General features: G+C 45.1%; 3 protein-coding genes, 1 long non-coding RNA gene and 1 pseudogene across 10 annotated transcripts; 2 read left to right on the top strand and 3 right to left on the bottom strand.

The window, feature by feature from the left end:
• Nucleotides 1-30,134: 30,134 nt before the first annotated feature.
• Nucleotides 30,135-33,427, bottom strand: LOC118973464 (uncharacterized). 2 transcript variants are annotated; one of them, XR_012129072.1, is made up of 3 exons: nt 32,578-33,427; nt 31,718-32,293; nt 30,135-31,385 (listed from the first exon to the last, which is right to left on the bottom strand). It is a non-coding gene; the product is annotated as an uncharacterized lncRNA (long non-coding RNA). The 2 variants fall into 2 exon arrangements; XR_005062821.2 differs by having other exon boundaries at nt 33,193-33,427.
• Nucleotides 33,428-33,661: 234 nt separating this feature from the next.
• On the top strand, nt 33,662-35,112 carry H1-10 (H1.10 linker histone). Its single transcript, XM_017677199.3, has one exon. It carries the CDS (start codon nt 33,988-33,990, stop codon nt 34,624-34,626), a length of 639 nt encoding a protein of 212 aa, XP_017532688.1. The 5' UTR covers nt 33,662-33,987; the 3' UTR covers nt 34,627-35,112.
• A 9,585-nt stretch (nt 35,113-44,697) lies between these two features.
• Nucleotides 44,698-70,683, bottom strand: HMCES (5-hydroxymethylcytosine binding, ES cell specific). Of its 6 annotated transcripts, none has more exons than XM_037023890.2 (7): nt 70,571-70,683; nt 69,511-69,715; nt 60,236-60,379; nt 59,366-59,512; nt 49,188-49,369; nt 46,388-46,580; nt 44,698-44,988 (listed from the first exon to the last, which is right to left on the bottom strand). In XM_037023890.2, the coding sequence occupies exons 2-7, from the start codon at nt 69,691-69,693 to the stop codon at nt 44,755-44,757; spliced, it is 1,083 nt and encodes a 360-aa protein (XP_036879785.1). In that variant the 5' UTR covers nt 69,694-69,715; nt 70,571-70,683; the 3' UTR covers nt 44,698-44,754. The 6 variants fall into 6 exon arrangements, with proteins under 6 accessions (XP_036879785.1, XP_036879781.1, XP_036879780.1 ...); XM_037023886.2 differs by lacking the exon at nt 70,571-70,683 and adding an exon at nt 70,383-70,486; XM_037023885.2 differs by lacking the exon at nt 70,571-70,683 and adding an exon at nt 70,332-70,456.
• Nucleotides 70,684-71,532: 849 nt separating this feature from the next.
• COPG1 (COPI coat complex subunit gamma 1) lies at nt 71,533-101,638 on the bottom strand. The gene is made up of 24 exons (XM_017658076.3): nt 101,485-101,638; nt 100,493-100,545; nt 99,980-100,060; nt 99,642-99,713; nt 99,331-99,410; nt 98,115-98,190; nt 97,767-97,859; nt 97,260-97,346; nt 95,238-95,395; nt 95,016-95,149; nt 93,065-93,132; nt 92,611-92,799; nt 91,686-91,781; nt 88,983-89,226; nt 88,134-88,209; nt 87,012-87,115; nt 86,415-86,540; nt 86,049-86,117; nt 79,708-79,850; nt 79,260-79,431; nt 78,417-78,514; nt 76,874-77,012; nt 76,582-76,680; nt 71,533-71,980 (listed from the first exon to the last, which is right to left on the bottom strand). Exons 1-24 carry the CDS (start codon nt 101,519-101,521, stop codon nt 71,850-71,852), a joined length of 2,625 nt encoding a protein of 874 aa, XP_017513565.2. The 5' UTR covers nt 101,522-101,638; the 3' UTR covers nt 71,533-71,849.
• On the top strand, nt 79,857-81,362 carry LOC108395636 (N-myc-interactor pseudogene; annotated as a pseudogene).
• Nucleotides 101,639-144,179: the final 42,541 nt, after the last annotated feature.

The raw sequence follows: 144,179 nt of genomic DNA, 5'->3' as shown, positions 1-144,179 counted from the left end.
ATCTTCGCTGGGAGCACAAACCTACATTTCATGGTGCTCTCATGAATTGGGGGTTGGAAAGCTAAGACAGGCAGAAAACCTGGAGAGACTGAGACTCCAGCCGCTTGTGGAAAGTAAGGATCCATATCTGGCTGCTCTGGTACAAAACAAAGGTGGGCAGTCTAAGAGACTTTCTAACAGCAAGAGGGCTGCTAAAGGGGCAAAGATTGCACAGACCTTACTGCTCAGGAGAAAGGACAGGTAGACAAAACTGTCCGGGTACACTCTGCTCAGCAGGTTGGGAACTTTTACAATCTTCAGGCACTCCAACCCCTGGCTGCCTACACAACTTCAAGGCCCCCCTCCATGATACGCAGCCTGCTGGGCCTTCCGGCCAGCCCCAACTGGCTCACAAAATAGCAAACCCTACCCTGGGTTTAGGCCAGCCAGAGGGAAGCCCCACCTACAGCAGCTACAAACGCAAAGCTTAGAGGCTTATACCAGTGTGCTTGCCACTGGTTCTGGCAGTGGAGGCAGGCATAGCAGCTGGGAAGCAGGAAACAGCTCTTTCCTCCTCCCAGGCACCAACACCATTCCCCTGTGACCCCCAACATCGCTCCAGGGACTGAGCAGCTCCAGAGACTAGAGCTTCTGGACACTAGAGGGTGCCACATACAAATATGAAACACCAAAGGAACCTGGTTCAAAGCAAAATTATGAATACACCACAGGAAGATTTAAATGAAATTGACATCATGAATCTTCCTGAAAGATATTTCAAAATAAAAATCATTAACATGCTCATGGTGGTACAGAAGAAGATTCAAGAACTCAGGAATGAATTCCAGTCAGAGATCCCATCATTATGGAACACAGTATCAGAAATGAAACATACAATGGAAGGTTTTAAAAGCAGATTAGCACCAACCCAGGCTCAACAAATGATGACCATAAAAAAAAATTTTTTAAGCAGATTAGATACGGTGGAGGAGACAATAAATGAAATAGAAATTAGAGAAGAGGAAAACAAACAACTGAGGAACAGAGAAAAAGGATCTCTAAGAATGAAAGAATACTGAGAGAACTGTGTGACCAATCCAAACAAAACAATATTCGCATTATAGGAGTACCAGAAGAAGAAGAGAGGAAAAAAGGGTAGAAAGTCTCTCTGAAGAAATAATTGCTGAAAATTTTCCCAGTCTTGGGAATGAGATAATCTCTCAGGCCATGGAGGTGCACAGATCTCCCAACGCAAGGGACCCAAGGAAGATAACACTAAGACATATAATAATTAAAATGGCAAAGGTCAAAGACAAGGACAGAGTATTAAAGGCAGCCAGAGAGAAAAATAAGATCACATCCAAAGGAAAGCCCATCAGGCTATCATCAGACTTCTCAGCAGAAACCTTACAGGCCAGAAGGGAGTGGCATGATGTATTTAATGCAATGAAGCAGAAGGGCCTCGAACCAAGAATACTTTATCTGGCACAATTATCATTTAAATTTGAAGGAGGGATTAAACAATTTCCAGATAAGCAAAAGCTGAGAGAATTTACCTCCCACAAACTGTCTCTACAGGGTATTTTGGAGGGACTGCTATAGATGAAAGTGTTCCCAAGGTTAAATAGCTGTCACCAAAGGTAATAAAACATAATTACATTAATTTCTTTACACAGTAATGAAAGTAGAACAGTTAATTACTAAGCAAACATAAAATTAAATCAGCGACCCCCAAAGTCAATCAAGGGACAAAGAGTACAGAATATGATACCTAATATATAAAGAATGGAGGAGGAAGAAAAGGGAGAAAAAAAGAACCTTTAGATTGTGTTTGTAATAGCATACTGCATTAAGTTAGACTCTTAGAGAGTAAGGAAATTACCCTTGAACCATTGGTAACCACAAATCTAAAGCCTGCAATGGCAATAAGTACATACCTATCAATAATCACCCTAAATGTAAACCATCTATATGCACCAATCAAAAGACATAGAGTCACTGAATGGATAAAAACCTAAGACCCATCTATATGCTACCTACAAGAGACTCACTTTAAACCCAAAGATATACACAGACTAAAAGTGAAGGGATGGAAAAAGATATTTCATGCAACTAATAGGGAGAAAAAGACAGGAGTTGCAGTACTTGTATCAGCCAAAATAGACTTCAAAACAAAGAAAGAAACAAAGAAGGACATTACATAATGATAAAGGAGTTAATCCAACAAGAAAATATAATCATTATAAATATCTATGCACCCAACACAGGAGCACCTACATATATGAAACAAATACTAGAAGAATTAAAAGGGGAAATAGAATGCAATGCATTCATTCAAGGAGACTTCAACACTCCACTCACTACAAAGGACAGATCAACCAGACAGACAGAAAATAAGTAAGGAGGCAGAGGCACTGAACAACACATTAGAACACATGGACCTAAAAGAAATCTACAGAACTCTACACCCAAAAGCAGCAGAATACGCATTCTTCTCAAATGCACATGGGACACTTTTTTTTTTTTTGAGAGGGCATCTCTCATATTTATTGATCAAATGGTTGTTAACAACAATAAAATTCAGTATAGGGAGGTCAATGCTCAATGTACAATCATTAATCCATCTCAAGTCTAATTCTCGTCAGTCTCCAATCTTCTGAAGCATAACCAACAAGTTCTTACATGGTGAACGGATTCTTACATAGTGAATAAATTCTTACATGGTGAACAGTACAAGGGCATTCATCACAGAAACTTTCGGTTTTGATCACGCATTATGACCTATAAACAATCAGGTCAAATATGAATATTTGTTTGATTTTTGTACTTGATTTATATGTTGATCCCACATTTCTCCCTTTATTATTATTATTATTTTTATTTTTAATAAAATGCTGAAGTGGTAGGTAGATGCAAGATAAAGGTAGAAAACATAGTTTAGTGCTGTAAGAGGGCAAATGTAGATGATCAGATGATCAGGTGTGTGCCTATGGACTAAGTATTAATCCAGGCTAGACAAGGGCAGCAAAACATCCACAGATGCAGAAGATTTCTCTCAAAGCAGGGGGGGTGAGGTTCTGAGCCTCACCTCTGTTGATCCCCAAATTCTCACCTGATGGCCCCCCTGCGACTGTGCCTGTCTTAGGTTGTTCCTCCCTTGAGGAATCTTACCCGTCTCTGGCTAACCAGTCATCTTCCGGGGCCATACAGGGAAATGTAAAGTTGGTAAGTGAGAGAGAAGCCATATTGTTTGAAATGTTTAGCTTTTTACTTCTTTGCAGATTAATGCCCTGTGGTTTCTATGCCCAGCACTTGTCTCGAGGTATCTTTACCACCTGGAGGAATTATGATACTCGGTAAATTCGATATGAGGCACGAATTCTATTTAAGGGTTGTAATTACGAAGAAAGAAGAAAAGCTACAGATGTAGCATATGGAAGGAAACATGGGAGGATTATTTCTTTGACATATCTTGTAGAGTACCTTAAGTATGTATAGGTTTTAAACTACTAACTAATTTGCACACACATATTAACAATAGGAATACGGTGACATAAACAAAGCAAATCTATAATTACCATCCATTTCCAGTGAAGCCAAGAAAACCATTTAGGCACCCTAGGCATTTGTGAAAATTTGTCTATGATATGATGGATATTGTCCAACTGTACTTGAACAGTCTGAGAGAAATCAGACAAATTAAAGCAGCCCATTTCTGGGATCTGTTCACATCCCATATGTTCTTTTAACCGTAGATAGTCTATAGTCATAAGATTTTGGAGTGCTACACCTTGCACCCCTCCCAACTCCTGGTTGAGTTCCAACAGTACAGATCCGGTCAAATTCTTTGTCTCACTGTATGCACATGCCAGCCTAGACATCTCCCTCCTCATTCCTATGGCAAGTCCAGGAGACGGTGGGGTGGACGCAGCCACGACCGCAGCATCGCCCGGATCCCTGTGGAGGCTTTTTGATGATCATCCCCCGGCACAAGTCCTCCAGAGAGTGCTGATGCCGGAAGCTCCTCCTCATATCGTATCTTAGTTCATTTTCTGGGTATCCAAGCTAGGCCTTGATCTTCTGCATAGAAATAAACAGCCCCTTTGCCCACACTTTGACATGCCCTCTATACCACTGTGCAGAACTCATTGGAGGTCAGCACACAGTAACTGCTTTTTTTTTTTTTTATTAAGAGAAAGGAATATTATCAGAAAAGAGTACCTCCATAGCTGATCATCTGACACCCTTTAAGTGATCAACATTAAGGATATTTAAAGCATGCGTTAATCTTTGATTTACCAATACTTTTATCCTATCAAGGAGTAATCCCCCTTTTCTTTCTTACTTTCTTTTTTTTTTTTTTTTTAATTTTTAATCTACACTTACATGAAGAATACTATGTATACTATGCTCTCCCCTATATCAGGTCCCCACTAACAACCACATTACGGTTACTGTCCATCAGCTTAGCAAAATGTTGTAGAGTCACTACTTGTTCTCTCTGTGTTGTGCAGCCCACCCTCCCCTTTCTCCCTCCCCCCCATGCATGCTAATCTTAATACCCCCCTTCTTCTTACCCCCCCCCTTATCCCTCCCTGCCCACCCATCCTCCCCAGTTCCTTTCCCTTTGGTACCTGTTAGTCCATTTTTGGGTTCTGTAATTCGCTGCTGTTTTGTTCCTTCAGTTTTTCCTTTGTTCCTATACTCCTCAGATGAGTGAAATCATTTGGTATTTCTCTTTCTCTGCTTGGCTTATTTCACTGAGCATAATACTCTCCAGCTCCATCCATGTTGCTGCAAATGGTTGGATTTTTCCACTTCTTATGGCTGAGTAGTATTCCATTGTGTATTTGTACCACATCTTCTTTATCCATTCATATACTGATGGACATTTAGGTTGCTTCCAATTCTTGGCTATTGTAAATAGTGCTGCGATAAACATAGGGGTGCATGTGTCTTTCTCAAACTTGAGAAATTCCTAGGAGTGGTAAATTCCTAGGAGTGGAATTCCTGGGTCAAATGGTAGGTCTGTTTTGAGCATTTTGATGAATCTCCATACTGCTTTCCACAATGGTTGAACTAATTTACATTCCCACCAGCAGTGTAGGAGGGTTCCCCTTTCTCCACAGCCTCACCAACATTTGTTGTTGTTTGTCTTTTGGATGGCAGCTATCCTTACTGGTGTGAGGTGATACCTCATTGTAGTTTTAATTTGCATTTCTCTGATAATTAGCGATGTGGAGCATCTTTTCATGTGTCTCTTGGCCATCTGTATTTCTTTTTTAGAGAACTGTCTGTTCAGTTCCTCTGCCCATTTTTTAATTGGGTTATTTGTTTTTTCTTTTGTTGAGGCGTGTGAGCTCTTTATATATTCTGGACGTCAAGCCTTTATCGGATGTGTCATTTTCAAATATATTCTCCCATACTGTAGGGTTCCTTTTTGTTCTATTGATGGTGTCTTTCGCTGTACAGAAGCTTTTCAGCTTAATGTAGTCCCACTTGCTCATTTTTGCTGTTGTTTTCCTTGCCCGGGGAAATATGTTCAAGAAGAGGTCACTCATGTTTATGTCTAAGAGGTTTTTGCCTACGTTTTTTTCCAAGAGTTTAATGGTTTCATGACTTACATTTAGGTCTTTGATCCATTTTGAGTTTACCTTTGTATATGGGGTTAGACAATGGTCCAGTTTCATTCTCCTACATGTAGCTGTCCAGTTTTGCCAGCACCATCTGTTGAAGAGACTGTCATTTTGCCATTGTATGTCCATGGCTCCTTTACCAAATATTAATTGACCATATATGTTTCGGTTAATGTCTGGAGTCTCTAATCTGTTCCACTGGTCTGTGGCTCTGTTCTTGTGCCAGTACCAAATTGTCTTGATTACTATGGCTTTGTAGTAGAGCTTGAAGTTGGGGAGTGAGGTCCCCCCTACTTTATTCTTCTTTTTCAGGATTGCTTTGGCTATTCGGGGTCTTTGATGTTTCCATATGAATTTTTGAATTATTTGTTCCAATTCATTGAAGGATGTTGCTGGTAATTTGAGAGGGATTGCATGAAATCTGTATATTGCTTTGGGCAGGATGGCCATTTTGACGATATTAATTCTTCCTAGCCATGAGCATGGGATGAGTTTCCATTTATTAGTGTTCCCTTTAATTTCTCTTAAGAGAGACTTGTAGTTTTCAGAGTATAAGTCTTTCACTTCTTTGGTTAGGTTTATTCCTAGGTATTTTATTCTTTTTGATGCAATGGTGAATGGAATTGTTTTCCTGATTTCTCTTTCTATTGATTCATTGTTAGTGTATAGGAAAGCTACAGATTTCTGTGTGTTAATTTTGTATCCTGCAACTTTGCTGTATTTCGATATCAGTTCTAGTAGTTTTGGAGTGGAGTCTTTAGGGTTTTTTATGTACAGTATCATATCATCTGCAAATAGTGACAGTTTAACTTCTTCTTTACCAATCTGGATTCCTTGTATTTCTTTGTTTTGTCTGATTGCCGTGGCTAGGACCTCCATTACTATGTTAAATAACAGTGGGGAGAGTGGGCATCCCTGTCTGGTTCCCGATCTCAGAGGAAAAGCTTTCAGCTTCTCGCTGTTCAGTATAATGCTGGCTGTGGGTTTATCATATATGGCCTTTATTATGTTGAGGTACTTGCCCTCTATTCCCATTTTGCTGAGTGTTTTTATCATGAATGGATGTTGAATTTTGTCAAATGCTTTTTCAGCATCTATGGAGATGATCATGTGGTTTTTGTCTTTCTTTTTGTTGATGTGGTGGATGATGTCGATGGATTTTCAAATGTTGTACCATCCTTGCATCCCTGGGATGAATCCCACTTGGTCATGGTGTATGATCCTTTTGATATACTGTTGAATTCTGTTTGCTAATATTTTATTGAGTATTTTTGCATCTACATTCATCAGGGATATTGGTCTGTAATTTTCTTTTTTGGTGGGGTCTTTGCCTGGTTTTGGTATTAGGGTGATGTTGGCTTCATAGAATGAGTTTGGGAGTATTCCCTCTTCTTCTATTTTTTGGAACACTTTAAGGAGAATGGGTATTATGTCTTCTCTGTGTGTCTGATAAAATTCCGAGGTAAATCCGTCCGGCCCCGGGATTTTGTTCTTGGGTAGTTTTTTGATTACCGTTTCAATTTCTTTGCTTGTAATTGGTTTGTTTAACTTTTGCATTTCTTCCTTGGTCAGTCTTGGGAGGTTGTATTTTTCTAGGAAGTTGTCCATTTCTTCTAGGTTTTCCAGCTTGTTGGCATATAGATTTTCATAGTAGTCTTTAATAATTCTTTGTATTTCTGTGGAGTCTGTCGTGATTTTTCCATTCTCATTTCTGATTCTGTTGATTTGTGTTGATTCTCTTTTTCTCTTAATAAGTTGGGCTAGAGGCTTATCTATTTTGTTTATTTTCTCAAAGAACCAGCTGTTGGTTTCGTTGATTTTTGCTATTGTTTTTTTCTTCTCAATTTTGTTTATTTCTTCTCTGATCTTTATTATGTCCCTCCTTCTGCTGACTTTAGGCCTCATTTGTTCTTCTTTTTCCAGTTTTGATAATTGTGATGTTAGACTATTCATTTGGGATTGTTCTTCCTTCTTCAAGTGTGCCTGGATTGCTATATACTTTCCTCTTAAGACTGCTTTTGCTGCGTCCCACAGAAGTTGGGGCTTAGTGTTGTTGTTGTCATTTGTTTCTATATATTCCTTGATCTCTATTTTGATTTGTTCATTGATCCATTGATTATTTAGTAGCATGTTGTTAAGCCTCCATGTGTTTGTGAGCCTTTTTGTTTTCTTTGTAGAATTTATTTCTACTTTTATACCTTTGTGGTCTGAAAAATTGGTTGGTAGAATTTCAATATTTTGGAGTTTACTGAGGCTCTTTTTGTGAGCTGGTATGTGGTCTATTCTGGAGAGTGTTCCATGTGCACTTGAGAAGAATGTATATCCTGTTCCTTTTGGATGTAGAGTTCTATAGATGTCTATTAGGTCCATCTGTTCTAGGGTGTTGTTCAGTGCCTCTGTGTACTTACTTATTTTCTGCCTGGTGGATCTGTCCTTCGGTGTGAGTGGTGTGTTGAAGTCTCCTAAAATGAATGCATTGCAGTCTATTTCCCTCTTTAGTTCTGTTAGTATTTGCTTCACATATGCTGGTGCTCCTGTATTGGGTGCAGATATATTTAGAATGGTTATATCCTCTTGTTGGACTGAGCCCTTTATCGTTATGTAGTGTCCTTCTTTATCTCTTGTTACTTTCTTTGTTTTGAAGTCTATTTTGTCTGATATTAGTACTGCAACCCCTGCTTTCTTCTCACTGTTGTTTGCCTGAAATATGTTTTTCCATCCCTTGACTTTTAGTCTATGCTTATCTTTGGGTTTAAGGTGAGTTTCTTGTAAGCAGCATATAGATGGGTCTTGCTTTTTTATCCATTCTATTACTCTGTGTCTTTTGATTGGTGCATTAAGTCCATTTACATTTAGGGTGACTATTGAGAGATATGTACTTATTGCCATTGCAGGCTTTATATTCGTGGTTACCAAAGGTTCAAGGTTAGCTTCTTTAGTATCTTACTGCCTAACTTAGCTCGCTTATTAAGCTGTTATATACACTGTCTGGAGATTCTTTTCTTCTCTCCCTTCTTATTCCTCCTCCTCCATTCTTCATATGTTGTGTGTTTTGTTCTGTGCTCTTTTTAGGAGTGCTCCCATCTAGAGCAGTCCCTGTAGGATGCCCTGTAGAGGTGGTTTGTGGGAAGCAAATTCCCTCAGCTTTTGCTTGTCTGGGAATTGTTTAATCCTGCCATCATATTTAAATGATAGTCGTGCTGGATACAGTATCCTTGGTTCAAGGCCCTTCTGTTTCATTGCATTAAGTATATCATGCCATTCTCTTCTGGCCTGTAGGATTTCTGTCGAGAAGTCTGATGTTAGCCTGATGGGTTTTCCTTTTTCTCTCTAGGTGCCTTTAAAACTCTTTCCTTGTCCTTGATCCTTGCCGTTTTAATTACTATGTGTCTTGGTGTTGTTCTCCTTGGATCCTTTCTGTTGGGGGTTCTGTGTAATTCCATGGTCTGTTCGATTATTTCCTCCCCCAGTTTGGGGAAGTTTTCAGCAATTATTTCTTCAAAGAGACTTTCTATCCCTTTTCCTCTTTCTTCTTCTTCTGGTATCCCTATAATACGAATATTATTCCTTTTGGCTTGGTCACATAGTTCTCTTAGTGTTGTTTCATTCCTGGAGATCCTTTTATCTCTCTCTATGTCAGCTTCTATATGTTCCTGTTCTCTGGCTTCTATTCCTTCAATGGCCTCTTGCATCTTATCCATTCTGCTTATAAATCCTTCCAGGGATTGTTTCACTTCTGTGATCTCCTTCCTGACATCTGTGATCTCCCTCCGGACTTCATCCCACTGCTCTTGCATTTTTCTCTGCATCTCATCCCATTGCTCTTGCATTTTTCTCTGCATCTCTGTCAGCATGTTCATGATTTTTATTTTGAATTCTTTTTCAGGAGGACTGGTTAGGTCTGTCTCCTTCTCAGGTGTTGTCTCTGTGATCTTTGTCTGCCTGTAGTTTTGTCTTTTCATGGTGATAGAGATAGTGTGCAGAGCTGGTACAAGTGACCGCTGGAAGAGCTTCCCTTCTTGTTGGTTTGTGGCCTTCCTCACCTGGGAGAATAGCGACCTCTAGTGGCTTGTGCTGGGAAGCTGTGTGCAGACAGGGCTTCTGCTTCCTGCCCGGTTGCTATGGGGTTTATCTCTGCTGTTGCTGTGGGCGTGGCCTGGCTGGGGCCGCTCCTCCAAAATGGTGGAGCCCCGGTTGGAGAGGGAGCAGCTGGGAGGCTATTTATCTCCGTAAGGGGCCTCTGTGCTCCCTGCTGCCCAGGGGGTTAGAGTTCCCAGGGATCCCCAGATTCCCTGCCTCTGGTTTATGTGACCTGTCCTGCCCCTTTAAGACTTCCAAAAAGCACTCTCCAAACCAAAACAACAACAGCAACAATGAGAGAGGGAACAGAAAAAAAAAAAAAAAAGGAAAAAAACACATGATTTTTTTTTTTTTTTGTCCTCAGGTGCCAGTCCCAGGCACCCGCTCACTGGTCCTGCTGCCCTGCCTCCCTAGCACCAGGGTCCCTGTCCCTTCAAGGCTTCCAAAAAGCACCTGCCCACCGGTCCCGCATGGAAAAACGTGCGATATTCTTTGTCCTCAGGTGCCAGTCCCAGGCACCCGCTCACCAGTCCTGCCGCCCTGCCTCCCTAGCACCAGGTTCCCTGTCCCTTTAAGGCTTCCAAAAAGCACTCGCCAAAAAGAGAAAAAAAATGGGAAAAACGCGCGATTTCCTCCGTCCTCAGGTGCCGGTTTCAGGGACCTGCCCACCGGTCCCGCAGGGAAAAACGCGGGATATTCTTTGTCCTCAGGCGCCGGTCCCAGGCACCCGCTCACCAGTCCCGCCGCCCTGCCTCCCTAGCACCGGGTCCCTGTCCCTTTAAGGCTTCCAAAAAGCACTCGCCAAAAAGAGAAAAAAAAAGGCGAAAAACACGCGATTTCCTCCGTCCTCAAGTGCCGGTCCCGCCACCCTGCCTCCCTAGCAACGGTGTCCCTGTCCCTTTAAGGCTTCCAAAAAGCACTCGCCAAAAAAAAAAAAAAACCGCCCGGTTTCTTTCCACCCGCCGGGAGCCGGGGGGAGGGGTGCTCGGGTCCCGCTGGGCCGGGGCTTGTATCTTACCCCCTTCTCAAGGCGCTGGGTTCTTGCAGGTGTGGATGTGGTCTGGATGTTGTCCTGTGTCCTGTGGTCTCTATTTTAGGAAGATTTTTCTTTGTTATATTTTCATAATTCTATGTGTTTTTGGGAGGAGATTTCCACTGCTCTACTCATGCCGCCATCTTGGCTCCGCCCCGGGACACTTTTAAGAATATATCATATACTAGGCCACAAAAAGAACCTCAGTAAATTCAAAAAGATTGAAATTGTACCAACCAATTTCTCAGATCACAAAGGTGTGAAAATAAAATTAAATACTCAAAGAAAATGAAAAAGAACACACACACACACAGGCTTAATAACATGCTCCTAGATAACCAATGGATCAATGGCCGAATAAAAACTAGAGATCAAGCAATATATGGAGGCAAATGACAACAATAATTCAAAACTGCAAAATCTGTGGGATGCAGCGAAGGCCGTGCTAAGAGGGAAAGATGTTGTAATACAGGCCTACCTCAGGAAAGAAGAACAGTCCCAAATGAACAGTCTAATTCACAATTAATGAAACTAGAAAAGGAAGAACAAATGAGGCCCAAAGTCAGTAGAAGGAGGGACATAATAAAGATTAAAGCAGAAATAACTAAAATTGAGAAGAATTAAACAATAGAAAGAATCAATGAAAGCAGGAGCTAGTTCTTCAAGAAAATAAATAAAAGAGATAAACCTCTAGCCAGACTTATCAAGAAAAAAAGAGTCTACCCACATAAACAGAATCAGAAATGAGAAAGGAAAAATCACTACAGACACCATAGAAATACAAAGAATTATGAGAGAATACTAAGAAAAAATAAATGCTAACAAACTGGATAACCTAGAAGAAATGGACAACTTCCTAGAAAAATACAACTTTCCAAGGCTTACCCAGGAATAAACAGAAAACCGGAATAGACCAATTACCAGCAAAGAAATTGAATTGGTAATAAAAAAAACCACCTAAGAACAAAATCCCTGGACCAGATGGTTTCACTGCTGAATTTTGTCAAACATTTAGTGAAGACCTAATACCCATCCTCCTTAAAGTTTTCCAAAAAGTAGAAAAGGAGTGAATACTCCCAAACTCATTCTACAAGGCCAACATCACTCTAATACAAAAACCAGGCAAACACACCACAAAGAAAATTAGACCAATATTCCTGATGAACATAGATGCAAAAATACTCAACAAAATATTAGCAAACCAAATTCAAAAATACATCAAAAAGATCATCCATCATGATCAAGTAGGATTCATCCCAGGAATGCAAGGATGGTAGAACATTCGAAAATCCATCAACATCATCCACCACATCAACAAAAAGGAGAAAAACCACATGATCATCTCTATAGATGCTGGAAAAGCATTCGACAAAATTCAACATCCATTCCTGATGAAAACTCGCAACAAAATGGGTATAGAGGGGAAGTACCTAATTATAATAAAGGCCATATATGACAAACCTACAGCCAACATTATACTTAACAGCAAGAAGCTGAAAGCTTTTCCGGTAAGATCAGGAAGAAGAGAAGGATGCCCACTCTCCCCACTTTCATTCAACATAGTTGTGGAGGTCCTCGCCACAGCAATCAGACAACACAAAGAAATAAAAGGCATCCAGATTGGCAAGGGAGAAGTTCAACTGCCCCTGTTTGCAGATGACATGATATTGTTCATAAGAAACCCTAAAGAATCCACTCCAAAACTACCAGATCTAATATCTGAATTCAGTAAAGTTGCAGAATACAAAATTAATACACAGAAATCTGGTGCATTCCTATACACTAACAATAAACTAGCACACAGAGAAATCAGGAAAACAATTCCATTCACAATTACAGCAACAGAATAAAATACCTAGGAGTGAACATAACCAAGGAAGTGAAAGACTTATACTCTGAAAACTATAAGACACTCACGAGAGAAATTAAAGAAGATACCAATAAATGAAAACACATCCCATGCTCACAGATAGGAAGAATTAATATTGTCAAAATGGCCATCCTGCATAAAGCAATCTACAGATTCAGTGCAATTCCTATCAAAATACCAACAGCATTCTTCAACGAACTAGAGCAAATAGTTCTAAAATTCCTATGGAACCACAAAAGACCCCAAATAGCCAAAGCAAACCTGAGAAGGAAGAATAAAGCTGGGGGTATTACGCTCCCTGACTTCAAGCTCTACTACAAAGCCACAGTAATCAAGAGAATTTGGTACTGGCACAAGAACAGACCCATAGACAAATGGAACAAACTAGAGATCCCAGGTATAAACCCAACCATATATGGTCAATTAATATACAGTAAAGGAGCCATGGACATACAATGGGGAAATGATAGCCTCTTCAACAACTGGTGTTGGCAAAACTGGACAGCTACATGCAAGAGAATGAAACTGGATTATTGTTTAACCCATACACAAAAGTAAACTCAAAATGGATCGAAGACCTGAATGTAAGTCATGAAACCATAAAACTCTTAGAAGACAACATAGGCACACATCTCTTGAATATAAGCATGAGCAACTTCTACCTGAACTCATCTCCTTGAACAACAAAAACAAAGGCAAAAATGAACACATGGGACTACATCAATCTAAAAAGTTTCTGTACAGCAAAGGGACACCATCAACAGAACAAAAAGGCATCCTACAGTATGGGAGAATGTATTTGTAAATGACATATCTGACAAGGGGTTAACACCCAAAATATATAAAGAACTCACACCCAAAAAACAAATAACATGATTAAAACTTGGACAGAGGATATGAACAGACACTTCTTCAAAGAAGAAGTAATTCAGATGACCAACAGGCATATGAAAAGATGCTCCACATCACTAATCATCAGGGAAAAGCAAATTAAAGCCACAACGAGATATCACCTCACACCAGTAAGGATGGCCAGCATCAAAAAGACTAAAAACAACAAATGCTGGCGAGGATACGGAGAAAGGGGAACCCTCCTACACTGCTGGTGGGAATGTAAGCTAGTTTAATGATTGTGGAAAGCAATATGGAGGTTCCTCAAAAAACTAAAAAATAAAATCACCATTTGACCCGGGAATTCCACTCCTAGGAATTTACCCAAAGAATATAATTTCTCAGATTCAAGAAGACATATGCACCCCTATGTTTATCGCTGCACTATTTACAATAGCCAAGAAATGGAAGCAACCTAAGTGTCCATCAGTAGATGAATGGATAAAGAAGATGTGGGGCATGTACACAATGGAATACTATTCAGCCATAGGAAGGAGACAGATCCTACCATTTGCAGCAACATGGATGGAGCTGGAGGACATTATGCTCAGTGGAGTAAGCCAGGTGGAGAAGGACAAGTGTCAGATGATTTACTTCATTTGTGGAGTATAACAATGAGGCAAGACTGAAGGAACAAAGTCACAGCAGACTCGGAGACTCCAGGGATGAACTAGTGGTTGCCAGCGGGGAGGAGTAGAGGAGGGGTGGGGGATGGCGGGTGGGGAGAGAGGGAGAAGGGGACTGAGGGATATTATGTTTAGTACACATGCTGTGGGGGATCACGGGGAGAAGAGTGTAGCACAGAGAAGGCACATAGTGGATCTGTGGCATCTTGCTGCGCTGATGGACAGTGACTGCATTGAAGTATGGGGGGGGGACTTGATAATATGGGTAAATGTAGTAACCACACTGTTTTTTCATGTGAAACTTTCATAAGAGTGTATATCAATAATACCCTAATAAAAAATTTTTTTAAATATGGGCAGAGTGTATGTACAGACACTTCTCCAAAGAAGAAATTCAGATAGCCAACCGGCACATGAAAAGATGTTCTGCATCACTAATCATCAGGAAAATGCAAATTAAAACCACAGTGAGATATCACCTCACACCAGTAAGGATGGCCAGCATACAAAAGACAAGCAACAACAAATGCTGGCGAGGATGTGGAGAAAGGGGCAGCCTCCTACCCTGCTGGTGGGAATGTAAATTGATGCAGCCACTGTGGAAAGCAGTATGGAAGTTCCTCATAAAATTAAAAATAGAATCACCATATGATCCTGCAATTCAAATTCAATTTCTGGGAATTTATCCAAAGGAAACAAAAATACTAAGTTGAAAAATATCTGCACCCCCATGTTCAAATCAGCATTATTTACAGTAGCCAAGATACAAAAGAAACCTAAGTGTCTTTTAATGGATAAATGGATAAAGAAAATGTAATGATACACACACACACAATGCGATATTCGGCCATAAATAATAAGAAAATCTTGCCATCTGTGACAGCATAGATAGACCTTGTGGGTATTATACTTAATGAAATAAGTCAGAGAGAGAAAGACAAATACTGTATGATCTCACATGTGCAGAATCTAAAAACCAAAAAAAAACAAGTAACTGAACTCATATAGAGAATAGATTGGTAGTTGCCAGAGGTGAGAGGTTGGCAAAATGGGTATAGTGGGTCAAAAAATACAAAATTCCACAAGTAAGTCCATGATGTATTTAATGTACAGCACAGTGACTATAGTTAATACTGTATTACATATTTAAAAGTTGCTAAGAGAGTAAATCTTGAGTTTCCATTATAAGAAAAAAAATTTTGTAACTGTTGATGGATATACTTTCTGTGGTGATCATTTCACACTATATATAAACATTGAATCATTATGTAGCACACCTGAAACTAATATGTATATGTCAGTTATATTATACCTCAAAAATATTTAACATTTTCAGTGATAAAAACACTGAATAAACAAGCAATAAAAGCAAACTTCCTCAACATAATAAAGGCCATATAAAAAAAAACCCCACAGCAAACACCATACTAAATGATGAAATACCAAAAGCCCTTTCCCTCAGATCAGGAACAAGACAAAGATTCCCACTCTCACCACTTCTCTTCAACATAGTACTGGAAGTTCTATCCAGAACAATTAGGCAAGGAAAAGAAATAAAAGGCCTCCAAATTTGTAGGTACAAAACGCTACAGAATCTACATATACAAAAAACTTATTCAGCGTTTCAAAACACAAAATCAATACATAAAAATCAGTTGCATTTCTATACATCAATGAACAATCCAAAAAGTAAATTAAGTTAACTCCATTTACCATAGCATCAAAAATAATACCATATTAACAACCTAAATGTTCATCAATAGAGGAATGAATAAAAAAAAGAGGTGGTACATATACAATGGAATATTATTCAGCCATAAAAAATGAAATCTTGCCATTTATGACATAGGGTATCATGCTATGAAATGAGAAAGACAAATACCATATAATTACACTTATATGTAGAATCTAAAAAACAAAACTGAAATAGACTCAAACACAGAAAATAGACTAGTGGTTGTCATGGGTTGGGGGAGGGATGGGTAAAATAGGTAAAGGGGAAAAAAATTAGAATGTCTGGTATCTTGCTCTGGGCGATGGTTACATGAGTGTATACACGTCAAAATTCATTAAGTTGTACACTAAGATTTGTGCATTTTGTTGTATGTAAATTATAAAAAAGAATAAAATACTAGGAATAAATTTATCCAGGTAGGTGAAACAGTTGTATGTTGAAAACTACAAAACATTGCTGAAAGAAATTAAAGACCTAAATAAATGGAAGGATGTCCCATCTTCATGTATTGGAAGTCTTAATATTAGTAAGGTGACAATACTACCCAAAATAATATACAGATACAATGCAATCCTTATCAAAATTTCATGATGTTTTTTACAGAAATGGAAGAACCTTTCCTAAAATTGAACCCGAAAACACAAATAACCTGATTAAAAAATGAGTGGAGAAACTGAACAGACACTTCTCCAAAGAAGAAATTCAGGTGGCCAACAGGCACATAAAAAGACACTCCACATTACTAATCATCAAGGAAATGCAAATAAAACCACAGTGAAATATCACCTCACACCAGTTAGGATGGCCACCATCCAAAAGACAAAGACTACAAATGCTGGTGAGGATGTGGAGAAAGGGAAACTCTCCTACGCTGCTGGTGGGAATGTAAATTGATGCAACCACTGTGGAAAGCAGTATGGAGGTTCCTCAAAAAACTAAAAATATAAATACCATTTGACCCATTAATTCCACTTCTAGGAATTTACCTGAAGAAAACAAAATCCCTGATTCAAAAAGATACGTGCACCCTTATGTTTATCGCAGCACTATTTCCATTAGCCCAGATATGGAAGCAACCTAAGTGTCCATCAGTAGATGAATGGATAAAGAAGATGTGGTACATATACACAATGGAATATTATTCAGCCTTAAGAAGAAGAGAAATCCTCCCATTTGCAACAACATGGATGGAGCTAGAGGGTATTATGCTCAGTGAAATAAACCAGGTGGAGAATGACAAATACTGTATGATTTCACTTATTTGTGAAATACAAAAACAAAGCAAAACAGAGGGAACAAAACAGCAGTCTGCTCATAGACACTGAGAAGTGACTAGTGGTTACCAAGGGGGAGGGGCTGGGGCAGGTGTGAAGGGGAAGGGTATAAAGGGGCACAATCATTTGCAATCACAGTATCAGTTGATTGCAGGGATTGTTGAACCACTGTGATGTACATTTGAAACCAAGGTAAGATTGTATATTAATGATACTTTAGTTAAAAAAGCAAATCATGGGACCTTGTAAAGTCAAAGCAATCTTAAAAAAAAGAAGGCTAAAGTTGGAGGTCTCACACTTAACTTCCTGATTCAAAACTTAATACAACACTAGTATAATTGTAACAGTATTGTACTGGCATAAGGACATATGAACCAATGGAATAGAAAGACCAGAAATGAACCCTCACATATATGGTCAATTAATTTTTAACAAAGGTACCAAGACCATTCAGTGGGAAATGGACAGTCTTTTCAACAAACCAGGCAGGGAGAAATGGATAGCCACACCCAAAACAATGAAGTTGTCCCCTTACCTAGCACCATATACAAAACAACTCAAAATGGATCAAAGATCTAAAGGTCATTGCCAAAACTATAAAATCCTGAGAGGAAAACAGAGGGGGAAAAGCGTCCTGATGTTGGCTTTGACAATGATTTCTTAGATTTGACACTAAAAACAGACAAATAAATAAAACAAAATAGGGAAGTTGGACTTAATGAAAATTAAAAACTTTTGTAAATCATGTATCTGATAAGGAATGATTAGAATATCTAAAGAACGCCTACAACTCAGTAACAAAAAAAAAATCAGTGCAACTCAAAAATGGTCAAAGGATTTGAACAGATACTGTTCCATAGAATATATACAAGTGGCAAATACACATGTGAAAAAGACACTCGATGTCATTAGTCACTTGGGAAATGCAAATCAAAACCACTCCATACCCCTTAGTATGGCTATTATTCAAAACAAAACAAAATAAGCTTCACAAGGATGTGAAGAGAAATTGGAGAAATTAGAACTCTTGTGCATTGCTGGAGGGAATGTGAAATGGGGCAGCTGCTGTGGAAACTAGCCCGGTCATTCCTCGAACGGTCAAACGTTGAATTACCATATGACCCAGCCATTCCACAACTAGGTCTATACAGAAAAGACCTGAAAGTTGGGACTCAAGTTACTTGCACACCATGTTCATAGCAGCACTATTCACAATAGTCAAAGAGGAGAAACAATGCAAGTGTCCACCACCAGACGAATGAATATAAGAAATGTGGTCTCTCTATATAATGGAATACTATTATGCCATAAAAAGAATGCAATTCTCAATCATGCTATAACTGGATGAACCTTGGAGACATTATGCTAAGTAAAATAAGCCAGATATGGGAGGATAAATGTTGTATGATTCCAATTATATGAATAGTAAAAATCATAGCAGCTGAAAGTCAAATAGAAATTGGAAGTGTGTGGGCTGGGGGGGTAGTTGAAATGGAAGGTTACTATTGGTACAGTTTCTCTTCGGGACACTGGAAAATTTCTGGAAATAAATAGTGCTGATGGTTGCACAGCAGTGTGAATATGCTTAATGCCACTGAATTGTACACCTAAAAATGTTAAAATGGTAAATCTTGTTATGTACATTGTATAACTTTTCTTTTAAAGGAAACTGATCTAAAAAGGTCAAGGCCATTTGGGCCTAAAGCCCATGAACCTAAAATAGGTCGGAGCCTTGCAGAAACCCCAGCTGCATTTTCATCTGCTGGCAAACTTCCTCTGTGCTCTGTCCTGCCCCCCGAAATGGCCAGCATTTGAGATCAGTCCTCTGGCTGCAAGGCTGGCTGGCTGGGGCGTTCAAAACCCCCCCCAGCATGCACCACGCGGGCTGTAAACCCAGCTCTCAGCCAGGTTGAGAGCCGCTGAGTTCTGAGCGTTAGCCGTCTGCTGCAGCTCCTTTGTACCAAGACAGTGTGAGATTTTCTCCAGTGTTGGGGAGGAGCGAGGAAGGCCTAGTTTTTTTTACCCATCATGCTCTAAGAGAGCCTGTGAGCAACACCTGGCAGCCTTACTCCTGCAAGGATGGTGAGCAGAGGGGTAGAGAGAATGCCACTCATGCACCCTTCCCTTCCTGGTGTCCCCAGCTTACCTTTCCTCCCAGCTCCAGATTGCTCTCTCCCTTTGGAGTGACTCAGACTGCAGCCATTCTAGAAACTGGGGTGTCGGGAAGCTGGCCCCTTTGACCTCCAAGAGCTCCTGAGCTGCCCAGGCAATGTCTCCAATGTTCCAAGATGGTCTTTCTTTTCTCTGGTGATGCCTTAGACCCCCTGGGAGAGCTAGAGCTTTAAAACATCCTCATTCATGCCCTGGCCCTACCTTCAGCGTCCAGATTCAATCGGCCTAAGAAGGCACTGGTGCTTCCCAAAGCTCACCAGGTGATTTGAGTGTGTGGCCCAGAGTGAGAACCACGTGCACGTGCACACGATGATGAATCAGTGAGGCCTTTGGCTTAAGGCACCTTCCAGAATGAGGAAAGGAGCCAGGGATCCTTGTGTTCCAGCATCCAGGGCCCTGGAAGATGACAGGTTGGCAAGAGACAAGCATTAGTGGGCACAGAGGTTTATTTCTATTCCTGCCTGCTCTGCGTATTTCTGTGTAGGAAAAGAGAAACGCTTCTACTTTCTTAACCAAGGCCTGAAGCCTGTGGAACCTCTCTGCGCATGCCCTTTATTACATGCACGTGAATATGGTGACTGGGAGAAACTGTGGCTGTCAAATCCTTTCGAGAAGCCACACCTGGATCTAGAGGAGGCTGGGGCTCCCTGAAACAATGTGGCCCCTAAGCTGACCACTGGAAGGCCACAGGTAAAGGGCAAAGGGTGCCAGGTTATGGACAAATGCAGGTTACTAGTTAGCACATAAGCCAGCCAAAAGCCAGCTGAGGAATTAGCTATGGCTTTGGGGCACTGATTTTGGGGGTCTCAGGGCCAAGGCGAGCCAGGCCTGCGGGGACTGCCAGGAGCAGCCTGGGGTCCAGACTGCTGGGCTGCCGCTCTCCCCACTGACTTCTAGGTTCAGCAGTGCTGGGAAGACTGTCAGGAGCGTCTGCTTCCCCATCTGAGGCGGAAAGTTAGTAGGAGGACAGTGCCCCTGGCAGTCAGCCTGGCAGTCTGAGTGGCACAGGGCAGTGCGGGCCCAGACACCAAGTGGGCCTGGGCCAGCTCCCTGTTCTCATGGGGCATCTCCTTCCAGGCTGGGTTCCAGGAGCAGTTTGGTGACGTCTTACTGGCTAGCTGCCTCTTGGAGAGCAGCAGGTTTCTACCAGTCATGAGGGAAAACCAGGGAGCCGAGTGAGGGGGGTGCTCACAGACTCACAGGGCAGGTGGACCTGAACGTGGAGGGATCTTTGTGGCACTGGCCACGTGCAAAGAAGGATGACCAGGGGTCTGCACACTGCGTGTTTAAATTTTGATAAGGTTCTGGGCAGACAGGGTCGAATCTGCACTGAGGTCTGGGGCTGCTATGGGCCAACCTGGAACTGCAGAGGTGCCCCATGTTACTTGCAGTGTTTCCTATAATCTGCATTTTGACTACTGCAATGTTTAGAAAACAAAAAAAGAGATTATATACTTTAAAACACTGGTTTCTCACTTCTCAGTATATCTTGCAGCCCTGGGCCTACCTTCTGCTTGGCACGGCTGCGAAGGCTGGCCTCGGTTGCCCCCTCATGGGTCCACCGTGTCCTCCAGGTCACCAGTCCCTCACACATCACCTCATTCATTTGTATTACCTACCTGGCCAGGTGGCCTGAGAGTTTGTGGACCCTGGGACACATAAAATAATGCTTTTACGTGGGGGCTTTTTGTTTGTTTTCTGTTTCCTGGGACAAAATTTGAATAGAAAAGCATCCCAGACGGAGGGACAGGGTCCATGGGCAAGATAGGCCCTGAGCTGTGGAGCCTGGTGGCTCTACACGTAAATGTGTCCCCAGTGGTTTTATAATCAGAAGTCTGGGAAGCATGGTCCCGTGTCCAGTGTAGCCAGGGAGCCATGAGGATTCCAGAGGCATTGAAGGTTACATCAACAATGTTGCTACATGCAGTGGTCAGTGGAGTGGTGGTTCAAAGGTCACTGTGGAAACCAGCTCTACTAGTTGGCACTGCAGGAGGTCAGCTCTGGGCCAGCTTTCACTCAGATGACCCTGGAAGTCAGCTTTCAGGCCTGCCTAGCCAGTAAGTATATTTTATCCTCGTGGTTCCTCCACTGGGCCTCTGGGCCGCTGGGCCTCTGGGGCTCCTCTAAGTAGACCAGCAGTTGGTCTCTGGCAGGATTGGATGTGGCCTAGCCTGAAGGTGGCAGGGACCGTAGGTGGGTGCTAGAATGTTTTTTCAGCCTCCCAGGCAGAGATCAAAGACAGTGGTCGGCTTTTCAGAGCTTCTGTGATGGCTTGGCCAGGATTTGTGGGAGGAGGAGCAGTCTTCAAAGCAGAAATGCCTTCCCTGGGGCTTCTATCCCGGGCGAGGTCCACTTCCGCACCCCTCAGCCCCGCAGCGGCTCATTACGTAACATCCTCTCCGAGCTTCCCTCACCGCAACCCCCGTGCAGCGGAGGCGGCAGCTGACAGGGATCTGCGCACGGAAAACAAATCCCTGGGGCCTGGCTTCGGCCCCACCCCCGATAAACGTTAGCAAAGACCTTTGCTGCAGGATAGCTTTTATGCATGTCCTGGACTACTACCAGTAAGAATTCATCGTAAGAATCCCTTTGTTAAAATAGAGATTCTCAAGCCCCTGCCTGGACGTACTGAGAGCCCCTTCAGGGACGAGAGTCTGGGAGTCTGCACGTTAATAAGCATCTCCGGTGATTTTACGATCTGACAAGTCTGGGAAACACTGGACCCCCGAGCCCAGAAAAAGCGCGCGTCCTCGGAGCCACGCGGGGCTGCAGGGCGCTCAGCTTCCGCGAGCGCAGTCGCCGGTGGGCTATTAGGAAGCGGGGCGGAAAAGCGAGTGGGTCTCCATGGAGACGAGGGGCGGGGTCGGCGATGGCGTTAGGGGCGGGGCGCGCGCCCAACGCCTAACGGCCGCGCCCAGTCGGGTCCCGGGCAGTCTCGCCTCGGCATCACCCGGCACTCGCCGTGCTATGCAACGGGGCGGGTGGGGAGGGAGGTGCAGGGAAGCCGGAGAGCTGACAGGCCGCCCTGCGCCCCCGACTCGGGAAGGGCCAGGCCCCCCGAGGGCCCGGGGCAGGAAGGGAGGGATGCGCGGGCACCCCTCCACTGCGAGCTCCCTGGGCGAGTAGCCCACTCCCACTCGAGAGGCGTTGGCCATGGGCGCCTAAAGGTGCCGCAGGCTGCGGCCCTACTCTGCTCCCCACTAAGACCGAGCAGGGCACCATCCCTCTAGGGGCACACATCCTCCGGGAGGCAGCATTACCCCGCTCCCCGACACTCACAGCGATCTTTCCGCAATTGACCCCGGCCTTGCTCGTTACTTTCCTGAACTGATACAACGTCCGCACCGGGCGTTTTTAACCCTAGGGTTGAAGATTTTGCCCTTCCCGAGAACCTTAATGCTCCCAAGACCACACCTGGCGTGCATGTTCTGCCAATATCCACCCCAGGCCACCCTTCGGTGGGCACCGGACTGTGCCGAGCAGGGGAGGTGATGGGCTGAGGAAACAGGCCGACCGACACCCAAGACTCCACCGCTGCCCATGAGCTCCTTCCCGGCTCTGCCCCGGCCTGCAGGCCGTGCACACTCGGTTCGTTTGGGGCAGAAAATACCAGGCCAAATCTCTGTACTCTGTGAGGGCCCTTCACATTTCATTTATTCAAATTGTGGGATTCATATAGAAATCAAATATAGAGATCAAATATATAATCATATATGACTTGATTATTTTTACTGTAATACCTGATACGTAATCAAGAACAGAACAGAACAAACAAGACACTCTGTGACCTGAGTGTCCTTGCTATTGTTTCAATACCATGTCAGACGTCGTGCCCCAGGAGACTGGAGACTGCTGAGGGTTGAGTTTAGAGTTAGTTAATAATTTTGTATTAAGCCCTCCCCCCAAAGAATTCTATTAACATTTATTTGCTCACTAAATACGAAGGGTGCCCTCTCATCACGCCTCTTGGGCTGTCAAGCCTCGAGTCCCCCAGCCGTTCCTTTCAGATCTTCAACATCTCATCCTGTGTCCTCATTTGCGGGTCAGAAGCAGGGAGGGACCGACACAAATGTTTATTGTGAATCTACTATGTGCCAGCCACAGAGAATTTGGTGATAGACATGTGACCTTCGGGCAAGGTAGAGAGATGCAGATATAAATGCCAAAACTCCAAGTAGTGATTAGGTGCTATGAAAGAAAACATGGAATAGCAATGGTGAAAGGTTGGAGCAGGTAACCCTACTTTAGATGGGGTGTTTAGGGAGGGCTTCCCTGAGGAGGTGATACCGACTTAATTGGCAAAAGGTGGTGGGGGGAGTGGCCTGTGAAAGTCTGTGAAGAGAGGAACAGCCGGGCAAAGGCATTGCCCTGGGGCCAGGCTTGGCAAGCAGTGAAGGGGAACGAGGCTGGCAGGGTCAAGACCCCATCAGGCCTCTGGGCCATGGGGAGACCTTTAAATTTTATTCTAAGTGTGATGGGAAGCTGTCCAAATGTTTCAGCAGGGGTGGGCAGGATCTGACTGGGGCCTTTGGGAAAACCTAGGCCTCTGTGAAGATCTGGCCACAGGCAGATTCACGGTGCTGTTTTCTCAATCTTCCGGGGCAGATGGTGCCAAAAGGGCAGGTCCAAATGCAGTTTAAAGTCAGACAAGTGCTCAGCTACTTCACCGCTCCCCTTGAGTTAAACAGCTCTCTTGGCTGTTCCCACCCAGGCCCTGCCTTCTGATGCTTGCCCCATGCACCCAGAAGGGTGGCACACGGCTGAATCCCTGTCCCCATCCTGCAGCTTCTTGTTTGCACTAGCTCCCCACACCCAGCTAACTGGACAGATGAGTGGGTCAATTGGGGCAAGAATACTGGACTGGGGTTCAGACTTGGAGTATAATCCGGATGCATCAAGTCAGCCTTACTTCTCTGAATCTCAGCTTCTTTGTGTAAAATGGGGCCAGGCAGACAGGCCAAGACAGGACCCTTCCCATTCTACCCCTTGATGGCCCCAAAGCATTCCTCTAAGGCTGTCTCTTTCAAGAATTATTACCCGATTAGCATGAATAAAGGTACACATTTCTGAGAGCCATTTATGTCAGGCTTCAGATTAGGTGTTGGTTTGATGGGTATTTTTTTTTCCCCTTTCATAAATATAGTTCTGAATCCTTATGGGTGCCAGCAGTTGACTCATTTCCAGATTCTTGTTATTCAATGCTACACAAGACAGACAAGGTCTTGGGGACAGAGCGGGTACAGATATTCAGCAAGTAACTGAGAGGTAATTTACCTCGGACCTACCCTGTAGGTTTTCTACAGGATATCAGGATGAGGACTGAAGGAGCTCGGGGCATGGGGGCTGCTGTGTTCATGCAGACACAAAGCTCTGCTTCACCTTTTAAAAGGCTACTCTGGCTGCCTCTAAATGAAGAGAGGATTAGGTTGACCTTGGGGGGCCAGCAGGGCAGGGGACACAATGGAACTGTATGGAAATGGTGATGGCATGTGGCCATCTGAAAGCCACCCCATTTTACTGCTGCCCACCTAATGCAGCATAATGTCCTCACTCTCCAGGCGCCCCTCAGATGAAGGCTGTTAGGGAGCCGAACTGGGCTTGAGGGTGGGCACCTCACGTTAGGAGGAAGCTGAGGGCAGCCGCTGACTTGTTCCTTAGTAGAGAACTTTGTATCCCCAAGGTTGGGCAAGCAAATAACTATGAAAATACTGTGAGCCTTGCAAAGGTTTACCATAGGTTTTCCACTTGGTTTTTCTAAGGTGTCACAAGCCCTGTGGAGCCCCTGCCTGCCATGCCAGGAGGTCTAGAGGGCCCAGGGCACAAACACTTCGAGTTGGGACCCAAGGAGGATCAGGGCTTGGGCCAGGAAGCTCAAGCACACAGAACCGCACCTGGGTTTGAATCCCATCTCATTCATTTAACAAATATTTATTGAGGGTCTACTGTGTACCAGTCCCTATGGAGCAGTAAGGCAGACAGGGTCCCTGCCGTAGCGGGACTGAAAGGCCTGAGACAGGATTATTTCAGAAAGTGACAGGCTGGCAAGGAGATGGCTGAAATGAGGAAAACAGCAAATGCTTTGCCTTTTCCTAGCCAGGTGGCATTGGGGATATGACCCAATTTCGTATGCCAGTTTCATCTCCCAGACAGTGAAGGTGGACCTGGGAATGCTCACCCCTGGCAAGTGGGCTACTGTGGCTTACAAGTGCAGGCGGCTTGTAAGCAAGGGAGATAAGGCTATGGTCCCCTTGCCCGGCCTCGGCCCCAAAGGGTCCTGCCACAGCCACCTGCACAGGATGCCCCGGCTGACCTCTCCGGAAGACTCTGAAAGATTGTTTCTCTGTTTGTTAGGTACTGTCCTGGTCACCGAAGCCCCCTCTCAGAATGGTCTCTAGATACTATCCCAACTCCTGGGCCTCAAACCCTGGGGCTTCTGAAGAGATGCCCAGCTCTACAACGGGTCTGAGGCAGAAGCCAACTCTGCCCTTGCCCGGCTGTGGACTCTGAGACCTGGAGGGGGAGGCTCCTACCACAGAGCTGACACTTCCTGGAGGGGACAGACCCCAGGGCCCTTGGGAGTGCATGTGGGCCACCACCACCCTCTCTGAGCCTGTAAACTGGCATTCAAGTGGGAAAAGGTTCAGGGATGTGCCAGGAAACCCTCAGCCCCAAAGTAAAGGAAGGCCCTGTGCTGAAGGCAGCCGCAGCAGGGGCTGGGAGCCTCTTGAAGCTCCTCTGGGCTTCTCGCCACTGTTCTCACCCAAGGGTGAGCCTGGCCAGAGCTCCCAACTCCATGCCAAGCACTTATCTGAGGTTGGGGACTGGAGAAATCATTTCCTAGTTTCTGCTGCTCACTCCCTCCATCCGCTCGCCCTCATCCCAGCTGGCAGTGTGCACACAGGCTGGAGAGCCAGGCCGAGACCTCAGGAGCCCCAGGACCCCAGGGCAAGTGGTCAGGTCTCTAGAGAGCACAGAGCTTAGAGATGGAGGCTTCTGATGGGAAGAATGGGAGATGAAGTTAGAAAAGCAGGCAGGCACCTGACATGAAGTGGGCTTGGAGTCAGGTCCCTTTCAAGCCCCTGAGAAAAGCTGCTGGGCAAGACTGTGCCCTGGCCCAGAGAGGGCAGTTAGGTGGGGACTGATGGCAGCATCTGAAATGGGGTGGGCGGCTTGCAGACCAAGCTGGGTGGAGTCACAGAACAGGAAAGAGATGAAAAAGGAATCCTGAGGTACAAGTGCTCCCACCTGAGTGATGCTGGTGCCCCAAACAGGACCCAGCTGGAGACAGAGGCACAGGGAGGGAAAAGGGGGATTGGGTGCTCTAAGGGCAACCTGGCCACAGGTCATCACAAGTTAACTCTCGGTGGCAGAAAAGCCCCATTGCTAAGGGTGAATCCTGTAGATAGCCCCAGGCTGCAAAAGGACAGTCTCAGCATTGGGCTGGCACTGTGTGCCTGGCAACAGGACAGAGGTATCCACGGCCAACCAGGCTAAGGGACACCCTGCAACCGCAGCAGTCACACGCACACAATGTGATTTAGACCAGAGGTGACGAGAGCAGGATGTGGACCAAGTGTGTGTGACATCCTTGTGGAGGAAATGCAGGGGTGTGGGTACAGGCGCCTTGTGCTGGTGGGGCCCACGAGAGCCCCAATGTGAACTGTGGCCCTGCCCTGGCAGGGGGGTTCACGGGGCTGCGGACCATGTTTAGCTTCACACCCTTCTGTTCGGGTGTTATACCCTGAATCTACTAAGAAAAAAAAAAGCCAACAGGCTTTTAAATAGAAGGAGAAACAAAAGGCCTAAGGGAAGGCCAGCATGTCTTCCAACAGGCCTGGCCTACCCCTGCTGCCTCCTGCGCCACGGCTCAGACCAGCCGTCATCACGGCCCTTGGAGCACTGACGGTGTGGTGGCCAAGTCCTTCTGGAGATGTGTGACTGATCTTGTTCAAGGCAACAGGTCCAACCACCCACAGCATGGTCAGCGTTTCAGGACCTATCTCTAGGTCGGGCATTCTTAGTGGGCACCCACAGTCCCCGGGGCACCTAGGTGACATCCTCGCTGGAGGCCCGATGCAGACGTGTGAATGTGAACCTGTGCAGCTTGATACTGAGGGCTCATCCCTTAACATGATTCTGGGTAAAAACAGCACTAATGCTGTGTCCCTCACAGGTCTGGTTTCTTCCATGAAGAACACTACTTAAAGTCCATTCTTTTAAAAATTATTTTCTATCAGAATCCTTTGGGGACTCCTGCTTTGAGGGCACCCAGGGCATGGGAGCCTGCAGTTGGGACCCAGCCCTACATGCTGGCAGGAGAAGTGGAGGTGGGAAGGCAGCCATCCCTTTCGCCTTCTCAGCAGCTGAGCCTCCAAGCACTCTGATTTCTCTGTGTCTTTTTTGCATCTTCTGGGCGTCAACTCCACTGCTTCTTTGATCTCCAGCAGTCTGCCCAGGTTTTCATCACAGCCACAGGCCCCTTGGGCTGCAGTGGGTGAAGGAGCCAGATCATCCCCATTCAGGACTTCACAATACATGTTTGCATGTTGAAGGCAACCTTCCCCAAATTCTCCTCTGGTAAATTTCCCAGTAAATGCTGAAAAGCCCTAAAAGCCTCTTTGCACATTTAAAATCCCAAACTGGGCCCTGTTGTCCCCTCTTCCAGTCCAGGCCTAGGCTGGAGCCAACCTCTGGGTTTAAAACACATTTTCGGGAGGCAGACTGGCCCTCATCAGCCTGGCCCAAGCCAATGGGCCTTCCTTGGTCAAGGGCCCTCAGGCAAAGGGCCTCTGGACCCCATCCCTGAGGCTGGTGGCTCCTGTAGTACCTTTCAGCCTCCCACACTGGGGACTCCCACCCAGGCCTCCAGCAACCTTTAAGGCAGAGGAGCCCTGTTGAGCTTTTGCGCACATAATGCCTTTTACAGATGGTAACATTGAGGCCCACAGAATCACAGGAGCCAGCCCAGAGCCAAAGGCTTTGCAATACCAGCCCAGAGACTTCTTACCAGACCAGCCTACTCCTCCCCAGACACATGGGCCTCTGTTGTGTGTCTCATGGACCAGCCAGGCTATATTACTGTGGGTCCATTTCCTCTGTTCAGAAGTCCAGAATCAGAATGGTAAAGCTAAAGAGTCATTCAAATGACACACGTCCAACCCCTTTTCACAAACTGTGGAGCCCACGCTGGGCAGTTTAGGGGGCATGGGGTGGTCACACATGGGGGTTGCAGGAGTGCCACGATCTGAGCCAAAGCAGCAGCTCCTCACTCCCAGTCCACCTTCTTGTTTTTGTGCTGCAGGCAAACCTGAGTGGTGCCCAGGCCCAGGCAGCAGTGAGCAGGACTGTCTCTGTAGTGCAGGGTGTGCCCCGGGTTGGAGCCAGCAGGCAGCAAGGCAGACCCAGCTCTGCTCTTAAGAGAGCAGCCAGTACATGAGTATATCAGCAAAATACGGTCAGATGATGGTAGGTTTCCAGGATAGGAATTCTAGGAAGGTGTTTTAGTAAGGGGCTGGGAGATATTTACAGATTGAGATCTGAATGAAAGTAGACAGCCACATAGTACATGAAAAGGTCCTGAGCTGGGAACTCCTGGGTGCACGAAAGGAATAAAAAGGCAGTGTGGCCGAGTGCAGATTTATCCTAAGTCTGATGACAAACCACTGGACGCCTGCTGGAGAGGCAGGCTGCTGGGGGTCAGCCTCGTGTTAGTCGCGTCCTCTGCTGCCATGTGGAGAGGCCAGAGTGAAAGGGTGGGGGGCACCGCAGCCTGGGGAGGAGAGGCTTGGGGGAGGTGGGACCTGCTTGGGGGTGGACCTGACAGAAACCAAAGGTTTGGCTGCAATGGTAGAGGGAAAAAGTAATCCAGGGGCGGTGGTGGGGGGGATCACACGTGCTTGCTAACCAGAACTGTCTATGAAACTCTGGGAAGGGACAGGTTAGGAGTTCTGGTTTAACCATGACACAGAAGAAATGGGTTTCACATATCCCAGTGCAGACGACAGCGAGTAGCTGGATGCCAGAGCCTGTTGGTCAGGAGAGGGGCAGACGTCAGGGTGTGGGTGGTGTCTGCAGCCCTGGGACTGGACCAGCTCGCCTAGGGACAGAGGGTCGCCCCAGGTTAGCACCCTCAGGAATCAGGGGCCCCGAGCTTCCTCCAGACTGGCTGGGCCGGGGCCACTTTCAGATGCTCCTTTTTCTTGATTTCATCATTTTTCATTGGCTACTTGAGGCCTTCCCCACCTCTCGTTTCCTTTGAGGGGTGGCAGGGTCTATCTGGGGGTGCGGGGTTTGAGAAGTAGCCCTGAAGACTGGCAGGAGGCCAGCCATACAGTCCTAATCAGATGGAGGCACCAATGCCCCTTCCCCTGGCCTCAGTTTGCTTCTCTGTACGAGGACAGTGGGATGAACCCACTCGGTCTTGTTAGCTCCCAAAGCCTAGAATTAATCTTCCTGAGCCCAGGTCCACAGGAAGCCCCCATCTTGGCAAAAGCACCCCTCCCCAGGCAGCCACGGAGCTCCCAGGCTGTCAAGGACTCTGAACTGTCTCCAGCATTATCCCCCATGGCTTGGGCCACACCAGCCTGCCTGCAGGGGTCTCCCTATCACGGCTCCTCAACTGTCAACTCCAGTTGCCGCAGGCCTCCCTCACGGCTGGAGAGCCCTTCCTCGGACACATGCTGGCCACACCCACTCCCTCACTGACCAGGTGCCAAGAGCCCTGCCAGGCACCCAGGGGCGGTGACTGTGGCTCAGGCCCCACACCTGCAGCCCCCCCCCCAGTGATGCCGGGGTTCTTGTTTGCGGAGCTGAAGAATGAGCTTCACAAACAGTCAAGGTAGGAGAGCAAGGTACAGGCTTTTATTTAGGGATAAAGTGAAAGAACAGAGCTCCCGGCTCACGCCAGGAGGGGACAAGAGAGTCCATCGTTGGTGCGTTGTCTAGGTGGTTTTATAGGCAGTTGAGTTGAGGATTTTTCAAGAACATGAAAAAACTTAGGGATGGGGCCTTGTTAAGTGGTTTCTGAATATTAAAAATTAACAACATAAGGAATTTCCTGCCTTGATTTCCCTCTGGGACACCGGTGCCATGGTCTGGGAGCACATCAAAAGGCTGCCTGCCCAGCCCCCAGGGTGGGCTGAGGTATTATCTACTTGCTAAAGAATTTTGCCTCTTGAACTTCCTGGGTGTTAAAATGCAATTTTACCTTTAAGATGGAATTCTTCCTGCCTTTTACCATGTTGTCTGCAGCTGGGTCTGCATGCTAAGTTAATTGCTCAGTTTGCAGAATCACCCGTCAGATTTGAAGGAGGAAAGACAGCACATAGGCCTGGGCCTTTTAGCATGCTAAAGTGAATCTTACACATGGTTACAAATGATTCGCATAATAAAACATGTGCTACTCTTCTTTATCTGGGGAACATTAACTGATTTCACTTTAGAATGATTCTAGAGCTCAATGTTTAACATAGAGTTTTAGCTTGGGAGTTTCTTTGCATGTACATTGCTCTGACTACAAATATTCTGCCCTGCCCCCTCCGGAGGCCCTCACCTTACTTTGACTACATCTAGGGTCCCTGTCTCACCAGCACATGGAATCTTCCCATTTCTTAAAGGGAAGTCTGAAAGCAGGGCTGCATTTTTATCTGAAATCGCCCAGAACTAATTTGTTGTTTTTTTTGAAAAAAAAAAAACCAATGGTGGAAACAAGCAACGTCCAGCCAAGGGCCATCTGGTGGGGAGCCAGGCCCCTGGGGCTGTACACTGTGCCAGGACTGACCAGGCCTCCTTCCCGAAGCTCTCTCCTCTGGGGCCGGCGCCTGCTCTCCCCTACTCCTCTCGGGCCATTCCCCTTCTGTCTCCCAAGCTGCCGTCCTCCTTTTCCTGCCGCTTCCATCACCTCCACAATGGCTCCGGAAGGTATCCCTGCCCCGGATGCCACTGCAACCAGCTCCAGACTCACATTTCCAGCGACCACTCCCGTGACGGCTGTCGGCGCTCAGCCCTTTCCCTTTCACGGCGCTGGCACGGACCCCATTTGCCCTAGGACAAGCTAATGAGGAAACTCCAGGAATGGAGGAAATTGAGGCCTGGAAAAGAAGACAAGGCGGTGTTTTGCGACGGAGGTCAGGGATATACGAAGCCGGGAAAGGGCTTGGGCCCTCGGGGCAGTGAGTAGACTTCTCCCCGTAGGAGAGAAGGAATTTCATCCTGGGTGCACCCAAGCTGCCCATGCCATGCCTCCCCATGGCTATCAGCTCTGCTCTCCTTTTGACCTTTCAGACACCCAAGCTCAAGCCCCTTGGGGCCTGTCACCTGGCTGCCTCCCCTCCACCTGGTGCCCCAAATCCAGCTTTCTATGGGTGTCCCCTTTCCACCATCTCCACACCACGGCCCGCCCGCAGAGGGCCACCCTACCCACCTTCCCAGTGTGCGACTGCTCATTCTTCGATGGCTTCTGCTCCGCGGCAGGTACTCCTCTGTGGGCCACACGTCTAGGCAGCGTTGCTTCTCTTCCTGCACTGCCTGCTCTACGCACCCCAGCCCAGCATGCACACACCTTGCATTTTTGCAACTGAGGTCTTTGCTGCACCCATGCAGCCCCTGAGGAGCCATGCAGCCCTTAGCTGGCCCTTCCTCCTCCCCAGCGCCACTCCCAGGGCTCAGCACCCTGGCCATTTCAGAATCCACCGTTAGGAAATTTGGATGGCCTTATCCTCACCTTGGCTGACGTCTCACACCTTGGAGGATTTCCTGGTCATGGACAGACGGCGCACGCGCCCAGGGTCGTCCTCTTTGGGAGAGGGGCTTGGCCTTTGCAAGAGCCCCGGCTGCAATCTACGTTCCTTCTCCTACGGGGAGAAGTCTACTCACTGCCCCGAGGGCCCAAGCCCTTTCCCGGCTCCGTATACCCCTGACTTCCGTCGCAAAACACCGCCTTGTCTCCTTTTCCAGGCCTCGATTTCCTCCATTCCTGGAGTTTCCTCACTAGCTTGTCCTAGGGCAAATGGGGTCCGTGCCAGCGCCGTGAAAGGGAAAGGGCTGAGCGCCGACAGCAGGGGAGGGAACACCATGCCGGCTGGGAGGGGCCTGATGGGGCAGAAGGCACCGAAACACGCCTCCCCTTTTCAGGGCCTCACGGCCTCCAGCTCTCCCTACCCCTGAAACCCCAGTACTCTAGCCTCCCCTCCAACCCAAGCCTCCATGCTCGGGCCACAGGGGACTGTTTATTGTCTGTGCCCCTGACGCGGCCCCCACGTCCAGGCCTCAAAAATCATTTACCCCAGAGGGGTCCGCTCTCTCCTTGGAGTGCCCCCTCTGTGGTCTCCGCTTCCCCAAGCGGAGGTTTCTCTGGCTCCGAGAAAAGTCTGACATCTCTGCATCCCACTAGAGGGGGACCCAGCGGAGCTCATGGACGCCAGGTTTCCGCAAGCCTCCGCGGAGGTACCAGTAGTGGGGCTGCCGCGAGAGCTCCCTGCAGGACCTCCTCTCAATTGCCCTCCGAGGAGTCGAGGGGAGGGGTGTGGCCGGGAGCGAAGAGCAATTCCCCTCCTTCCTCCCTCCCTCCTCCCGCATCCCCGCGGGACCTCCTCCGGGGGTCGCAACCTGACACTCGCCCACCCTGCCACACCCTGAAGCCGCCATTTGGTTTTGGGGGAACGGTGGCAGCTGCCTGAGCACCACAAAATGGGGCACTTGGAAGCATCTGCGGCAAGCGGGGTGGTCGGCTAGGAAATGTCCCCAGAGAGGCACTGCGGTCGTCCCCGATTCTCCCGAGCGGTGCCCGGGCGCCTGAGGCTAACAAGACCCCAGGCGCGGGGCTGGAGAGCACCTCCCATTCGTTACCCTCCTGGACTGGGGCGGAGACCCCCCTCGAAGAAGCCCCAGCTCACTTACCATTGCCCCGGCCGGCCGCGGGAGGGCGCGCCCTGTGTTAGTTCGGACGAATTAAAGCTTGTTCTGCGGGCAGGCCCGGGGCCTCCCGGACGCGGCCAGGGCTTGGGTGCCCGTGGCGCACTCTTGGCTGCCAGGCGCAGACCTCCGGGCCTTGGGGCCCACCCCCGGGCCCGTGCTACTCGCGCCGAAACAGGGTGCCCCCCTCCTCTCGCGCTCCCGCAGCCTAGGGTGCACTCCTCCGTTTCCCTTTGCCGTGCCCTTCCCGGGCGCAGACCGCCTCTCCGCGGTGCCGCGGGCTCGGGCCCCGCCCGGGGCGCTACGCTGCGGGCGCAGGGGCGCAGGGCAGGCGCAGTCCGGGAAGCCAGCGGCCGGGGAAGGGGCTCCAAGAAGCACAAGTTGGCGCTGGCTCCGGACCAGGCTGTTGTTGTTCTCAACGTGGTCCGCCACGGAGCCATAAAAGTAGAGCGGGGCGTTCTCCTCGTCAGAGCGCAGCGCGCACGCCCGGCAAGCTGCGGTGCCCCCGGCTGGCTTCCCTACTCCGGCCCGATCCCTACTTCGGTTTCCTCCTCTCCGGTCCCCTCCGCTCCGGCTCCGGCCCCGGCCTGGGACCTCCGCTCCGGCCGGTCCGCCCCCGCCCCAGCCCTGCCGCCCGGCCCCAGGTCCGGCCGCGGCCGCTCCCGCCTGGAGCCGCCGCGCGCCCCTAGCCCCCCGGCGCCCCCTCGGCCCCTCGCCTTCCTCTTCCCGGCGCGGCCCCCGGGCTTCCGCGCCCCGCCCGCCACCAACCCGCTCGCCACCATGTCTGTGGAGCTCGAGGAGGCCCTGCCGCTGACTACCGCCGAGGGGGCGGGCAAAAAGGCCAAGGCCGGCGGCTCGGCGGTGCTGTCTCCGTCCAAGAAGAGGAAGAATCACAAGAAGAAGAATCAGCCTGGCAAGTATAGCCAGCTGGTAGTGGAGACCATCCGCAGGTTGGGCGAGCGCAACGGCTCGTCGCTGGCCAAGATCTACGCGGAAGCCAAAAAGGTGGCGTGGTTCGACCAGCAGAATGGGCGCACCTACCTCAAATACTCCATCAAGGCGCTGGTGCAGAACGACACGCTCCTGCAGGTGAAGGGCACCGGCGCCAACGGCTCCTTTAAGCTCAACCGCAAGAAGCTGGAGGGCGGCGGCGAGCGGCGCGGAGCCACGGCGCCCGCCACCGCCCCGGCTCCCGCCGCGCACAAGGCCAAGAAGGCGGCCCCGGGCGTGGCCAGCCTCCGGCGCGCGGACAAGAAACCCGCCAAGGGCCAGAAGCCCGAGAAGCGCTCGCACAAGAAGGGCGCCTCCTCCAAGAAGGACAAAGGCAACAAGGCTAAGAAGGCGGCGGCTTCTGGGGGCAAGAAGGTGAAGAAGGCGGGCAAGCCTAGCGTCCCCAAAGTGCCCAAAGGCCGCAAATGAGCGCGCTCTCCTGCGGGGTCTTTACGGGGTTTGGTTTTTTCTACCCCAAGTGTCTGTAGATTTTGTACGGTTACCCCGGCCCGGGCCGCCGAGCCCGCTCTGAGCCGCAGGGAGGGGCCCCGGGACCGCGCCATCCTTTCTATGTTCCTCCCATCCCCCGCTGTCGTAGCGTTTTTTTTTTTTCCCCTTTAGATTTTTGAAACGGCCCTGGCGACGCCTCTATTGGCTCTCGCCGTTAGCAACGGCTGTCGCCATGGTTACCGCCCTAAGGCGCCAAAGGCCGTGGCTCGCCTGCTATCCCCGGCTGGGGCCGCGGGTTGGTCAGGCCTGGGCGTGCGTGGATACGGCCGCTGCGCCGCCCTTCCCAGTCACCCACCTTCCCCGCCTTTGGGTGCGCGACAGTGACTCGGGGCGCGGGGCTGTGCGGCGCTACCCTTTATCCCGTCGGCCGTTTGGGGGGCACAATAAATTTTTGAAACCTTTGAACCGCTCTCGATTTTTTCTAAGTGGAATAGGGTTGGGCGTGGTCGGCGCCGCAGCTCGGGTTGGACGGTGGGCCCCAGAGTCACTCAGCTGCGCGGCTTTGCAAAGTAAGCTGGGGCCTTCGGCCCTAGGGGGAGACCGGGGGGGGCGGGGAGAAGGGGAAGAGGGGAGCGGGCTGGGTGATCCCTGAAAGAGCCTCCAGCCGGATCTGTGGGCAGCAAAGATGCTGGAGACAGGCTGGTCGCAACAAGAACCCATCTGCCATGGGTGGGGGCTGAGGTGACCACAAGGTTTACTGGTCAGGGCCTCTCAGCTCTTGGGCCACACCAGCTCTTGGCCTTTGAAGAAGTTAATTGTTCTGCGACAGGTATAACGGAGATGTATATAGGCCCTAGGCTCTGGCTCACCAACCACAACCTAAGTGTTCTGAGCGAAGCCCTGATTCTCCGTTGAACTAACCAGGATTGCACAGGGGCCAGGAAGGTAACTGGGCAGCTTTGGGATACCCTTGTGTGCAGCATATAGAAGGGGTGTAGGTTCATCCAGTTGGGCACTAGGCTGAGGCCTATCAATGTTCCAATAAAGAACCCTGCAAAACACTGGGGCAGTTGGAAGCTGGGGAATGTTCTGCAACAGTGGGTATATCCTTGTACCAAACTGGGCAAGCCTGGGCTGGGGTTAAATGCAGGTGGTCTTTTTGATTCCTGTGTTGAGACTGCAGGAAGCGGGCAAGGGCAATAGCAGGTTCGTGGAGCTCGGAGCATCACTGGAGAAGAGCCCCTGGCCTGCGGATACTCCTGATGGCCTGGCAGTCCCTACCCTCTGGCATATAGGGTATGGTCATGGTGCAGACCCCTCAACCACCCACAGCTCAGGAGGAGGTCCACTCCCTCTGCTCAGGGGCTTCTCCCTGGGGGAACTGCAGGGTTAACTGTCAGAGCGAAACCCTTTGTCCTGAGCTGGGCCTGAGCTTGCAGCCAGAGGCAGAACCAGCATGGATGCCTGCCCTGCTGATCTTCCCAGTGAACAGGGAGCCAAGCCAGATGCAGCCCTCTGCACATCCCCGCTCTCCAGGCACAAGTCCCGAGAGTGAGATGGGGCCTTGACTGTGAGTTACTGATGGCAGCAGCGGGCACTGTCGTTCGGGGGAAGCAGGTGACACCATGCTAGACTTGGCTATTTTGCTGGTGCACATCCAGGAAGCAGGCAGGGGCGTAGGTTGGAGATGGCAGGACTCTGGTGAGCCACGTCTGACAGCTCTGCCCACCCTACCAGCCCATGTTGTGAGCACTTGCTCATCAGTAACAGCTCCATCTACTTTTGGGGGCAGTGGACCTGGTGTCCTGCTGTGCCTGATGTCATTGCACCAGCCCAGGTCCTGTCCCACACTGCCTATAGGGCCAGCCAATATGCCACCAGCAGGAGAGGCCTCTGCCTACCTGGGATTCTGGGAGGTACTGTGCCTGACCAGCTTCTACTCTTCTTCCCTAAGACAGAAACCCAAGTGCAGATGCCACCTGGGCTCACCCCAGTTGTCCAAGTTGGAATCTTGGTGATGGGACCTGATACTTGGCTTTCTGACCAGCTCCTAGGTGGCGCTGAGGTTCAGAGAGGGTTGGGAAGGGCTGCTACGGAGGATCCGGGCACGTGGACGCTGCTCCTTCCTGCCCACATAGTTCACACTGAGCTTCGTCCCCTTCTCTGAGTCTTTCCTAACAAAGCCTGCCACCCCAATGACTGTCCTCTGAGGGCATTCCATGAGTTCCAGGACCCCAAAGCACCCTCCAGGTCACCCTTCTTGTGCACTGCCTTTCCATGTTTCCCACCAAGATCTGCCCTTGGCTGCTCCCACCCCTGGGCTCTCCCAGCGGCTGCCTGTTCTGACACTGCTGCCTCCCACCTGTCCCCACCTCTCCCGTCACTCCTGTCCATTCCTGGAAGACTTGGGCCCCTGGCTCGCTGTCTTCACCCCAAGAGCACCGGAGCACCCAGTGGGCCAGCCCTCAGTGGGGCAGGCCAGTCACACTTCTGAGCTTTGCTCTGTATTTTCCTCTGGCGACCCAATCCACCCTATTCTGAGACCACATGTGTCTCAGGGGATCTGACCCCTCAAGTTCCAGGGATGGTGGTGTGACCGAAGATCTGGCCAATGAGTGTTGAGTCAGTTGTTCACTTTGCCATAATGATTGGGTCAGAAATGGGCTCTTACCCCAATGGGTTCAGTGGGAGTCAATCCTGGGACTTACGGAATTAAGAAAAAGGAGCTCTACCTGCCCTCCCTCCACCATAGCTGAAGAGGAGCGACCTGGGGCAGGTTGCCAACGTCCACCTTTGTCAGTACATAGGGAAAGCCCACCTGAACAAGGAGCCAGGACAGAGTTGGAACCAAGAAATAGAGAGACAGATACCTGACATCATTAACAGACCCTCTGGATCCAACCATGCCTGAAGCCATTAGAGTTGTCACATAAACTGATATATGATATATTGACTTTTTAAAAAAAATTGAAGTATAGTTGATATACAATCTTATATTAGTTTCAAGCATACAACACATTGCTTTTTACGTAAGCTAGTTTGAATTCACTTGTCACTTAGAAGCTAGTCTCTCCCTCCATTTGATGCATTATACTCTCCCACGCTTACACCCTGGACCTTATCCCATCAAATTGCTCTTCCTCCAAAACCACTCCCCCAGAGGCCCACTCTCCACACATGGTCCCCTCCCCTCCTCTCTTCACAGCTTGCTCACTTGGACCCTTCAGCCAAGCTGCACCTCTGTGGGTGGGTCTCACATATATTCACATGTACCCCAACTTGAACAGTTGGCAGTACCCAGACCAACATGAGCACTTGGTGTGTGCTGAGCACTCTGAGGAAGGCTGCACAGGCTTCATCTCAGCCTCAAGACAGCCCCAGTGAGCAAAGTGTCCAGAAGCTCAACTTACTGGTGCAGGTACTAAGATGGGGACAAGTATTTTCTGCTCCGACACCACAGTCTGCTCCGTCATGGGGTTGAGGGATGCAGGATTCACCATTTACTTACTGTGTCTCTTGGACCTGGCTTCAGGGAGCCTCAATTCCAGGTGAACATTGGAGGCATGTGACACTGCAAGGCCCAGGAGGAAGGCTTCCTGGAGTAGGTGACCCTGGTGCAGCAAGGAGGCAAAGGAACAAGAGCTTTTGCTTGTCTGTAAAATAGGAGCATGTCTGTAAAAGGTGTGGTAGCCCAGGTCTGGGCTCCTGTATGCATCCACTGATCAGGAGTAGCTTTGAGTGGGACCAGGGCCCCTAAGGCTGAATTCAGGGTTTGGGCTTGGTTCTACTGTGGTCTTCGGTTGGTGGTAAGATTGTTCTCTCTAAGCCTCAGATTCCTCATCTGTGTATGGAGCCAGGGAAGAGTTTGTTTACTTACCTGCTAACCAGGGAGGGTCTGCAGACAGTGCCTCTGGCCAGGGCCTCTGGATTTTCCTGCCTCTATCCCTTGACCTTGGGTGCAGTGTTCTCTTCTGCAGCACTGCCTCCCTCCTCCCACAGGGCTGGGATTTGTCTCCCCATGAACCTCCTCCTCAGAATCTCGGCTCTACCTTCCGGGTCCCCAGATCCAGTGTCTCCCTGGCCCTAGCTAGGACAGACCTGCAGACACAGGGACGGCCCCTTTCTAGGCTCTGCAGCCTTAGCAGCCCATAGAAGGGGGCTCCAGGCAACTCTGAGGATCAGCCTAGCTGGACTTGTCCCTCTGCGCAGGGCAGGGCTTAGCACTGAGTAGGGACTTGTTTCAGGGGAAAGCCTAAGCACTCAGTGTGAGGTTACTGACATCTATGTGTCCCAGGCAACTAGGATGTTGGGTGATGGGGCCAGAGGGCACGTAAGCTGTTCTACCAGCTCCACTGGTCATGAGGCAGCCAAGCGGCCCCCACTTTTCCACAGCAACTGCTTCTGGGCTCCCTGCACTTGCAAAGTGGGGTTGATGAAAGCTGCATGGTCCTGGGGGACAGAATGTGGCCTCAGGTCATGGGCCTAGTCCACGATCATTCATTCACATACAGCTGAGCAGAGGCAGGGATGGGAGCCCATCAGATTTGATCCCTGTTTTTGAGTTGCTCGGCCACGTGCAGGAGGGCAAATAAACCAGCAGCTTCTGGGTAGGGACAGTCCACGCTGGAGCAGCACTAACACAGGTCCCCAGGTGTGGACGAAGCTCCTGAGCCTGGGGAGTGGCGAAATCAGCAGGTAGACTCACAGGGCATTGAGCAGGGATGGAGAGCATGTTTTCAGGTACCCTGTCAGCCAGAGTTCAGCAGAGAGACAGAACCGTAGGGCTACAGGCACATATACACCTACACACTGGATTTGTTCCAGGAAACTGGCTTGCACATTTGCAGGGCTGAGTAAGCAGCTTCTGTAAGGCTGCGTCCCTGTGCCTGATGCTGGAGCTTGGGGTGCTCCATCAGGAGCAGGGTGAAGCCCTGCTTAGCACAAGCTGGGGCCCAGGACGGACCGAAACTTGTGTTGGTTCTTGTTGCCTCTGACCTTGGTCATGAACCTATTCTGAGGAAGCCCAGATGGATAGTGCCTGGTGGAGTGCACCACGCACACACCTGTCCCAGGACTGAAGGAGAATCCACAGCAAGTAGGGTAATTGCAGGCCCAGGTCCTGCTTCACACTGGGGAGGTGAATGGGCAACAGGTGACCAAAATGGTTGCTTCCTTCCAAATCTGGCAAGAATCTTCCCTGTGGCCCACCCTACCGGGAGACAAAAAGTAAGACAGTCCTGGGAAACACAGCTCCGCTTAGCCAAGTTGATACATTACAAAGCCATCGCAGATCCACTGTACAGTGGGTGTGTGTGGGATAAGGCTGAGGAGGGACCGGCACAGAAGAGCACAGGCACCAGGCCAGGCAGGGCAATCTGGCCAGCAGGGGACGCAGACTCCACCTGAAGACAGGCAGTGATTACCCAGTTCTGCTGATAGTTGCCAGGCAGCAGGGTGGGCTCAGTGTGGTCAGAGCTTCTCATTTTTTCAGACCGTGTCAGAAACACCTGAAAATGTTTCTAAGTCTCCCTCCAGAGGTGGGAAGTGGCTTGAGCTACCCAGATAGGATTAGTGGCATATGTGTGTGTGTGCGTGTGTGTGTGTGCGCGCGCGCGCACCTCAGCCGGACCATGGCCCCACATGGGGCTCAGTCATCCTAGGGACCATCTGAGAGTTTATGTGGAAACTATAAACCTTTTTGGTGAAACCTCCCACTTTTAAAATGTGAGTTTAAAAAAAGGTTTACCAACCATCCCAATCTACCAATCTCTCTCACACCCATTAAGAGGGCTACTGTGAAAAACCAAACAGAATACAAGTGTTGGTGAGGATGTGGAGAGGTTGTAACCCTTGTACACTGCTGCTGGGAGTGAAAGATGGTGTGTCTGTTCTGGAAAAGAGTATGGACGTTCTTTAAGAAATTAAATACAGAGCCATCCTATGATCCAGCACTTTTGCTTCTGGGCATACACTCAAAAGCATTGGAAACAATGACTTGAAGAGATATTTGTACACCCATGTTCATAGCGGCATTACTCACAGTAGCCAAGAAGTGGAAACAACTCAAGTGTCCACTAACAGGTGAATGGATAAACAAAATGTGGTCTATCCATACAATGTAATATGATTCACCCTAAAAAGGAAGTTCTGATACAGGCTACATGGATGAATCTTGAGGACATTATGCTCAACCAGTCACAAAAGGATATATACTGTGATTCCACTTCTATGAGGTCCTTAGAGTAGTCAGATTCATAGAGACAGAAAGTAGAATGGAGGCTGCCAGGGGCTGGGGGAGGGGGAAGGGGGGTTAGTGTTTAAGTGGCCAGAGTTTTAGTTTTGCAAGATGAAAATGTTCTGGAAAATGGTTGCATAACAATGTGAATATACTTAATTACTGAACTGTATGATTCAAAATGGTTTAGATGGCAACTACTTTGTGTATTTTACCATAATTAAAAATACGTGCATATATACCATATGGGCCAAAATCATGTGTGAGGTTCAACGTGGCCCGCAGTCTTCCACCTTTGAGATCGCTTGACTTGATTTTCTGTGATGGCCCTTCCAACTGCTTCACAAGACAAGAAGCCCTTTGTGGTGGTGTCTTGAAGGATACTGAGGGAGGGAAGGTTAAAGCGGCAAAAGCCAGAGACACAGCCTCCTGGTGCTAAGGGTCTGCATCAGGGTAGCTCAATGTGGGCTTGTTATGAGGATCCTGGAGCCTTGTGCCGTGCATCCTGCAGATACTTGTTTCCAGAGGCCCACCCCCACTTCTTGCCCACCTTCTCTTGTCTCTCTCCCAGCTCCTGTTTTACTTCTGGCTGCTCCTATTATGGGCTAGGAGTGGAGCCCTGGGGCCTTATCCCAGCCAGGCTGCCCTTTCAAACTTACTGTGCTGTCGAGCTTGATTGTCTAAGCCTTTTCACTGATGCCCCCAGCTCCTCCAAACAGTTTTCTAGCTTCTGCTGCCCGCTGGGAGTGTTGCCTGGCAAGCCTGCAGCATGCCTCTCCTCCCTGGAGTTCCAGGATGCAAGGGAGATCCTCACCCATCTCCACATGAGGGACACCAGCCCAGAAGGCTCTGGGTCTCCTAGAGCATCTCTTGCTCTAGGCCCCTGGGAGTTCAATTATAAGCATCCACTCTCCTGAATCTGAGATGGGTAAACCAAGTCTCACAGAAGAAGACGTGGTCAGTTTTTCACGTTCTAGGGACTCTCGCATACAGCCTGCGCCGTAGCTCCTTTACCCAAGGAATGAGGCTCCACCCTTCCCATTAGTTGCTCCTCACTCTGGTTAAAAAAGCGAAGGGAGGCTGTGCAGGCCCAGGTGGGGCTCTTTGAGTCTGAGGCCATCCCTTACGCTCTGGTTCCCACTGCCAAGCCACCCTCCAGGCTCTCCCACAGCAAGCAGTATCTTTCCAAGCTCTCCAAGCTTAGACACCCCCTCCCACGCCAAGAGGCCCTTGGATCTGTCCTCAGTTTACCTATGATAGGCTGTGTGTCCTTGGCCAAGCACCTCCCTTACCTGGGCCTATTCCATCTCTTTACAAGCAGGGTTGGGCTTTAGGCACACGAGCTTTGCAGCAGGAGATGGATCAGGAGTGGAGGGTGGTCACCTGTCTAGTAGGACCTGGAGTGCTGGGGACCCTCTACTTTCTCTAAGGCTGCCAAGCAGGAAAGAATCTCCTTATAGTCTGGAGCCAAGTCTGCTCGCTGCATCTGTGGGGTGTGGGTGAGGAGGGAGCTGCTGCGCATGGGTGGGCTGTCCCACCTGCCCTGGAGAACAGCTGTGGCCCTGGTCTGACTTGGTCACATACAGGCCGTCAGATGAAGGCTGCATGTCTATCTCAGACACTTGTTCTTTAAAAACATATGACAAGATGCCCCACTGCTCTCGTAAGTATTGGCAAAAGGTGGGAAAATGGTGATTCATATGCCACTGAAATAAGCGAAAATTTGGAGGGCAATTTGGCAATACCTAGTAAAGCTGATGACCCAGACAGAAAAGTGCAGAATAAAATGCCTAAGGCATGGTTTATGTAAACCTGAAGATTACAAATAGTATGTTCTCAGATACAAGAACGTGCTTTTAATGTCACATTTATGTGAAAATGAAAGAATTCGTGGCCCTGAGGACATTCCATTCCCTTACGTTAAAATTCAAAGACCCCACCCAACTGATCTGGAACCCCGACAATGGGCAGTCAGCAACGAAAAACAAATGGAATTTCATTTTTATCGTTTATTAAACTGGAAACAAATATGACAAAATAGCCATTAACAGTCAACCTTACGGTAAGTACCTGTGTTTTGAAACTCAGTAAAACCACCCAAACTCACGCAAATCAGCCCAAACAAAACCGGAGTCCACAGCGAAGGCGCCGCCGCCTTCCAGCGCCAGGGGGCTAAGTACTGAACATCGCGGCTAACCCCGCCTCCTCCGCCGGAGGCCGTGCGCTCTGAAGAGGAATTAGGCACTCGGCGGGCCACCGCGAGGGTCGGTCGGGGAGACCTCGGGCACGTCTCCCCGCGGCCCAGCAGCGGGACGTGCCGCGCCGGCGCGCTCCCTCCCGTCAGCAGGCGCGCCGCTTGAGCTCCTCTGATTGGTTGAAATTGCGATCCCTGATTTGCATAGGGCCTCCGGCCAGAGCCCCGCCGCCAGTGGGTAGGGTCTACGCAGCGGCTCGAGCGCAGTGGGCCGCTTGGTGAGAGCTCTCGGGCCGGTACCGTCCTGTCCTCCCCGTCGCCTCGGGACCCGCTTCCGTCCAGCCGCCTGGGGCAGCGTCTTGTGGATCCCCGTCTTCCGGGCACCCCCAAGAGAAAGGAACGGAGCGGCCCTGGAGCTCCAGGAAATTGTTCCGTCCCCTCTCCGGGTCCCTGGGAGGCCCCCCTCCTATCCTGATAGCGCAGCCCCTGCTCCGTGTCTTCCCTGGAGGGACCCTAGTCGCCAGCGGCCCTCCCGCCTCATCGCATCCCTGCGGGGCACACTAGAGCAAGGTGTGATAGCTGCCATCGCCTGTCGCTTCCTGCCTAGCGCAGGGCGGGGCATGTAAATGCTCACATTCCTTTAACAAATGTTTGCACCCCTAGCATTAACTTTGAGAAAATAAAGGTGAAGAGCAGTCCCTGCTTCCGTGAAACTAATCTGGGTGAGGAGACAGTTCACGGATTTATTTGGGACCATCCGCAATAACTGTCTAATTATAAAGTGACTCAAAGGCAAGGAGGAGCCTGCAGAGAATGGGAGGGGCTCTGACCAGAACAGGACAGATGCCGGCTTCCCAGACCGCCTACTCCAGGCCCCAAGCCCACGTCAACCTTAGCTCTCCCCGGAAGCTGGGAATCGGGTAGGGCTTGGTGGGCTGTGACTGGGGCTTCTCACCCTGATCCTGTACTCCCTGGGTAAGGCTAGGACCCGTTCTAGCCCCAGCCCCTTGGGTTTGACAGGCACTCAAGTCAGGGTGGTTTTAAGCTAAAGGATTCAGACAACTTCTGGGTATTAAAGGTGAAAAGAGATTCAACAAATAACACCCCACCAAGCCTTTTACTCTTTCCGAAAAAGCGCTTTTTCCACAGAAAGCCCTAGCACCCCATGTTTGTGACAAAAGCCCATTCCTTAGGGCTGCTGCCAGGAGAAATGGTAAGAGCCAGAACTCCCCCACCAGCAGCACTTTCTGCAATACAGTTTATCAAATATAATTTATTCAGAATAAAAATACACTGTTTTAAGAACTTAATTCCAAAAGGCTGAGAGCACCCAAAGGCTGAGCAGGAAACGGCCTGTAGCAGCACCAGGTCAGGTCAGGTCAGGGCTAAGAACTGCAGCACAGTCAGTCTTTCAGGGGAGGCTCTACCAGTCCCAGCAGACAAGGGCTGCAGGCATAACCACCCTGCTACGCCAGCCCTCCTCATCCCAGGCTGCCCATCTACCCACTGTGGGCTCCTGCTCAGAGCCAGGACAGCCATTCCCTGATGCACCCACAATTATCAACTAACCTCGTGTACCTCACCCCAAATCACCTCCACACATTCACAATGCAAGAACCTGTTATCAGCATGGTGTTTAATGCAGCAAATCATGGCCTTGGTTTCTGAAAGTCCTGCATTACTGGCTGTGAGGCCGCTTGGCCACAGGGGGCTGCTCCTTCTCCTGCTTCAGCCACCTCTCCAGAAGTCCTGCGCTGCCTCTCTTGGTGGGCAACGGGCTCCTCTGCAGGAACTGGCTGGACCACTGGGGCACATCTGACTCTGCCTTTAGAGGTGTTTTAGGATCTTCTTTTTTGGGTGACTTTGTGGCCAGCCACCTCAACATCTGGCTTCTGCCACTTGCCTTGGGCTCCTGGGAGAAAGTAGAAAAAGCTCAAACCACTTTTGGGAGGAAGGCCAACTCCAAGAGAAGAAAACAGAAGAGGTATTAGGTACTGACCCAGGCTTGAAAAAGGTTACCAAGGGCCAAATGGGGCCCTCTGATCAGCAGTGGGAAGAGAGGAGCAAGTGAGTGTGTCCCAGGAGTGCAAGGGGAAGGAGCTCTCAGGGAAAGCTTCCCAGTGGAGGTGTGTGGGATCAGTCCAGGGAGAGAGCTGGTGGGCATTCCAAACTCCTGCACAGAATGAAGCAGTCTCGGGAGAAAAATGTAGTTCAGTGTGTCCAGGCACAGTGCTAGAAAATGATGCTGGAGACACAGGGCTTCAAACAGATTAGGGGTTCAGACGAGGGCTAAACTGGCTCAGCTGTTTCTCAAGTGTGCAGCACCTCAGCGAGCACTGCTCCCTTTTGCTTGCCTTACATCCTGAAACTGAAGGGTCTGAACTGGCTTAAGGCCACCTCTCTAGAATGCAAAGTATTTTGGAGTGAAGACCAGGACAGAAATGTGGCAGTGTCTAGTACAGGATGAATATATAATTATATTTTTAGACACATCCAATGAAATAAGTGTCAAGGTTGCAGGAGTCTGCCAAGAACTGAGACAAAAAAGTTGATACTGTGGGTATGGAAAACTTTATAAATGTTAAGAAAAATGAGGGGTAGCTGTTGCAATCACAGTCCTGAACACTTCTCAGTCATTGTAAGATGTCTGTTCCTGGAACCTCAGAGCTATGCCTGCCTCAGATACCCTTCTGCCACCTAAATCTTTATCCCCACATGTCATTAGGGGCCAGCTTTTTGCTCTGGAACTTCCCACTGCAGGCCTTTTGCCTGTTCCCCTTCCCTTCAAAAACATCTTCAGGATTCTTGACAATTCTAAGTCAAAGTTCATAGCAGGTGTGTCCTCAAACCCTCCTGAAGAAGAACAAGGATTGGAACTCCTTGTTTAGAGCTGGTAAAGCAGAGGTACAGAAAAGAGACTTAAAAAAAATCACACAGTTGGTTGCAGACAGAGATACAACTACGGTCAAGGGCTCCTCTGTCTTTCTCACCATGGCCGTCTCGATCAGGAGTCCTCAAACTTGGCTTTTTATCAGGCTCCCTGACAAAGCTTCCTAATATACAGAAGCGCCAGCCCAGCCCTGAATATAGACTCAGTAGGTCTAGATAGGGTCCAGCATTTAAGAGCTCTCCTGAGGACACAGTCACAGCCAGCTTTGAGTCACTGCACTGCTCGACCTTGCCATGCACAAGGAATATGACTTTGAGGTGGCTGAAATTAAAGCTCTGATTATTATATAAAGGTCATATCCTAAAAGAAAAGGCTACATGACAGAAGACAGAAAGAGCTGTCAAGAGTCACAGGCACCTACCTTTTTGACCAGTAAGTTGACAGGAGCCAGACACTCAGGAGTGTTGTTTCGGGAGTTGTTCACTACGGGAGAGACTGGATGGAAGGTGATGTTCTCTGTGGGGTGAATTAACTTCAGAGCTTCTTGAGTTGAGACCTCACCAAAGTCAAGCCATTTAGAGACTGCCTCCTCTCCATCTAATATGGCAGGCATCCTGACCAGTGCAGTCAAGACATTGGTTGGGAGAGGAGGGCGAGGGTAGGGACAGAAGGGAAAGAGACTTGAGTCAGTTGATAGAGCAAATCAGAACAAGGAGAGGCCTGCCCTCCCTCTGCACCTCACACACTTGTTGCTGGCATGTGCTCTCTGAGCACAACTTGACAGGGCATGAAATCGAACACTAGGACAGCAGCTTATAAGGCTTTACAGCAAAGATGGGCCTAGTGCTAGGACTGGATCCAGTGCAATCCATGTACACGCCAGCAAACGGGTGACCTTTCTAAGATGCCCCAGCCTAGGATGATAAAGGGAAAATAGATGCTGGAAAACTTGTCTGTCAGTAAGAATCTCCAGCCTTACCAGCTATGACATTTACAGTAAGGAAGAGCTATTCACATAATTGTGAATGACAGAAAACTGCCTTGGAAAGAAAAGTGGCTAAGGTGACTCCTGGTATCCAGGAAGATGTTAGGAAAAGATCCTATGTTTATCTTCTAGTTTTATGTCCTAGGCCAATGCAAAGCACTTCATTGGTGGGTGTAAAGTTGATCTGGGGAGATAAATGCATCTAGTAATTATTATAACTTCCACAAATCAAACATACTCAAGAAATACTTGAAGTCTCTGAAATTCAGATGCATTTTTATGGTGAATGGCATTTCTGTACTGTATTATAGTTTAGTTGGCAGTAACTGGCAGCACTTTACTTTTCTTAATAGCATATAAAATAACGGCACATTAAAAAAAGTGTCTTGGATGAAATGGGAATTTATTTTAAGGTGATTGGCAAGAAATAGAACTATATCACATGAAAGCATGATTCTGCACAGAACACTTAGCACAAAGCTACAACAGGTAATCCTGTGTGTGCAGCATTGTGTTCTCTTGAGCAAATCAGAAATCACTTTGGAGGCACTCAGATCTGTTCCAGTGTAACTGATATATCAATCAATTTAAGGATAAAGAAGACTCTGCATTCGCTTACACAGTTTTGTCTAAGAAATGCCAGGGGAACAGAAGCCTACCCAGCTGAACTGAGCCTTGCAGGACACACAAAATGTGCTACACACCTCAAACACTGACAGCTGCCTTGACTTGTAGCCTATTATCCTCCAAAGTTGTTTTGCTCTCATTTTGCATTTCTGAACTTCTATGTTAAAAAACACTTCAATATCCCAAACATATCTAAGCTCCCTACTCAAAATATGCTAACCAGTGCATGTAAATGGGACACTTTTAAGTCCTGAGGAGAAACCTGAGATAATAAAGCCTCTTGCAAGTAAAGAGGACATGTGGCATCTCCTGTGGCAGACATAATGGGTCCCCATCAGCAACAGCGCTGTGCCAATAAAAGGGATATCTGGGGCCAGGACAACTTCAACAAGTGTTATGAACTCAATACCATCAGGCCTAAGGGAAGAGAAGCAACGGAAAGATCCTTTAGCATGTGGATTAAAACAGTAAACAAGTGAAAAAGTTGGGAGCTGTCTCACAGAGAGAACCACTGTCTGTATGTAAAGACCTGAAATACCCCAGAGCAAGGCTCCTTTCAGTGTTAGTACTGGCTGGTTTGGTCATCTCAGTGATGCACTTTCCAAAGTTTCTGGTGTAGGAAGAAGACACAAGCATGGATGAAAATTTGGCTAAAGAATCTAATTGAAGGAGGGAGCTATACATTGGATCAAATGTTCAACTGTGATTACATATGAATCTATCATCAACACATGCCTTTGAGGAACTACATTTCAAAGGCAGAAAAGCATACCCCATGATTTAAGACCACAAAAAGATAATACATTTTGCATAATCTTTCTCTCACCATTTCCTAACAACTCAAGTTGCAACTCTTCCCAACACTTCCACAAGAAAATTTTGGGTCTCTTTAAGGTAAAGGGCTATATTTATTGTAGTACCTATGTATTTCTTAACTACTTAGTGTATAAAACTGTGGTACTATTTTTAATGGACTTCTATTATTTTTTAATGTGTTACTTTCCCCATAAATCTTGGGTTTTTGTTGTACAATTCTGTGTAGTGTGGTGATTTTTAGGAATGCATGTTTATTATAGCCAAATTGACTGTAATGGTATCTTGAAAGCAACTTCTGCTCTTTACATTTGTGCATACAGACATTGTGAATTCCAAAAGTTACCTATCTAAAATCAAAGAATATGATTTCACTTATATGTGGAATCTTAAAAAACCAAACAAAACAGAAATGACTCATAAACATAGACAGAGGAATGCTGGTTACCATAGGGGAAGCGGGTGGGGGAATGAGTCAAATAGGAGAAGAGGATAAAGAGGGACAAACTTCTAATTATACAATAAATTAGTCACAGGGATGAGAGTACAGCATAGGAAATATAGCCAATAATATTGTGATATCTTTATATGGTGACAGATGGTAACTACCCGTATTGCAGTGAGCCTTTAGCAATGTACAGAACTGTGGAGTCACTATATTGGACATCTCAAACCAATATAATATTGTGTATCAACTATATTTTAATAAAAAAAATAAAATCTAAGAAAGTAACACTACAAGCAAAGAGAACAAACTCCGAATCGTTCTGGACCCAGGATAAGAAGTGGGACTTGCCTGGGGTGGATATCATTCAAGCTTTTGCAGGAATCCACTGTGATGACGGTGTAGGAGTACAAAAGGTCTCCTCCCTCTGGGGGCTCCCAGCAGTCAAAGATCCCGGCCATTGTCAACAGCCTCCAGTTGTTCCAGACTTCCTCCCAGTCCTCAGGACTGCTTATGGCTCCAATGCTTCCTGACTGGAAGCAAAATACAGGGGCAGATTAGATCCTAACAGTCCCTTCCTACATGGGGACTGGGTACACTACAGACTTAAGAGATTGGCAATCACTTCAGACATAATTCAGCTCATGCCTATTAACCTCTCTTGATCCACTCTCACCAAGGCAAGAGGCTCAGCAGCAAGTATCTACTGAAGTTATAGGTTTATGTTCTCTTAATGCTTTCAGAATACAACATAATACCCTCAGTGGGGCTTCAGGCCCTCCATAATCTGGCGCATCATTTCAGCTTCCACTACAAGGTTAATTTGAACCAAACCCAGCTTCTTGTAAATGAAGCCCTCATACAATTTCATGCTGTTTCCTGCCATAGCAACCTTCTGACCACAATGTCCTTGCCACCCTCTGTTCTCATCATGCCAACTCCTAACGCCACCTAAAATTCAGTTCAAGACCTTCAGAACACTGGAAAGAGTGTCACCTCCACCCTAACAGAAAGAACAGAGCTAGATAATCTACAAAATCATGATTTTCTTAAACTCATCACAGAACCGAGATAGCAGGGCAACCAATCAGCCTGAACTTTGTGGAAAGGCAGGGCCCTCCAAGGGGAGTTGAGACACAGGTACTGGCTTTCTGGGGGCAACAGAAAGAAGACAAGGTGTTCACACAGCAGGTGGGAATTCAGATAAAAGTATGATCAAATTGCTAAACACAGAGCGTGGGCTAGCCTGAAAATACAGAACCCCTGGGAACCACAGACGTTAGGGGAGTTTGCATCAGCTTGCAGACTCCTCCCCGCAGACCTCCTGGGGGCAGAGTGGGAGACAGGAGAGCCCACCTTGCTGGCGCACTCTTACAGGAGGGAGATCTTATGCATCAGCAAAGGCAGGAAGCTTTGCCTGTTAACTTCCCTCTGAAGAGCAAAAGCTATTAGAGGGGCCAGGGGAAGGGTCATAAACCCTATCACGCCAAGATACAGGTAAAGACCCGCTGAGATTGCGGAAGGACCACTGAGAAAGCCTGAGCCTGAGGCAGAGACACAGCTCTGCCTACGAGTGAGACTGGACCAAGGCAACAGAGAACTCTCTCCTTCAGAGGGGCAGGCATGGGACAGGCAACAGCAGTCTAGCTCTGGGGAAGGGCCAAGAGCATGGAGAGATCCTCTCTAAGGCACAGGCTCAAAGGGAAGCCCTGCTGCTGAAGCGAGCAGGACTCCTGAGAAAACCCCTCCGGAAAATCAACCCTTATGCGAGACACAGGGTGACAACAGAAATTTAAAGCCTGTAGTGAACAAAGGTAATCATAACAAAACCCAAACCCAAGACTGACTCAACCTCACAAATTAATGGCCTGATAGAAGAATAAGCGTATTCACTTCCAGACATTAATATTATTTATCTCAGTCTCTGTCCTACATACTATGTCTGGCAATCAATCAAAGATTACAAGACACACAAAAAAGCCAAGAAACACGAACTACCAAGAGATGTAGAACTCTCTAACAGAACCAGACCAGAGATTACATTTCTCAAGTGATGAAACTATCAGACAGAGAAATTAAAGGAAGTTTAATTAGTATGTTAAAGGTTCTTATAGAAAAGGTGGACTTGTATGAACAGGTAAGGAATTTTGGGAAAATAGAATCAGGCAGGTCAACATAAATTACCCAATCAGAAACTCTGAGAAAAAAAGAATGAAATATACAGAAGAGAACATCCAAGAACTATGGGACAATATTAAATTGTTGAATGTGTAATTAGAATCCCAGAAAGAGAAAATGGGGCAGAAGAAATATTTGCATAGATACTGGCTGAGAATTTTCCAAAAATTATGGAAGACATCAAACCACAGATCTAAGAAACTCAGAGAACATGCCACATACAGACATACACCCACCCCCTACACACATATTCAACTTACTGAAAATCAAAGAGAAAATCTTGAAGGCATTGGGGAAAGAAAACTGGTGGACATATTATACACAAAAGGAGGAAAATACAAGAATTACAATAGACTTTTCAAAAAGTCTGAGAGCCAGAAACAACATAGTACTTTTTAAAAAATGCTCAAAAAACAAAAACAAAAACAAAACACTGCCAACCCAGAACTCTATACACAGTGAAAATACCTTTCAAAGGTGCCAGATGCTGGGGGCAGTGAGTGACTAATAATGGGTATGGAGTTTCTTTTTGGGGTGATGATAATGTTCTGAAATGAGATAGTGATGGCTGCCCAACATTTCAAATATACTAAAACCCATTATACTTTAAAAAGGGTAAAGTTTATATGTGAATTATCTCTCAATTTAAAAAATGAAGAACCAGATACTTTCTCAGACAAACAAAAATAAAATTCATTACCAGAAGACTTGCACTACAAGAACTATTAAAGGAAGTTCTTAAGGCAACAGGAGTATGATACCAGATAGAAACTCGGATGTACCCCAAAAGTGGAAACAGTGAAAATGAAGATGAAATGAATAAAATTTATTTATCACATATATAATTGACTGTCTAGAGAAAAATGGTAGTTATGTATTGTGAGTTGATAGCATATAAAAAAGTAAAATGTTGCTTGGGGAGGAGCCAAGATGGCAGCATGAGTAGGGCAGCAGAAATCTCCCAAAACTATATATTTTTGAAAATACAATAAATACAACTAATCCTAAAAGAGAGACCAGAAGATACAGTACAAGAGCCAGGCTACATCTACATCTGCGAGAACCCAGTGCCTCACAAAGGAGGTAAGATACAAGCCTTGGCCCAGTGGGACCCGAGCGCACCCCCCACCCCAGCCCACTGGTGGGAGGAGAGAATTCGGAGTGGAGAGAGAGTGGGAGCCCAGGACTGCTAAATACCCAGCCCTGGTCATCCGCCCCGGGAGCGCAGACACACATTGCATGGTGTGCTGCATATTAGGAAAACGGAACAGTAAAACCTGTGAGCAGGTCCCTGCAGCCGGAGCCCCTGGGACAAAAGAAAAGCGAGTGCTTTTTCAAAGTCCTAAAGGGACAGGGACTACACAGCTAGATGGAACTGTCCTGGCACACTCAGCCCAGTAGCTGGGAATCCCGGGTAACTCCAGGCGCCCTAACCCCCTGGGCGACAGTGCAGCTCTGAAGCCCCTCATGGCCATAAACAGCCTCCTGTCCATTCCCCCTCCAAAGTGGCCCCGCCACAACAGGGGAACAGCGTCAGAGCGGCCATGCCCACAGCAGCCACCCAGAGCCTCCTCTGCAGCCGCCTGGGCCAGACTCAGAGGAAGCCAGGACAGGGCGCCAAGGGTTGCTGTTCCCACAGGAGAGCACACCCGGCACACCTGCCTCTCCCTGCGGGGCTCTGGGCTGCCCCGAGGGCTGCCCCACCCACGATGGCTCAGGAAATAAAACCAGAAGCTGCTCCCCATGTGCGGGTAACCAGCACAGGCAGTGGAGAATGGCAAGGTGCAGGAAGGGACATTGTTCTCCCAGCTGACACACATGCCAACTGCCTACGACTACCTCTATTGCCATGAAAAGCCAGACGAATTTGATCCAGTCCAGAATTATCCAGACAACCCCCAAGGGGGAGCCCAGGGAGATAGATTTAACCAATCGTCCTGAAAAAGAATTCAAAATAAAGGTCATAACCATGCTGATGGACCTGCAGAGAAATATGCAAGAGCTAAAGGATCAAGTTAGGAGAGAAAGAATACAGAAATAAAACTATCTCTGGAAGGACTTAAGAGCAGACTGGATGAGGTGCAAGAGGTCATTAATGGAAAAGAGATCAGAGAACAGGAACACAGAAGAGCTGAGGCAGAGAGAGATAAAAGGATCTCTAGGAATGAAAGAGAACTGTGTGACCAAGCCAAATGGAACAATATTCCCCTTATAGGGGTACCTAAGAGAGAGAAAAAGGGATAGAAAGGGTCTTTGAAGAAATAATTGCTGAAAACTTCCCCAAACTGGGGGAGAAAATAGTCTCTCAGACCATGGAAGCCCACAGATCTCCAAACACAAGGGACCCAAGGAGGGCAACACCAAGACACATAATAATTAAAATGGCAAAGATCAAGGACAAGGACAGAGTATTAAAGGCAGCCAGAGAGAGAAAAAAGGTCACCTACAAAGCAAAACCCATCAGGCTATCATCAGACTTCTCAACAGAAACCTTATAGGCCAGAAGAGAAATGCATGATATATTTAATGCAATGAAACAGAAGGGCCTTAAACCAAGAATACTGTACTCAGCACGATTATCATTTAAATATGAAAGAGGGATTAAATAATTCCCAGGCAAGCAAAAGTTGAGGGAATTTGCCTCCCACAAACCACCTCCATAGGATATTTTAGAGGGACTGCTCTAGATGGGAGCACTCCTAAGGCTAAACAGATGTCACCAGAGAAAATAAAATCACAGCAAAGAAAGCAAACCAACCAAATACTAACTAAAGGCAAAAAATAAAATCAACTTCTCACAAAAGCAGTCAAAGGAAACACAAAAGAGTACAGAATAAAATACCTAACACATAAAGAATGGAGGAGGAATAACAAGGGAGAGAAATAAAGAATCATCAGACTGTGTTTAAAATAGCTTAATAAGCGAGTTAAGTTGGACAGTTAGATAGTAAAGGAGCTACCCTTGAACTTTTGGTAACCACAAATCTAAAGCCTGCAATGGCAGTAAGTACATATCTTTCAATAATCACCCTAAATGTAAATGGACTGAATGCACCAATCAAAAGACACAGAGTATTAGAATGGATAAAAAAAAGCAGGACCCATCTATATACTGCTTACAAGAGACCCACCTCAAACCCAAAGACATACACTGATTAAAAGTCAAGGGATGGGAAAAGATATTTTATGTAAACAATAGGGAGAAAAAAGCAGGTGTTGCAGTACTTGTATCAGACAAAATAGACTTCAAAACAAAGAAAGTAACAAGAGATAAAGGATATTACATAATGAGAAAGGGGTCAGTCCAACAAGAGGATATAACCATTATAAATATATATATACACTCAATACAGGAGCACCAACATATGTGAAACAAATACTAACAGAATTAAAGGAGGAAACAGAATACAATGCATTCATTTTAGGAGAATTCCAACACACCACTCACTCCAAAGGATAGATCCACCGGACAGAAAATAAGTAAGGACACAGAGGCACTGAACAACACACTAGCACAAATAACAGACATTGATAGAATTCTATACCCAAAAGCAGCATGATGCACATTCTTCTCAAGTGCACATGAAACATTTTCCAGAATAGACCACATACTAGGCCACAAAAAGAGCCTCAGTAAATTCAAAAAGATTGAAATTTTACCAACCAACTTCTCAGACCACAGAGGTATAAAACTAGAAATAAATTGTACAAAGAAAACAAAAAGGCTCACAAACACATGGAGACTTAAAAACATGCTCCTAAATAATCAATGGATCAATGACCAAATTAAAACAGAGATCAAGCAATATATGGAGACAAATGACAACAACAGCACAAAGCCCCAACTTCTGTGGGACACAGCAAAGGCAGTTCTAAGAGGAAAGTATATACAATCCGGGCCTATTTAAAGAAGGAAAAACCATCCCAAATGAATAGTCTAAAGTTATACTTATTGAAATTGGAAAAAGAGGAACAAATGAGGCCCAAAGTCAGCAGGACGGACATAATAAAGATCAGAGAATAAATAAAATTGAGAAAAATAAAATCATAGAAAAAAATCAATGAAACGAAGAGCTGGTTCTTTGGAAAATAAACAAAATAGATAAGCCCCTAGCCAGACTTATTAAGAGAAAAAGAGAATCTAAACACATCAACAGAATAAGAAATGAGAAAGGTAAAATCATGATGGACCGCACAGAAATACAAAGAATCATTAGAGAATACTATGAGAATCTATATGTTAACAAGATTGAAAACCTAGAAGAAATGGATAACTTCCTAGAAAAATATAACCTTCCAAGACTGACCAAGGAAGAAAGAGAAAATCTATACAGTCCAATTACCAGCAAAGAAACTCAATTGGTAATCAAAAAACTACCGCAGAGCAAAACTCCCAAGCCAGATGGATTTACTGCAGAATTTTATGAGACATACAGAGAAGACATAATACCCACACTCCTTAAAGTTTTCCAAAAACTAGAAGTGGAGGGAATACTCCCAAAGTCTTTCAATGAAGCCAGCATCACTCTAATACCAAAACCAAGCAAAGACCCCACAAAAGAAGAAAATTACAGATATCCCTGATGAACATAGATGCAAAAATACTCAACAAAATATTAGTAAACCAAAATAAACAATACATCAAGAGGATCAAACACCATGACCAAGTGGGTTCACATCAACAAAAAGAAGGACAAAGACCACGGGATCATCTCCATAGATGCTGAAAAAGCATTTGACAAAATTCAACATCCATTCATGATAAAAACTCTCGACAAAATGGGCACAGAGGGCAAGTACCTCAACATAATAAAGGCCACATAAAAAAAAAAAGGGCCATATATGACAAACCCACAGCCAACATCATACTTAACAGCAACAAGCTGAAAACTTTTCCTCTAAGATCGGGAACAAGACAGGGATGCCCACTCTCTGCATTGTTATTCAACATAGTACTGGAGGTCCTAGCCATGGCAATTAGACAAAACAAAGAAATACAAGGCATCCAGATTGGTAAAGAAGAAGTCAAACCATCACTATTTGCAGATGGCATGATATTGCACATAAAAAACCCCGAAGACTCCACTCCAAAACTACTAGAATATCGGAATTCAGCAAAGTTGCAGGATACAAAATTAATACACAGAAATCTGTGGCTTTCCTATACACTAACGATGAACTAATAGAAAGAGAAATCAGGAAAACAATTCCATTCACAATTGCATCAAAAAGAATAAAATACCTGAGAATAAACCTAACCAAGGAAGTGAAAGACCTATACCCTGAAAACTACAAGACACTCTTAAGAGAAATTAAAGAGGACACTAACAAATGGAAACTCATCCCACGCTCCTGGCTAGGAAGAATTAATATTGTCAAAATGGCCATCCTGCCTAAAGCAATCTACAAATTCAATGCAATCCCTATCAAAATACCAACAGCATTCTTCAACAAACTGGAACAAATAGTTCAAAAATTCATATGGAGCCACCAGCGACCCCGAATAGCCAAAGCAATCCTGAGAAGGAAGAATAAAGTGGGGGGGATCTCGCTTCCCAACTTCAAGCTCTACTACAAAGCCACAGTAATCAAGACAATTTGGTACTGGCATAAGAACAGACCCACAGACCAGTGGAACAGATTAGAGACTTCAGACATTAACCCAAACATATATGGTCAATTAATATACAATAAAGGAGCCATGGACATACAATGGGGAAATGACAGCCTCTTCAACAGATGGTGTTGGCAAAACTGGACAGCTACATGTAAGCAAATGAAACTGGATCACTGTCTAACACCATACACAAAAGTAAATTCGAAATGGATCAAAAACCTGAATGTAAGTCATGAAACCATAAAACTCTTAGACAAAAACATAGGCAAAAATCTCTTGGACATAAACATGAGTGACCTCTTCATGAACATATCTCCCAGGGCAAGGGAAACAAAAGCAAAAATGAACAAGTGGGACTACATCAAGCTGAAGAGCAAAGGACACCATCAACATAACAAAAAGTCATCCTACAGTACGGAAGAATATATTCATATATGACAGATCCAATAAAGGCTTGACATCCAAAATATATAAAGAGCTCATGCACCTCAACAAACAAAAAGCAAATAATCCCATTAAAAAATGGGCATAGAAGCTGAACACAGAGTTCTCCAAAGGAGAAATTCAGATGGCCGACAGACACATGAAAAGATGCTCCATATCGCTAGTCATCAGAGAAATGAAAATTAAAACCACAATGAGATATCACCTCACACCAGTTAGGATCGCCACCATCCAGAAGACAAACAACAACAAATGTTGGCGAGGTTGTGGAGAAAGGGGAATCCTCCTACACTGCTGGTGGGAATGTAAACTAGTTCAACCATTGTGGAAAGCAGTATGGAGGTTCCTCAAAATGCTCAAAATAGAAATACTATTTGACCAGAGAATTCCACTCCTAGGAATTTACCCAAAAAATGCAGGAGCCCAGTTTGAAAAAGACAGATGCACCCCTATGTTTATTGCAGCACTATTTACAATAGCCAAGAAATGGAAGCAACCTAAGTGTCCATCAATAGATGAATGCATAAAGAAGATGTGGTACATATACACAATGTAATATTATTCAGCCATAAGAAGAAAACAAATCCTACCAATTGCAACAACATGGATGGAGCTAGAGGGTATTATGCTCAGTGAAGTAAGCCAGGTGGAGAAAGATAAGTGCCAAATGATTTCACTCATATGTGGAGTATAAGAACAAAGAAAAAAGTGAAGAAACAAAACAGCAGCAGACTCACAGAACCCAAGAATGAACTAACAGTTACCAAAGGGAAAGGGACTTGGGAGGATGAGTGGGAAGGGAGGGATAAGGGGGGAAAAAAAGAAAGGGGGCATTATGATTAGTATGTATAATGTGTTGGGTGGGGACACGGGGAGGGCTGTGCAACACAGAGAAGACAAGCAGTGATTCTATAGCATCTTACTACACTGATGGACAGTGACTGTAATGGGCTTTGTAGGGGGGGCTTGGTGATGGGGGCAGTCTAGTAAACATAATGTTCCTCATATAATTGTAGATTAATGATACCAAAAATAAATAAATAAATAAAATATAGTAAAATGTTATGACAGTATACCAAAATATAGGAGGAATCAGGAATACATTGCTGTAAGTCCTTATTCTACACAAGAAGCCGTGCAGTATTTGGAGGTAGACTGTTATTAATTTCAATGGTGTATTTAAGGGCAGCTACTAAAACATCTTTAAAAGAAAAATAAAGCAACAGTGGAAATGAAATGCAGATTAATTAAAAATTGATCAAAGATCAAAATATAAAGGTACAACTACAACACCCTTAGAAAAGAGGGGTAAATCTTCACAATCTTGGATGTGGCAATGCATTCTGAGGTATGACAGCATTATAGGTACCAACAATGAAGGAAAAATAGATACACTGGATTTCATCAAAATTACAAACTGTACCTTAGAGGGTAGTATCAAGACAGTGAAAAGGCAATCCACAGAATGAGAGAAGACATTGAATATATAGTTCCACAAAGATACACAAATGGCCGATAGGCACACGGAAAGATGGTCAGTGCAAATCAAAACCACAATGAGATACAGCTTCACATCCACCAGGATGGCTATAATTAAAATACAATGAAAAAAAAAACAAAACCTAGCTAAGAAGAAGCTGGTAAAGACGTGGAAGAACTAGAACACTTATACACCATGGGTGGGAATATAACCAAAAAGATGGGGAAGATGGGGTCAAACAGATACTTGTGTACCAATACTGACAGCAGCATTATTCACAATTGCCAAAAAGCGGAAATCTACATCTCCATCAACTGATGAATGGATAAACAAACCATGGTATGTTCACACAATGTAACAGTATCTGGGAATGAAAAGGAATGAAGTGCTGATATATGCTACATATATGAACTTTGAAAATATCATGCAGGCTAAGAAGCCAGACACATAAAAGGACAAACATTGTTTCACTTCATTTATATGAAATGTCCAAAATGGGGAAATCTGTAAAAATAAAGTAGATTAGTGGTTGCCAGGGCAGGAAGGAACAGGGAATAGAGATAAACTGCTAATGGATATGGGCTTTTGATAGTACGTGTGTGAGACAAGGAAATGTTCTGAAATTTGATAGTGAAGATGGTTGCACACTTTGAATATATTAAAAAATCACTGACATGCATACTTTAAAAAGGTGAATTTTATGGTGAGTTATAACTTAATTAAGCTGTTATTAAGGGGAAAAAAAAATTCTACAAGGGAAGAAAAATATGGCCTCTGGATTAGTTTCCCTGTACGTTTCCCAATACGTACTGGGAGTGCTGATGACACCTCCTTTTCTGCTTTGGCCTGGGGGAAGTAGATGAAGTACGGCTGCCTTTGGCTCGACACCAGACATCGCTGCCACTCGTAGAATCCATCTGCCAAAACAACACAGCGTCTTCCCTTGCCCAGAGGGACCTGAGGGAAAATGTAAGATACGGTCTTACTGATAGAATCTTGTTTCACAGACTTGAGTTACAATCTGAGGTCCACCAGTGTGGGACTGTAGGCAGTTATTTAATTTCTCTGTTCCTCACTTTTCTTATGTATAAAGTCACTACTCACACAGGGGTTGAAAGATTAAATAATGTACATCAATGGCAATAGCTCTCTAACAGATAGGCACTATGGTTGCTCATCTCCAAAGTGGGTCCCCCAGAGTCATGTACCCCAGTGTTCATCACCTCCTATGAGGCTAGGTCACACTGCCTTACAGCTTCCGCCCCGCCCTCCTGGATCATGTGCTCTGGGGGGAGGCAGATGCCATGTAAGAAGACTGACAGTGGACAGCCCCAGCTAGGCACATGGAGAGGTTTCCAGCCATCCCACCAACCCGAGCTGAGATGTCAGACGTGTGGATGAAAAAGCCAGCTTGCCCCAGCAGCCATCTGATTATAACTGCCTGAGAGCCTCCAAGTGAAAACCATCCAGTTGAGCCCAATCAACAGAATATGAGAAACAATAATAGTTGTTTTAAGCCAGGTTTTGGCATAGTTTTTACACAGTAATAAACAGAACAGTATTCAGCATTAACTGGGAACACCTGGGAACCTTATTTCTTAGGTGTGTAAGGCACCAACAGCGCTGTTAGAAGGGAGAACAGACCAGAACATGTGCCTTTTTCCGAGACCAGCCTCCTACCTTGAAGGACCGCTTCTGCATCATGGTGTCACTCCGGCAGTTGGTGGTGTTGAACTGCAGCTTGGAAGGATCACTTTCTTTGAACCAAGATGGGACCAATCCCCACCGCATGGGGGCAATGATGCGCTCTGATGAGTCTGCACCCTGCCACGAGAAAAGATTAAGGCCCAGTGAGATTATAATGAAATTTATTTATTTTTTTTTATTAAGGTATCATTGATATGCAGTCTTACGAAGGTTTCACAAGAAAAAAAATGTGGTTATTACATTCACCCTTATTATCGAGTCCCTCCCCACACCCCATTGCAGTCACTGTCCATCAGTGTCATAGATGACAGATATAATGAAATTTAGAAAACCAAACTTAGCACATGAATTACATTACTATTAGTATCAAAACACAAAGACTACAGAAAAGATGACTAAAAGGAAAAGATCCTAGTTGTAAACAGCTTTAATGGTGCATCATGATGTGAGTGACAGAGTTCTTCAGCAGTCACACTCGAATGTCAGACATCCTGCCTGGGTCGGGTGCGGGTGCAGAGGTCTATCAGTCCCTGTAGTTTTAATGTGTGCTCAAGATGGGAGCAACACAGTGTCAGCCCTGCAGTGCACCTGGTCCCAGCTCTCAAGGAGGACATGCTAGACAATCACAATATAGTGAGCTACATGCCATGATCGAGGGATGCAGAGGGTGCCACGGGGGCACACGAAAATGTGCTGAACCTCAAAGGGCTTGCGCTATAACCTATGAGACCAAGGCATACAGAAAAATATTAACAGGCTAAGGGCCATATAAGTGGTACATACAATGAGTATCAAAGGATTTCAGTGGAAGACTGATTTGTGAAAGATGGAATGAAGAAATACTGGCTCCACAGAAGGCGCAGAAAGGGCAGGGGTGGTGGGGGAGTGTTCTTGAATTGAATCTCACAAGAAGTACAGGATTCAGAAAGAGAGAGGGAAAGCCAAATAAAAAATTATGAGCAAAAAAGGCCATGTCAAGAATGTGCAGGAAGTGGTTTTGTGCAGAAAAGAACAGCAAACCCGACAATGTTACTTTTAGGAGGGGTTTGCTTTAAAAGGTTGGCCCTAGGTTAGAGTGTGGGAACCTGGTTCTTGAGTGTTCCCACCTCCCTAACAAATAAGGATGGTTTACATGCTTAGTATGTTTGTGCAAAAATAAGGTTTATGCTAAACACCTGCTTTCCTTCTGGGAATCTGGCATTTTTTTAAAGGAATAAACTGTTTTTTAAAGGAATAAACATTCTGATTCATCAAGTCTTTGTTGGGGCTCTGTACTTTTTTTTTTGAGGTACATACAATACAATGCCCAAATCTTAGTGTACTGCTCGATGAATTTTTTACATGGGTATACACTTATGTAGTCATAACCCAGATCAAGATACCAAATAGTCTAATGTTTTCCCTTTGCTTCTTCAGTCTGTGGCTTTATCCTCACTGCTGTGTCACACGCCCTGCTCCTACCAAAACATGCACATGCACCACACATGCATATAAAGGCCTGGGGCCCATTTAATATCTAGACCATCACATATCACTTGCAACATATATATATATAGTATTTTGATTAGCAGTACTGTATCAGCATCTTCATATCTTAATGCCAGGTGCTTGTTAAACAGATAAATCCTCATTAATTCAGATTAATTGGGTGAAGTGGTACATATGGCCAGTGTGAACACAAAGTCCATCTCCTGCACTGGCCTAGGAAATGCTGTTCTATTGAACGTACAGCAACAGAGACCCAGGGCTGTTAGCTAGAGGGCCTCTACAACATCCTGACACCAAATGCCATGGTGTATTTTTCCTTACATATATGTATAACAGTAACAATATTATACACAGTAGTAATAGTAGTATAACTCCATTCAGGTTCCCAGACCGTATTCCAATGTGTGTAAGTATGTAGGAGGGGTTCTTCCCAGACATACTAACACCAAGCAATTCTTGAACAGGAGTAGGGTGTTGGAGAACTCAATTCTAATGCTTTCTGCCTGGAGACAGCATCAGACTCCCTGGTTAAGGGCTCCGTCCTACAAGACTGCCCTCCACCCCCACTCCAGATGCTGGTCACAGGCCCCAGGCAGTTACCTGAGCTTCTGACCTACCGGCTACAGAGTGGAGGTTCCCACAACCTTCCCCTTAGGTTCCTTTAATTTGCTAGAGCAGCTCACAGAACTCAGGAAAACATATTTACCACTTTAATGAAGGATACTGTGAAGGATACAAGTTAACAGCCAGGTGAAGAGAGACAAACGGCAAGGTCCCAAAGGAAGGAGCGTCTATCCTCACGGAGCTTGGGGCCTGGCTCGGTGGCACGTGGAGGTGTTCTGGCTCCCCCAGCACAGGAGCTCTCTCCGACCAAGGAGCAGGATCCCACCGGCAGAGCAGGAAGCCAGAGCAGAGAGCGAGAGAGCGAGCTCTTCTCAGAGCTTTTGTGAGGGCTTCACTGCATAGTCATGATTGACTAAATTATTGGCCATTGGTCAATCCAAACTTCAGCCCTGCCCTTGGGTGGGGGATCGAAGTCTCTCATTAACATGACAAAACACCTGTTTCACCTTTAAGACTGCAGTGTTTTCATGAACTGTGAAAGCCAAATATACCTGGGAAATATATATTTGGTCATATGAATGACCAAATATGTATTTCTTGTAATTCATCATATCACATGAGTCCGTATAGTCTTTGCCACCACTGGTGGTGTGAAAGCAAAGAACAAATGATCATGGCTGTGTTCTAATAAAGCATTATTTACAAAAACAGGTAGTGGGTTAAATTTGGAATGAGAAGTTAGTTTGCCAGCCTCTGGCATAAAGGAAATAAGGCCTGTGTAAGAAGACCCTGGTTCAAAGTCCCTTCTCTGCCATTTATGAGATTGGACTAGTCCCAACCTGTGGGACCCTCAACTTTTCTTATCTATAAAAATAGAGTGAACAAGTCTTAGCTTGAAGGATCATTAAAATACATAGCATGGAAAACCTAAAAAAAATGGACAACTTCCTAGAAAAATACAACCCTCCAAGAGTGACCAAGGAAGAAACAAAATCTAAACAAACCAATAACCAGCAAAGAAATTGAATCGGTAATCAAAAAACCACCCAAGAAAAAAAACCCCGGGCCAGATGGATTTACCTCGGAATTTTATCAGACATACAGAGAAGATATAATTCCCATTCTCCTTAAAGTTTTCCAAAAAATAGAAGAGGAGGGAATACTCCCAAACTCATTCTATGAAGCCAACATCATCCTAATACCAAAACCAGGTAAAGACCCCACCAAAAAAAGAAAATTACAGACCAATATCCCTGATGAATGTAGATGCAAAAATATTCAACATAATATTAGCAAACCGAATTTAAAAATACATCAAAAGGATCATATACCATGACCAAGTGGGATTCATCCCAGGGAAGCAAGGATGGTACAACATTCGAAAATCCATCAACATCATCCACCACATAAATAAAAAGAAGGACAAAAACCACATGATCATCTCCATAGATGCTGAAAAAGCATTTGACAAAATTCAACATCCATTCATGATAAAAACTCTCAACAAAATGGGCACAGAGGGCAAGTACCTCAACATAATAAAGGCCATATATGATAAACTCACAGCCAACATCATACTGAACAGCGAGAAGCTGAAAGCTTTACCTCTGAGATCGGGAACAAGACAGGGATGCCCACTCTCCCCACTGTTATTCAACATAGTACTGGAGGTCCTAGCCATGGCAATTAGACAAAACAAAGAAATACGAGGAATCCAGATTGGTAAAGAAGAAGTTAAACTGTCACTATTTGCAGATGACATGATATTGTACATAAAAAACCCTAAAGACTCCACTCCAAAACTACTAGAACTAACATCAGAATTCAGCAAAGTTGCAGGATACAAAATTAACACACAGAAATCTGTGGCTTTTCTATACACTAACAATGAACTAATAGAAAGAGAAATCAGGAAAACAATTCTACTCACAATAGCATCAAAAAGAATAAAATACCTACGAATAAACCTAAGCAAGGAAGTGAAAGACCTATACCCTGAAAACTATAAGACAGTCTTAAAAAAAATTAAAGAGGACACTAACAAATGGAAACTCATCCCATGCTCCTGGCTGGGAAGAATTAATATCGTCAAAATGGCCATCCTGCCCAAAGCAATATACAGACTCGATGCAATCCCTATCAAATTACCAACAGCATTCTTCAATGAACTGGAACAAATAGTTCAAAAATTCATATGGAAACACCAGAGACCCCAAATAGCCAAAGCAATCCTGAGAAGGAAGAATAAAGTGGGGGGGATCTTGCTTCCCAACTTCAAGCTCTACTACAAAGCCACAGTAATCAAGACAATTTGGTACTGGCACAAGAACAGAGCCATAAACCAGTGGAACAGAATAGAGACTCCAAACATTAACCCAAACATATATGGTCAATTAATATACGATAAAGGAGCCATGGACATACAATGAGGAAATGACAGTCTCTTCAACAGATGGTGCTGGCAAAACTGGACAGCTACATGTAAGTGAATGAAACTGGATCATTGTCTAAGCGCATACACAAAAGTAAATTCGAAATGGATCAAAGACCTGAATGTAAGTCATGAAACCATAAAACTCTTAGACAAAAACATAGGCAAAAATCTTAGACATAAACATGAGCGACTTCTTCATGAACATATCTCCCCAGGCAAGGGAAACAAAAGCAAAAATGAACAAATGGGACTATATCAAGTTGAAAAGCTTCTGTACAGCAAAGGACACCATCAATAGAACAAAAAGGTATCCTACTGTATGGGAGAATATATTCATAAATGACAGATTCGATAAAGGACTGACATCCAAAATATATAAAGAGCTCACGCACCTCAACAAAAAGCAAACAATCCAATTAAAAAATGGGCAGAGGAGCTGAATAGACAGTTCTCTAAAGAAGAAATTCAGATGGCCAACAGACACATGAAAAGATGCTCCACATCGCTAATCATCAGAGAAATGCAAATTAAAACCACAATGAGATGTCACCTCACACCAGTTAGGATGGCCAACGTCCAAAAGACAAACAACAACAAATGTTGGTGAGGTTGTGGAGAAAAGAGAACCCTCCTACACTGCTGGTGGGAATGTAAATTAGTTCAACCATTGTGGAAAGCAGTACGAAGATTCCTCAAAATGCTCAAAATAGAAATACCATTTGACCCAGGAATTCCACTTTTAGGAGTTTACCCTAAGAATGCAGTAGCCCAGTTTGAAAAAGACAGATGCACGCCTATGGTTATTGCAGCACTATTTACAATAGCCAAGAAATGGAAGCAACCTAAATGTCCAACCGTAGATGAATGGATAAAGAAGATGTGGTGCATATACACAATGTAATATTATTCAGCCATAAGAAGAAAACAAATCCTACCATTTGCAACAATATGGATGGAGCTAGAGGGTATTATGCTCAGTGAAATAAGCCAGGCGGACAGAGACATACTCCACATATGAGTGAAATAATTTGGTATTTAAGAACAAAGAAAAACTGAAGGAACAAAACAGCAGCAGAATCACAGAACCCAAAAATGGACTAACAGTTACCAAAGAGAAAGGGACTGAGAAAAATGGGTGGGAAGGGATGGATAAGGGTGCGGAAAAAGAAAGGGGGCATTATGATTAGCATGTGTAATGTTGGGGGTGCACAGGGAGGGCTGTGCAACACAGAGAAGACAAGTAGTGATTCTACATCATCTTACCCTGCTGATGGACAGTGACTGTAATGGGGTTTGTGGGGGGGGACTTGGTGAAGGGGGGAGCCGAGTAAACATAATGTTCTTCATGTAATTGTAGATTAATGATACCAAAAAAAAATACATAGCATGGATAGAGACATAAATTACAGTTTGATTATTTCCTAAAGTTACGATTAAAACCAAATGTAAAATGTTCTATATAATGGAGACTGTTAAAGCCATGAGAAAAAAGTTTCTTAGAGAGTAACAAGCACAGGATTTAACCTGGGGTGTTCAAAAAGAAAAAGGGAGAAACAAGGGTATAGAGTCCAAGAAAAGCACTGAGAGAGACAAAGCACAATGAAAATGGCCAGGAAGATGAAATTCCAGGAAAGGAATCATCTGTAGTGGTTTCCAAAATCTTGCTTGTGTAAATTAATCCCTCTCTCTCTCTCTCTCACACACACACAGACACACACACACACAAAAAAAAATCCACTCTCGTTATTCACAGCAGTTTGGTTCAACAAAGTCACTGGGAACACTGAATTAGTGAATACTGAGTCACTCTTGGGGGAAATACATGATTAGGGTTCCACAAACCTATGAAGACATTTTCACCAACTGATCAATACATAAGCTTGTTTTCTGCATATTTCTGTTTAAAGACTCTTTAGTCTATATTATTGTTGTTGAGTACACACCCTACAACATTGTAACTCATGCCTGAATGAAGTTTATCTAACACATGTATTTTCTCTAAAAAGAATATTACAATCTTCTTGTACTTAGGAATACTAGACAGCACTTTAGCACTCTGCTTGGGGGCATTTTAAACAGTGACATCGCCACAAAAAGGCACAGAAATGTAAAAAACCACTAAATCAACTGCAAAAAGGACACTTGTGTATAGTAAAAGTGCTAAAACGAAGGTAGTTTTGCCTTAATCAACCTCAGCTGGGAATGCGTACATCAGGTGACTCAAAATTTCCACCACTCTATATGTCCATGAATGACTACTGCAAAAGTGACATGTGTATTACTTTTGGGGTTACAAATAAATTCTACAGGTAGGCAAATTTGCAAACATGGATTCTATAAATAATGAGGATAAACTCATGTGTGTGTCTGTGTATGTTCCCCCTTAGAGACAGAGGCAGCTAAGGTATATGGTATACCAAGATACAAGAAAAAAGCAATTAATGTGTGTGTAGGATGACTAAGGAAGACTACCATAGAAGGAATGGTAGGGTAGAGAATGTAAATCCAAGGGTTAATCTCATCTAGATAAAAGGAAGAAAAAGAATGTATGAAAACAGTTTTTGTAAATCTTCTCCAAGAATTAAATGTGCCTTCCAAGCAGAAGAGTCTCGTTGTCCAAAGCATAAATGAGTAAGACTGGTAATGGCCAGCTCAATGGTCTCTCCTCAGACATCTGCAAGATAAAAATCTTCTAAATTTGGGTTTCTCAGCATGGGGCAATTCTGATACCTATATCCCCCACTCCACCCCCAAAACATGGTGGGAGAAGGAAGGGGTGTACTACTGGTACCTAGTAGTACCAACGATGCCATTAAACACCATACACTGCACAGGACAGCTTCCACAACAAAGAACTGTCTCACCCAAATGTCCATAGTACCAACATAGATGGTACTTCCAAATTCCACTGATCACCTTCAGCTTGAGTGTGTTTTCTGGGTAACTGTAAACCAGAGGTAAGCCTGTGGTTGCCCCCTACTGGGAATGATGAATAGAAAGTGGCTGAGGAGCCCATATACTGAAAATTTTGCTCAGTATTAGTCATTGTTTCCTCTGCCCTTTTGGACCTGTGACCAAACCAGCTGATGGCACTGGGGTAGATAAATTAAAGAGGAAGTAATTTGCAAATCAGTGGTTTCAAATGCAAATGCTGCAATCTATATGCATGTGTTGGCTGTTAATGATATGGATTAAGGAACTGCTGCAAGGATTCTAATTTTGTTTCACAATTTACAGGTTTGAGAAAAATGAAACCTCAAGTACTTATCAGAATCAGGAAATCCTAGCAATCTTAACAGAATTTGTTAGGGATGTGGAGTCAAAACATTTATCAGCAAATTCATATCACTTCCGGAAAAAGAAGGCTACCACTTTCCTAGGGGCTCCATCTTTCCCATTCCTAGTTCCAGGAAGCATCCCTGGAACGGGGACAGTGGTCTGGACCTTAGTCCCAGCTCTGTCTCTCACTAACTAGGTAACCTAGGACAAGTCACAATCTCTCTACACTTATGTCTTTACGTCTGTTAAACAAATTTTTCTTCCAGCTAACATTCATTCTATAATTCTAAAGAGGTGGTACAAAGAGAACCAAGGCCAAAAAAGAATAAGGATCATACACTTCTTTTCTTTCTACTTCCGATTATGCCTTCCTTATGAAATGTTTTATCTTTTTCCTTTACCAGTCAAGACTCTCTCTGATACTTATTTCATTTTGATTTCCTTCTCACTAAACACAGTTTTTTGTTTCAACAGGGAAGTATGCACCCACTAAAAATAGCTCAAGAATAAACTATTTCATGAAAATGGCTTCATTCCACCAGAAAGATCAAGTTATTTGGTATATGTTCATTTCAAATAATGTAAAAATGAGTCTTGTGACTACCATATTATCACAAGAGTACTGGAGAGTATGTAGCAGGGGTATAGTTAACTTCATAAAATGATTTAAGCATTGTGGATCAAACAGAAGAAAAATCCAGGATGTAAACAGTCATAATTTTAGAAAAACATCAAGGGCATTGAAAATACTTAAGACATAGAAAAACTATTAACTCTGGAATAAAGCACTTTATTACACTGCACATGAATCCACACGAACTCTCAGGAGGGAAAGCAAAGGACCAAAAGATGACTATAAATTACTGGTCACTCCAACACTACACAGGTAAATACTATAAATACAATTAATGCAATTAAACTTGAAAACCAAACCAAACACATCTGTTTCTTGTTTTAGTAAAAGACAAACAAGAAGATTGAAAACACAAGCAGAAAGAGTAGAAACTTTCGTGTTCAAGAAACATCAGAGGTGTTTTAGGTTAACTAGGTTTAATCCTGCCCTAGGCCTATAGAGATTCTGATTCAGCTGGACTGGTAAGAACCACGGAAATCTTTTTTTCTAAAGATACTTAAATAACCCTGGTGTTTGGTGAGGTTTGAAAGATGCTATCTTAAAAAAATGTATTCAAATACAAGGCACATATAAATTTGGCATGCTTGAGTCGAGACGAATATGTCCTGTATATGGAAAGCACTTGAAAGGAGCCTGAAGAACACTGAATCATCATCTAAGATTAGAATATACTGATAAAACTTCTCCTTTCAGGGAGGCCCAGAGTGGTTCTCAGCTGGGGGTCGGGTCTGAATATGTCAGTAAAGAGTTAATGTCACCTCAGTGGCTGAGAAGATCATACCAACCCCAGAAACAGATGACCATCACTACTACGCGCGGGAACTAGAATGGTGCGGATAAAGCGGTTACCTTCTCAAAGTGCATTCGAGACAGAAGCACTGGGCTATTTGATTGAGGGCTCTTGTTGTAAGACGGGCAATACTTGTCAGGGTCCTTCCACTCGGGGAGCCGCTGCTGGCCCTGCCCGTCGTGATAGGCACAAGCTCGTGTGAGAACATCTCTAGGTAAGTGGCAGGATGTTCTCCCACACATCTTCGGCGCCGCCTCGCACCACCTTCGGATCACAAAATATTAGGTCTCATGCATTCTCGAGATTGCCACTGGACTCGACTCCTTCGGAGCACCAGCTGTGGCTCTGTGTAACCACGTCTGAAGTGCCCACCCCCCAGGAAAACAAGTCCATGCCTGTTCTGCCCACCACCTAGGCCCACTGTCTAGCTCCAGGCAAGGCTCCTATTTATTTCTGAATCAAGTATGAGGAGCCGCTCCATACATACTGCCTGCAATAAGATTTCCCTGAAGGTCAGTGTCTTCAGCTTAGAGTTTCGGCCCAGGACGGCCGAAGGGGGGGATCTGTGGTCCCGTCTGGGGCTACACGCTCCTTCCTCTGGGGGCCTCTGTCCTCCCTCCTTCTCCTCCGCTCTCCTCCCGGGACTAATTAGGGCCACACACCCGCGAGCACCTGCCGCTCAAGGGCGGCCCCCACGGCGCCCGCTCCGGGTGTTGGAACTCGGCCTCTTCCCGGTGCCGCGCGGCTCCCGGCGCCACCCACGCCCTCAGCCGGTCACGACAGCCGCCGCGGGCGCCTCACCTCGGCCCCCGCCGCCCGCCCCGCGCCGCCCGCCCCGCGCCGCTCGCCCCCGCACGGCCCCGGCCTCACCCCGCCTCACCCCGGCAGCCCAACCCGCGTCGCCTCAGCACCGCCGCTCCCCCAGCCCCACCTGCGCTTCCGCCGCGCGGCCCGCTAAACTCTCCTCGTACCAGGCCCTCGGATTCGGCGGGCCGTCAGGCCCCGCCCCCACAGCGGTCAGCCCCACCCCTAGGGGCCTGGCTGCGCCCCCAAGCTGTCGGAGCTGCGTCGCTCACACCCCACAGTAATGAGGTGCGGTGGCCAAAACCTGAATCTTACCGAAGTGCCCCGGGAGACTATGATTGCCTCTGCGGACTCCCCGGTCCAGAGGCTCTGGAAGCCCCACTTCCCTTTGTATCCGCACTTCCGCCTGCGGGGTTAGCTCCAACCCCACTCCCGGGTCTCAGGACCAGGCTCGCCGGGCGGCAGGGCCCTAGATGCGTCCCAGGTGCCTGAAGTACCTTTCTCTATACAGCGGGAACGTAACTAGGTGCCAAGTCGTAAGGGTGATCTCAGGAAACATTCTCGTCTCAGTGTCGCTGAGTTTAGGACAAAAATTGAGAAACCATCACGTCCACGAATCACACAAGTCCCTTTCAAACTTCAGCTGGGAGCCAGGATGAGGCTTTCCAGGCCCTCACTTTCCCCCAACCCCCAAATCTGAATCTCTGAGAGTGAGGCGCAGACTTTTAAGAACAGCTTCACCGGTGTATTTCAGCCACAAAGATGGTCAAACCACCTGGCCTGAGTTGAAAAGAGCTGCTGAGGTGGCTGCTGGGCCTGCTCCCTTAGGACACTAACCAGGGATTTCTGCATCTGCAGCCAACAGGGTCGGCTAAGGGCTGTTCTTCCCCTCTGTGCATGCACTTAACTGGGCTGAACAGGGAGCACCCAACTCTAGGGCACAGCTCAGACTCGATGCCAGGGAACACCTAGCTAATTGACCCAAACCCTCTGGGGGCTCTGGTCATCACCTAGAAATGGAGGGTTGCTGTAAGAATGTCAGAACAGGCGCAGAACCTCAATGCCTGCCGTCATTCTCTGGGGAAGCCTGCCCTGCTCCTGTTCCTGGGCATGGAGCTTGGACGCAGGGGAGTGGGGAAGGGTCCCACCTCACTTTCAGTACAGCAAAGGGCTGTGGGTGCAGAGGAGATACAGCAGGTGTTCTTCATTTTGGTCGTGGGGAGGCTTCCAAGGGGAAGGTGAAACCTGGAAGCATGAGTCTGCAGAAGTAGCAGTCATTCAATAAAATACATGCTTATTTATTCATTGGGATAAGATGGTTTCTTTGGGGATAAATTCAAGAGGAGGTGCAAGCGCTTTATTTGCAATGTCCCTTCTCTAGTAGGTAGGTCAGCAAAGTTCCATGACAAGCTAAAAAAATGTTATCCCCCAGTAGTCCTGGGGCAGGGGTTAAATTAAAAAAAGAAGGAAAGAAAAATCCTCAGTCATTCCTATTATTTCTTGATACAGAGGCTTGGGAAGAAGTTTCTACTGGGTTCAGAAGGTGTGATTTCTGCGTAGTGTTGGGGGGAAAGGGTAGGAGTGGGGGTGCCTCTTAGCCCACAGATGCCAACACAATGTCTACTGGCAGCTCCTCCGAACTTCTGGCCGTCACCTGCATGGTTACAGTGTCCAAAAGTAGCAGCCGGGAGCGCACCAAGATGTCATGACCACCCCGGAACACACCTAAAAGGGAAGAGGGAAGTACAGATGTGTAAGGCAGCAGCAGGCTGCAGAGGCTGGGCTGAGGGTGGCATTTGCAGCAACTAATCAAGGCAGCCCTGACACAGTGAGATGGGAGCCAGGAGAGCTGGGCTGAAATCCCTGAGTGAGACCTTGTGCCAGTCACCTTTACCTCTCTGAGCTGCAGTATCCTCAGCTACAAAGTGGAGAAGACAATAATGCTAACCGTAGTTCAAGCTTCTGCCACACTGAAATGAATTAATAGATGTATAAGGCTTGCATCTGACATCACAGAGGCTCTGCCATGTGTTGGCTGACTCTAAGAGCACAAATGAAGCGATGGCCTCACAATGACAAAACCACAGAGCAGGTGTCTGCAAGACCCAGGGGACTGGGCTGTTTCAGTGTGGCCACAAATGATGAGCTGGGGGACCGTCAGCTGTGAGTAGGGCATTGAAGCAGAGCTACCAGCCAACCCAGTCTATGAACACACAGCAAAAAAAAAAACCCAAAACACAAAAACCACCTCCTTCTTTTGTTCACTGTTTCAGGTGTGAAAACTGTATTTTCCCGCCCAACTTAAAGCAAAGGGTCATTACGTCTTAGAGGTACTGAAACAGAATACAGATACAGAAACATTTACAAACAAAATGTTATCAGGAATTTGCTTTAAAATAATCTGGAGTAGGGGAGAATGAGTGGGCATGGAGGCCATTAGTAGTTGCGGCTGGAGGATGAGCACATACCGCTCAATTTTTGTGCGTATTTGAACATTTCCATGATGAAATCTTAAAATCCCTATTAGAAAAGACCAACCAACCCAGTAGAAAATTAGACAAAGGATATGAAAACAATTCACAGAAAAGGAAATACAAACGGTACTGCGCACTTGAGAAGATGCTTACCTTCATTCAATAAACGAAATGTAAAATATGTGAACTAGAGTAAGATAATCATTTTTCACCCAGATTGGCAAAGATCATGAAATGTGATAATATACTATGTTGCCCAGAGTGTGGGAGGAAAGGCTTATAATTTTCATGGAAGGCAATAGAATATTTATCAAAATGAGAAATGTGCTTTGGCCTTAGGGAACTTATGCCACAGACACCATCACTCACAGAAGCAAAATAAAGTATGTGTGTATACATGTATACATATGATTATTCACCATAGCACCGTAATAGCAAAAGACTGTAACAATCTACATGTTCACCAATATGGGCTGCTTCTGTAAAATATGTACATGTGTACAATGGAATATGAGGTGGCTATAAATAAGAATGAGGATTCAGTTTGGGATGATATAAAAGTTTCAGGAGATGGGTGGTGGTGACACATTCAGCAAGTACTTGCTAGGCTCGGGGGACACACAGCAAATGCCACTGACCTGGACACCTAGAAATGGTTAAAATGGTAAATTTTGCATTACATCTATTTCACCACAATTAAAAAAAGAGAGAACGAGAGACTTCTATGTATTGATAGGGAAGAGCTCTGTCAAGTGAAAAGCAAAGTGCAGAAGAGTGTACGTACAATTTGTACAAAAACATTTGAGTTAAAAAAGGGAACTGTGTCCCAGAAATGGGTTGCTTTAATTTGTCTGATTTCTCTCAGACTGTTCAAATTCAGTTGGACAATATCCATCATATCATAGACAAATTTTCACAAATGCCTAGGATGCCTAACTGGTTTTCTTGGCTTCACTGGAGATGGTTGGTAATTATAGATCTGCTTTGTTTATGTAACTGTATTCCTATTATGTTAATATGTGTGCGCAATTTAGTTAGTAGTTTAAAACCTATACATGCTTAAGTTACTCTACAAGAAGATATGTCAAAGAAATAATCAATCCTCCCATGTTTTCTTCCATATGCTACCTCTATAGCATTTCTTCTTCCTTCCTAATTACAACCCTTAAATAGAATTCGTGCCTCATATCGAATTTACTGAGTATCATAATTCCTCCAAGTGGTAAAGATACCTCAAGACAAATGCTGGGCATAGAAGCCACAGGGCATAAATCTGCAAAGAAGTAAAAAGCTAACCTTTTCAAACAATATGGCTTCTCTCTCACTTACCAACTTTACATCTCCCTGTATGGCCCCGGAAGATGACTGGTTAGCCAGAGACGGGTAAGATTCCTCAAGGGAGGAACAACCTAAGACAGGCACAGTCGCAGGGGGGCCATCAGGTGAGAAATTGGGGATCAACAGTGGTGAAGCTTAGAAACTCACCCCCCCTGTTTTGAGAGAAATCTTCTGCATCCGTGGATGTTTAATTGCCCTTGTTTAGCTCGGATTAACACATAGTCTACAGGCACACACCTGATCATCTACAATTGCTCTCTTACAACACTAAACTATGTTTACTACCTTTATCTTGCATCTACCTACCACTTCAGCATTTTATTAAAAATAAAAATAATAATAATAAAGGGAGAAATGTGGGATCCACATATAAATCAAGTATAAAAATCAAACAAATATTCATATTTGACCTGATTGTTTATAGTTCATAATGCGTGATCAAAACCAAGTTTCTGTGATGACTGCCCTTGCACTGTTCACCATGTATCACTATGTAAGACCTTGTTCACCATGTAAGAACTTGTTCATTATGCTTCAGAAGATTGGAGACTGACGAGAATTAGGCTTGAGATGGATTAATGATTGTGCATTGAGCATTGACTCCCCTATACAGAATTTTATTGTTGTTAACAACCATTTGATCAATAAATATGAAAGATGCCCTCTTAAAAAAAAAAAAGGGAACTGTGTATGGATCACTGTCTAACCCCATACACAAAAGTAAATTTGAAATAGATCAAAGACCTGAATGTAAGTCATGAAACCATAAAACTCTTAAGCTGAAAAGCTTCTGTACAGCAAAGCACACCATCAATAGAACAAAAAGGTACCCTACAGTATGGGAGAATATATTCATAAATGACAGATCCGATAAAGGCTTGACATGCAAAATATATAAAGAACTCACGCACCTCAACAAACAAAAAGCAAATAATCCCATTAAAAAATGGGCAGAGTAGCTGAACAGACACTTCTCCAAAGAAGAAATTCAGATGGCCAACGGACACATGAAAAGATGCTCCACAACGCTAGTCATCAGAGAAATGAAAATTAAAACCACAATGAGATATCACCTCACACCAGTAAGGATAGCCACCATCCAAAAGACAAACAACAACAAATGTTGGTGAGGTTGTGGAGAAAGGGGAACCCTCCTACACTGCTGGTAGGAATGTAAATTAGTTCAACCATTGTGAAAAGCAGTATGGAGGTTCCTCAAAAAGCTCAAAATAGACATACCATTTGACACAGGAATTCTACTTCTAGGAATTTACCCTAAGAACGCAGCAGCCCAGTTTGAAAAAGGCAGATGCATCCCTATGTTTATCACAGCACTATTTACAATAGCCAAGAAATGGAAGCAACCTAAGTGTCCATCAATAGATGAATGGATAAAGAAGATGTGGTACATATACACAATGGAACATTATTCAGCCATAAGAAGAAAACAAATCCTACCATTTGCAACAACATGGATGTAGCTAGAGGGTATTATGCTCAGTGAAATAAGCCAGGTGGAGAAAGACAAGTTACCAAATGATTTCACTCATATGTGGAGTATAAGAACAAAGAAAAACTAAAGGAACAAAACAGCAGCAGAATCACAGAACCCAAGAATGGACTAACAGTTACCAAAGGGAAAGGGACTGGGGATGATGGGTGGGAAGGGAGGGATAAGGGCAGGGAAAAAGAAAGAGGGCATTACGATTAGCATGTATAGTGCGTGGCAGACACGGGGAGGGCTGTGCAACACAGAGAAGACAAGTAGTGATTTTACAGCAACTTACTACACAGATGGAGAGTGACTGTAAAGGGGTATGTAGGGGGGACTTGGTGAAGGGAGGAACCTAGTAAACATAATGTTCTTTCTGTAATTGTAGATTAATGATACAAAAAAAAAAAAAGTACAAAGAAAAACTAAAGGAACAAAACAGCAGCAGAATCACAGAACCCAAGAATGGACTAACAGTTACCAAAGGGAAAGGGACTGGGGAGGATGGGTGGGAAGGGAGGGATAAGGGCGGGGAGAAAGAAAGGGGGCATTACGATTAGCATGTATAATGTGTGTGTGGTGGGGGCACAGGGAGGGCTGTACAACACAGAGACAACAGGTAGTGATTCTACATCATCTTACTACACTAATGGACAGTGACTGTAATGGGGTTTGTGGGGGGTACTTGGTGAAGGGGGCAGCCTAGTAAACATAATGTTCTTCATGTAATTGTAGATAAATGATAAAAAAAAAAAAAAGGGAACTGTGTACATACTAGTTTTTATAGCCATAAAATCACTGGAAGCCCATCCTGGCACTGTGTGTTCATAACAGTAACACTGGCTGCCTGTTGGCAAGGAGCAGGATGACTGGCAGCAAGGGGTGGGAGGGAGGCATTTCACGGCAGGTCTCTTAACCTTGTGAATTTGCAACAATGAATTTTGAATCCTGTGTTCCCAGTGCAGCCCTCGGCCCAGGAGGTAGGGGCACCCAGGCCCTTCACACCCAGAAATGCTGCTTACCAGCCAGGAGCAATGTGTGGGTGTTCTTGTTATCCGGTACTTTGTCTGACCTCTCACAAGGATGCATTCCCAAGAATTTCACAATATTGCCCACAGCCTCTGTAGGAAGAAGTCCCAGTACTGTTAAGCCCTGTTTGGCACCACCATTCCTCCAACCCCTAACCTGGCTCTGAGGGGCTTTTAATGAAGTGGCATCTGAAGTAAGTTCTCTAGACATGGCCCTGATCCTTGGGGCGCAGGAGATGGAGGGGAGAGAGGAGGACAGCACTTCAGCAGGAGCCGAGGATCTTACCTTCCAGTGTCTTGATGGTGGACAAGGTGAATGTTTCTTCCTTCTCAAACTCATCCCCAACCTCACCCCAGGCTGCTTCGAAATTCAGCTTTATGACCTTTTGGATATGATCTGCTACAGTGACTTCCAGATCTTCCAGCTGGGAAGGTAGAGGGGGACATCAGGCACAGCCCTCTGGGGGAAGACTCCCTGCTCTGCACACCTCTGTGTCTCTGCTCTGAACTCACTGCTCATCCCTTCCTGCAACACATTCAGCAGGTACTTGCTAGGCTCTGGGGACACACAGCAAATTGACCATGTACCTGTCCTCAAGGTGCTCACAGCCAAGTGGTACCCTTCAACGGAAAACGCCCCAATCCAAGCACCCACCTCATGGTGTCAGCTGCAAGATCACATCCCCTGTGAGCCTGCCTAGTCAGCACCTCAGGGTCCAGGGACTGTGGGAGCACTCACGGAGCTCTGCCTCCTATGGCTTTGTCAGATCCTCCCCCTGCCTCAGCTGTGTCCTCTATAAGCCTGCCTTATACTGGACCCCCACCTCTAAGTCAGCCATGTCTTCCCTGAACTTGACTCACAATACTTCCCCTCACCTTGGACTAAGTGTCCACAAAGGTTTCCTGTTCATTCACCAGCAGATCCTCACTAAGCCCCTCCCTACTCTTGTGGATATTGAAGGTGTACCTAAGTAGGACTCAGTTCCAACAGCAGAAGCAATGTGTTAGGCCCAGCTCTCCCAAGGAGCTCACTTGGTCTTGGGGGTCACTGCTGGAGAGTGTCCGCTGTATTCCACAGTGGCTGTCCCAACCATGAGGAGCTCTAACCATCTCCACCCTAGGCCAAGTGTAGCATTGCACTCAGATGGCACTGAGCCTGTGGCCCATGATCACAGCCCAGAACCACACTCGTGCAGTTCCATCCAGGCTCAGAGAGGTGCAACTGGAAGGGCTACTTCAGAGCAGAGCAGGACTACAAGCAGATGCAAACTGACCTTGTTTCTCTAGAAAGCAATCTGACAATATGAATCAAAGTCTTACAATCATTCCTATATTTTGGCCTAATTGTTCTACTGCTAGGAATCTATCCTAAGCAAGAAACTTGACATGCAGATAAAAATTTTTACCCAAAGGGGTGTTTTATGCAGCATTTAGTGAAAATTTGGAATCCCAAATGCCCAAAATTAAGGGAATACAAGGTCCCGTGGGTTACGCTCTATCTATGTAACAGAGTAGTTTAAAGTCATTAAAGTGTCTATGAAGTACTTGTAATGACGGGAAAGGCTGTTTTAAGTGAAAACAGTGAGATGTAGCCTAGTTCCCACGTAAGGACTATGTGCAATGTTTTTCTGTATGTTTATACTTTGTTTTTGTACTTCCCATGTTTTCTTTTTACACACAAGCATGTATTTTTTTAAGTCTAAAGAAAATTTCTTTCAAAGGGAGCTTTGAAACTAAAAGCGGCAAGAAAACAGGCCACGTCTGACTGTTAGCCCCTGGAGGCCACCTCAGGCACAAATGTGAGCCTCCTCCCAACACTAGCTTCTCACCACGTATTCATCCTCATAGCCTTCGTCGTCGGTCTCCCCAGTGGTGGGGTCGCAGTCCTTGACAGTGAACTTCATCATGCAGCTGAACGTGCAGGCCACTGTGGGGAGAAAGGCCGGTGGTCAGGACGTCCCCAGCCATAGGGGGGATGGCCACAGCCTGCTCTCCAGGCCCCTGAGCGCTAGCAGCAGGGACATGCTATCCAACCGATGGATCTGGACAGGGGGTGCCTCCTTGTGGAAGGTGGGTGGTCATGGGTCAGAGGAGCCCCCTCCTGGGGAAGAAGAAAGAGGAAGCAGAGATGCTGCAGGATGGCTACGCCATGACGGTCACAGGCCCACTGCCCCAGGCCTGGAAAAAGATGGTGGTTTCCTTGGGAGGAGTGGGTTGGGGCCTGCCTTTGTGCCCATCTCTGTATTTTCATGGTATAAAGGAAAAGTACTGGTTTGGAGTCCAGCCAGACCTGGTTCTGCCTCTTCCCGGCCACAGGAACTTGGACAGATCATTTTTTTTTGGTGTCATTAATATAAAATCACATGAGCAACACTGTGGTTACAGATTCCCCCCATTATCAAGTCCCCACCACATACCCCATTGGACAGGTCATTTAACCCAAGTCGGCCTCATCTAGGAACAGGGAGAGCAGTACTTATCCCCATGGGTCCTCCACAAGGACAAAATGAGGTAACGTACGAACAGTACCCAGGACCCAGCTGTTCTTCTCAGGTCTGATATCAAGGAGGTGAAGCTTTAATAGGGGACAAACAGCCAGGGTACAAGCTGCCCACCCCATCCTGACCCAGGGGCTCCCATGTGACCAGGGTGGTTTCTGGAGAGGGGCTCACCAGCTGTGGGGTCTTCCCTTGACAGTGCCACCAACGTGTAGCAGGTCCCAGGCTGGTTATAGGGTAGGCTCCGGGCAGGCACGTAGCAGAGCACCTCATAGGCCTCAGTTGGTTCCATCTGCACAGTGACATTCTCCAAGGTCTGGTCGTTGAGCGTGTTCGTGCAGTCAAACTGGACCAGAGAGGAGGTCAGACACTGCTCGAGGTGGTCCTAATTCTCACCACCTGGGCCATCCCAGTCCTTTCACCCAGGCTTCCTGTCTCTGTGCCAACACTCACGACACCAGAGTGTCAAGGGTGCAAGAGACACAACAGCTGGTGACAGATCCTGCCATCAAGCTGGGCTCCTAACCTATTCAGTGAGGGGGTGCCATGATGCTACAGGACCGTCAGACCGGGACCATCCCTGGGCCCGATCCCCAGCAGGACCTCAGCCCCACAAGCTCACCTGGAACACCATGTGGTCAGTGAAGGTGTGTTTGGTGCAGCGGATGACATACTCTGTCTCTGACTCGGTGAGGGCCACGGGCTCAGGCGAGGACTTGAAGAGGGGCCCCAGCCCACGGAACTCTGGCACTGCTGCCAACTGCTCTGAAACCCACAGGCCACACGTTCAATGCCCAGAGCGGCCTGTGATGGTTTCTAATAAATCCTCATGCCTAATTTTCAAAATCTTTCACCTTACTGAGATAGATGGGTATGTAGATACAAGGGTTACTCACTATTTCCTAAATACACCAATACATTTTCTCATCCCCCTGAATTTGCTCACATTTTACTATGCTCCCCTCTGTCCCACAAAAGATCTCAGAAGCGGGGCCGGCCCAGGCGGGTGAGTGCGGCGCGCCATCTCCGGGCTGCCATCCCTGCGGCTGGTCGCCCCTGAGAGCGAGGCTCGGGATGGGACGGGAGGCGGGGCCGCGGGGCCGGGGACCGCGAGGAGCGGCGCGCGCGGGGCTGAGAGCGCGCAGCGGCAGCCCCCTCCCGTCCCCTCCCGTCCCGTCCGCTCCCACCGCGACCCTGCGGCGCCCGCGGTCCCGGGCGCTCCGACGACGACGCTGTCAGCCACCGAGGAGGCACCCCGCCCCTGGGCCTGCGACGGCCTCTCCGCGCAGCCCGGTCCCCTGACCAGTCTCTAAAGCGCGCTGTTTCATTTCGGAAATCGAAACTTGGAATGATTTGGCCAGTGAAAACCTCCTCAACTCAGTGGGCCTTGAGAACTCTGTCTAGGGCAGTCCACCTTGGTCTATCAAGGGAATCATGGCAGCTGATGAAGGTAACAAAAAACAAGTTCTTAACGAGCATGGAGATGAAAAATTTTTGAAAGATGAACAAAAAGAGATTAATTCATGAAATTGTAAAGGAAATACTAAAGGAGGAAATCCAGAAGCTTGAAGCTGATTAGAAGAGGCCGCCAGAAACTTCCAGATTAAAGTGGATATTCCCGAAACACAGATGAAATTCACATCCTTAGAGAATCCTGAGGACAGCCAGTTTTTTAACACCTCTTGTTTATTTCAAGTGCGCTCCCAAGTTTTTTATGAGCTACAAAGAGGACAAGTGCTTATCACATTTGAAAAAGAATAAGTTGCCCAAAATGTGATCAGGATGGGGAAACATCATGTGCAGATAGAGGACTTAGAGGTAGAGGTGATGGCCAACCCCGTTCCATTAAACTCTGGAGTCAGATTCCAGGTTCCCGTAGACGTGTCTAAAATGAAGATCAATGTTACTGAAATTCCTGATGAATTGCCTGAAAATCAGATGAGAGACAAGCTAGAACTGAGCTTCATTGCTGACAAGATTTTGAAAAGGAAAGACTATCCTCTTTATATAAATCAACACTGCCATAGAGTCACTGTTTCTCCATATATAGAAACGCACTTGAGAAATTTTCAGGTATTTTCAGGAATATCTGAGAGGACAGTGCTTCTGACTGGAATGGAAGACCTTCAGATGATGGATGAAGAGATTGTAGAGGATTTACTTAACATTCACTTTCAGCAGGAGAAGAACGGAGGTGGAGAAGTAGATGTAGTCAGATGTTCTCTAGGTGAAGCCCAGATAGCATACTTTGAAGAAAAGGCTCATGGAATCATATGAAAATTAGTTACTGGGTCCAAATCATTATCAGTGTTTGACAAAAATGAGTAGTATCTGTTTTCCTGAAAAAAATGACACTTTAATTCTTTAGCGTCCATTTATTCTTAGATACAAAATAAATTTCCCTGTCTTTGAAAAAAAAAAGACCTCAGAAGCAATAAATTGACTGGGAGATCCCAGTGTCCTGGGCCTAATCCATTTGGAGACTTCCTCAACTTTAGAAGCTCAGCAAGGATTCTTAAAAGAAGGTGGAGCTCAGGTAAAGACTAGAAGAATGAGGAGAATGCTATTATAGACAGAAACAGGCAAAAGAACAAACTGGTCCTACATATATATTTTTTTTATAGAACTGGGAATGGTTTATTAAGGGTCACACTAGGGGCGGAGAGAGAGGAGGGGCCAGGGTTGGCAGGGGAAACATTCAGACCATAATGTAGTTATGACATTTTTCTAAATGTATCATTGCCACAGCCTACTGGTCACAGCTCAGGGTCCTCTCCAAATTTTAAACTGATAGTCTGAGTGGTGGAGGAGCAGGTGGAGGTGGTCCATAGGTGACGAATGGTGATGGACGGCAGCCCATCAGGTAGGGCATGCAGGGCGGTCTTGGGAAATGAGGTCTTCCTGCATCCATATGGACTTGGCCCTCAGAGGCACCCTTATTCGGGAAGGAGCCACAGTTCCTCCTGGGAGCTGCACCGCATCCTGAACCTCTATGCCCAGGGTTCTGTTTCTCAGGTCTGCCAGGCATTGGTGTCTGCCTCTTGTATCCCTCAGGCAGCTTCTGCTTTTCCAGGCTGAGTTTCAAGTGCATGCACCCCTGGTCTGCTGAATCTCCAACCTGCTCAAAATCTGAGTCTTGGTCCAGTTGTCTTGAACCCTTTTTCCTTGGCAGGTAACCTGGGTTTTGAAAGGTGTGGTCTGCTGCAGGGTATGGTTTTTAGATTGCTCAGTTTCTCGCCTGCACTTTTCTACCTCTTTCTGCTGATTTCAACTTCGCCTCTGTAGCTAAAAGGTGATTTGTGCTTCTTAAGCTTTCATTGTGCTGCTTCTTCGGCTTCTCATCTGCAGCCATTTTCTTTTCTGCATACTTTTCATTACACAGGTCTATGATCTTCTTCAGGTGTTTGAATTCTACTCCCCTTGCAGCTTTTGCAGACCTCAGTACATGACAACTTTGTTTAGGGTCTCTTTTATGTTCTTCCAGGTTACATTTTTCAGCATTCAGCATTCTCACCTCATGTCAGTTCCTTCCAAAGGTGAAACTCAATGCCTTCCTTCAGCACATGCTGGTCTTCCGAGTTCACTTTTGGTTTACTGACACAGGCTTCATCAAGGGCGATTTAAACCAACTCCTGAATCTTGACTTCCGACCTCTCTGAGACAGCCAAGTACTAAGGATGTCACTCAAAATCCCATTGGTCTCTTCAACTCCGTTGGTATCATGCTTAAACATAAGGGCTGCATCAGACAGAATCCTATTTTCCCTCTTAGTTTCTTGGAGACATTTCTTTGATCTTCTGCTGATTCGCTGATCTTCTGCTCCCAAGCAGGTATTTTTTTCTCAAGTTCTGTATTTTCTTTTGCAACATTACTGATCTTCACAGTTACCTGGTATAAATTAACTTGATATCCTCGAAGTTTTATCACAAGGACAGTTGTCCAGAGATAAATGACAAGCACCAAAACTCCAAGGATGGCAGCTCCAACAGTGAGCTTCTGCAGAATTTTAGAATCATCAAGCCCCAGGTGGCAAGTGTCAGGCAAAATAAATACGGGCAAGGACGGATGGGAACTCTATGTCTTCCATGGTAAACTCATGAAGTATGTGGGAAGGAGCCACAGTTCCTCAACAGTGAATTTTATCATGCAGCTGAACGTGCAGGTCACCATAGCTGATGCAGCCTTTTACCCAAAGGGGTGTTTTATGCAGCATTTAGTGAAAATTTGGAATCCCAAATGCCCGACATTAAGGGAATACAAGGTCCAGTGAGTTACGCTCTATCTGTGTAACAGAGTAGTTTAAAGTCATTAAAAAGTGTGTCTATGAAGTACTTGTAATGACAGGAAAGGCTGTTTTAAGTGAAAACATCTTGCTGTTTGAGTGACTGAGACACCCGAGCAGGAGGAGCCAGAAGAGCAGCCTCTGCATCTTCATGTCCTGATCCTCTCAGGGGTGCTGGGCGCCAAAGGGGGGAAGGGGAAGGGGAGAGGAGGGATCGCAATTGGGGGTAGGGGGTGGGGAAAGTGTGTGGCAGGAAGCCGGGAGTAGGGCGGGCAGGGGTCTGTGTGAGTGGGATAGGACAGACCAAGGCCGAGAGGGAAGTGAGGAGGGATCAGAGGTCAATGAATTAGTAGGTTAGTAGGCCAGTAGGTCAGTATGGTCCTACACATTTTTAAGTTAAGACAAATGACGAATAGAGATTTTTCAGACTCAGACTGTTGCAGAAAACCCAACTTAGGATGGCCTGGGCACCTGGTACGGCCTGTCCCTACATCCCACAGCCAGATTCCAGCACTGGGCTAGGTGCTCTGGCCCAGGCACTAGCCCCTATCCAGGCCCATCCATGTGAAAAGAGGCATCTGGCAGCTGTCTGCACATGTTTGCCTATGATGCTACCGCTGCTGCTCTCACCCCTATTCCACTGCAGGGGCGGGACTCCTCAAACTATAGACACAGATGACCCTTATCAGAATTATTCAGGAAAACACTCAGCTCCTTCTACCCATCCCAAATTTGTTCTATAAGAATCCCTGGGTACAGGAGCTAGGCCTTTCTAACACTCTCAGATGGCTCTGATGTATGCAGTTATTTGAAGACCACTGCTCCAACATTTTCAACCTGTCTTCCCCATTGAAATGAACTCTATAAGGCCAGGAATTGACCCGAGGCCAGGGATCTGGTATTTTGCTGTGAACTTAGAAGGTACTCAATTCACGTTTCAGGAATAGACACTGAAAGTAGGGATTATTGTTATGATTTTGCTTCTCCTCCCACATATGGTCAACATGACTGCTTCAGCCCTCTGCAGCCTGAAGGGCTGTATCTAATGAATACACAGGCAATAAAGCCCAGGAAGAGTCAACTCAGATACTAGGAGGAACTTTTGGGCCACTGTGATCATCAGCTACCAGAGCACTTTTCTATGGGAATTTATTTCATTGGGCATTAAGTTTCAAGACCTGACACTTACTACCTGGAGGACTCTGCTGGTAGCTGTCAGCTAATGCCTTTGAGTTTGACTCTTTATCAATAAAATCAATACAATGATCTTGCACATAGGGTTGCTGTGAAGATAAATGAGGCAATAAATGTGAAGCTCTAGCAATGTTCCTGGAATTTAATGTGAACAATAAATGTTAGGTTTGGGAAGATTGTTTAAAATGAAACTGATGCCCTCGAAGGTGCTTAGAAGGAGGCTTCCTTGGAAGGTATGGCAGAATGCTTGGGGCAGACACCCCAAGATGTCCAGAGGCTAATTCCCAGAGCCTGTGAATATGTTATATCACATGGTAAAAGAGAATCTGCAGATATGATTAAGCTGGATCTTGAGACACAGAGATGATCCTGGATTATCTGGCTGCATCCTGAATTATCTGATTATTAGAGAAATTTGAAGAGGCTACACTGCTGGCTGTGATGATAGAGTGGGGCACTCCTTGGCTAGGAATGTAGGCGGCCTCCAGAAACTAGCAAAGACAAGGAAACAATTCTCCCATAGCCTCCAGAGCCTCTGGAGCGATCCCAGCACTGTCAACACAGTGAAACCCGCTTTGGCCTTCTGAACACAGAACTGTTAGATACTGAATTTGTGTTGAGTTAAGCTGCTAAGTTTGTGGTGATCTGCCAGAGCAGCAAGAGGGCACTAACACAGGAGGAAAAGTCTCAGATCAGAGTGATCCCAGTCAGCTCAGGATCCCAGCTTTGCTGAATCTCAAAGATAGTTGCTGACAGAAGACAGGATGCTGGAGTGGAATGGGAGGACCTAATTTAAGTCAACAATAACTGGGAGCCTGCTGTGAGAAAGGCAGGTACTATGCTAGGTGCTGACGGAGGATATAAAAGAACATAGAAGGACCATACAAGACTATTCAGGGAAGACCGAAGAGCTGGTATAGAAGTGATGAGCTTAGGTGATCCTTCATGGAGGAAGAGGGGAATGTGCTAGTCCTTGAGGAAAGGAATTCAGTGGATAAATTGTCTGGCAATTAGATGAATTCAAGACCAGAGGGATGGATAAATACCTAGGCAAAACCATACTAGACAATGTGGACTGAACACATCTGGAACCCAAGAAAAAGGACCAGTGTCTTTGGACCCCAACTGTTCTGAATCAGACATCCGGACCTGGGCTGGGCTTTAGGGACCTCAGGCATCAGAATGAAGGCCGAGTGGCAGCTCTGAGCCAGTTTCAGTTTGATCTGGATCTTACTTTCAGACCCTCCACTTTCCTACTGTGCAACCTTGGGCAAGCTGCTCTCTCTCTCAGCTTCCGACTCCTCAGATATCAAATGGATCCAGTAACTTCCCCGAGGCTCAAATTTGCTGTTTGAGCACTCTCATGGCCCAGCCCTCAGGACACACCCAATGAACAACAGTTCTTCCTCTTAATTCCCAAGGACAGCTACCCGCAAGCTGACGAGATCAAGCCAGTCCCAAGGGCCCCACCAAGCATTGCTACTCACCCTGGAAGATCTCCTGCCGGGTGGCCGCCACTTTCTCAGGCTGCTTGGCTGCTGTGAGGGGGGTGCTTTCTGTGGGAGCAAATACACATGGTGACCAGTGACTCCAGTAATGGGCACTGTGCTATTACCCAGCGAGAATGTCCTACCTCCTGAGACAGAAGGACGTACAGAAAAAGTGGGGAAGAGAGCAGGGGTTAGTGTGTATGTGTACCATTTCCTGGAGGCAGAGGAAGAATCAGTCCCTCCTCTCAGCCAACCCCAGCCACCGTGGTTAGTTAGTGGGGCTCAGTGGCCTCACTTCCAGTACAGCCCCTTCCTGAAGGCCTGCCCCCGAGGGCCTCTGAAAGGTGTACAGCTGTTACCTACCCGTTCTCTGCTCTGCCATGGGCGTGGTGGCCAAGGGCACAGATTTGAGGTCGAAAGGTTTTTCTGATGGTTCCAGAGTGTATTGCTGCAGGGCCCGCTCCAGGCCAGGTATGGAAACTGTCAGACCTAGAGGCCAGGGGAGAGGTCACGCCTGGAACACGTGACAGAATGAACACCAGGAACCTGCCATGGAAGACTGGGGCCCTGGGGCCTCGGCTGGACCACCCTGTGAAAACCCCTTACCCTTCTGGACCCCCACTTTCTCACCTAATCCTCCTCCACAGGCCTGGTGTAGGGAATTACATATATATACACCAGAGTGACTTACAGAGTAAAGTGCTACACACATGGAGGTTTTTATTAATGACTAGAGTTTCAATTCACTGAGCTGTTTCCACCTACACAGGTGTGAACCACAGGACCCTTGTCCCCTGAGGTCACAGTGATGCCATCAAGTTGCCATGCAAGCCCAGCCCAGAGTGGCTTGCCTCGGATTTTCTCTGCTTCAGAAGGCTATGCAGAGTTCCCCTCTGGGGTGCTGAGAAGGGCCGGTGCTCCAGTCGGGGCTGGGTCAGAGGCAGCTAGGGCAAGGCTCACCGTTTAGGATATAGCCAGCGTTGAGGGCCTTCTGCTTCTGCTCCAGGACATTGAGATAGAAGGTAGCCCGGTCCCTGACTTCATTGTCATCATCCATCACACACCTACAGCCAGAACACAAGGTACTCCTGACTGGGGGGGTCCCCACAGAGGAGACAGGTGGGAAGCTGAAGGGCTTCATCAGAGAATGGCTAGAGGAAGCAAGTCTCTTAAGGTTTGGTCCCCAGATGTGGTATCCAGGCATCAAATGCAGATAAGCCTAAGAGATGCTAACTAATTAGCCAGCAGGTGGCCATATTCATATGCTCTTGACCCTCTCCTTAAAGCCCACCCAGTGAGGGAGGAACTCTACCTCCTGTATCCAAAAGCGTATGTCCAAAGATAATTTAATACTATGCAACAGTTCCACTCAGTGTGTTCTCAAGAGGAATGGAAATGCATATCACATAAAACTGGCCCATGAATACAGCAGCACTATACACAAAAGCCAAGAAGTGGAAAAAACCCAATGTCCATTAACTGATAAACAGATAAACAAAATGTGGACTGTCCACACAACAGAATACTATTTGGCCAGAAAAAGGAATTAAGTACTGGTTCATGTTCCAACATGGATGAACCTTGGAAAAATGAAGAAGCCAGACCCCGAAAGGCCACACATTGTATGGCTGCGTTTATACGCAACATCCAGAATGAGCAAATCCAGAGACAGAAAGCAGGTGAGTGATAGGGCTGGGCTGGCGGGGAGAAGTGACTGTGAATGGGGATGGGGTTTCTTCTCAGGGTGATAAAAATGTTTTAAACTTAGATTGTGGCAGTAGTTCATGGCTCAGTGAACGTACTAAAAACCATCGTATTAAAGATTTTAAATGGGTGAATTGCATAGTTTATGAATTATAAAGCAATGAAGCTATTTTTAAAAAAAGAAATTAACTCACATTAATAATGACCACGTCTGGGAGGGGAGAGTTTTCCATGATTTTGTTTTGCATGCTTTTCTTTGCTATTTTTTTCTTACAATCCATCACTGGATAATTTTTCTCCCCCTTTTAAGAGACAAAGGATGGACACCTGGACTGAGGCAACTCTGTCATCTACCAGGGCTCTCTGGCCTCAACTCACCTCTTCAGTAATACCAAGATGCTGGGTAACATCTCTTCATTTTGGGCTCCAAACTTGGCCAGAGCACTCACTGCGCCTGTGTTGGTGAAGCAAAATGAGTTACCTGACACACTTGACAGCTCACTGCTTGGGTATGTCCGGTGCTCAGAATGCACCTTTGGGCAGTAGAAGCCCGAAGCCAGGCATTCCCACGCCAGGTGACCCAAACCCCCCACCACCGAAGCCACAGTTGGGTCTGGGGGGACCTTGGCTGCACTCGGCCTCAGCCTCCCCCTCTATGTCATGGAGAAGGCAGCCCCATTCTCTGGTTCCAGGAGCCATGTTAGCATTAATTGTGATGAAGCCACAGAAGCTGGCTTCTGTACTGAAATGGCCTCAATGCACAGGGAGGCTTTAGATTAATATAAACAAGAAAATGAACTATGACTTAAGGACTATTAATTGGTAAAAGAGGAAAATCTGTCCAGTGGAGGCATGAGAAGAATGAACAGTAAATTAAAAATAAAATAAAGAATATGATGGTTGCACGCTGAATTGTACACCCATTTACAAGTGAATTTTATGGTATGTCAGTTATATGTCAATATGGCTATGAGTCTAAAAAAAGTTAAACACCAAGAAAAGAACAAACAAAAAGACAAAGCTAAACACCAACATATAGTATTAAAAAATAAGAAATCAATAACACAGAGAACTAAAGATCCGTTCAACTCAATGACATCAAAGCACCTATGTCCTTCTTATAATAAAACACTGTGCTTGTGAGGCAAGGAAGCCAAGTGCCCTTTGCCAGATCAGTCTACTCAAGAGAAAGCTATGTGCCCACATTCAGCCCTGGCTCAGACCCACCTGCCCGGACCTCCTCATGCTCCAAGACCACTCGGTTGTAGATGAAGCGGATGTACTTGGAGGGATTATTGGTCTTGGGGCCCTCCTGGCCCAGGAGATGCAGGATGCGAGTGGCCAGCACAGTAAACTCGCAGTCCTCGATGAATTCACACAGGTGGGACAGCCCCGTCTCCTTGCTCTCTGTGTTCTCCTCGATGATGCTGATGATGCAGTCCACGATGGCCCGCTTGTACTCAAAGCCACCCTGCAGTGGGAGGGCTCAACTGAGCAAGGAGGCTGTTCTCACCAGAAAGTGGCTATGAGGTGCAGAGCCTTGTCAGGAACAGGGACAGTAGTCCAAATGCAGAACCTGGACACAGGGGACCTGGCTTGCTGGTCTCTCTCTCTCCTTTTTGTGTAAAACAAAAGGTTGGACTGAATGCTCGCTGAGGCCTTTCAAATCTAACAGTCAGTAGATAGTTTAACAGAAACATTTTGGGTCTTACTTTTCTTCCCAACATTGAGATAAGGTAGAATGGTAGTGTAGAAGCTATGGAAAACATGGTGGTTCCTCAGAAATTTTTTAAAAATAGAATTGCCATATGACCTGGTAACCCCACTTCTCGCAATACACCGCAGAGAATTGAAAGCAGAGTCTCAAAGAGATACCTGCACACCCATGCTCCCAGCAGCATTATTCACAATAGCCAAAAGATAGAAACAACCCAAGTGCACTGATGGATGAATGGATAAACAAAACATGGTCTACCCACCTGACGGAATATTATTCAGCCTTAAAAAGGAAGGAAATTCTGACACATGCTACAATATGTATGAACCTTGAGGACACTGTGCCAAGTGAAATAAGCCAGTCCCAAAAGGACAAATACTGTGATTCCACCAGGAGGTCCCTAGAGCAGTCAGATTTACAGAGACAGAAAGAATAGTGGTTCTGGGGATCCGGGGGAATGGGAAATAAGGGGTTATTATTTAATAGGTATACAGTTTCAGTTTTGCAAGATGAAAAGTTATGGAGATTAGTGGCACAGCAATGTAAATATATTTAACAATATTGAACTATACCCTTTAAAACAGTTACAATGTTAATTTTATGTTGCGTATTTTATCACAAAAAGGAAGAGGCAGAATGTGGCAGTAGAGAATCAGAAGATCCTGGACGCAATCTATGCTCTGTTACTCGCAGACTTTAAAGACAGAGGTGACAACTGAGATGCCTATAGGTGCCAGACGTGTAGCCTGACACCATGAAGCCAACCACACAGGAACACTGCAGCAAAGGACACTGCCCACCCCACCTAAAGAGGGAAATCACCCCTCAGCCCAGATCTTACAAGTTTTGTAAGAGAAACTTGAATCTGTTGTGGTGGTGGTTTTTTCCTGGATTTTAAATAATGGCTACTAATTTGAAAGGTTTAAAAATTATTCATGTAAAAATTGCACATGGGTCAAATGCAGGTCAAACTTGCATAAGGGTCAAATCCAGTCTCTGTTCTCAGCTTAGTTTCTGTTTTATGGCTGTGTCACTTTCCTTGTCTGAACCTCAGGCACCTGCATAACAAAGACCTTTTGAAGAGTAAGATGCTATTTATACGATATTGTACATTTCAAACAAGGCTGTCATGGGAGTAGGTGCACTATGAACCTTCAAATGCTGTATTTCAGTTCTACAGCCAGCCAACCAGCTTGGTGGGCAGCATGAAGTTCAGAGCAACCTCATCAAGGCTTTGCTGGGAGCTGCCCTGACTAGAGAATGACATGCCCTCTGCAGGAGCACTTTCTAGAGGGCAAGGTCTCAGAGTCTAAGTGCTGTGCTCTAATGAGTGAAGGTCTTACACTAAACTGTTACATCGAACTATGAGCTCTTCTGGAAGGAAAGGAGCTCTGGGAGAAAACCATGGGCCCTGGATCTTGGCTCAGATACTTACTGAGGTGACCTGGCAGGTCTTTGAGTCTCAGATCCCTGATTTTTAAAGAGAGATAATAAAGTCTACTGACAAGGCCTGTTATGAGGATCACAAGATTGTGTACACTGTGTAGTGTCGCCCAAGTGCCAGCCCATTAGCTGAAGGCTCCCTGAACACTGTGCCCTCTGCCCCTCTAATGCTCCTGGGAACCCCAAAGAAGCCAAGGTAATGGTACTTCCACTACCTCAGTCCAAGGGCCACTCTGGGGCTGGGGCAAAAGGGCACCAAGGATATGGGGACCTCATCTACTCCACACTTTCCATCTGCTCCTCTGAATTACCCAGTTTTGTTGTGACATCCAAGAACAGTGGCATAAGTGAATCACTAATTCAGGTCACAAACAAAAATAGAATCAATGTCACATTCTTAGTATCAGTTTTACAAGAAACCACCCCTGGAACGGCCCAGAATATTTCTACACTGGACAACAGTACAGAACACAGGTTTCCCCATTTCCAGCACAAGCATGGCCTCAGGACACCTGCTGAGTCTTTACAGCCAGGGTGGGGCATCATTATAGTTATTACTGCAAATATCAGTAATTGGCACATGTTTAGACTGTTGGCCCATGAGGAGTTTAAGGGGCCGCAGGCACCAGGAAATCCACCCAGTTAGGAGGTTGATGTGCGTACGCCCAGGAAGAGGGGTCTTGGCCCCCAGTCGAGAGGGAAGCCAGCAGCCAGGCCTCCCCGCCCCCAGCACCAGGGATCCCGGCGCACCCTGAGGGCCCCACTCATACCTCCTCCCGCAGCATGCTGAACAGGAAGTTCATGAGGACAGCGTGTTTGCGAGGGTACTTCTGACACAGGGCACTGATGGCCTGGACAACCACCACCTGAGTCAAAAGCACATGTGTAAGCAGCAGCCCCCTGCCACGAGGATCAAGGTACTCAGTTCACTAAGCACTAACAGAATTCTTCCTTGGCTAAGGCTCCAGCCCCACCCTGAGAGAGCATGACCCCGGAGCCTACCCAGGGCAGGGGGCCTGCGCAGAGACCCAAGAGCCCTGGACGCGGACTCTGGGTCCTCCACTCTGCCCTTCCACTCTGCCCTCAGGTCTTGGAGCCCCTCTCATCCCAGCTGACCCTCCTGGTTCCCACCCGGCCCTCCTGGCTCGTCTTTGGGTATCCTGTCCTTGGCCCTCTTCCCATGCAGTCTCTCCAGCAATCTTATCTCCTCCCCTGGTTTTAGCCACTTCTACAACACTGACCCCAAATCTTTGTCTCTTGTCTGAGTTCAAACGTCTACCAAACAATTCCACCTGGAGCCCCCAGGCACCTCACACTCAGCAGGTCAGCAATCATCATGACCTTGCCCCTTCCCACACCCAAGACTGACCCTCTCCCCACTTCCCCAAACTGATCGATGGTACGACCATCAACCTCAGCTAGAAAATGCCCTACCTTGGACAACATTCACTCCAGCCCTTGCGCCAGGCCCTGCCACCTGGCTGTCCAGAGGAATGGTATGGACAAAGGCCTGGAGGCAGGACTGTGTGCATCTCCTGAGGCCCCTGTATGGGGTGACTGAGGACTTCTCTGCCGAGTCCTCAGGCCTGACCAGCCCCTCAGGTCAATCCCAGCCCAGGGGCTGGGGGTCATGGAGAGCAGGCCCAGAGCACCTTGCTGACTGGAGACGGTGGGTGCCCCAGAGCCACCCAGTACCTTGAATTCATCTGAGATCTCTGACATAAAGGAGGAGATCTGCTTCATGAGGCGGTCGATGCTGCTCTCACTGCCAGTCTTGAGGAGGGTGGTGATGGCCAGTGTGGCGATGCTGCGGTTGGAATCTGTGACCAGGTTCTCCAAATCCAGGTTACAGGCTGTCACTGCTGACGGATGCTTCATGGCAACCTGTTTGGGGAAGAAAGAGAAAGAGGACAGGGGCAAGGGGTAGTAAAGGACTTTTGTCATCTGTTTGGATGGGTCTGGCCTGGTCAGAGGTCCTCTGACTTGGTCAGAGGATGAACTCATCTCACCATCTGGTAGAAAGTAACTGTGACCAGGGCTACACCTTTTGTAGGTCAGGGGCTAGGAAACACCTCCAGCTGGATCAGGCTGCCCATTTGATCCTCTGAAAAGGGCAGGCCTCCCATTCTGCCCACCCTGGGACTCTTACCTTATTGAGGGTACGGACAGCAGCGTAACGGAGAGCGGCCTTGGGTGAGCTGCAGAAAAGCTGGAGCACTGTGGGGAGACATGCACATGCCAGGCTGCCCTTCCCCCTCCGCAGCTGGGAAGCCCCAGGGAGGCCTCTGGGGAGGGGCAGAACAGGGCTTCGAGGGTGTGCAAGGGCTCTGCAACTGCTCAGACCCAAACCCTCTGCTCAGCTCATTTCCCTACAGCACCCCTACCCTGGCCAAGGAGGAGCTCTCTGGTCCCTGGGCACCTGAGTCATGAGCAGAGATTTACAACTGGGAGGGGGGACAGGAGGAGGGCCTATGAATGATGACAGTTGAGCATCTGCTGTGTGCCTGGCACTGTGCTGAGGAGCTGCCTGGCTTTAACTGATTTCTCAGAAACCTATAGAGCACCAACTGTTATTTTCCCCACTGAACAGCTACCCAGACTGAGGCGCAAAGAGGAAAAGCAACTAAGGTATGATAGGTTAGCAGCCAGCAGCTGGCAGCACCAGGACCGCCATCCAGGACTGCCTGTATACCGGAAGTGAGCCCTTGGCCCCGGGGAGGTAAATCTCCACCCAGGATGTGCAGGAAACCAGAGTATCCTCAGTGCTGTCTCAAACAACTGCCTTGGTTCCCAAGCTCTGCAGGCGCCTGTCAGGCAGCATATCCCTCCCCAGGTTCTGCTGTCAGGAAGCTCAGAGCTGGTTCTGCACTGGCTGTGTTAGTGAACGTGGCCGCTGTAACCTGGGGTATTGCGTTCCTTCGTCTGGCTTTCATGCTTATACGACTCAGCACTAACTTTTGTTTTTCTTAAAATAAGATACCTCTTATTTTGAAGACTCTATCTTATTTCTTTCATTATTCTGCCAATACAGGGAATACAATAAAAATGAATGAACACCTGTATCAGTGAATGAATCCATTTACTTCTTATATTTTTGTCTCCAGGTTGGAAGCGAGACTTCTCTCTCCAAACATGGACCCCACCTGTCTGTTTGACCAGCTTTACATCATTATCATGGAGAATATTAGAAAAACAGGAAGTTGATCATTCCTGAAAATCTGCAACTTGAATTCTGCTGTCATGAAACCTTTGGTTTCATTGGGTTTGTCCTTCTAAAACACTCTCTCCTCTTCTCCAACTCTAAATCTGGGCATTCCTAAGAACCTCTCCTTTACTAACTTGTCCATGTACCTGCTTTCTGGTACCGACTACCTAGCACATCATCACAGGCTCACTACCCTTATATATGCTGAGATCTGACTACCTAGCACAGGGTTCTGCACAAACACAGCACTGAGCATTAAATGACTAGCTCTGAAACCACTCGAGCCTGGTGGATTCTCCTTAATGACCACAAAGAACAACTTACTCTGTGTTCACCATGGTGCTAGGCACTGTTCTAAGCCATTTGTATAGACCACTCAGGTTTACTACCTACCATACCTCTATGTGACAGGCACCACCACTATCTACATTTCACAGGGGGTAACGCCTGGGGAGGATGCTAAAGGGCAGGGCCAGGACTCCAACCCAGGCTTCTGGGCCCATGCCCAGGCTCAGAACTGCCTTCTCCTTCACCTGAGATGGCTCACCCCCTAGTGGACATGCACTGGTGTCATAAATCCTGGGTCCCCCCAGGCCCTCGTGCCACGGCTAGCCAGCCCCACAGGCTGCAGAGTAGATTTGAACCTCACGTCTGCCACTTAGAGAGCTCCAGCCTTGTTTGTGCTAAGACCAGATTGAAGGACCCCAAACCCAAAGTGTAACAGGCTCTGGCACAGTGCCTGGCCCAGAGCAGGTACTTACTAGGCACCGATTCCTTTTCTTATCACTAGACTGTGGCCTATTTGGGGGCCTTCTCTTCCTTTCCCAGGATTCCCAGGGCAGGGCTGAGCTCCCAGCAGGCATAAACATGTGAAGGGGCATGAAAATCTGGTAACCTGACACAGCTGGGGCCAGCTCCTTGGCACTGCAGCCTGGCAGGTTGACAATGGCAGAGGCGGCTTCGTACACCACCATCTCGTGCTTGTTACGCAAGCAGTTCTCGATGAAGTCAAACAGTGGGCTGTCACGGCTACAAGAGAACATGGGCGCAAAGAGGAAGCTGGGAATGGCCAAGCACTGGGTGCGGCATCCTCAGCCAGGCTAACAGGAGCCCTTACCTGCCGTCCTCCTCCTCCAGCTGCTTGCTGGCCACGCGGATCATCATGCAGTAGGCAAAGGGAGACTTGAGGCCATGCCGGGTGAACTTGCTGATCATCTTATTGACAGCCAGGCGGTCGTTCTTCCGCACGTGGTACAGGAGCCCCAGGGCGTGGTACTGAGGATGGGAGATGGCGGCAGAGCACGGGCAGGTGAAGCCCAGGCTACCAGCCACGGCAGGCCACTATAGTCTCTGGGCTTCAGCCTTCTCATTTCTAAGACAGGCATCGTCAGAGCTGGGGCACAGGGTGGTGGTGACAATTCCTCCAGATAGCCCCCTGCACGGTGCTCGACAAACCGCAAGAGTATATTTGCAGTTCTCACTCCCACCCTGATTTTGCCAAGGGCCCAGACAGGCGTCATGAGCACAGGTGTGGAGGGAAAGAACAGATGGCACAGAGATGAAAGGATGGGAGACCAGCTGTCTTTTGACAAGGAAGAGAAAGCAAGAGCCAGGCCCTGGGCACAGATGTGTTGGAAGGCACTGAGTGGCACACCTCAGCCAGAACACCTTACAGAGTGAACTGGTACAACACTCTTATCCCCACATACTTGCCCAAGGACCATGGCAGATGCTGACAGAGCCAGACCTGGAGGCCCAAAGCCCAGGGCTCTTCTGGAGATGTGAGGTGCACAGAGCTACTTCCTGTCCCCTCAGCTCTTTCCTGTTACCCTGCCAGAGTGGCATACAAAGGCTAAGGCATGGTGGCTATGGGTGCCTTCTATGAGGGAGGAGTGTTTGTGGGGCACAGCTGGCCATGGAGATGAGGATCAGCACAAAGGTGAAGAGAAAAGAGAAGAGATGAACATACAGGGACCACCTACAGGTATGCACCCCCTACAGGTATGTGCTCCCCGTAGGTACATGCCCCCTACAGGTATGTATCCACTACAGGTATGTGCTCCTCATAGGTACTCGCCCCCTACAGGTATGCACCCCCTACAGGTATGCATCCACTGCAAGTATGTGCTCCCCACAGGTACATGCCCCCTGCAGGTATGCACCCCCTACAGGTATGTACTCCCCATAGGTACATGCCCCCTACAGGTATGCATCCCTACAGGTATGTGCTCCCCATAGGTACATGCCCCCTACAGGTATGCACCCCCTACAGGTATGTGCTCCCCATAGGTACATGCCCTCTACAGGTATGTACCCCCTACAGGTATGTGCTCCCCATAGGTACATGCCCCCTACAGGTATGCACCCCCTACAGGTATGTGCTCCCCATAGGTACATGCCCTCTACAGGTATGTACCCCCTACAGGTATGTGCTCCCCATAGGTACATGCCCCCTACAGGTATGCACCCCCTACAGGTATGTGCTCCCCATAGGTACATGCCCCCTACAGGTATGCATCCACTACAGGTATGTGCTCCCCATAGGTACTCGCCCCCTACAGGTATGCATCCACTACAGGTATATGCTCCCCATAGATACCCACCCCCTACAGGTAGGCGTTCCTCATAGGTATGTATCAGGAGGAGGGTCAAGTGTTACAGAGGTTCATCTTATCCTTACAGCTTTGTGAGGCAAGAACTTTCATTCCCATTTCATAGACAAGGAAACAGACTCAAATTGATGAAAAAGAAGTTCCTAGCCTAGGTCACTGGAAAAAGATAAGGAGATTAAAGTCCCACTAAGCTATTTCCATGCATCACTAAAGCCAGCTTGGCAAAGGCCCTCTGCTTGCCTGGGCCAGGTGTGCTCCAGCCCATACCCCAAAACCACACTGAGCTGGTCAGTAACACATCTGAATGTGTCACTACAAGCTGGTAAGCAGTCTCTAACCCAAATCCCCACAAGTGGTGCCCTAGATTCTTTCCCAAAGCCCAAGTCTCCCTAACACCCACTGCGAGGATTAAGGCCTGCTCCTGAGAGGGGCCGCAGATCTCCATGGTGGGCATCCATTTCTACTAGCCAGCTTGTGCTGTCCACCTCCTAAGGGTTGTAAATATCACTGCTCCACTCACGCCTCACCTGGACCATGATGTTATCGCTGGATGCTGCCTCCTGGGCCTCATTCACCCAGCGCTTGACCACATCAAAGCTGCACTTCAGCAGGTGCTGTGGGCAATAGGGCACGTGAAGGGGCAGGTGGGCAGGGCGCTCTATAGTCATGCCTCCTGCGCCCAGCGCACAGTTCAGCCCAGCCCAGGGTCCTCCCCAACACAGCCCAGGGCTCCTCTGCTGTCCTGGTCCACTAAGACAGCGCAGGAACTCAGCACTGCTCCCACCCTCAAAGATTTCCTGTCAGGCCCAAACTCCAACAGGCTGTCACCCCAAGAGAAGGGTCAAAGCTGTCCAACAGGCCCCTCCTCAATCAACCCAGAGTTCCCGGGAATTCTCCACTGAGAAGTGGGATGGGACTCTCAGATTTAGGGATCTGATACATTTTGTTTCCCTATTGGAAATCGACTCTTTTCTTCAGTTTCCCAATCCACCTCCCAACCCCAGCCACACAGCATCCCGGCAGCAGCTACACACCAGGGAAGACACCAGGGCAGAGCTGGAGACACTGGGCACCTTGTCCACGATGGCCTGTTTCATGTACCGCTCAATAGCCTGTAGCATGGTGCCCTGTGGGGACAGTGGGGAGGGAAGGGCCTGATCAATCCTTGGCACCCTCAGGAGTGCAGTGGTGGGGTACGGAGCACTGAGGACGAGGGGGAAGGGGGCCACATGCTCCTTGTGTCCCTGCACCCTGCCCTCACCCCCACATCACCTGGCTCAGGGCTTTGCCCTTGGGATGGAGGACAATGTAAAGCATGCACAGGAGGAGGTCGAGCCTCAACTGAGAAGAGGGCGGAGGAAGAGAGAGGGCAGCAGACTCACATCGGTGATCTGGCAGAGGGCTCGCACAGCAGGGCCCCGATAGTTGTCTTCTTTCCCGGTCATGTCCTTTGTCAGGCTGGGGGGCAGGGGAGAAGGCCTTGTCTACATGCAGGAGCCTAGCCTGCCCTCCCCAATTCCACGTTCCCACCTGCTCCTCTCCAGCTCCCGTCACCACACTTGCCTGAATGTCTACCAGTCTCTAAGTAGCCTTCTCTCTGTATTCTTGGTCCTTCCAAGCCAAACTCCACACAGCCACCAAAGAGGTTATTTATAACGCTCCAAACTGACCAGGTCACTCCCTTTCAGTAAAACATTCCCCAAGCTTCCTACTGCAATCACCATCACATGTACACTCCTGAACAGGACATCTCCAAACAGGCCTGCTCTCTCCTCTCCAGGCCTTGGCATTGGCTGTTTACTCAGCCTGGGGCAGTCCCTGACCGCTCACCTCCACCCGCCTCTCACCCCCACACACACCGTCCTGCCATTTCTTACTCCTCTCAAGATATTGCTCAGATAGTTCTAGGCCCTTCCTGACCTAAATTCAAGCCGGATAGCCTTGTGCTCACAGCCTATCATACTTTCCGTGATAAACTGTATGACACCCTAACATCTCTCTGCCTGGTTATTTCTCTGTAAATTCTGGGGCTGCACAGACCATGTCTGTTTTGTTTGCTGCTATATTCCCAGAACTACACACAGGGACTGGCAGACACTTAATATTTTCTAAATGCAAATGAATGTGTAACATCCCCACCAACCCAAACTGGGGCAAGAAGTAAGAGGACTAAGCCCCAGTTCTTCAGGGCAGGGATTTTAATTTAGTCCCATCTGTCCCTTGCATAACTCAGCCTGATGCAGAAACCAGTACTTAATAAGCAAGCCTGTGTGTAGGCCCCCTGCATTCTCTCTGTCTGACTTTCTTGTCTTTTCTTCTTGGTACTCACTAACAAAGTCATTGTGAAAGTTCCAGGCTGGCTCAGTTGACTAAGAGGAACCAGGGAAGGAAGGGTTTGTGCCTAAATTAAAAGGGAAACTGCACATTCTAGAGGCTGCCATGGGGTGGGCAGTAGTAACTAAAGGATGAGGAAGACAGAAGAGGAAAGGGAGCCTGGCAATATCTCAAACAAAGTCTCACTGCCTGATAGCCATGAGAAAAAAATGGCCTGTGTCAGTGGAATCCATCAGAGGAGCCATCCACAGGCTCAGGACTCACCTGCTAGTAACGATGATGACATCCTCTGCAATGCAAGACATCTCCTTAATTGTCAAGTAGCACATCCGACGGAGTGTGGGCTGGGATGAGATGCCATGAGAAAGGGATGAGAAAGGCCCTATGGCCACTGGCTCAGCATGAGGGCCAAGGTTAGGAAAAGAAAACTCCAATTGACACAAAGGTAGCCCACACTGATGGGGGAGACCAGCCTCCCTGGGCCCTACCACCACCCTGTCATAGCTGTGGATACACACAGCAGCTGTGGACTAAATTAAAATCCTCTCAAGGAAAGCTGGGCTTCGGGCACTTACATCGTTGGACTGGAAGAGCTTGGTCATGGCAAAGAAGGCCTCGGTTGCTTCTGTGGTCCCCAGGTGCTCCCCCTGTTTTAAGCAAGAAAGTTTCAGCTTGGGACAGAGAGGGCAGAAGGCACCTTCTGCCACATCAGCCCAGACCAGATCCTCACACCCTGCAGAGGCACCATCAAGGGCAACACATGAGAGTTAGACACCAAGAGGACCCAGGGCTGGCCGCTGGTTACAACCCCCCAGGGGCTGTCAAACAGCCTAAGCGCTATCTGACTTGTGCACACCAGTCCCCCAACATCCTCCAGCACTGTTTTCCCCACCCCCAAGCCTCACCCTGATACCTGGTTTATAAGGTAAAGGATCTTGGTGAGGATGTGGGCACATTTCCGAGGGTTGATAGGAGTTTCGTTAAATACACGGGCCTAAAAAGAAGTGACCAATGATATTACCTTCAAGCCCAGTGTATTTCTCCGTTGACTACCCACAAGAACAAGTCTGAGATGTCCCAGGTTAAATAAATATGCTTGCCTAGACAAGTCTATTTTCATAAGGAAAGAGTTTTCTTTTGCTTCTTCCTTAATTCATCTATTAACAAATCCTGATGTCTTCCCTAGATGTTGGTTAGGGATGTGCTGACTTATTGACTAACAGATAGTAAATGCTTGTTCACTGGAAGGAGAAACAAACAAACACAAAAATGTAAGCATAATGAACTCTCTGCAGGATCAGAGTTTTCCTGTCTTTCCAGGAATAGGTTTTCTTCCATGTCATTCTTTAAATCAGCACTTTGAATGTGTATTTTGATTGCATCAATTGTGAATATTTATGTTGGAAGACATGTCTGCCTGTCTTACCTCCTGGAGTACTGCACTCTTCTCAAGGTGCTGGAATGGGTTGGAGCCTCCACCTACAGGCAGAGAACAGAGAAGGCTGACTACAGGTTGCAACCCTGAATTTTAACATGCTTGCAGAGACAGAGAAGGGAAAGATGTCCCTGTGGTCTACACAGTCAGGCTTAAAGTCCTTTGGAATGGCAAACCTCTACCTGGGTATAGATCCTACCGCTCTCCTGCAAGGGGGCTCCCCCTACCCCAAACCACTTACAGTTACCTAGAAGCCCTGGGACCGTCCTTCTGTGCTTCTCGAAGTGCCAGGTCTTGCATTCCTTTATGCAACTGGTATTTACTGACTCCCTACTATATGTAGGGACCACCGTCTCTCAGACACTATGATTTTTTCACAGCAGATGTCACATTTGTGATTAACTGCATGTGATTATTTGGTTGGCTTCTGTCTCCTATGCTTGTCACTATTCAAATATTCCCAGATCAGGCTCCAAGATTCTGGGCACTGCGCCAGGACTCAGTACAGAGCCTGGCATGCTGTAAGCGCTTAATAATTGTTTGCTGAATTAAAAATGAGAATCATCATGTGGTTATCAGCCACAGGACACTGCAATTTAGATTCCGCCCCAGTTTGGCCAGCGCCAACGCAGCCCCCGCCTAGTCCCAACAGGTGGGACTGGGAAAGTAACAAATGAGCATCTGGCCCGGTCTCCTCCCCTGACAGATGGGGAAACTGAGGCCCGGATAGGCGCGTGACCCCGCCCAAGGTCAGCCAACGAATCGCGGTCCGAGCTTAGGAGTGAGGGATTAGTGGAGCATGCTCTGGCTCTCCGATGCCTGCCACTGACCAGGTGTGAACTTCACATAAGGCCCTGCTCCTGAATGGGCCGCCGCCAGGCGTCATAACAAACGCCCCGAAGAAAGTCTCCCAGGGAGAGTGCTAAGAGCTTGCGCGAGGGTCCTGTATCCCCCAGGCCTAGACCCAGTCTGGGCCCACTCACCCGATTCCTCGTCTTTCTTGTCGAATTTCTTCAGCATGTTGGTACCGGCGGGGACGCAAAGTAGCAACCCAGTGCTGGACCCAGACCGCTAGCAGAGTTGGTACCGCAGCGGTTCTGTGCAGGCCACTTCCGGCCGGCCACGTAACCCTACGCGATGCGCAGGCGCACTCCAGGCTCTGCGCGTGCGCATTTTTCGACAGCGTCGCGGTGTCCTGCTTTAACCTGGTCATTGCCGGGGACTGTCCCGGGGTCGGGGACTGAGGAGAGGGTGGGGGCTTTAGACTGAGACTGTCGGGCAGCCCCGCTCTGCCCCTTACACCCTCCTTATCTGTACATTGAGTGCAGTAGTTCTTTAAATCAGTCCATGCGTCCCTGCTTCGTGTGTGTTTAAACGGGCTTTCGGAGGAGAGACCCCTAGCATCCCGGCCCGCGGTTGACACCCAATTAACATGAGCTGTTCTGCCATTGCCACCTTCTGAGGGACGCCTCGCTAGACACTGCTCACTTTCAGTCCCTTTCCCCCACCCACCTGATTTTTCTCCCGAGCTCGAATCACCACCTAACACACTGTAATTTTATCTTTTATTGACTTATTCACTGCTGTAAAGTTGGCATATAGTAGGTGCTCAGTAAATTCTTGTTGCATGCATTACTGCATGGGTTTGCTCTTATAATTCGTATCTGCTCACCGCCATAACATCTGCTCCTGGTGTAAACTGCTGTATATTTTATTAGCTTTCAGAGATCTAACTAAAGTAAACAGGAGCACAAAAACTTAAATGTACTTTTTAAATAGCGCTTCCCGGGTGCGTCGCCTAGCACTGGGGACAGAAAGGAAAGGGAAGGAGAAAATGAAACATCACCCAGGTCTTCCAGGGGACCTGTGCGGGACATCCTGAGGCCAAAGTAAGGACAGCGCGTGCCAGCGTGCCACACTGCATTGGCTGCGGCAAACGGGATGGTGGAGCGCTGAGACGTGGCACCAGCTTGCCTGGGGAGGCGGCAGAGCCCAAAGCCTGGAGGAGAAGGAGCCCTGGTGAGTGAGGATTGGGGAGAGAAGTGGTGGGCGGCTGGGGCAGAGGTGAGGGAATGACAGTAAAGCGGAAGGAGGGGTTGGGAGGGAGGGACCTGCCTTTAGGGTCAGGCTATGCTGAGGCTGAGGCTGGGGACCAAAGGGAAGCAGGGGAGGCGGAGAGCAGATCTTGAGCCAAAGTGAAATTGTCAAGAGCCAGAAAGAAGTTCAAAATCTTTAACCAGTAATCCCACCCCTTATCCGGAGGATATCATCGAAAAGAAGAAAATAAAGTTGCCCACTGCAGCAGTTTGCAGCAGGATTATTGGAAACATCCTAAATGTTCATAGATAAGGGGATGATTAAGGGAATTACAGTATACCCATCGGATGAAGTATTTCTAATGACTTGGGAGGCAACATGCAAACTTCTTACAACACATGAGACATTAAATGAGAAAAGCAGTGTATAAAAATATTCATAATTAAGATGAAATAAATATGCCTCATGGTTAAAAACCAGAAAGGAATCCCAGAGATCTGGATTGTTGTTAAAATGGTGAAATACAGATGAATTGTGTTAGATTAAAATATCCTTTTATGTTATGATACTAAAAATATACCAAGGACAATTTTTACAGTACTTTTCTGGGAATGAGAATTGTGGGTTGTGACTCCAGCTGTTAAGTATGGAGTGTAATATATAATTGTAGTTTTTTTTATTATTTTTTAAATGTGATACACATTCTTCATGACGATTGCTAAATCCTATGTAGAAACACAGAATCCTGAAAGTACAAGAGAAAAACCAGGGAAATCTGAATAAGATTGTAACTAATATCCTGGTTGTGATATTGTTTTTTATCAATTTTTCTAGTTTTTAAAAAAATTGAGGTATATTCCACATACCACAAAATTCACCCCTCTAAAGTGCACAATTCAATATTATATGTCAACTGTATTTCAGTTTAGAAAAAAGTGGTTCTTAATATATTTAAGAAGTTGTGTAACCATCACCTCTAATTCTAGAACATTTCCTCACCCCCAAAAGAAACCCATATCCATTAGCAGTATTCTCCATCCTCACTCCCCTCCCAAACCATTATTCTACTTTCAGTCACTATGGATTTTCCCATTCTGGATATTGCATATAAATGGGATCATATAAGATGTGGCCTTTGTATGTCTGACTTCTTTCAGTGAGCATACTGTTTTCAAGATCCATTCATTTCATAGCATGAAATTGGTGCTTTTATTGCTGAATGATATTCCAGTTAATGGATGTACCGCATTTGTTGAAACATTCACTGGTTGATGGACATTTGGGTTGTCTCCACTTTTTGGATCTTGTGAATAATGCTGCTATGAACATTTGTATACAAGACTGTGTGACATGTTTTCATTGCTCTTGGGTATATACCTTGGAGTAGAAATGCTCGGTCATATCATAACTTATGTTTAACTTTTTGAGAAACTGGCAGTTTTCCAAAGCATCTACACCACTTTACATTCCCACCAGCAATGGATAAGGCTTCTAATTTCTCCACATCCTCACCAACACTTGTTACTGTGTTTTTTATTATAGCCATCCTAGTGGGTGTGAAGCGGTATCTCACTGTGGTCTTCATTTTCATTTCCCTGGTGGTTGATGATGTTGAGCATATTTTCATGTTCTTACTGGGCATTGATATATCTTATTTGAAGAAATACCTACTAAAGTATTTTGCCCATGTTAAAATTGGGTTGTCTTTTCATTGTAGAGTTGTAAAAGTACTTTATATATTCTGGATACTACATCCATATACAAGCATATCTCAGAGATACTGTGGGTTTGGTTCCAGACCACTGCACAAAACAAGTATCACAACAAAGTGAGTCAAAGGAATTTTTTCATTCCTGTGCATATAAAACTTATGTTTACACTGTACTATAGACTATTAAATGCACAACAGCATTATGCCTAAAAAAAGTACATGCCTTAATTAAAAAACACTTTATTGTTAAAAATGCTAGCCATCATTTGAGCTTTTAGTGAGTCATAATCACTGATCATAGATCACCATAACAAATATAATAATAGTGGAAGAGTTTGAAATATTGTGATAATTACCAAAATGTGACACAAAGACTCAAAGTAAGCAAATGCTGTTGGAAGAATGGTATCGATAGACTTGCTCAACACAGGGTTGCCACAAACCTTCAATTTATAAAAGATGCAGTATCTGCAAAGCATAACAAGTGAAGTGCAATAAGAGGAGGTGTGACTGTATACGATTTGCCAACATTTCCTCCCATTCTGTGGGTTGTCTTTTCGCTTATAGTGTAGCACAGAAGTTTTTTTATTTTGATAAGGCCCAATTTATCTGATTTTTTTCTTCTGTTGTTTATGTCTTGGGTGTCACATATAAGAAATCATTGCTTAAGCCATGGTCATGAAGATTTATCCTTATATGTTTTTCTAAGAGTTTTATAGTTGTATCTCTTACACTTAGATCTTTGGCCCATTTTGAGTAAGTTTTTGTATATGGTGTGAGGTAGGGGTCCAACTTCATTTTTTTGCATGTAGATATCCAGTTGTAAAAGCGCCACTTGTTGAAAAGACTGTTCTTTTCCCCACTGGATTATGTTATCACCTGTGTCAAAAATCAGTTGGCCATAATGTATGGGTTTATATCTGGAACTCTATTCCATTGATCTGTATACTATAGTTTTGGAAATGTTACCATTGAGGGAAATTGTATAAATGGTATGCAATATCTCTCTGTATTATTTCTCACAACTGCTCGTGAATCTACAGTTATCTCAATAAAATTTAAATTAAAAAAAAGAAGAGATTATTTTTATGGTACCTTCTCACCACTCCCACCCCCACCCCTTCCCAACTATAACAACTGATTGGTTCTAAGAATTTTCCAGCCTTCACCTAAGGTGCCTGCCCTTGCCCTCCAGGTGGCACCAACTCTCTCTTTTTATCTCTAGTTTTTCAGAGCAGGAAAAGGCTCTGCCAGGGTCTCTTACCAAGCTCTGGCTGTTCACCAGAATGACTCAGGGCAGTTTCAGAGTCCTGGTCCTGCCCTGAGGGTCCCCTCAATATAACAGGGAGACTCAAGGCCACCTTTGCTTTAGGGGCAGCTTCTAGCCTCATAAAATGAGTTCTTCAGTCAAAGAAGCAGTTCCCTATTTCTTCTCTGCCCACATCCACCTTTGAAAGCTTCATTCATTCAGCACTTATTAAGCACCCACTATTAGATAATTCTTATAAACGTAGCAAATTCTCTATACATGTAAGCTATTATTAGTAATCAAAATTAGGCTTTCTTAGGATCAGATAATCACACCACGCACAGGCCCTTGCAACTGTAAAGGGCTGCACTATAATGAAGTATGGTCATTACTGTGGCAGAAAGATTACAATATAAGTGCTGGCAAGTATCAAAGATTCACCAGGAGAGACTTTGTGTTTTTTATCCTTAACCCATGCAAAGAAAGTTCAAAGTAAACATCAATGTGCTTTCATTTTTTTTCCTTTCTTTTAAATTTATTTTTTGTTAAGTATCATTGATATACACTCTTCTGAAGGTTCACAAGAAAAACAATGTGGTTATTACATTCACCCTTATTATAGAGTCCCCCCCCATACCCCATTACAGTCAGTGTCCATCAGTGTAGTTAGATGCCACAGAGTCCCTATTTGTCTTCTCTGAGCTACACTGTCTTCCCCTTGACCCCACAAGCACCATGTGCACCAACCATGATACCCCACAATCCCCTTCTCCCCCCCCCCCACCCGCCTTCTCCAATCCCCTTCCCTTTGGTAACCACTAGTCCCTTCTTGGAGTCTGTGAGTCTCCTGCTGTTTTGTTCCTTCAATTTAGCTTCGTTGTTATACTCCACAAATGAGGGAAATCATTTGGTATTTGTCTTTCTCTACCTGACTTATTCCACTGAGCATAACCCTCTAGCTCCATCCATGTTGTTGTAAATGGTAGGATTTGTTTGTTTCTTAAGGCTGAATAGTATTCCATTGTGTATATACACCACATCTTCTTTATCCATTCTTCTACTGATGGACACTTAGGTTGCTTCCATATCTTAGCTATTGTAAATAGTGCTGCGATAAACCTAGGGGTGCAAGGGTCTTTTTGAATCTGAGAAGTTGTTTTCTTTGGGTAAATTCCTAGGAGTGCAATTCCCGGGTCAAATGGTATTTCTATTTTGAGTGTTTTGAGGAACCTCCATATTGCTTTCCACAATGGTTGAACAAGTTTACATTCCCACCAGCAGTGTACGAGGGATTCCCCTTTCTCCATATCCTCGCCAGCATTTGTTGTTCCTAGTATTTTCTATGTTGGGCATCCTAACAAGTGTGAGGTGATATCTCATTTTGGTTTTAATTTGCATTTCCCTGATAATTAGTGATGTGGAGCATCTTTTCATTTGCCAGTTGGCCATTTGAATTTCTTCTTTGGAGAAGTGTCTGTTCATATACTCCGCCCATTTTTTAATAGGGTTATTTGCTTTTTGTGTGTTGAGGCGTGTGAGTTCTTCATGTATTTTGGATGTTAACCCCTTGTCAGGTATGTCATTTGCAAATATATTCTCCCATACTATAGGATGCCTTTTTGTTCTGCTGATGGTGTCCTTTGCTGTACAGAAGCTTTTTAGCTTGATGTAGTCCCATTTGTTTATTTTTTGTTTTGTTTCCCTTGCCCAAGGAGATGCGTTCAGGAAAAAGTTGCTTATGTTTATATTCAAGACATTTGCTTACATTTTCTTCGAAGAGTTTTTTGGTTTCATGACTTACATTCAGGTCTTTGATCCATTTTGAGTTTACTTTTGTGTATGGGGTTAGACAATAATACAGTTTCATTCTCTTGCATGTAGCTGTCCAGTTTTGCCACCACCAGTTGTTGAAGAGGCTGACATTTCCCCATTGTATGTCCATGGCTCCTTTATTGTATATTAATTGACCATATATGCTTGGGTTTATATCAGGGCTCTCTAGTCTCTTCCATTGGTCTATGGGTCTGTTCTTGTACCAGTACCAAATTGTTTTGATTACTATGGCTTTGTAGTAGAGCTGGAAGTTGGGGAGGATAATCCCCCCAGCTTTATTCTTCCTTCTCAGGATTGCTTTGGCCATTTGGGGTCTTTTGTGGTTCCATATGAATTTTAGAATGATTTTCTCTAGTTTGTTGAAGAATGCTGTTGGTATTTTGATAGGGATTGCATCGAATCTGTAGATTGCTTTAGGCAGGATGGCCATTTTGACTATATTAATTCTTCCTATGCATGATCACAAGACGTGTTCCCATTTATTGGTATCTTCTTTAATTTCTCTCATGAGTATCTTGTAATTTTCAGAGTATAGGTCTTTCACTTCCTTTGGTATGTTCATTCCTAGGTATTTTATTCTTTTTGATGCAATGGTGAATGGAATTGTTTTTCTGATTTCTCTTTCTGCTAGTTCATCGTTAGTGTATAGGAATGCAACAGATTTCTGTGTATTAATTTTGTATCCCACAACTTTGTTGAATTCAGATATTAGATCTAGTAGTTTTGGAGTGGATTCCTTAGGGATTTTTATGTACAATATCATGTCATCTGCAGACAGGGACAGTTTAACTTCTTCCTTGCCAGACTGGATGCCTTCTCTTTCTTTGTGCTGTCTGATTGCCATGGCTAGGACCTCCAGAACTATGTTGAATAAAAGTGGGGAGAATGGGCATCCTTGTCTTGTTTCCAATATTAGAGGAATAGTTTCAGCTTCTCACTGTCAAGTATGATGTTGGCTGCGGGTCTGTCATATATGGCCTTTATTATTTGAGTACTTTTCCTTTATACCCATTTTGTTGAGAGTTTTTATCATGAATGGATGTTGAATTTTGTCAAATGCTTTTTCAGCATCTGTGGAGATGATCATGTGGTTTTTGTCCTTCTTTTTGTTGATGTGGTGGATGATGTTGATGGATTTTCGAATGTTCTACCATCCTTCCATACCTGGAATCAATCCTACTTGATCATGGTGGATGATCTTTTTGATTTATTTTTTAATTGGGTTTGCTAATCTTGTTGAGTATTTTTGCATCTATGCTCATCGAGGATATTGGTCTGTAATTTTCTTTTTTTGTGGTGTCTTTGCCTGGTTTTGGTATTAGAGTGATGCTGACCTCATGGAATGAGTTTGGGAGTATTCTGTCCTCTTCTACTTTTGGAAAAACTTTAAGGAGGATGGGCATTAGGTCTTCACTAAATGTTTGATAAAATTCAGCAGTTGAAGCCATCTGGTCCAGGAGTTTTGTTCTTAGGTAGTTTTTTTATTACCAATTCAATTTCCTTGCTGGTAATTGGTCTAATCAGATTTTCTGTTTCTTTCTGGGTTAGCCTTGCAAGGTTGTATTATTCTAGAAAGTTGTCCATTTCTTCTAGGTTTTCCAATTTGTTAGCATATAATTTTTCATAGTTTCCTGTCATACTTCTTTGTATTTCTCTGGTGTCTGCAGTGATTTTTCCTTTATCATTTGTGATTCTGTTTATGTGCGTAAACCCTCTTTTTTTCATGGTTTATCTATTTTGTTTATTTTCTCAAAGAAACAACTCCTGCTCTCATCGACTCTTTCTATTGTTTTAATCTTCTCAATTTTATTTATTTCTGCTCTAATCTTTATTATGTCCCTCCTTCTGCTGACTTTGGGCCTCATTTGTTCTTCTTTTTCTAGTTTCATTAATTGTGAGTTTAGACTGTTCATTTGGGATTGATCTTCTTTCCTGAAGTAGGCCTGTATTGCAGTATATTTCCCTCTTAGCATGGCCTTTGCTGTGTCCCACAGATTTTGTGGTATTAAATTATTGTTGTCATTTGTCTCCATATATTGTTTGATCCCTGTTTTTATCTGGCCATTGATCCATTGATTATTTAGGATCATGTTACTAAGCCTCCATGTGTTTGTGGGCTTTATCATTTTCTTTGAGTATTTTATTCCTAGTTTCATACCTTTTTGGTCTGAGAAGCTGGTTGGTACAATTTCGATCTTTATGAATTTACTGAGGCCCTTTTTGTGGCCTAGTATGTGGTCTATTCTTGAAAATGTTCTATGTGCACTTGAGAAGAATGTGTATCCTGTTGCTTCTGAGTCGAGTGTTCTGTAGATGTCCTTTAGGTCCATCTGTTCTAATACATTGTTCAGTGCCTCTGTCTCCTTACTTATTTTCTGTCTGGTTGATCTGTCCTTTGGAGTGAATGGTGTGTTGAAGTCTCCTAAAATGAATGCATTGCATTCTATATCCCCCTTTAATTCTGTTAGTATTTGTTTCACATATGTGGGTGCTCCTGTGTTGGGAGCATAGGTATTTATAATGGTTATATCCTCTTGTTGGACTGACCCCTTTATCATTATATAATGTCCTTCTTTGTCTCTTGTGACTTTCTTTGTATTGAAGTCTATTTTGTCTGATACAAGTACTGCAACTCCGGCTTTTTTCTCCCTATTAGTTGCATGAAATATCTTTTTCCATCCCTTCACTTTTAGTCTGCGTATGTCTTTGGGTTTGAAGTGATTCTCTTGAGGCAGCATATAGATGGGTCTTGTTTTTTAATCCATTCAGTGACTCTATGTCTTTTGATTGGTGCATTCAGACCATTACATTTAGGGTGATTATTGATAGATATATCCTTATTGCCATTGCAGGCTTTAGATTCATGGTTACCAAAGGTTCAAGGGTAATTCCCTTACTGTCTAACAGTATAATTTAACTCACCTAGTACGCTATTACAAATACAACCTAAAGGTTATTTTTTTTCCTCCTCCATTCTTTATATATTAGGTATCATGTTCTGTACTCTTTGTGTATCCATTGATTGACTTTGTGGGTAGTTGATCTGATTTTGTATCTGCTTAGTAATTAATTGTTCTACTTTCTTTAGGGTGGTTTTATTTACCCTGGTGACAGCTATTTAGCCTTCGGAACACTTCCATCTATAGCAGTCCCTCCAAAATACACTGTATAGGTGGTTTGTGGGAGGTAAATTCTCTCAGCTCTTGCTTATCTGATAATTGTTTAATCCCTCCTTCAAAGTTACATGATAATCTTCCTGGGTAGAGTATTCTTGGTTCCAGGCCCTTCTGTTTCATTGCATTAAGTACATCATGCCACTCTCTTCTGGACTAAGGTTTCTGTTGAGAAGTCAGGTGATAGCCTAATGGATTTTCCTTTGTATATGATCTTTTTTTCTCCCTCTAGCTGCTTTTAAAAGTCTGTCATTATCCTTGATATTTGCCATTTTAATTATTTTATGTCTTGGTGTTGTCTTCCTTATTTCCCTTGTGTTGGGAGATCTGTGCACCTCCATGGCCTGAGAGACTATCTCCTTCCCCAGATTGGGGAAGTTTTCAGCAATTACCTCTTCAAAGACATTTTCTATCCCTTTCTCTCTGTCTTCTTCTTCTGGTACCCCTATAATGCAAATATTGTTCCGTTTGGATTGGTCACACAATTCTGTCAATATTCTTTCATTCCTAGAGATCCTTTTTTCTCTCTGTGCCTTAGCTTTGTACTCCTCTTCTCTAATTTCTATTCCATTTACCATCTCTTCTACTACATCCAATCTGCTTTTAAATCCCTCCATTGTGTGTTTCATGTCAGATATGGAATTTCTTAATGATTAAATCTCCATCCTAAATTCGTCCTTGAGTTCTTGAATATTTTTCTGTACCTCCATGAGCATGTTTATGATTTTATTTTGAACTCTCAGGAAGTTTGGTGAATTCCATTTCACTTGGGCCTTTTTCTGGTGTTATGAGATTTGGGTCTGAACCAGGTTCCTTTGACGTTTCTTATTTGTATATGGCACCCTCTAGTGCCCAGAAGCTCTAGTCTCTGGAGCTGCTCAGCCCCTGGAGTGATGTCGGGGGTTACAGGGGAGCAGTGCTGGTGCGTGGGAGCAGGAAAGAGCTGTTCCCTGATTCCCAGCTGCAGTGCCTGTCTCCACGGTCAAAACCAGTGGGCTGAGCATACAGGTGTAAGCCTCTCTGCTTTGCGTATGTAGCTGCCATAGGCAGAGCCTCCCTCTGGCTGGCCTGACACCAGTGCAGGGACTGCCGGTTTACAAGCTGGTGCCAGCAGGCCAGGAGGAAGGCACAGCAGGCTGCATATCACAATGAGGGGCCTCAGAGATGAGTAGCCAGTCAAGGGGATGGAGCACCTGAAGCTCCTGAAAGTTCCCAACCTGCTGGGCAGAGCACACCCAGACAACCTTATCCACCTATCCCTTCTCCCACACAGCAAGCCCCGTGCAATCCCTGCCCCTTCAGCAGCCCTCTCGCTGCTAGGAAGACTCTCAGACCGCATGCCTTTCCTTTGTCCCAGAGCAGCTGGATGTAGATTCCTGTCCTCCACAAATGGCTGGAAGCTCAGTTTCTCTTAAGTATTCTGCCTGTCTTAGCTTTCCAACCCCACTAATCTCCAGAGCACCATATAATATAGGTTTGTGCTCCCAAAGCAGATCTCCAGGGCTGGGTGTTCACCAGTCCTAGGCTTCCACTACCTCCCCGCTATGTTTCTCTTCCTCCTGCTGATGAGCTAGGGTGGGGAAGGGCTTTGGTCCTTCCAGATCAAGGCTTTGGTATGTTACCCTGTTTCGTGAGGTCTGCTCTTTTCTCCAGGTGTATGCAATCTGGCACGGCCTTCTTTCCTATTGCTCTTTTAGGATTCATTGTATTAACTATTTTTGTATTATATGTGGTTTTGGGAGGAGTTCTCTGTCTCACCTCTCACACTGCTATCTTTAATCCCATCATTGTGTTTTTAGAATAAAAAAACTGAATCTCAGTGAAGTTATGTATGTCAGAAAGGAACGACAGCTACTGAATAAGGCATTCAAAGCTTGGTTCCTGGGTTTCCAAAGACTGCTGTTGCTTCTGAACCCATCAGTTGAAGGGAACTGAAGGGAAATCTCAGGGTGAAGCCACTTTCATGAAGTTTTGAGCTGAACACATGGTCATTTGATGACCTGAAGAATCAGGTCAGCCTCCTAAATATGCTTTCCTTGCACCATTGTTTTTGAGTGTCCTTTCATAATCCTACTCACAAATGATGTCTAAATTTCATGAGACATTTCCAAGGTAATTAGTATATATGTATGTGTATATGTATATATATATATTTGTGGGGGGGTTTTTTCCTGACAAGGAAAACATTTATCTGAGGGGAAGGAACTTCAGGACAATACAGCAAAGTAAAAAGAAAAGGAGAAACTTGGTGATTCTTTTCTTTCTTTGTTACATTTTTACTTACATTCAATGCTGTGGGTAAAATTGTAACATTTCCAGAATATCTCGCCTGGCTTTAGTGCATTTGCATATCCTCAGGGGTGGAGAGAAGTTCATCTCCATGTCAATGGGTAATTACCTGGGCAACCGAGGGCCTCTCTGAACCTGAGAGTTTAAAGGAGAGGCTTGCTGGCTTGCTTCTTCAGGAGCAGAGGAGAGAGATGGCATTGGACTGCAGTTTGTAAGTAATAAATGGGCTTTAAACTTTATTTCTCCCTTTGACTGATTTCAGTTTTTATTGGTATTTTGCCCCAGGATTTCCTCTCCCCGGACTTACAGATGCATACAAGCGAATATATGTAACGTGTAAGTTTTAGGGCATCATAATACAATGACACCAATGAACTCACTTCCCAAATGCAGATCTAGAACATTGCTGATAACCAGAGTCCCCCTATATTATTATGCCCTGCCCATCTCCAGAAGTAACTATCATCCTGAATTTTTAGTTTACTTTCTCTTTGCCTTTTGAAAATAAAATCACATATATATGCATGCTTAAACAATGAACTTTGTAGCTTTTGCTTATTTTTGAGCTTTATAAAAATGGTACCACACAATAGGTAGTGTTCTAGGACATTCTGTACTCAGCATTATCTAAGGTTTTTCTTGAGGTCATGTAGCTGTAGTTCATCCTTCTCACTGCTGTATAATATTCCATTTTGAAATATACCAAGATGTACTTATCTATTTTCTTATTAATGGGCATTTAGTTTCCAGTTTTTTTACTACAAAAAATGCTGCTATGAATATTCTTGTGCCTGTCGTCTGATGCCTATATGCAGGAATGCCTCTTGAATTAACAGAAGAAGAGGAATTGCTTGGGATATTCAACCTTACAATGCAATACCAATTGTTTCCCAAATATTTATTACCAATTTTTATTCCCACCATGAATCTACATCCTTTCTAACTTAATATCACTAAACTTACTTTTTGCTGACCTAGTAGCTATAAATGAAATTTCACTGCGGTCTAATTAGCTTTACCCTGAAGTTGAGAATGTTGTATCTGTTTTTTGGACAATCATATTTCTGGGAAATGCCCACTCGTGTCTTTTGTTGTGTTTTGGTAGCCAATATGTAGGAGTTCTCTGTATATTGTGAGTGCTAATCTTTGTTGGTTCTATTTATTGCAATTGTCTTCTCTCAGTTCATGATTTGTCTTTCCATTTTATTCAGGGTATGTTTTGATAAATGTTAGTGTAAATTTTTAATGTTGAATTACCAATTTTTTTGTGTGGATAGTATTTTTTGCCTTTTTAAAGAAACCTTTCCCTATCTCAATTTTGGAAAGATATTCTTCTATATCAGAGCTGTCCAGTAGAACTTTTGCAATAATAGAAATGTTCCCTATCTGCATGCTATCCAGTACGGTAGCCACTAGGCATATGTGGCTACTGATCACTTAAAATGTAGCTAGTAAGTTAGGGACTGAATTTTAAATTTTATTTAATTTTGATTACTTTATAATTAAATGTCAACAGCCACATGTCACTAGTGCCTACTGTATTGAACAGCACAGCACACATATTGAACATGTTTTTTTCTAAAGACTTAAAGTTTTGCTTTTCACATTTGAGTTCTGACTTCACCTGAAATTTTCTTTGTTTTTTCCCATATGGACAATCAACTGCTCCAGCAAAATTTTTTGAAAATTCCTTTCTTTCCACACTGATTTGCAATGCTACTTTTGTCCTATATGAAACTTCCATTTATATTCTTTTTATGTCATATATCAAAGGCCCATTTCTATGGGTTTGTTTCTGGGCTCCTCGTTTTGTATCATTATCAGTCTGTCTATCCATATGTCAGTTCCACACTGCTTGATTATCAGAGTCTTGGCATAAGTTTTGATACCAGTATTTAGTGGAGGTGAGCCCTTGCATCTTGTCTTGGACATGCCTTGCCTCTCCTTGGCCTTTATTCCTCCATGTAAATCCTCCAAATAAAGCTTGTTTCATAAACCTGTGGAATTGTAGTTATAATTGCATTAAACTTATAGAGCAACTTCAGCAAACTGGCATAACCAGCATTACAAATATGACTTTTCTCTTTCTTTTCTTTACTTTATGTTATTTTACTTTTATTTTTTATTTATTTTGTTATCATTAATCTATAATTACATGAAAAACATTATGTTTACTAGGCTCCCCCCTTCACCAAGTCCCCCCGACAAACCCCATTACAGGCACTGTCCATCAGCGTAGTAAGATGCTGTAGAATCACTACTTGTCTTCTCTGTTTCACAGCCCTCCCCATGCACCCCCCCAACATTACACATGCTAATTATAATGCCCCCTTTCTCTTTTTCCCCCCTTATCCCTCCCTTCCCACCCATCTTCCTCAGTCCCTTTCCCTTTGGTAACTGTTAGTCCATTCTTGGGTTCTGTGAGTCTGCTGCTGTTTTGTTCCTTCAGTTTTTCTTTGTTCTTATACTCCACATATGAGTGAAGTCATTTGGTACTTGTCTTTCTCCGCCTGGCTTATTTCACTGAGCATAATACCCTCTAGCTCCATCCATGTTGTTGCAAATGGTAGGATTTGTTTTCTTCTTATGGCTGAATAATATTCCATTGTGTATATGTACCACCTCTTCTTTATCCATTCATCTACTGATGAACACTTAGGTTGCTTCCATTTCTTGGCTATTGTAAATAGTGCTGCGATAAACATAGGGGTGCATCTGTCTTTTTTAAACTTGGCTACTGCATTCTTTTTTTCTTTTTTTTTTTATTAAGGTAGCATTGATATACACTCTTAAGAAGGTTTCACATGAAAAACAATGTGCTTATTACATTCACCCATATTATCAAGTACCCCCATACCCCATTGAAGTCATTGTCCATCAGTGTAGTAAGATGCCGCAGAGTCATTGTCTTCTCTGTGCTACACTGTCTTCCCCGTAACCACCCCTACACCATGTGTACTAATCATAATACCCCTCAATCTGCTTCTCCCTCCTTCCACACCCACCCACCTCCTTGGTAACCACTAGTCCCTTCTTGGAGTCTGTGGGTCTGCTGCTGTTTAGTTCCTTCAGTTTTGCTTCATTGTTATACTCCACAAATGAGGGAAATTATTTGGTGCTTGTCTTTCTCCGCCTGGCTTATTTCACTGAGCATAATATCCTCTAGTTCCATCCATGTTGTTGCAAATGATAGGATTTGTTTCTTTCTTATGACTGAATAGTATTCCATTGTGTCTATGTACCACATCTTCTTTATCCATTCATCTACTGATGAACACAGGTTACTTCCATATCTTGGCTAATGTAAATAGTGCTGCAATAAACATAGGGGTGCATGTGTCTTTTTTTAAAATTTATTTTATTATCATTAATCTATAATTACATGAAGAACATCATGGTTTCCAGATTCCCCCCTTCACCAAGTCCCCCCCCGCCACAAACTCCATTACAGTCACTGTCCATCAGCGTAGTAAGATGCTGTAGAATCACTACTTGTCTCTCTGTGTTGCACAGCCCTCCGTGTGCCCCCACCACCACATTATACATGCTAATTGTAAGGCCCCCTTTCTTTTTCCCTGCCCTTATCCCTCCCATCCCACCCCTCCTGCCCAGTCCCTTTCCCTTTGGTAACCATTAGTCCGTTCTTGGGTTCTGTGATTCTGCTGTTTTGTTCCTTCAGTTTTCCTTTGTTCTTATACTCCACATATGAGTGAAATCATTTGGTGCTTGTCTTTCTCCACCTGGCTTATTTCACTTAGCATAATACCCTCCATCTCCATCCATGTTGTTGCAAATGGTAGGATCTGTTTTTTTCTTATGGCTGAGTAATATTCCATTGTGTATATGTACCACATCTTCTTTATCCATTCATCTACTGATGGAAATTTAGGTTGCTTCCATTTCTTGGCTATTGTAAATAGTGCTGTGATAAACATAGGGGTACACCTGTCTTTTTCAAATTGGAGTGCTGCATTCTTAGGGTAAATTCCTAGAAATGGAATTCCTGGGTCAAATGGTATGTCTATTTTGAGCTTTTTGAGGAACCTCCATACTGCTTTCCCACTAATTTTCATTCCCACCAGCAGTGTAGGAGGGTTTCCTTTCTCCAAAACCTCGCCCACATTTGTTGTTGTTTGTCTTTTGGATGCTGGTGATCCTTACTGGTGTGAGGTGATATCTCATTGTGGTTTTAATTTGCATTTCTCTGATAACTAGCGATGTGGAGCTGTTGGCCATTTATGTCTGTTGGCCATCTGAATTTCTTCTTTGGAGAACTGTCTGCTCAGCTCCTCTGCCCATTTTTTAATTGGATTATTTGCTTTTTGTTTGTTGAGGTGCGTGAGCTCTTTATATATTTTGGATGTCAACCCTTTATTGGATCTGTCATTTATGAATATATTCTCCTATACTCTAGGGTACCTTTTTATTCTATTGATGGTGTCCTTTGCTGTACAGAAGCTTTTTAGCTTGATATAGTCCCACCTGTTCATTTTTGCTTCTGTTTCCCTTGCCCAGAGAGATATGTTCATGAAGAAGTCGCTCATGTTTATGTCCAAGACATTTTTGCCTATGTTTTTGTCTAAGGGTTTTATAGTTTCATGACTTACATTCAGGTCTTTGATCCATTTCGAATTTACTTTTGTGTATGCGCTTAGACAATGATCCAGTTTCATTCACTTACATGTAGCTGTCCAGTTTTGCCAGCACCGTCTGTTGAAGAGACTGTCATTTCCCCATTGTATGTCCATGGCTCCTTTATCGTATATTAATTGACCATATATGTTTGGATTAATGTTTGGAGTCTCTATTCTGTTCCACTGGTCTATGGCTCTGTTCTTGTGCCAGTACCAAATTGTCTTGATTACTGTGGCTTTGTAGTAGAGCTTGAAGTTGGGAAGCAAGATCCCCCCCACTTTATTCTTCCTTCTCAGGATTGTTTTGGCTATTTGGGGTCTCTGGTGTTTCCATATGAATTTTTGAACTATTTGTTCCAGTTCATTGAAGAATGCTGTTGGTAATTTGATAGGGATTGCATCGAGTCTGTATATTGCTTTGGGCAGGATGGCCATTTTGACGATATTAATTCTTCCCAGCCAGGAGCATGGGATGAGTTTCCATTTGTTAGTGTCCTCTTTAATTTTTTTTAAGACTGTCTTATAGTTTTCAGGGTATAGGTCTTTCACTTCCTTGCTTAGGTTTATTCGTAGGTATTTTATTCTTTTTGATGCTATTGTGAGTAGAATTGTTTTCCTGATTTCTCTTTCTATTAGTTCATTGTTAGTGTATAGAAAAGCCACAGATTTCTGTGTGTTAATTTTGTATCCTGCAACTTTGCTGAATTCTGATGTTAGTTCTAGTAGTTTTGGAGTGGAGTCTTTAGGGTTTTTTATGTACAATATCATGTCATCTGCAAATAGTGACAGTTTAACTTCTTCTTTACCAATCTGGATTCCTCGTATTTCTTTGTTTTGTCTAATTGCCATGGCTAGGACCTCCAGTACTATGTTGAATAACAGTGGGGAGAGTGGGCATCCCTGTCTTGTTCCCGATCTCAGAGGAAAAGCTTTCAGCTTCTCGCTGTTCAGTATGATGTTGGCTGTGGGTTTATCATATATGGCGTTTATTATATTGAGGTACTTGCCCTCTATGCACACTTTGTTGAAAGTTTTTATCATGAATGGATGTTGAATTTTGTCAAATGCTTTTTCAGCATCTATGGAGATGATCATGTGGTTTTTGTCCTTCTTTTTATTTATGTGGTGGATGATGTTGATGGATTTTCGAATGTTGTACCATCCTTGCATCCCTGGGATGAATCCCACTTGGTCGTGGTGTATGATCCTTTTGATATATTTTTGAATTCGGTTTGCTAATATTTTGTTGAGTATTTTTGCATCTACATTCATCAGGGATATTGGTCTGTAATTTTCTTTTTTGGTGGGGTCTTTACCTGGTTTTGGTATTAGGATGATGTTGGCTTCATAGAATGAGTTTGGGAGTATTCCCTCATCTTCTATTTTTTGGAACACTTTAAGGAGAATGGGAATTATATCTTCTCTGTATGTCTGATAAAATTCCAAGGTAAATCCATCTGGCCCAAGGGTTTTTTTCTTGGGTGGTTTATTGATTCCCGATTCAATTTTTTTTTTTGCTGGTTATTGGTTTGTTTAGATTTTCTGTTTCTTCCTTGGTCACTCTTGGAGGGTTGTATTTTTCTAGGAAGTTGTCTATTTCTTCTAGGTTTTCCAGCTTGTTAGCATATAGGTTTTTGCTGTATTCTCTAATAATTCTTTGTATTTCTGTGGGATCTGTCGTGATTTTTCCTTTCTCGTTTCTGATTCTATTGATGTGTGTTGATTCTCTTTTTCTCTTAATTAAGTCTGGCTAGAGGCTTATCTATTTTGTTTATTTTCTCAAAGAATCAGCTCCTGGTTTCATTCATTTTTCTCTTGTTTTAGTCTTCTCAATTTTATTTATTTCTTCTCTGATCTTTATTATGTCCCTCCTTCTGCTGACTTTTGGCCTCATTTGTTCTTCTTTTTCCAATTTCGATAATTGTGATATTAGACTATTCATTTGGGATTGTTCTTCCTTCTTTAAATATGCCTGGATTGCTATATACTTTCTTCTTAAAACTGCTTTCACTGCATCCCACAGAAGTTGGGGCTTTGTGTTGTTGTTGTCATTTGTTTCCATATATTGCTTGATCTCTATTTTGATTTGGTCATTCATCCATTGATTATTTAGAAGGATTTTGTTAAGCCTCCATGTGTTTGTGAGCCTTTTTACTTTCTTTGTACAATTTATTTCTAGTTTTATACCTTTGTGGTCTGAAAAGTTGGTTGGTAGAATTTCAGTCTTTTTGAATTTACTGAGGCTCTTTTTGTGGCCTAGTATGTGGTCTATTCTGGAGAATGTTCCATGTGCACTTGAGAAGAATGTGTATCCTGTTGCTTTTGGATGCAGAGTTCTATAGATGTCTATTAGGTCCATCTGTTCTAGTGTGTTGTTCAGTGCCTCTGTGTCCTTACTTATTTTCTGTCTGGTGGATCTGTCCTTTGGAGTGGGTGGTGTGTTGAAGTTTCCTAAAATGAGTGTATTGCATTCTATTTACTCCTTTAATCTGTTAGTATTTGTTTCACTTTTTCTTCTGAGGAACATTTTGTCTACCATGTGTTCTTTTTTCTTTCTTTTTTTTTTTTGCTATTATTAATGTACAATTACATGAGCAATATTATGGTTACTAGACTCCCCCTATTATCAAGTCCCCACAACATACCCCATTACGGTCACTGTCCATCAGCGTAGTAAGATGCTATAGAATCACTACTTGTCTTCTCTGTATTATACTACCTTCTCCGTATCCACCCCCACCCCCTGCTACATTATGTATGCTAATCATAATACCCCTTTTCCCCCTTATCCCTCCCTTCCCACCCAACTTCCCCAGTTCCTTTCCCTTTGGTAACTGTTAGTTCATTCTTGGGTTCTGTGAGTCTGCTGCTGTTTTGTTCCTTCAGTTTTTGCTTTGTTGTTATACTCCACATATGAGTGAAATCATTTTGTATTCGTCTTTCTCCGCCTGGCTTATTTCACTAACCATAATACCCTCTAGCTCTGTCCATGTTATTGCAATTGGTAGGATTTGGTTTCTTCTTATGGCTGAATAATATTCCATTGTGTTTATGTACCACATCTTCTTTATTCATTCGTCTACTGATGGACACTTAGTTTGCTTCCATATCTTGACTATTGTAAATAGTGCTGCAATAAACAGGGTTGCATATGTCTTTTTCAAACTGGGCTGCTGCATTCTTAGGGTAAATTCCTAAGAGTGGAATTCCTGGGTCAAATGCTATGTCTATTTTGAGCTTTTTGAGGAACCTTTATACGGCTTTCCACAATGGTTGAACTAATTTTCATTCCCACCAGCAGTGTAGGAGGGTTCCCCTTTCTCCACATCCTCACCTATATATGTGACTTTTTAAAAGTTAGCTGTGTGGTCCTTGCATTTTCCCCAATGGCTCCTGTGTACTGAGCCTTATGGGTAGCAGGCACTGTGTTGTGTGTTGTACATGAGCTCTTATGTAGTTCTTGCAACGACCATAGGTGGTGGGGGATGCTGTTGTTGTCCTTGTTTCCCAGGTTAACTGAAATTTACAGAGTTTGGTGATTGGCCAAAAGTCACCCAGGGAATTCAGCTGAAGAGCCGAAATTTGAGGCCATGTCTTTTGGACTCCAGAACTCTTGCTTCACCACATAAAAGTGTCTTTAAACCATCCCTTATCTCAGATGTTTAGTTGTTTCCAGTCTTCCCATGTGTACTTTATACTGTGATGAGCATCTTTGGCATACATTTTGTCTGTATCTCATCATTCCCTTAGGCTACAATCCTAGCAGGGGCATCCCTTGTCAAAGGGTGTGGTCATCCTGCCTTCCAGAAAGTTCATGTCATTTTCTCCTCCGCAGCTTATTATAGAGCTAGCAGTTACCAATCATTGCCCCTAGTGAACAACCAGGAAGAGACACTAACATTTTACAGCCACTTCTTTGGGCCAGGCAGTGCTAACTCATTCTCTCATATTAGCTCATCTGATTCCCACAAGAACACCAGGAAACTGAAGCTCAGAGAGGTACATGCACTTGCCCAAGATCAGTAAGCAAGGAAAACAAAGCAGCCGGAGTGTCATGTGCCTTCTTAAAAGCCTCCAAAGGATTCCCCTTGCACCAACATGAGATCCAAACTTCTTCCCATGACATGTCAGTCCGTAATGCCCTGCATCCTGCCTGCTTCTCCTGCTACCGTCCCCTCCAGCCATATTGGTATCTTTCTGTTCCTCCAAAACCCTATGACTCTGCCCACCACAAGGGTTTTTCCCAACCATCCCCCTACATCTTTTATATGGCAAGTGCTCTCCCACTCTGGCTCAGCTGAAAGGCCACCTCCTCAGAGAGGTGGTCCTGACTGCCACAAAATGCCACCCACTCTCTCTTTTCCATGATCTTGTTTTATTTTTCCTATGGAAATTTATTACTGTCTGAATTGATCATTTGTTTGTTTGTTGTTTTAGTTAGATTTCTCCAGAGAAACAGAAACAATAGGGTGTGTGTGTGTATGTATGATATAAATATATAAAATAATACTTAAAAATATATAGAGAGATAGAGATTAGGAGACTGATTTATTATAAGGAATTGGCTCTGCAGTTATTGAAGTTGGCAAGTCTCAAGGTCTGCAAAGTGAGTCAGCAGTCTGAGACCCAAGAGAGCCAATGATCTAGTTTGAACCTGAGTCGAAAGTTCTGAGAGCTGATGATGTAGTTCCCATCTGAAGATTGGCAGGCTTAAGACTCAGGAAGAGATGACGTTTTGATTTGAGTCCAAAGGCAGGAAAAAAGCTAATGTCTCAGTTTGAAGGCAATCAGGGCAGATGTAGTTCCATCTAATTTAGCCTTTTTGTTTTATTCAGGCCTTCAACTGATTGGATGAGGCCCACCCACATTGGAGGGGGGCAATCTGCTTTACTCAGTCTGCTAATTTAAATGATAATCTCATCTAAAAACTCCCTCACAGAAACACCCAGAAAAACATTTGACCAGCTATTGGGACACGCCATGACCCAGTCAAGCTGACACATAAAATTAACCATCCTGCTTATTTATTGTCATCTCTCCACCTTTAGCTACTAAGGCAGTTCCTCATCTGCCATATCCCTCACACCAGGCACATAGTAGGTGCTCAGTAAATAGCAGTGGAACAAATGAACGACAGAGCCCAGATTCAGTCCTGGTCTGAGCAACTCCACATTTACTCTTTTTCTGCACTTAGAAATTCCTTTACAGTGATCACTGATAGCTTACTGTAAAGAAAACATAATATAATATCTAAAATTAAATCAATGTCTATATGCAAATTCCTGATTTTCTTTTCATGTCACGGAAGAGCCCTGGCCTGCGAGTCTGAGGGCACTTACTGCTCAGCTTCTGTGGATCTTTGGTTCCCAAGCAGCAAATTAACACCCATCCTGCTCTTCTCTGAGTGTGTGACTGTAAGCCGAATGTCTATGACTGTGCCTATACCCATGTCTATGACTGAAGGATGATGTTCCTGTCACTACAAAGTAGTACAAGCAGCCATTTGCAGGCTCCTCCACCCTCCAGCAGGGGTGGTGTAGCTGAATAGTTATTAGTGACTCATCAAGAGCCGGTGACAATGAATAGAAAGGGTTTAGAACATCTCCACACAGCAGAATGAAGAATAATGACCATCCAGTAACCCCAAAGGGAGTGTCTGTGATGAGCTCTGAGGCCTGCACCTACTCCTCGGTGAGCTTCTGTATGCAAACCGTAACACCTGGGTCCAGTAAACACTGGGCTGTGCCCAGGTCTGGGATTTTGCAGTCAGCAAGCCTCCAGAACAAGTGTACCTTTCCATACATAGCTAAAACACACATGCGTGATACGGTGGAGTGTACACAAATCACACTTGCCCACATTTCATGCTCAAAGACCCAGTTCCCACCAGAGGGTGTTTGTTGTGCAATTTGTGAAACCCCTAGGAAGATCAGCCACAGGGGTGATTTTTTTTCTCTTTCATTAGGGACCTACTAACATACATTGTGTTTTGCTTCAGGAGACATGAACAAGGGTGGGTGTTAGGGGAAGGAAGAGCATGAAGCTGGATTGCCCAAGAGACATGTATTTGCACCCCAGCCAAACAGGGGCACCAAGGGGAAGAAGAGAATACTGGAAATAACTAAATATTTGATATTTGCCACCCAAAAAAAGACTCAAAGTAATCATCAAGGAAAAGAAATCAGAATATTGTGGATTTATATTAGTCTTGTTTTTCATTTGCCTTCAGAAATGGGCAAGTCAGCAAGGCATTCTGGTAAGTGTGCAAACTCAGGAGCCATTGAGCCTGGGGCCCAGTACCAGCCCTGCCACAGGTATCACTACCTGTTATTATTATTTTTCTTAAAGTATCATTGATATACAATCTTATGATGGTTTCACATAAACAACACAGAGGTTTCAACATTCACCCATATTATCAAGTCCTCACCCCCTCTATTGCAGTCACTATCAGTGTAGTAAGATATTATAGAGTCATTAATGTCTTTTCTGTGCTGTCCTGCCTTCCCTGTGACATACCTATATTTTGATTGTGAACTATAAGCCCCTCAATCCCCTTCTCCCTCCCTCCCCAATCCTCCCCCTTGGTAACCACTAGTCCCTTCTCGGTGTCAGTGAGTCTGCTGCTATTTTGTTCCTTCAGTTTTGCTTTCTATTTATGCTCTGCAAATGAATGAAATCATGTGGTGTTTATATTTCTCCACCTGGCTTATTTCACAGAGCATAACACCCTCTAGCTCCATCCGTGTTGTTACAAATGGTAGGCTTTGTTTTCTTCTTATGGCTGAATAGGATTCCATTGTGTGTATGTACCACATCTTCTTTATCCATTCATCTACTGATGGACACTTAGGTTGCTTCCATATTTTGGCTATTGTAAATAGTACAGCAATAAACATGGAGGTGCATATGTCTTTTTGAATCAGGGATCTTGTTTTCTTCAGGTAAATTCCTAAGAGTGGAATGCCTGGGTCAAATAGTATTTGTGTTTGTAGTTTTTTGAAGAAACTCCATATTGCTTTCCACAGTGGCCACTACCTGTTATTTTAATATCATCAATTCTTTCCTGTCTTAAAAATGAAAAAAGAAAACTCCTTCTGACTACTCTCCCTTCCATTTCCCTCTCCCTCACAGGAAAGAATATAGACAACCATAAAAATTAATGGTTATGGTTTTTATGGTGCCTCAAAAAGCTGCCCTTACTCTTCTTTGTCGCCAAGCTTGCCACTGCTTCCCCCAACCCTGTGTCCCACCCCCTTCTCGTCTGGATCTGCTCTGCCCAAGACCCCCAGCCTTGTTCTGTAAAACCTCCAGGGGCTTTCATTTTTAGTTTTCCTCTAGCTCCATCTTTCAGCTGAAATCAATAACCATTCCCTTCTTGGAGTTCACAAAATGAAATGGTGTGGTATTTACCTATTGTTATGTAAAAGTCACCCCAAAAACTTACCTGATCAAAGCAATACACGTTTAATGAGCAAACACCTCATGCCCTTTAGGATAGCTACTATCCAAAAAAATAAAAATAAAAAAAGAAAGAAAACAAGTGCTGGTGAGGATATGGAGAAATTAGAAGCCTTATGGATTGCTGATGGGAATGTAAAATGGTATGGTCACTGTGGAAAACAGTATAGCAGGGCCTCAAAAAATTAAACAGAATTACCATATGCTCCAGCAATTCTACTTTTGGTGTATATCCAAAAGAATGAAAGGCAGGGTCTCAAAGAGATATTTGTACACCATGTTCATAGTGGCATTATTCATAATAGCCAAAATGTGAAAGCAACCCAAGTTTTCTTCAACTGGTGAATGGATTAACAAAATGTGATCTATCCATACAATGGAATATTATTCAGCCTTAAAAGGAAGCAAGTTCTGACACAGGCTACAACATGGATGAACCATGAGGACATTGTGCTCAGTGAAATAAGCCAGTCACAAGAAGACAAACAGAATATGATTCCACTGCTGTAAGGCATCCAAAGTAGTCAAATTCATAGAGAAAGTAGAATGGTGGTTACCAGGGTCTGTAGTGGGGGAGATCGGGGATGGGAAGTTGCTGTTCAACGGAGACAGAGTTTCAATTTACAAGATGAAGAAGTCCTAGATATCTGCTGTACAACAATGTGGATGTAGTTAAAACTATTACTGTATACTTAAAATGGTCAAGATGGTCGATTTTATGTTATATGTGTGTGCCACAGTTAAAATAACAAACCTACATTTGTGATCTCACAGTTTCTGTAGGTAGGAATCTGGGCCGAGCTTAGCTGGGCCCTCCCCTCAAGGTCTCTCACAAGACCACACAAAGGTGAGGGTCTCATCCGAAGGGCCAACTAGGGAAAGATCCTCTTCCAAAATAGCATGATTGTTGGCAGGATTCAGTTCTTTGTGTGCTATTGGCTTGAAGGCCTCAGAGTCTCACTGGCTGTTCACCAGAGTCACCCTCAGTCCTTTGCCATGTGGGCCTCTCCAAAGTGGCAGCTTACTTCTTCAAAGTGTGCAAGCCAAGAAGGCAATACAGAGAGTCTGCTAGCAAGATGGAAGTCATAATTTTTTGTAATCTAATTACAGAAGTGACATCCCATCACCTTTGGCATAATCTACTGGGTAGACTCAAGAAATGGGTTCAGCCACACTCAGAGGAAGGGATTACCTAGGGCATGAACACCAGGAGGCAGGGATCATTGGGGGCCACCTGAGAAATCTCCGAGGCAGAGAAGGTATATCCATTAAGAAATATCCTCCCTCCCATTTTGCAAGAAGTGCTTGACTATCTCAGTCTTTCTTTTGTTTCCCTACTTTCAATAGACACATGAACTTCAGAAATCCTCTCCTTTCTTTTACTCTGCTAGAAGAAAAGCAATAATGTAATTGAGGGGTTTCACAGGGGGAATGTTTGTGTCCCCCAAGATTCATATGTTAAAGCCCTAACCCTCAATGTGATGAAGTCAGGAGGTTTAGACTAAGTTATAATATTGGGACCCTCATCATTGGATTAGGGCCCTTATAGGAGAGGAAGAGGGATCTCTAAGAATACAAACTGAAGAAATGCCACGTGAGCACAGAAGGTAGCTGTCTGCAAGCCAGGTAGTGGGCCCCCACCAGGAGCTGAATGTGCCAGCATCTTCATCTTGGACTTCCCAGCTCCCCACACTGAGAAATAAACGTCTGTGGTTAAGCTGCCCAGTCTATGGTATTTTGTTATAGTAGGCCGGGCAGGCTAAGACAGATGCTGTGTGTATAACTGTTGAACCACTGTGTTGTATACTGGAAACCAATATAATATCATAAATCAACTTACTTCAATTAAAAAAAAGACAGACAGTGGATGGCATCTGACAGGCCTCCAGTGTCAGGGATGCAACAAGGACAGGTGGGGACTGAGGCAAATCAGAGAGCACACTCCTCACTTGGCTAATGGGAGCAGCCATAACTCACTGCGCCTGGTTGGTGGCATGCTGTAGTTCAGGCCTAAAATGGCCAATCCTCAGATTTTTCCAGAGATTTCAAAAGAAATATTTCTATTTAAAAATTTTGGCAACTGAAAGTGTTTGAAAACATCATGCAGGCCTAGAAGACGCAGGCCAGAGAAAGCATGCTTCAGCCCAGTAATGCCTGTAAGAACCACATCATACTCCCTTCTCTTCCCTGGCTTCTGTGGGGGGTCACACCACCCTGGTTTCCCACTTAGCTTTGGGCTGCTGCTTCTCACACTGTTTTGCTACATCCATTCTTCTTATATTAGATGCTGACATTGTTTAAAGCTCTCGTCTCACTCAAAATACTTCTCTGCATGATCTCAATTAATCCCAGACTCCATTTACTACCTACATGTTCACCGCATCTAAATGCAGATCTAGCACCCAAAACTGAGCTCTAGACCCAATGCTCTAGACCCAACGAGAAGTCATGACTGACTTCTCAACCCCACATTTCCCTAATCCCACACATCTCCCAGTCTAACCATCTGCTCCCTCTGCAGAATTCCTCACCTCTGTCAACAGCACAAAACCCATTTATGTGCAAAATCCACAAACCTGGAGCCACTCTTGAGATCTTCCTTCCCCTTCTCCTCCACGTCCAATCCATCTACATTCTTCTTTTCTCTTGAGCAAAAACAGTTCCTCCTTAAGGACCAGGCTGTGTGCTTGGGTTCTGGGGATCAGCAGCAAGCAGGACAGGCAAGTTCTCCACTCCTGCTCTTAGAATGCCCAGAGTCTAGCTGAGGTGACAATTTCACTTGTTCCTTCACTCTAAAATGAATTTAAAATTGAATTTACCCAACTCTGTCCTGTAAACGAGGACTAATGAGTTGATATAACATAATGTACTTGGAACAGTGCCTTGCCTACAGTAAGTGTGCTCAGTAAATGCTAGTTGTTATTATTAGAGAAGCAAGAAAATCCATATATGAAGAACTAAAAGAGGGTGCCGTGGGGAGAACAAGAGAATGGATCTCCTCCCCCTCGGCTAGGCAGGGAAGGCTTCTCTGCCCACATTTTGGAAGGATGAGAAGGCACAAGCCAAGCAAGCCAGGGGGGTGAGTACAATCAGTGCAGAAACAAAAGGTGATAGGGGTGTGGAGAAGGGTAGGGAGAGGAGAAAAGTGTGCCCACGTAACATGAATTTCCAAAAGAGGATTGCCATGGTTTCTGTGGGGGGTGAAGCAAGGGAAAGTAAGGAATCAGGAAAGATTCACTGAAATGCCTAGGACACCACCTGCTCTGGGGGAGAGGTGGGAAACAAGGCTCCCAGGAGAGATGCCCAGTAGCACACCTCCTGCCCAGTTGCTTGAATCCATCCTGTCCCCCCTTCCTACAGCCACCCTCTAGTCCTGGCTGCCAGCCTAGGTCCCTGAACTGCTGCAGGAGCCTCCACTCTGTTTCATTCCTCTCCAGTCCTTCCTTAAGCTGCAACCAGAGTGGCCTTGCCCACATAGACCTTCTGCAGTCACTCCCAGACAAGCAAATAATTGCTTAGTCTGACAGTTCAATAGGTGTTGATTGACTTGCAGAGCTATGAGCTATTGGAGCTTAACAGGCATCTACTTCAACACTGCAGTCAAGTGGACCTTCTGCTTCCACATTCCTAACCCCTCCTTTGTCCTATGAGAGGCAGTGTGTGGCATAGTGATGGGAGCCAGGGCTTTAGAGTCAGGTAGAACTTGAATTCGGTCCAGGCAAGTTATTCTGGGGACCCTAGACACTTTGTGAAAAAATGTTTCCTTCTTAATTGGTGTGTTGGGGGTCCCCAGGATCCCCCCTAAGTTCAGTGATTTTCTAGAAGTCATGCAACTCAGAAAAGCTGAAATACTCTTGGTTACAGTTTTGTTACAGCAAAAAAATTAAAGATTAAGATCAGCAAAGGAGAAGGTGTATTAGGCATAGTCCAAGAGAGACCAGGTGTGTGGTTCTAGCAGTCCTCACCCAGCAGAGCCCTACAGACAGCGCCTAATGCTCCCAGCACTGATGTATGACAATAGTACAAAATGTTGCCAACCAGGGATGCTCTTTGAGTCTTGGGTTTTATTAAGAGTCAGTCACATAGGCATGGAGCACCCGCATGACCTACCAGAGATATTCAGACTCCTCTACACCCCATCACTGAGTCAAACTGGAGCAGCATAGCTCAAGGCCCATGGCAAATAAAAACAGGTGTTCAGCGCAAGTCATATTGTTAACATAAGCTATCTGGCATTGCCCAAGGCCTCAAGTATACAGAAACACTCATTAGGCAGGGTATTCGGAGGGTTTATAGGTTACTCCCAGGAGCCAATTTAGGGCCAGTCGTTTCTTTGGAATGTGTACCTTTACTGCATACTTTGAACCACTGTCATGTTGGGGCCAGTCAGGATAATGGACACAAATGTAATTATTTAGAATTAGCAGACCGTAGCAGAATTTAATAGTTATTTGCAGAGGTGATAGAAGAGCTGGGAAGCTAAGCAGGAGACAGTGAGGGAACCCAGAAATCAGCAGCAGCAACAGGAAGCCTCCACCACCCCTAGGACGACAGGTGGTGTCCCCAGAATCCAGAGGCTCTGTGGAACTGCTGTGTGGAAGGCTGCTTGCTGGGTACTGGAGCCACAGAAGAAGGGCTTCTCCCTTCCTCCTGTCGATCTCCTACTTATACCTCCCATTGGCTGAACCCAGCCAAGAGCCAACGGACAAGGGAGCCTGGGAAATGTAGTTTCCACAAGGGCGGGTGCTCCCGGGAAATGATTCAGACTTGGGGCCTGTGACAATGAGCCTAACACTGCGAGGCACGTTCACCCACGCCGCTCCACGTAGTCCTGCCTGAGAACCGCCCCGCAAGCAGAAATCAGGCACTCCATTATATAGATGAGGGCATTTAGGGACTCGGATAAAGAAAAGCAGTCTGGGTGGGGTGGGGTGGAGCGGGAGTCCCTGGATGGGGGAGAGGAGGCAGTTGGAAGGCCTCATCCCATCATGGAATGCACAGAAGTTTCTGCAAAATCCTCCCAGGGAACTGGAGCTGGCGGACGTAGGAAGAGTGTGGTATTAGTCCGTCACGTAATCTTCATTCACTTAGCACAGCGAGGAATTTCCTCCTGCCTGGAACCTGGTTTCCTTCCTCAATCAAATTGCCCCCACCCAGAAATCCCCCTGGGGAGCCCTGGGTTTATTCGCTGTCGGAATTATTCACAGTGGGTCTTTTCTTTATTTCTTTTTTCTTCCTCATGCTTGCAAAGATGACTTGTGGCTACAGCTTGTTTCATACTCAAATACCTACTCACTTCTGTTTTTCATGACGTTTTCACACGCTGGTCAGTGAGCCCTGCCCTGGGCTTGCTAATGTACAGGCAGGTAATCACACATGTGCAGAAGAGGAGTGCTCACACATGGTTTCAAACACACCTCAAAACGATGACAGCTTTGCATATTTGTCCAGGCCTCTGAGGATCAGAAAGCCCTTGCATTCACGTCCCCCCACGCGTGGCCTAGCACTCCGACCCACTTACCTGTGCTCCCAGATAAGTAAGGACTGGAGATGAAGGTGTTGCCTCCTTCTCCCAGGCCCAGTGTTTAAAGATTATGTTTAATTATAGTTAATTTTCTTAGGTGTGACAATGCTACTGTAGTCATAGAGGAGAATTGAAATTTCCTCCAAAGCTTTGAGGAAAACACATTCACACACATACAAAGTGGATAGGGCAACTTACTAATAATTGTTGGATCTTTTAACTCTTCTGTATATTTGACTGTTTTTAATAGTAAAAATTTTGGTGGCTCAAGAATTTCCACTTTCCCACCTTAAAAAATTTTATGTATTTTTTTTCTAACTTTAGAATTATTTTTACTCCAAAATAACCAAACATAGCTTCTAATCTACTTGAGATAAAACATGTCATCAGTTTGAATTTACTTAATTCCATCCAAGAGGGAACAAAAGAGGAAAAAGAAATAAGGTCTCTACTTGAACTTACATTTGGCAATATAAAGTAGGGTTTAGTTTGGTTTTGTTTTTTAAGACATGAATGAACTTTAGGTTAGGCAGAACTGCTCCATTCTTTTTTTTATGAAGGTTTCACATGAAAAACATTGTGGTTACTATATTCACCCATATTATCAAGTCCCCCCCAATACCCCATTACAGTCACTGTCCATCAGTGTAGTAAGATGCCACAGAGTCACTACTTGTCTTCTCTGTGCTACACTGTCTTCCCTGTGACCCCCACACACACACCATGCACACCAATCATGATACCTGTCAATCCCCTTCTCCCTCCCTCCCCACCTGCCCTCCCTCACCCCTCCCCTTTGGCAACCTCTAGTCCCTTCTTGGAGTCTGTGAGTCTGCTGCTGTTTTGTTCCTTCAGTTTTGCTTTGTTGTTATACTCCACAAATGAGGGAAATCATTTGGTACTTGTCTTTCTTCGCCTGTAGAACTGCCCCATTCTTAATCTCCCCCAAAGAGTACCAGGTGCTGGGGAAAAGTGTGCCAGGAGGTAAGGTGGGTATGTGCCTGCCCCAGGCCCAGGATGGGGGGATGTGGCCTCCAAACCTCAGGGACCAGGGAGAAGGCAATAAGGTTGGCTTCAAGGTAACCTGCAGGTAGCTCACTCCTCTGAGCCCAGCTATTGCACCCCTGCACAAGCTATGTGAACAGGAACAAACTGTAAAATGACCCTACTAACACCTCACAGGATGGCCTTCTAGATCACAAGAGAAAATTACTGGAATCATCTTGCCAACTTTCCCATGCTTTCACACAGCAGCCAAAACACTGATGCTCAGCTCAAAAGCCACTCCCCAGATCTGTAAAGTCTCCCCCCATGTCTCTGGTGGCAGTTAGCTCTGCCCTCTCTGGACTCCCAGGGACCTTTGTTTGACCTCTCTGGACACTGATGGTCACCTCCTGCACTTGGGCTGCTGTGCTGGGAGGTGGGCATGATCGCCAACCTCAAGGAAGAGCCTAGTGAAATGTTTGGGAAGTGAAGCTTGGCCTCTGCTTTTTGCACTCTCTCCATCTGTAACTCCAGGGGGATAATTCCGGGGCAAAATACCTTTGAAACCAAAATCAGTGAAAGGGAGAAGTAAAGTGAGAGAGACCCATTTATTTCTTACAAGCAGTCCACTTCTGCTCTTCTGTGTCTCTTGTGACAGGCTGCAGAAGAGGAGACCGCACCCAACCTCTCTGGTCCAGATATGCCCTCACTCGCCCTTAAAATTACCTATTCATATAGAGATGGACTACTTCTCTCTACCCCTTGGAAACACGTATTGATACGGAGATGCACTAAGACCAGGCAAGAGATTCTGGAAATATTGCAATTTTACCCACAACCATCCCTGACACACACACACACACACAAAACTGTCCCCACACAGGTAGCACAGAGACTAACTAGCATGTAGTGGAACTCAACAAATCTTTGCATTATTGACTTAAAATAGAATCTTGGATTGACTTCAATTTGTTCAGGATGCCAGGCAAAGTGGGGAAGACAATAATTATGTAGCACACGTTTGCCTTCAGGTCACAGTCTAGTGGAGAAATACAGACTCACACACATCCGTTTATAGTGGGAGGTAAACTGGTGTTTCAGCTACCTATTGTTCTGTAATAAGTCATGCCCAGCTTATGAAAGAAAATAATGACTTATTATTTCTCACAGTTCTGCAATCTGGGTTGAGCTCAGCTAGATGGTTCTTCTGCTCCACCTGGTATCTACTAGGGCTGAAATGTCCAAGGGAGCTTTTTCACTCACATTTTCAACACTTCAGCTGGAATGGCTGGACCAGTGGGGGCAGTCTGGGCTCACTTGTCTCTCCATCAGAGAAGCCAGACCTCTTTTGCAAGGACCCAAGTCACAGTGTCCTAGGTGTCTTAACTCAGGACCTCAAGACGACAAACTCCAGTATTCAGATACTTATCAAGCCTCTGCTTATGTCATGCCTGCTAATGTCCCATTGTCCAAAGCAAGTCATATGGCCCATCCTGGAGTTAATATGTGAGGGACTACAAAAAAGCATGAAAATTGGATGCTGTGTTTCTTTCACTGGAGGCTACTGGTGTATCAGTGTACCACAACTAGGGTAAACACTGCATACAGGAATAAATACACTGCCACGGATCATCCAGGGGAAGCTATACAATCTGCTATATGGATGTCCTAAGCCTTTCACTCATTTGTTCAATTAACAAGTATTTCTTGAGTGTGTAGGTCTGGAGATTTGGTATGGACAAGACAAGTGAGCTATTCTGCAGGGTGTCAAAGAATCAATACATACACAAATAAGAAAATTTCAAATGATGATAAGTGCTATAAAGAAAATAGCATAATAGAGTAGGGAGTGACTAGGGGTGAGGAATGGCTGCCTTAGCTAAGGAGGTCAGGAGAGGCCTTCAGAATGGGGAGCTTAGCTGAGATTTAAATGATGAGAGGGAGTTGGCCATGTGGAGCTCAAGGAAGAATGTTCTAGAAAGAGGGAACAGGGCAAAGGAGGGAGGCAGGGATGCATCTTGACTAAGACTCAGCTTGACATGTTTTAGGACAAAAGGCCAGAGTGCTTGAATTGTAAGAAAAGATGGGAGAGAGTGGGAGGGAAGATCAGAGAGCAGGGAGGAGCCTTGTTGGACCTTTAAATACAGCCTTGAAGTATTAATTGAGGAGCTGTGATTCATAGTTCCTTGCCTGGGATTGCCCCTCTGCACTTCCAGAAGTTGGAAGCTAGATCTAGGAACTGCTACAAGGGGAGGGGCTCAGAAGGAAATAAAAAGATAACTTAGTATTTGAGGACTAACGTCCCTGTTCTGGGAGTTGGAAGGCAGTGCAGTGAGAGACCTCCCTTCACCACCATCTACACACAGACAGACATGATGTCTTGACATAGACTCAGAGACACTGTTACCCGATTCTAATTATAACCAACATTTGTTTTCATGTACATCATCCAACTGCAATCCTCATGTCCAGCCAGGGAGAGAGTCCAAGGAAGAAAACACTTGAGCAACCTTCATGCTAAACCCTGGGCTAAGACTGTACTACATATTATCTCAGCTAATCTTCCCCACAGCCCTGTGAAGGTTATGTTACTACTTCCATCTAGCTGTGGAGGAGATAGGCTCAGAGTCCATACAAGAAATGACAGGACTGCAGTTTCAACCTGAGTAGTTTGATTCCACATCATAGACTTGTCCACGCCCTCGGCTCTTACTTTCTCATAGCAGGGCCTGTCATGGATGGGTGCCCAGGTTGCACGTTCTCCAAGAGCCTTATCTCCATATAAGGGTGTGCATGAGTCAGAGACACCCTGGTGGTATTAAAACAAAATGCTTATATTACCTTGAGTTTGTCTTCCTTTATCAAACCAGAACACCTGGACTACACTATGAGTACATAGATAGATAGATAGATAGATAATAGATAGACAGATAGGATATTATACATATATATGTAAAAATTTCCTTGTGTGTTTACTTTTTCAAAGGAACAATTGGATCTATTGTTTTCAATTTAGATGTTATTTTTTTTGAAAAGGTCACTAGAGGTTAAAGAAAAAATATTGAACATATTATTTTAAAATGTAACTGATACACCATTTAAAGATGAACTTATCTTGTTTCCTGACTTAAAATTATATATTACAAAAAGGAAATATATGTATCTTCATCCATATATGTAAAATTCTGTAGTCAGAATAGCACTATTATAAATGTTTTTGTATTGTGTTAATTAAAGTAAACATTTAAAATATACCACAAAGTTTAAACCTGATTTGATATTTCTTCATATTCGGAAACCAAATTGGAAGTGGCCCAAACCTCTCTCAATCCCTGCTCCAGCTGATTTGAAGCATATCAAGTCTAGGATTGACTTTGTTTTTCAAATTGCAGAGAAAAATGACCTGCATGGATTACGTTCAATTGGCAGTCCATGTTCAGACAGGGCGAGAACACGCTCAGCGGGTAAGCAGCCTGCTAGCTTGGCAGCTGCCAAGGCAGCCCTGGGCCTCCTTCGCGAGCACCAGCCCGCGTGGGACCCTCCCGATGCCCAGCGCCGGTCACGTGTCCCAGCTTCCCCGCTGGCTCCGGATTGCGGCTGGGCTGTAACTGGGCGTGAGCCTGCGTCCTAAATAACTCTCACTGCGGCCCAGCCTGATTACAACTCTTTCTCGATATAGTCTCTGATTTGCTTTCCAAAGGTCAGCAGCTTGAGTTACTGTACTGTTTCAGGGACGATCCGATAAGCGTGTATTGAGGAGAGGCGTTTTATAATTCGAAAAAGGAAATGGAGCTTCAGGGAACTGGGAAAACGCAAAAGTGTTTTTTTCCCAGTTTTGATTGGTTCTTTTTTGCAATGTAACAGTAAAGGAAGTGAAAATTAGGAAACCCTCAATAATCTCAGCATTTTTCCTTAGGTTCCTTATCCATACAGGGGTGCATTTTGACAAAGCTGTAATTGTACTATGAGACACGTTTGTGTTTTGTCTTTTCTACTAATGTCATTAATTCCAAAAAAGAGAGCCTAGGTTTTTAGAGAGGAGGTGTTACTTTTTATTTGAAAGACTGTAATATTACATATAGTTGGGAGAAACTGAAAAAAGTTTATTCATAAGACTACCATCCTTACTAAACAATTTATTTGCATTTTCTATTTCTACTTTGCTTTTGCATGTTCTATCTATACGTATTTTACATAATGTGGCATATTTTACATAATAGAACTGTTCCGGTGATTGCCCACAAGCATTCACAGTTTTAAAAAAGCATTCATACTCCTACACTGTAAAAATCTCTAAAAACCCATTTTGAGTTCTCCTTACCAATCTTTATCCACACATTTTGACATTTGTAATCAAAGCATGAATTCAATTTAATATTTTTATTTTGTTATTTTGCACTGTAAAACATTTAGTATCTCCTTAAAGTCTTGGCCATTTTTTTCTTAAATTTTCTTTAAGATTTGAAAGAATTACAAAGGTAATTCATGTTTACTTGTTACAAGCAAAATAATCCAACATTTTATGAAAGAAAAGTTACATCCATCCCACACCCTATTCTATTCCATCCCCTGAAGTAATAAATATTAACAGCCTGAATTGCTCAATCCACTATTTTTTCTTATCTTTCAGAAACAAACAATATATAAACAAATATGTTTTTTTCTTTTTTTTACAAAAATGGGATACTATGCATATTTCTCAGCAACTCACTTTGGCACACGTATTCTTCCAGGTCAACAGATACAATTTAACTTATTCTTTTAAATGGGTTTATATTCTACAGTAAGGATTTATCATAATTTATGCAGTTATTTTCCTAATGATAAACACTTCCATCATTTTCAATTTTTTTACTCTAAAAACAATGCCACCATAAAACATCCATCTACGTACATTCTTCTATACTGTCACTTTTATTTCTGTGAGCCTGATTCTCCAAAATGGGATTTACAAGATCAACAGACATATACATTTGTATTTTAATTCTTAAAATCAACTTTACTGAGCTATAATGTTCATACAGTTAAACATTTGCCATTTTAAGTGTACAATTTAATGAGTTTTGGCACATGTATACACAAATGCAACTACCAACACAATCCAGATATAAAACTTACCATCACCCCCAAAAGGTCTCTCTTGCTCCTTCACAAAAGAGCCCTTCTCCCACTGTCCACACAGTTTTCCATTTCCTGGAATTTCATGTCATTGGAAACATCCACTATGTACTCACTTACGTCTGCCTTTTTTTACCCGGCATCATGCCTTTGAGATTCTCCCATCTTGTTGCTCGTATCAGTAGTTTCTCCCTTTTTGCTGCTGAGTGTAATTTTGAGAGTAGCAAGTTACTTTCCAAAGAAGTAATAGCCAGTCACATTCCTGCCAGCAATGAACAGGAAGGTCTTTTTCCCTGAATCTTTACAAGGACTAGATGTTCTCCTGCTCTTTAGTTTTGCCCATCTCGCAAATGAACTCTGGTATCTTGTTATTCCCTGAATTTGCTGCTCTGATCTCAGAGGTTGTGCTTCTTGGATTTGTTCTTTTATGAATTGTCTGTACACATCATTTACCCATTTTTCTATTGGATTTTAATATGTAGGAACTCTTTGTTTGCTAAGGATATTAAGTTTTGTTGTAGATATTATAATTTTCCTGCTCTATCCTTTAGCCTCTGACTTTTTAATAGTGTTTTTTGTCATAAAACTTAAAAAGGCTCAGGTAGTTAAACATGACTATCTTTGGCTTTTATAGCTTCTAGATTCCCTGATGAGCATAATATATATGTACTTTTGTATTCTGCTTTTTCACTTAAGATATAAGAATTTCCCATTTGTGACAGTTGTCAAAATTTTAACTGTTAATGGCTGCATACTATCATCCGGAGAGGGCCCATAAATTAAAATTATTCTTCTCTTGGATACTTACATCACTCTGATTTTTCATTTTCTATTGCACCATCTTGTGCACCTGCCTTTTTCTACTTATTCAATTACTCATTTTCAATAATTTCGCAGGAGTAATGCCCTAGATTTTGAATATATCATGTAACTTAAAAAACAGATCAGTAATCTAAAGAAATGCCAGCATAGTGTCCTTAATTATTTCATAGTTGAGGGTAAAATGGGGCCAGTCATAGATCTAGAGGTTCAAGGGATGACATATCAACCGCAGATCTGTGCCTGAACCCACTGCTCCCTGGTTTGTGGTGGATAAGCAGCTGCCCCTCCGTGTCACTAGCTTTGTGCTCGCCCACATCTCATGTAAGTGTTCCATCTCCTCACTCTCCCATCTCCTCTCCACTGCTGGGTAAACAAGCTCAGAGCTGAGTAGGCAGAGCTGCAATCAGATCACAACTCTGACTCTGACTTCAAAGCCCGGTCTTCACACTGTATCTGTGAATAAAGTGCCACCTACACAGCACAGAGCACGTTATGGTTTACAAAAGCCCTTTTCTATCCTTTTACACTGGAATTCTCTTTCTGCCTTTACCAGCCCAGTGAAGCCTTCTCATTTTTAACATACTCATGGGATACCTCCTCCTGCAAGCAGTTTTCCCTCTCTGGATAGTCTCAGCATTTACAGGCCATTTTTTTTTTCCAGTGATTTTTTTTTATTAAGGTATCATTGATATACGCTCTTATGAAAGTTTCACAAGAAAAACAATGTGGTTACAACATTCACCCTTATTATTGAGTTCACCCCCATACCCCATTGCAGTCACTGTCCGTCAGTGTAGTAGGATGCCACAGAGTCACTACTTGTCCTCTCTGAGCTACACTGTCTCCCCGCTGACCCCACACACACCATGTGCACCAATCATGATACCCCACAATTCCCTTCTCCCTCCCTCCCCACCCTCCTTCCTCCACCCCTGCCCTTTGGTAACCACTAGTCCCTTCTTGAAGGCTGTGAGTCTGCTACTATTTTGTTCCTTCAGTTTTTCTTCATTGTTATACTCCACAAATGAGGGAAATCATTTGGTATTTACAGGTCATATTTTTGCCTGTCATTTCCATCAGTCTCCCTGACTAAACCCAGCTGCCCTGGCCACTTTGGGTCTATCAGGAGAAGGGCAGGAAGGCCCTTTCCAGGTTGAGCGTAGAGACGGGTCCAGCTGGTGGGAGCAGGCTGGAGGTGTGTGATGAGCTGGGTGATGGAGCTGGTAAGGTTGGCTAGAGTTGGGTTGCTGAGAACCTTTCTTGCCTTGCATCCCATGGTCAGTGTGGAGATAATGTAGGGGCTTAAATATGATCAGCCGTGGGTAAGCGGTGATGACGGAGTGGGGCTCTAGCAGGGGTAGCTGGGACAAAAGAAAAGGAAGGGTCTGGATTCCAAAGAAAAACTGGACTTTGAAACAGTAAGCCTTGGCTGCTGTAGTGCCTATTGCTGTTCAGGAACTCCTGGATTGGTTTCTCCCTTAAGAACTTGACAAGCCAGCCAGGGTTGGGTGTGCATGCACATTGGGGGTAGATTTGGCAAAGTAAGGTAAGTGATTGAAAGTGAATGCAGGCTGTGGGGCCAGTCTGCCTGGGATCGAATTCTGGTGAGTGACCGCATGTAAGTTACCTGACCTCTCTATGTCTCAGTTATTTTCAGCTTTAAAATGAGAGTATGTGTCTCGTGTGTTTGTAGAAGTAAGAGCTAAGGAATGTAAAGTGCTTGACACATTATGGGCACTCAATAAACGGAATCTATTATGGTTGTAAGAATATTACAAGTTAGCCCAGAGCAGGGAATGCTCACATCTGCCTGGAGCTACTGTAAGATTTCATAAGGAGGCTCAAGGGTGAGCATGCTGGGGGGACAGGGGACCCATGCCCCAAAAGCACAGACAGAGAACCGAGGGTCTTCCTTGTTGGGTGGAGGAGGGGGTGGTAGAGGAAAATGGGCTTTCTGTGTGCACACTATAAACTCAGGACTTACCAGTCTTGTCTCTTTGTGGTCTGGCACACGGTCAGCTCCCAAATTTTTAAAGATTAGTTTCATTAAAAAAAAAAACCACTCACTGCAAAAATGTTATCCAGTCATCAAAGAAACTTTAGAAAATAGTGAATTGAGTTATAGTCACTCCACTGACTTGGGTAGAATGAAGTGGAAACTTAGGCAGCCTTTTCAAATTACTCATATTAATTATAAAGTTGTTTAACATAACAAAAGATTGTCTAATATGAACGTATCTAATCTCTCCAAGCTTCCTGTTAAACAACAGCACACACAGGCAAATTTCTGTGGGGTAGGGTAGGCCATACATACGTTAACTTCTAGATGGGCATGGTGTCAGGGACGCCCCTCCTCACGGCTGCCTAGGCCTGTGCTCACTGTGGATTGAATCCAGGATAAGGGCTCCTCCATCAGAGGGAAGACCAGAGCCTTCAGCCAGAGACTCCTTCTGTCTTCAGGAGTTGGAGAGCAGGAGGTCAGCATGCCACTCCCGCTACGGCAGGCATGAATGCCCTCAGGCTCTCCAAGCTCAGGGCTCTTGAACTCTGGAGTAGGGAGTGGCTTTCTGAGATTGATTTCCTCAGGGGTGTTGCCCTCTATAGTCTGATTTGATGGGCTACATGCAGGTGAGCAAACCCTTGCATGTGGGGCCTAGCTATTGCTTGTGCATATTTGGCTCTACTGCTGGTCTTATGACTATGCAAATCAGCAACCCCAATGTGGGGACCCTCCCTACAACAGGGCAGCCCCTCTGTGTTGGTAACTGATAAGACACCTTGCCACAACTAGGACTTAGAGTCATGTAGTTCATGTACATGCCCATTCCACACACATAAAAGGAAGAAAATCATAATTTCCCATAATCCACATGGCTAACATTTTTTGGAGGTCATGTGTGTGTTGTGTATGTATTTATATGTTGTTACATTTTACATATCTGTGCAGACACACATTTTGAAAAAATTAAAAACAAAAGAATTAAAAATGAGATAATACTATACATATTGTTGCATATCTTATTTTTCACTTGAACATAAATGAATGGATATATTTCTGGGTTTGCCACTTTTAACTAGGTCATCTTGAGCAAGAGCAAGTTACTTAACCCCCTGTGCTTCAGTGTTCTCATCTATAAAAATAAAAATACAAGTATTTTATCACAGGGAGTTATAATTGTAATGATTAAATAAGATAATGCAGATAGAGTGCTCAATTAGGGCCCAGTAAATGTTAGTTACTATTATTAAGTGATTAAATATTTTCCAAAATATTAAATGGCTGTATAGCATTCCATCATATCAATACACTGACATATATTAAATATATATGTGTGTATGTAATATAAATATATTTACATGTTATTTATATCATATATTATTTATACATATGATATATATCTGGCATATGTATTGATATAGTGATATAGTGGCATATGTATATAATGGCATACGTTTATACATATGCTATTATATCAATACATATATATTATATATAAACACAGATGTACATGCATTATATATATATACACACACACACATATTATCTATATATTAAATCCATTCCCTACCTTTAGACTTGTTTCTTTTTCAGACTATTATAAATAGTTATCTTAGTCCATTTGGGCTGCTGTAACAAATCATCATAGACTGATGGCTTAAATAACAAACACTTGTTTCTGCCAGTCCTGGAGGCTGCCAAGTCGGAGATCAAGGTGCTGGCAGATTCAGTGTCTGTTGAAGTTGCCTCCTGGTTTGCAGATGGCTGTCTTCTCATTGTGTCCTCATATGGTAGAAAAAGAGCAGGATAGCTCTCTGGCCTCTTCTAAGGGCACTAATCCTCTTCACGAGAACCCCACCCTTATAAGCTAACCACCTCCTTGGGCCCCACCAAATACTATCATGTTGGGGATTAGGGTTTCAACATAGGAATTTAGGGGGAACCCAAATACACAGTCCATAACAACCATCCTTCAGTGAACATCCTTACAACTAGTTTTGTACATCACTGATTATTTCATCAGGAGAAATTCCCAGAAGTATAACCGGTGAGTTAAATAAAATAATATCTTAAGTATTTTCTCCAGTTGTAACCTGTTTTATTTTAAATACCAACATGTTAAAATGCAGTGGAATCAGAAAAAGCATCACCAATATTTTCACCCACTTCTGGACATTTCATAATGGTAGTCATACAACATATGTGATCACATTGTTGCCAGGAGTTGTGCTCAGTTCCTCTTAATGATGTTTAGTATCCCATGGCCATGCCTGTTTCATGGCCTCCATTAGGCTGTGTCTCCATTTGACTATGCATTGCTAATATCCAGATTCTATTCAACATCTTAGGCTTACATTTGTAGGCTAAGACTAGGAGAATGACTATTATTTCCTTTGGAAAGCTTCTTTTGGAAATCCTAATACCATAATGACCTCCAAAATTGTTGGATAAAACAGCCTCAAAACTCTCAACTTTTATGTGTTACTTTTTTTTTCATATATCTCTCAAGAACCCTTTAAACACTGCTCCAGGTGCCCCAGTGAGGATAAAATCATCCATTGCAAAATTTGGGAAAATGTTCTCCTTTGAGGAAGGTGATTTCTATCTTGCTGCACTTTAGTCCCCAAACCCTAGAACTGAAAGCACTCTTATAGATCCTAGGTCAGCCTGCTTTTTTAACAGAAGAGAAAGCAGGTCCAGAAAGGGGCAGTGCTTATCCATAGTTACCTCATTAGCAGGGGGCAGAGGTGACCTGGAACCTATCTTCTGATGCCAAGCCCAGTGGCCTTTCTGTTGGAGCACACTATGGCTCTGAAGGCGTGACCTTGGCCAGCCCCTGCCACTGCTTGAACTCTTTCCTTACTGAGCCCACAGCTCTGGGCCACCCAGATGACTCAGACTTGAGGCTTAGGAGGGATCAGGGTGGGGTGGTAGGTGGTGCAAGAGTGGCAAGTTACTCAGAGGACTGAGTGAGACTCTCAGACCAGGAATTTGAAAGGCCTCATGGAGCTGGGCCAGTAGGATTTGGGCAAAGGCCAGGAACAGCCTAGAAGCTGTACAAGCAGGACAAGTAGGAAAGATGTCTGGAAAGGTTGAGTGGAAGGCCTTGCCTGCCAGCCACAGGGGTGTGGGCTTTTAGTTCTGCAAAGTTGTGGAGCTACTGAAGGGTGTTCTGGTTTGTTTTTTGTTTGTTTTGCTGGAAAAATATATCTCAAACTTATTATTTTCACCATTTGAAAGAGTCCAATTCAGTGGCATTAATTGCAGTGTTGTGCAGCCATCACCTCTATTTCCAGAACTTTCTCATCACCCCAAACAGAAACTCTACCCATTAAGCAATAACTCCCATTCCACCCTGTGCCCAGCCCCTGGTAACTTCTTATCTGCTGCTGCCTCTGTGAATCTGCCTATTATTCATATTCCATATAAATGGAATCATATGGTATTTTGTCCTTTTGTGTCCAGCTTATTTCACTTAGAAATATTTTAAAGATTCATCCATGTTATAGAATGTTATCAGAATTTTATTCTTTTTTTTCTGGTGCTCTCACTCTATCATATTTTCATTTGCTTTTATTTTTGTAAAATATACATAACATAAAATTTCCCATTTTAACCATTTTTAAGTGTAACAGTTCAGCTGCATTAAGTACATTCACACTGCGTATATGGCCATCCATCTCCAGAAATTTTTCATCTTCCCAAATGAAACTCTGTCCCAGTTGAACACTAATTCCCCATCCCTGTCCTCCAGTCCCTGGAGACCCCCATTCTACTTTGTCTCCAGGAATTGACTATTCTAGATACCGCAAATAAGTGAAATCATATGATAGTTGTCCTTATGTGACTGGCTTATTTCACATAGCATGAAGTTTTCAAGGCTCAGCCATGTTGTGGCAGATGAGAATTTCATTCACTTTTAAGCATGAATATCTGTTATTCATTCACCTATTGTTGGATAGTGGGGTTGTTTCCACCTTTTGGCTGTTGTGAATAATGCTGCTGTGAACATGGGTGTGCAAATATTTGTTCAACTCCTTGCTTCCAGGTCTTTGGAGTGAATGTGGAATTGCTGGATTGTTGGGTATTTCTATGTTTAACTTTCTGAGGAACCACTGAACTGTTTTCTACAGAGGCTGCGCCATTTTACATTCCTACCAGCAAGGCACAAAGGTTCCAATGCCTCTACATCCTCGACAGTACTTATTATGTTCTGTTTTCATTCCTTTTTATGGCTGAATAATATTCCATTGAATGTATATATCACATTTTGTTTATCCATTCATCTGTAGATGGGCACTTTGGGGTTGTTTCCATCTTTTTGCTATTGTGAGTAATGCTGCTGTGAACGTGGGCATACACATATAGTTTGAGTCCTTTCTCAAAATTTTTGGGTGTATACCTAGGAGTGGAATTGCTGTCATATGGTAATTTTGTCTTTTTCTGAGGAATCATCAAACTGTTTTCCACAGTGGCTGCACCATTTTACATTCCCACCGGTAATGGACAAGGGTCACCAGAGGGTTTTGAGCAAGGCTGGAATGAGATAATCCTTCCTCAGTCACCTCCTCTCCTGGCCTCCGGCAGTATCCACAGGGACTGGAAATCACTTCTGTGTAAACTGCCTGCTTCTGGGCTAGTGCAGCACTACACCTGAGGGTTTCTTCTCCTTTTGGTGTCAGTATTTAATTCTGTGGTGATTCTCCTCTGAATCCTAATAGATTCCATTCTATGAAAATTCTGAGCACAATTATTAAATCTCCCTTATTCCAGCATATTTCTGCTTTCTCATATATTTTCTCCTGTCCTTGAAAACTTTCCTATTAGAGACTATTGGACTCAGG

The sequence above is a fragment of the Manis javanica genome, chromosome 3 (genome assembly GCF_040802235.1).
Source record: "Manis javanica isolate MJ-LG chromosome 3, MJ_LKY, whole genome shotgun sequence".
Taxonomy (NCBI): Eukaryota; Metazoa; Chordata; class Mammalia; order Pholidota; family Manidae; genus Manis; species Manis javanica.
The sequence above is the reverse complement of the archived record's forward strand: the minus strand, read 5'-3'. Positions and strand labels throughout refer to the sequence as shown.

What these genes read in the sequence shown, in the direction of transcription:
- HMCES (XM_037023890.2), bottom strand. Translation starts at nt 69,693, where the DNA reads ATGTGTGGGAGAACATCCTGCCACTTACCTAGAGATGTTCTCACACGA. An exon ending in AGGTGTCATCAGCACTCCCA is followed by an intron (nt 49,370 to 59,365) that starts GTACGTATTGGG and finishes TTTTGCTTCCAG; the next exon opens with TCAGGAAGCATTGGAGCCAT. An exon ending in TTGAATGATATCCACCCCAG is followed by an intron (nt 46,581 to 49,187) that starts GCAAGTCCCACT and finishes TGCACTGGTCAG; the next exon opens with GATGCCTGCCATATTAGATG.
- H1-10 (XM_017677199.3), top strand. Translation starts at nt 33,988, where the DNA reads ATGTCTGTGGAGCTCGAGGAGGCCCTGCCGCTGACTACCGCCGAGGGG.
- COPG1 (XM_017658076.3), bottom strand. Translation starts at nt 101,521, where the DNA reads ATGCTGAAGAAATTCGACAAGAAAGACGAGGAATCGG. An exon ending in AGAGTGCAGTACTCCAGGAG is followed by an intron (nt 100,061 to 100,492) that starts GTAAGACAGGCA and finishes ACTTCTTTTTAG; the next exon opens with GCCCGTGTATTTAACGAAAC. An exon ending in AGCTCTTCCAGTCCAACGAT is followed by an intron (nt 99,411 to 99,641) that starts GTAAGTGCCCGA and finishes ATCTCATCCCAG; the next exon opens with CCCACACTCCGTCGGATGTG.